This window comes from Schistocerca gregaria, chromosome 1, assembly GCF_023897955.1.
Source record: "Schistocerca gregaria isolate iqSchGreg1 chromosome 1, iqSchGreg1.2, whole genome shotgun sequence".
NCBI lineage: Eukaryota > Metazoa > Arthropoda > Insecta > Orthoptera > Acrididae > Schistocerca > Schistocerca gregaria.
The window spans coordinates 771,306,715-771,450,893 of NC_064920.1; positions in this window are offsets into that span (position 1 = coordinate 771,306,715).

A 144,179-nucleotide genomic window follows, 5' to 3' on the forward strand; every position below is an offset into this window, starting at 1 on the left:
GATGACGCAAGATTCCATACTGCAGTTCACACCACAAAAGCATTGAGGAATGCGCGGATCCTTGAACGTCTCGCTTGTCCCTGATTTCTCACCTACAAACATATGTTGCATGCGATGGAAGCCTACAGTCAGCAATCTTCGGGAAACGACACTGCGTGTGTTTGAGGCATGACAACAAACTCTTCAAGATGACATTCAGAGACTCTTTGCTGATATGCCACACCGAATACAAAAGTATACTAGTGCACTTGGGTGTTGCAACTCGTACTGATGTTGATGGACGTCAGTTGCGGATGGACTAAAAATTTAATCATTTAATCTCCACAAAGTTTGATAAATATCGGACTGGTGCTTTATCGTGTAACACTTCCCATTTCAGCCAGTGTACAACGCTGGTGACGAAAGTTCCTCCCACCGCTGGCATTAGACAGGTTACTTCTGAGTCGAAAACTGTTGCAATAGCGTGTGGAGCGAACGCTCGTCTCGTCCTCTACTGTAAGGAAATTCAGCTCTTACATTAAGCAAACTAGAGAAAGTATAGAAATGTATTTAGAGAATTACGAATAATAGACAGAAGCGGTATTGTCTGATTCTACAGCTGTATATAACAGGAAGGAAGATCTACATCTACATGATTAACATGGAATTCGTGCTTAAGTATTTATCAGAGGGCTCGTAGAAACACTTTTATAATATTTCTCGACCATTCCACTCTCGAATAATACTTCAGAAAAGGGAACGCTTAAATATTTCCCCCCTCGCTCCAATTTCTCTTATTTTATGACGATGTCATTTCTTCCTATGTAGGAGCGAGTCAACAAAATTATGGCTTCCGTAGGTGAAAATTAGTGATTGCGGTTTCATGTCTTTCTTTGGACTTTCTCGATATACTGTGTCAGTACTATCTTGGAAGGGATCCGTGCCGTGCAACAGTACTACAGAAGGAAGCGGACAATCGTATTGAAGTCAGGATCTTTAGTAGACCTGTTGCATTTTATAACTGTTCCGCCAATAAAACGCAGTCTCTGCTTCACCTTCATCACAACATTTTCTATGTGATGGTTCAAATTTAGGTTGTTCGTAATTGTAGTCCCTAGGTATTTACTTGACCTGGTAGCCTTTAAGTTTCTGTAAACAAAATTTAAAGGACTTTTTAAGTATCCATATGGATATGTTCAAGGTGAGTTGCCACTTCTCGCACCGTATAGATACCTGGTGTAAATCATTTTGTAATTCGTTTCTCAATGATTGACGGTTCCGTCGGTTCTTGCTAGACTATTTTGTACATCATGAATGAGAACACACACAACATTGGTGTAATATTCTACAATATTTTAGAAGATTACACAAGTATTGTGTGTGTTTTTATTCATAATTTAATTCGTTTTGATGTTCCGATTGCTTTACTAGACTGAACGTCGGTATCATAGGCAAACAAGCTAGAAGGAGAGCTCAGACTGGCTCCTAAATCGTTTATATAGATTAACAATACCACAGGGCCTGTAATAGTTCCTTGGGGAACCAAATTAAACACATATAAATAAAAAAGTGGCTGAATTAATACAGTGGAACACTACTAAACAATATATTTACAGCTCACTTAATAGTATCATTGGACGTTTTATGAATATACACAAATCCTTCCTTATGTGAGCTGTCAGAAATCTGAATAATTTCCATTATACGACTTCCCGTAAATTACAACGAACTGTGTGACCTTAACTATGAACTGTGATCTTTCTGGCAGGAAATAGTGGAGCATGCGCTATCAGCTGTTATAGAATGCGTGTGAGTCAGCTTGTTTGTTTAAGCGCCTCCTCAATTGGCGTCACGAGGCTGAGTGACGAGTAATAGCGCTCGCCGCCATTCCACTCCGGCTCTATACTGGCAGCTCCTTAGAAGCCTTCATGAGACACATTCGCTAGCTTTCCAAAAACTCACACTATCTTGTAGAAAGATCCGACGACGCAGCAGAAATCGAACAGATGTATCCTCAATGCAGACAGTAAAACCGCTGGGCTGTGAGCAGCATGAGAAGCGTTCAGTAAGAAATGAAACATTTTTTTTTTATTGAAGACAGGTTTGTTTTATTCAGGATTCCAATACACCATATTGTTCCTCACTCTTTTGGCTACAAAATCTCATTTTCAATATGATCTCCGCTCAAGGCGGCGGCCTTCTTCCACCTTACTGGGAGGGTGTATAATCCCGCATGGTACCATGCTACTGGTCGATGTCGGAGTCAATGTATTGCTGCGTCAATAACCTCCCCATCATCCACGTACTGCTTCCGGTGGAGCACATGTTTCATTGGGCCAAACAGATGGAAATCTATCACCTCGAATGAGAGTATCCGCATGTTCCAACATTGCAGGAGTCACAACTGTGAGCGGCTGACCGGCACGCGAGAGATCGGACAGGTTTGCACGACCTCGTTGTGATGATGGCGGACGCCTATCCCGACGACTCGCCGTGCTTTTGTTCATTGTTTGTTGAGATCTTGAAAGCGCCTATAAATATCTGAGGTGCTCCGGCTTTCCGCCAAAAGAAACTGAATGACCGCTATCTATTTGTAGCGCACCTCCGTTTCTGATGACATTTCGAAGGCTACATCTAGCGCCGCCAACTGCCGGAACTTAAGCTACAGGGGCTGAAGCAGGAATATTCCACTCTCACGCCAAATTCCGCATTTTTTCAGCCGAAACTGGCCGAGATAAGAAGGTGCTACCTTACTTACTGAACGCCACTCGTAGTACCGGACACTCCCATCAGAGTAGATCAGATGACAGATCTAACGGACATGGATGTTACACTTTCAAGACCACGAACCGTTGAGGAATGTGAGCTCCCTTGTCAATGGGGAGCGGCTACAACTAAAAGTACACGGTGATGATGTAACCTTCGCGCATGTGAAAAAAGGATTTTGCTGTCAGATTATGCAGGTTTTCTTTTTCGCTCAATTACGTGGCGTAAGATTCTTCTTTTTTCTAACTTTGCACTGTATGAGATTTTAGGATGTATTCAGATTTCTGACAGCTAACATAAGGAAGGATTTGTGTATATTCATAAAACGTCCAATGATACTAATTAAGTGAGCTGTAAATATATTGTATAGTAGTGTTCCACTGTATTAATTCAGTCACTTTTTTATTTACGTGTGTTTAATTTCCGTATTGTTCTTTTAGTTTTCTCGTGTGGTGTTGTCATGTATGTTTACATTTTAATTTTCTTACTCCATCCTGTTGTTTAACTGCAAACGGAGTTATACGGAAAGGGCACCCATAGTTCTTATTTCTTGCGTTTTGTCGGACCTCAAGAGGTAGTGTACTGGAGCGCTGTTACAGAACTGCATGAGATGTTAACAGATGTAATTTCGGTACTCGCCGTACTTAAATCCATGCCACAACACGGCGTCACATAAAAAGGCGTGAACATTGAGTTTCGTCAATTTAAATACACTGAGGTGACAGAAGTCATGGGATAGCGATTTGCACATATAGAGATGGTGTTCGCATACACAGCTTATGTAGGTGTCAAAGTCTACTCCTATAAAGTCTGAGTACTCATATCTTCAGGCTCATTGTGTAACAATACGAGTCAAGATAGATGTATCGGAACTTGAATGGCGTATTTGCCTCTATTGGTTACGGTAGGGAGATCGATCTTGCGGTCCTGTCTGTAAATTTATATATAATATTGCATGAATAAAGGCTGGGCGAGTGTAAAGCTATCGTTAAAAACGCACGCTGCGCGATTTGCTACGATTTGGTCGGTCATAATAATAATAACTTGCTTTTGAATACAATTAAAATATAACGGCGATACCTGTTTAGTGTTATGGGAAATAATATGTAGTAAATTAACGAGTAAGGTAGCCGATCCTATAAGAAGAGGTAAAATTGGCCATTTTGAGGTGTTTTGCTTTATATCGATGAAGCCGATGACACGAAGTAATTTTTTCGTTTACTCTTAGAAATAAACAAGTAAAGAAGTGCTAATTGTGTGTTGTGTAAAAATATAGGGGCGAGTTTTAAATAACTACGGTATACGATCAGAGTAACAAAAGGACATTTAGTTACATGAAATCGCGGATAGCGAAGTGTGGTCATTAAATTGAGTACACCAACAGGGCGGTCAATTCCGGCATAAATCTATACGCATCTCACGAGGGACGCGGTATTGAGACAGTTATTTTTGTTTTTTTTAATTATAGGGCACAGAGCTGGCTCCAATTTATGAACAGGAGAAAAACGTTAAGTTTTACGCGAACCCTTAATAATAGCGGACCGGAGAGAAAAGTGCGTAATTGTCTTACGCCCAACAAACATTCGTGGAGGGCGGTGGCTGAACTAGAAGAGTCAATTACAAAATACTGTATCATTATCATTGACTGTTGGTGTCAAGCAACCAAAACTGTTCATCAAAGAGTTTCGACCGAACTTGGGAGTTAGGGTTCAGGCACTCGCATATACTCCACATCCGAGTGTGAATGAGTGGAGAATGCGAAATAAAACTGTGAACAAAGTTACGTTAAATAAAACAGAAGAAACAAAACAGTTTGGTCGTATAATGTTATTATTCCATAAACTGTAACATTTCTTATCGTTGTATGAAGCCTTTATAGACGATCTTTATGACAATTTTCTTCGAAGGGATCTCGTTACGAGTTAAGTTTTGGGAACCTGATCAAGAGGGTGTAGTTCGTAGATCCTAACTACTGCAGCTATTCTGGAATCAGGTGCTACCGTGACCGTTGTGTGTTGTCAATGACTTAAGGTTACCATATCTCATGCTCTAAGGATGACGCGCCTTTCCACTTGGTATAACTGTGCCTCACAGCAACAACGACAACGCCAACGACGAAGGAAGATACGATAGAATTGTCGTCCAGTTGTCTTAATTCTCTTCTTGCCTCCACTGAATCATCAAGTAAATATAGTAGCCGTAATGAGGAGGCATAAAAGTGCAGGGTAATGGCGGAGCTGTCATTTGCACTCAGGTGATTCATTTGAAAAGGTGTCCGACGTGGTTATAGCCAAGGACGGGAATTAACAGAATGAACGCGGAATGGTAGTTGGAGCTAGAGAGTTCGTTAGGGAATTCAATACTCCGAGAGTCTGCCGAGAATAGCAAATTTCAGGCATTACCTCTCACAAAGGATAACGCTGTGCCGACGACCTTCATGTAGCGACCGAGAGGAATGGCGTTTGTGTAGAGTTGTCAGCACTGCGCGAAATAACCGCAGAAATCAGTGTGGGACGTAAGACGAACGTATTCATTACGACGAACGTATCCATTAGGACAATGCTGCGGAATTTGGTGTTAATTGGCTATGGCAGCAGACGACCAACGCGAGTGCCTTTGCTAACAGCACGGCATCGCCTGCAACGCCTCTCCAAACAGTTGCCTGCGTGCATGAACGAAGGAACTTTGCGTTGTCATTCGGAATAACACAAGCACTGCAATATTGTATTTAGACTCCCACCCCGTGAAAGCGACTTTCAAGCAAATCGCCTCCTCTGTACGGGAATGTGCATAATGGATGTACGAGCACAGGTTGTACATATATGGTTGACGAAAATTGGAAGCTTGTATTTGGCCGTGAACCGTACTCGGATGGCGAGACAGTAAGACGACAGTTCGCGATAAAAGCGAAATCCGGGTTCGAGTCCCGGTCCGGCAAAAATTTTCATTTTCATCACTCCATTATACAGCTGATGGTTATTAATATTCACAATTGCGAATACGTTTCATGTATTAAATGTTTAAGGTCTGTAAGAAGTGACTTCAGCTTCAGGTTCTTGTAAACAGCATAAGCATCTAAAAATTTAGAATATTCTGTTTTATTTATTGATTTACTTTCATGCATTATTTTTCGTGGTGCGGTATAGTACTGCATTGCATGTATTGTGTTTTATCTCAATTCAATGACAGTCAGTTTGTAGAGAATCAGTTATTAATTTCCAAGAAAATATTTACATTTTCAGATGTGTACATTTCTCCATTAAGCTTGGTTATAATATCTGCCTGGTCAACAAAAAGAACTATTTTTACTTCTTGAACATATGATGGCAGATCATTTACGACAAGAATAGGTGTGGACCCAATATCGATCCCTGTGGTACATCTGTAATGATTGTTCGCCATTCTGAATATGGTACTTCATTGTGTACACTCCCTGAGTTTCTTAATGCGTCCTTTTAGTTAGGGACAGGACATGCCAAAAAAAAGGACAGAAAGGAAGAACAGTGTTGCTGGTATCGTATACTAGGATTCGTGAAAATAACTTACAGTGCATCATTGAAGGAACGCGCATTATACGTGTTGCAATATTACTTTTCTAAAAAAAAAAAAATGTAAAGACTAGGATATAATTGTTTGCGATAACCTAAAACTTGATTGAATCTTCGGAACTACCAAATTGAGCTACCAAATTGAGCACTTCTCCACTTAGATCTACATCTACATAGATACGCCGCAAGCCACCCTGTGGCATTACTTGTCATTTCCTTTCCTGTTCCACTCGCAAATAGAGTGAAAAACGACTACCTGTAAGCTCCCAAATGAACCCTGTCGTATCGTATCTTCGTGGTCCTTACATTCAATGTAAGTTGGCGGCAGTAGAAGCGTTCGGCAGTCAGCTTCAAATATCGATTCTCTAAATTTTCTCAGCAGTGTTTCTCGAAAATGACGTCGCCTGCCATCCAGGGATTCCCATCTGAGTTCCAGAACAATTTCCGTAACGCTTGTGTGTTGTTCGAGCCTAACGGTAACAAATCTAGCAGTCCGCTTCTGAACTGCTTCGGTATCTTCCTTCAGTCCGACCTGGTACGGATCCCAAACATTCGAGCAGTAGCTTACTCCTTTACACGTGAACCACTCTTTCCTAAAATTCTCCCAATAAACCGAAGTCGACCATTCGCCTTCCCTACTAGAGTTCTCACAAGATCGTTCCACTTCATATCGGTTTGCCATGTTAAGCCCAGATATTTAAACGACTTGACTGTGTCAAGATGGACGCTAGTAACACTGTATCCGAACGTTACGAGTATGTTCTTCCTACTCAACCGCATTAACTTACATCTTTCTACATTTACAGCTGGCTGCCATTCATAACACCAACTAGAAATTTTATCTACGTTGTCTTGCATCTTCCTACAGTCACTCAACATCGACACCTTACCATACACCACGGCATTATCAGCGAACAATCGCAGATTGCTGCCCATCCTGTCCATCAAATCACTTATGTATGTAGAGAACAACAGCGTTCCTATCACAGTTTCCTGGGGCAGTCCTGACGATACCCTTGTCTCTGACGAACACTCGCCGTCGAGCACAACAACATACTGGGTTCTATTACTAAGAAGTCGTCGAGTCAATCATGTATCTGTGAACTTATACCACATATGCGTAACTTCGTTAACAGCCTGCATAGGGGTTAGCAACCATACTGTGAGATATATTTCAGAGCTGAAAATTCCTCATGTTTTTGAAGAGCCAGGTTGCATCGCGACTCGGATTCCATTCTGAAATGTGTTCCTACACGGCTGGAGTGATGATCTCGTTCTCTGGTCACAGGCAGGCACGTGAACGATAGGTGTATACGCTAGTGCGGTGACCAGCGAATGGAAGAAGTCGGGCATTTGCTAGTTAAGTGCAGGAAGTGCAGTGGGTGGACGAAAATATGAATGGACCTGAGCAGCCAAAATTGACGCAGAGTATGGGGTCTATGGAACGCCAACTACAAATTTTGTCTAAGTCGTCTTCTGTCTTCCTACAGTCATTCAACTTCGACACCACAGCCACTTCGAGTGAGTCACATATCTGTGAACTTGTTCCATATGCTCGTACCTTCGTCACCAGTCTGCAGAGGGGTTACCAACCATGCTGTGAGATAGATTTCACAGTTGAAAATGCCTCAGCCGACCGGTGTGGCCGTGCCGTTCTAGGCGCTTCAGTCTGGAACCGCTACGGTCGCAGGTTCGATTCCTGCCTCGGGCACGGATGTGTGTGATGTACTTAGGTTAGTTAGGTTTAAGTAGTTCTAAGTTCTAGGGACTGATGACCTCAGATGTTAAGTTCTATAGTGCTCAGAGCCATTTGAACCATTTTTTGAAAATGCCTTATGTTCTTCAAACAGTCCCCGATACATTTCTCTCTTGAAACGTAAATGCGGTCAGAAATTGGGAACAGTGTGCAACAATACTCATGCGACCAAATTATATTCGTCTATTGCTCCGTAGGCCAGGTTTTCTGGCTTCGGCACCACGTTTTCCTATTACGGGCATTCGCATCACTAATGCGTGGATTTGCAATTCCAGCACCTCCTGCAATTCCCTGCTTACAGAGCTCCCTTCGTGTTGTTTTGGTGCTGACAGAATACGCGAGTGCGACATTCAGTTCTGCAGTGACTTTAGCACCTGTTGTCCTCTTATTTTTTGTCACAGTCTTCTTCAGTCACCTTCTGTCACGATCGATGAACACACACTTTTTGTGTAGTTTTAATACAGTATTTTACAGTGAAATGAGCATGGTGCAACAGAGCTGAAAGCCCTATAAATAAATAAAATGGGGGCTGCGGCATATACGCTTGTAAATTATAACTGACAGTCAGAATTACAGACATCTAAAAATGTACTCTTGTTGTTAGTCACATATTTTACAGTTATCTGCACCGTATGGACGTACCGGTTGGTTATAATTAAAAGTGCAGCTACTCACATAGGTAGATATTGTAATGCGTTCGTTCGGAACCGATTTGTGCTCGGGAAAAATAAGTTCCAGTTCTATCTGGGGCTATGAATACAAGAAAGACGTGTAGAATTGTTTTCATACGTAATAGATTAGTAACTCGACGTCGGCAGAAAAGGTCAAACTAGTGGGAAAGGCGTAATTTCGGTTTTATTGCTATCCGCCGCTTAGACCGTTTGTTCAATATGAGCGTCAGAGACGTCGGCGAGAAGCTGCATCCGTGAAACGATATGATCAACAGGTGCTAGCACCTGTTCCGTGGGAATATAAGCAACGTGTTCCTGTCCAGTGGCCTCCAGAACGGGTAGAAACCGAACGTGTGCCTGGTAAATGCTTTTTCTTCAGGTATCTCCAGAGCCAAAAGCCACATGGATTCAGATCAGGTGATCTTGTACGTCATGCAGCTGGACCTCTGGAGACAACATGTTCGTGGAAGACTGCGTTTTGCAGATCTCTCAATTGGCAAACGACATGATGTGTTTCCCCATCTTGCATGAAAATAGTGGTTTCCACACAGTTGCACTCCTCCAAATAACGAACCACGAGCTGTTCAAGGCGGTCTCGATAACATGAGGACGTCGCGGTACGCCTGACAGGTCCGCTGGGCGTGATCCCTTCAGAGCAGAAAGAACCAAGAATGAAGGTTCTTGTGAATCCACGCCACAGAGTCACATACGGCGAGAGCTATGGTCTTTCGTGCACAAAATGCGCTTTAACAGCACCCCCGATTAACCAGTCCTGTGTATTGTGCAGCCTGCAGTGCAAAATCCACCTCATCACTCTATAGAGTGTTGCCCGGCAACATGACATCAACTTTGATTTCTGCCAAAAATCGAACATGGCTACAAATCATGAGGTTTCAGTTGCAGCATTGACTGGATCTCGTACGGGAACCTTCTAAAAGAGACCGCAGAACTTTCCGTACTGTTGACGGTGAGATGTACACTACTGGCCATTAAAATTGCTACACCACGAAGATGACGTGCTACAGACGCGAAATTTAACCGACAGGAAGACGACGCTGTGATATGCAAATGATTAGTTTTTCAGAGCATTCACACAAGGTTGGCGCCGGTGGCGACACCTGCAACGTGCTGACATGAGGAAAGTTTACAACCGATTTCTCATACACAAACAGCAGTTGACCGGCGTTGTCTGGTGAAAAATTGTTGTGATGCCTCGTGTAAGAAGGAGAAATGCGTACGATCACGTTTCCGACTTTGATAAAGGTCGGATTGTAGCCTGTCGCGAGTGCGGTTTATCATATCGCGACGTTGCTGCTCTCGTTGGTCGAGATCCAATGACTGTTAGCAGAATATGGAATCGGTGGGTTCAGGAGCGTAATACCGAACGCCGTGCTGGATCCCAACGGCCTCGTATCACTAGCAGTCGAGATGAGAGGCATCTTATCAGCGTGGCTGTAACGGATCGTGCAGCCACGTCTCGATCCCTGAGTCAACAGATGGGGACGTTTGCAAGACAACAACCATCTGCACGAACAGTTCGATGACGTCTGCAGCAGCATGGACTATCAGCTCGAAGACCGTGGCTGCGGTTACCCTCGACGCTGCATCACAGGCAGGAGCACCTGCGATGGTGTACTCAACGACGAACCTGGATGCACGAATGGCAAAACATTTTTTTCGGATGAATCCAGGTTCTGTTTACAGCATCATGATGGTCGCATCCGTGTTTGGCAACATCGCGGTGAACGCACATTGGTAGTGAGTATTCGTCATCGTCATACTGGCGTATCACCCGGCGTGATGGTATGGGGTGCCATTGGTTACACGTATCGGTCACCTCTTGTTCGCATTGACCGCACTCAGAACAGTGGACGTTACAGTTCAGATGTGTTACGACCCTTGGCTCTACCCTTCATTCGATCCTTGCGAAACCCTATATTTCAGCAGGATAATGCACGACCGCAAGTTGCAGGTCCTGTACGGATCTTCTGGATACAGAAAATGTTCGACTGCAGCCATAGCCAGCACATTCTCCAGATCTCTCACCGATTGAAAACGTCTGGTCAATGGTGGCCGAGCAACTGGCTCGTCACAATACGCCAGTCACTACTCTTGATAAACTGTGGTATCGTGTTGAAGCTGCATGGGCAGCTGTAACTGTGCACGCCGTCCAACCTGTGTTTGATCAATGCCCAGGTGTATCAAGGTTTTTATTACGGCCAGAGGTGGTTGTTCTGGGTACTGATTTCTTAGGATCTATCCACCCAAATTGCCTGAAAATGTAATCACATGTCAGTTCTAGTACAATATATTTGTCCAATGAACACCCGTTTATCATCTGCAGTTCTTCTTGGTGTAGCAATTTTAATGGCCAGTGGTGTACAATTCTCGTGACACTGCGTGACACTGCACCACCCGGTCCACAGCCTCAGCAACCTCGTGAATAATTTCCACCGGGAAAGATCGCCTTCTTCTTCCAGGAGCCACACTAAACTCACCTATGTTTTCGAATTTCATTAAGATCTTATTTAAGCCGTTCGATAGCTTTTTGCGTCTCAAACCTTTCAGTTGGCAGTACTCCCTGAACGCACCACTGGCTGCCGTTATATAAAACAGTTTCCCACGTTTCTTTTCGGTAGACATACTGTTAACTCGCGTCATGGCTTGTCAAACGACAGGCCGGACGCGGTGGCCGAGCGGGAGCCTGCACGGTAGCTCAGCGTGTTCGGTCAGAGAGCCGGTTGGCCTCTGTAATAAAAAAGTGAGTGGAAGGAACAACCACCGAACTTTAACAGGATGTCTTGTGACGTCCGCAACGACCAAACACAACGATATATATATATATATATATATATATATATATATATATAAAGCGGTTCTACGCGCTTCAGTCTGGAACCGCGCGACTGCTACGGTCGCAGATTTGAATCCTGCCTCGGGCATGGATGTACGTGATGTCCTTAGGATAGTTAGGTTTAAGTAGTTCTAAGTTCTAGGGGATTGATGTCCACAGAAGTTAAGTCCCATAGTGCTCAGAGCCATTTGAACCATCCTTTTCTTTTTTTTTTTGTCAAACGACAGTCTGGTGCCATAAAAACAGTGAAAAGCTCCAGATTTTATCCTGGTGACCAAAACTGGAACTAATTTTTTTCACCGTAAATCGATTCCGCATTAACACATTAGCATATATAACAAGTTTCACCGATGTACGATGACTGGACCTCCGTGCGTACCTGAACTTTTGTATAACCACGCGGTAGATGTATACATGTCTTTCCTACGTTACAAGATGTACACCAGGGGTGTCCAACCTTTTAGTTCACCTTGGCTACAATGGAAAAAACAAGTATTGTTGGACCGCACGTGATGAACTTAACGCTTGCAATGACCGTTGATGAGGAAAGAAGAAAGAAGTGCGCAATGGACGGATGAGAAAATATTTAGTGGCTGGAGTTTCAAATTGAAACTCAAGTTATCATAAGTATACATACTTTTATCCGATCGTGTTATAGGTGCTCACTTCTTGGACCCCCTTGATACTTGCCGTTGTACACCTCTGATGCGCTTAGTGATGCCGCCGTTGTACACCTCTGATGCGCTTAGTGATGCCGCCGTTGTACACCTCTGATGCGCTTAGTGATGCCGCCGTTGTACATCTCTGATGCGCGTAGTGATGCCGCCGTTGTACACCTCTGATGCGCTTAGTGATGTCGCCGTTGTACACCTCTGATGCGCTTAGTGATGCCGCCGTTGTACACCTCTGATGCGCTTAGTGATGCCGCCGTTGTACACCTCTGATGCGCTTAGTGATGCCGCCGTTGTACACCTCTGATGCGCTTAGTGATGTCGCCGTTGTACACCTCTGATGCGCTTAGTGATGCCGCCGTTGTACACCTCTGATGCGCTTAGTGATGCCGCCGTTGTACACCTCTGATGCGCGTAGTGATGCCGCCGTTGTACACCTCTGATGCGCTTAGTGATGTCGCCGTTGTACACCTCTGATGCGCTTAGTGATGCCGCCGTTGTACACCTCTGATGCGCTTAGTGATGCCGCCGTTGTACATCTCTGATGCGCGTAGTGATGCCGCCGTTGTACACCTCTGATGCGCTTAGTGATGCCTCCGTTGTACACCTCTGATGCGCTTAGTGATGTCGCCGTTGTACACCTCTGATGCTCTTAGTGATATAAGAATAAGCTTTTTGTAACCGACAATGGATAGGATCAAAACAAATTGAGGCTGTATGTGTGCAAATTTCTTACATAGAACACCGATTTCGCAACTCCTGCAAATGTGGAAATCTGATCATACTAAATATGATTTGGTGCGCTTCAGCGTGAAGATATATACCGTCATACATTTATCAGTATGATTCCAGTGAAAAAAGTAAGATTGTGAAATCAAAATAGAATGAAATAATAGCATGTAAGATATGAATGGGCCCTTTAGGAAATCGTTGCATAAGCTGGATACACAAATGCATACCAATATAACTTGCGTAAATGAAATAGTTAAGGAATCGAATAGTCAAGTTCGCGTTTACAGGTAGGTACAGGGATACAAATATGTTTCGTACATCCAATGCTGTACAGAAAATGGCACTCCTCTGAAAATCTGGTCATATATTGGCAAACGACATGATGTGTTTCCCCATCTTGCATGAAAATAGTGGTTTCCACACAGTTGCACTCCTCCAAATAACGAACCACGAGCTGTTCAAGGCGGTCTCGATAACATGAGGACGTCGCGGTACGCCTGACAGGTCCGCTGGGCGTGATCCCTTCAGAGCAGAAAGAACCAAGAATGAAGGTTCTTGTGAATCCACGCCACAGAGTCACATACGGCGAGAGCTATGGTCTTTCGTGCACAAAATGCGTTTTAACAGCACCCCAGATTAACCAGTCCTGTGTATTCAGAGCAGCCTGTAGTGCAAAATCCGCCTCCTCACTCTATAGAGTGTTGCCCGGCAACATGACATCAACTTTGATTTCTGCCAAAAATCGAAGAACATGGCTTCAAATCATGAGGTTTCAGTTGCAGCATTGACTGGATCTCGTACGGGAACCGTCTAAAAGAGACCGCAGAACTTTCCGCACTGTTGACGGTGAGATGTACACTACTGGCCATTAAAATTGCTACACCACGAAGATGACGTGCTACAGACGCGAAATTTAACCGACAGGAAGACTGTGCTGTAAAATATGTTTGATCATGGTAAAGTACCTTTCAAGAGAGAATCCAAACGTTTCCTAAACTCTGGAAATACACTCCTGGAAATTGAAATAAGAACACCGTGAATTCATTGTCCCAGGAAGGGGAAACTTTATTGACACATTCCTGGGGTCAGATACATCACATGATCACACTGACAGAACCACAGGCACATAGACACAGGCAACAGAGCATGCACAATGTCGGCACTAGTACAGTGTATATCCACCTTTCGCAGCAATGCAGGCTGCTATTCTCCCATGGAGACGATCGTAGAGATGCTGGATGTAGTCCTGTGGAACGGCTTGCCATGCCATTTCCACCTGGCGCCTCAGTTGGACCAGCGTTCGTGCTGCACGTGCAGACCGCGTCAGACGACGCTTCATCCAGTCCCAAACATGCTCAACGGGGGACAGATCCGGAGATCTTGCTGGCCAAGGTAGTTGACTTACACCTTCTAGAGCACGTTGGGTGGCACGGGATACATGCGGACGTGCATTGTCCTGATGGAACAGCAAGTTCCCTTGCCGGTCTAGGAATGGTAGAACGATGGGTTCGATGACGGTTTGGATGTACCGTGCACTATTCAGTGTCCCCTCGACGATCACCAGAGGTGTACGGCCAGTGTAGGAGATCGCTCCCCACACCATGATGCCGGGTGTTGGCCCTGTGTGCCTCGGTCGTATGCAGTCCTGATTGTGGCGCTCACCTGCAAGGCGCCAAACACGCATACGACCATCATTGGCACCAAGGCAGAAGCGACTCTCATCGCTGAAGACGACACGTCTCCATTCGTACCTCTATTCACGCCTGTCGCGACACCACTGGAGGCGGGCTGCACGATGTTGGGGCGTGAGCGGAAGACGGCCTAACGGTGTGCGGGACCGTAGCCCAGCTTCATGGAGACGGTTGCGAATGGTTCTCGCCGATACCCCAGGAGCAACGGTGTCCCTAATTTGCTGGGAAGTGGCGGTGCGGTCCCCTATGGCACTGCGTAGGATCCTACGGTCTTGGCGTGCATCCGTGCGTCGCTGCGGTCCGGTCCCAGGTCGACGGGCACGTGCACCTTCCGCCGACCACTGGCGACAACATCGATGTACTGTGGAGACCTCACGCCCCACGTGTTGAGCAATTCGGCGGTACGTCCACCCGGCCTCCCGCATGCCCACTATACGCCCTCGCTCAAAGTCCGTCAACTGCACATACGGTTCACGTCCACGCTGTCGCGGCATGCTACCAGTGTTAAAGACTGCGATGGAGCTCCGTGTGCCACGGCAAACTGGCTGACACTGACGGCGGCGGTGCACAAATGCTGGGCAGCTAGCGCCATTCGACGGCCAACACCGCGATTCCTGGTGTGTCCGCTGTGCCGTGCGTGTGATCATTGCTTGTACAGCCCTCTCGCAGTGTCCAGAGCAAGTATGGTAGGTCTGACACACCGGTGACAATGTGTTCTTTTTTCCATTTGCAGGAGTGTAGAATGTACCTCTCAGTACGAGGTAAAGGACTGTTTATTTGAGTGACTTGTACTTCCTTACCAAAGGCCACTAATTGGCAGTGCTTCGTAATGAAATGCTGGCTGCCAATGTGCTGCATAGACGGCGAATTCTCCGTAGTCTGTTAATAACAGAGCGTTTTCCTTCGTCTTCTTGGCACAGAAGGGAGGAAGGAAAATTAGAGACCTGTCGACGTCAAAGCTAGAAGAGACACGGAACAAGACTGAAAAGCATATACTGAGAAAATTAGCAGCCAGTATTACCGTTCCACAGTTAGCACTTTATTTTCATAAAAATTACACAGGAATATAACCATTGCAACTAGAGGAGCTGTGCCCTTGGACAAATTAGTAGCGTGAGGAACCTGATAGACAAATTATAATCAGCTGCAACACATGATGGAATTGGTAATATTTCTGCAGACTTTCTAAGCTCATTGAGAGAAATAACAAAATGTGCAAAATCTGTGAGCCTGGTTACATGCCATCAGACATTGGGAAAAATATCATCCCTACGGTTCCCAGGATAGTAAAGAGAGATAAGTGCGAGAAGTATCGCACAAACACCACAACATCTCATGCAACCGAGCTGCGAACGAGAATAATACGCAGAAGAATGGAAATGAAAATTGAGCATCTCTTAGGAAACGATCACTTTGGTTTTAGAAAATGTGAAGGTATCAGAGAGGCAGTTCTGATGCTGAACTTGAGAATGAAAGCAAGACTAAGGAAAAAATCAAGACACATTCGTAGGATTCGTTGATTCAGAAAAAACGTTCGAAAATGTAAAATTGCATGATGTTAGAAAGACTTCCGCTAGCAGCTGGTAAAATTGTTGCTTATTAAAACACAACAGGTTTCGCGGCCTAAAGCCACATCATCAGGTGCAACCTACACGGTAAAAATCAAAGAACAGTGTCTCCACATTTTGTGGACATTACAATTAATAAAGGCTTGTCTAAAATATACTCACAATGTTAAAAGATCCAGTTTACTATTCAGTGGCTGTTATCAGTACTATGGTGAGCGAAACGTAACCAAGACGTGCTTCATTCATTTAAGACAAATTGCTGATAAATGGAACTTGCGGTTACGGAGCCGTGTTTTAAAATGTACCTGCATCCAAAGAGAAAAAAGAAAATATTTTATAGTGAGAGGATGCAAAAGTTTTTAAAGGGGGCGGACTGGCGATAAAAAATTTTCACTACTAACGTCATTAGTCGTGGCACTTTGCCAATTACTGTTTGGAATGTATCAGGTGGCAGTGTCTTACCGGTGTGACGTCAGGGCAACCCGGTGATGGGTAAAGTAAAAGCGGTTAGCACGAACGGCAAAGAGAGACAAGCTGGCTGGCGGAACGGAAGCTACCCAAGCGGTCAGTGTGACGTCATACACTCATGAATAAGAGTGCTGGGCCGCCACGTTTACAACCGAGAATAATACAGAATTTTATTACGTACTAATATTGTACCTAATCGTATTAAAACACATGAACTGTACGGTTTCTTTTTTATATATAAAAATTTCTACTCCCTCTTATATATTCAAAATATGGCTTTTTCTTTTTTATAGAGTATTTTTAAATTTTATAAAGGGCTTGTTATACTGTGTCCTTCTTCGCGTAAGTGCGCTGTTAATGCAGATTGGGGATTATTTAAGTTAAGGTGTTCCTGAAATCTTATTCGAAATTATCTGCTGGTTCGCCCAATATATTTCTTAGGCCAATCGTTTCAAGTAATATAGTATACACCCGCTTCATCATATTTATTTACCACCGCTTTTTCCTTGTGCCCTCCATAAACCCGAAAAAGTAAAATACGCAGGAATAATGTTTTTAGGTCTCATATACCTGCCAGTTTTTTTCGGATACTGCCCCCAGATATCGCATTCTACAAAATAAGTAGAGTGGAGCTTTGTCTGCTCCGCTCGTCTAAGCGTTATAAAATCTGCCTCTGATCAGCTATAGATGGAGATTTTTGTTTTCCAACATACTTTCATTAATTGTGTTGACAAATTATGGACTGTAGGTGCTTTGATACGCTGCATATTGTATAACCTATATTCAGCCATTTGGGCTTCACTAGTAAGGGGATCTCATGCATCCGGTTTAGCGTGGTTCGTAATGCGCCCTCTCTAGCATTCACAATCCGGCATAACGGTTTACCTATTTTGTGAAGTCTTACAGTACCACATAAATTTGGTGCAGGTGGGTGCGTTGATAAAAGTCGTTTCTTTGAAATTTTATAGGAAACATCTCCAATTAACCAAAAAACTTTTCTGTGTTCGCTAGATTTCTTGCAGTTAAATTACATCTAATTTTCATTATATTATTCTGTGCAAAATTCTCTTCTGCAAATCCACCTCTAAGATTGCTACTCTGACTTGCTGTTGTCAGCCTGTACTATATGAGTGTGTGATGCTCTGATAACTTACTATTAATTGATCTTATAATGACACTTAAAAATGTAAAAATGGGGAATGACGTTCGAGATTTCTTTTTAGAAAAATAGGTGCAAGATATAGGGAAAGACAGGTAATATACAATACAGGTAAGAACCAAAAAGTAACAATAAGAATGAATGACCTAGAATGAAGTGACAGTATTAACAAGGTTGTAAAAGTGGGATGCAGTCTTTCGCCCTGAAGTTCCATCTGCACATGGAAATAAAAAAAAAGTTCAGAAGTGGAATTGAAAAGGATATCAATGCTGAAATTCGCTGATGACATTGCTATCTTAGTGAAAGTGATAAAGAATTACGGGGCGTACTGAACAGAATAGACAGTCTAATGAGTACTGCATGTAGACTGAAAGTAAACAGAAGAAAGACAAAAGTAATGAGATGTAGCGGAAATGAGACAAGTGATAGTATTAGCAGCAAAATTGGGGAAGAGATGAAAGTAGGGAACTTAACTAACTTAGAAGCAACATAAAATATGACTGTCGAAGCAAAGAGGATATAAAAATCGGGCTTACCACAGGCGAAGAGGGCAGTCCTGACAAAATGAAGTCTACTGATATCAAACATTAGCCTTAATTTGAGGGAGAAATTTCTGAGAATGTAAGGAATTTTGCATGGTAGGGAATCATGGACTGTTGGGAACTGGAGAAGAGACTAGAAGCGTTTGTGATACAGTGCTACGAAAGGATGCTGAAAACTAGGCGGGCTGAAGGGATAGAAATGAAGAGGTTCTCTGTAGAATCGGTGAGGAAAGAAATACGTGGAAAACATAGATAAGACGAAGGGACAGGATGATAATACATGTGTTAATACATCAAGGAGTAGCCTCCGCGGTACTGGAGAAGGTTGTAGAGAGTAAAAACTGTAGGGGGAGGACGGAGATTGGAGTACATCCAGCAAATGACTGAGGGCGTTGGGTGCAAGTGCTCCTCTGACGTGAAGAGGTTAGCGTGGGGGAGGAAGTGTGGCGGAGCGGCATCAAACAAAAGAATAAATAAATAAAAAATAAAATAAATAAAGGTAAATAAATATAACGCCATCTTTACATCTGTTCATATAGGTATAGCAACGAAGAAATCTAGCTCATCCTGTCATGGTAGCAACACGTTGTTTATCATTTAGCTACAAGAGATACCACAGTGAAGTAAAGGGCGAGCATATATTTGTTGGGGTCGACACAAGATTGACGTTGTAGGAAATATTACCAGTATCTGAATGTATACGTTATTCTACCATACCAAGGACCATTTCGGATGAGGCTTATAGAGACTGCTCTTACACAAAGAAAGGCTTCACGAATAGTTAGAGGCTTATATGCTTCGCGATGGAGTGTAAATGCAACGTTGTAAACCTCTTCCTCCAGAACTCTACCTACTAATTTGTCATTTAGATTCATCTTCATGAAGGCGAGCCGGCAGTGACCAGAAAGGTGCTATTCTTTCTTTCATTTAAGAAATAATTTTAAGACGTTAAAATGCAATACTATCCCCAGATCGAATGTTGTTTCGATTACCGCAGAGCTTTATTAGGAATGGTCCTGTTGGATGTGGTATGTCGTTGCCTTCCTCCTACCATTAAATTACTTTACCCAATCGTTTACAGGGAGACGTACAGTCTTACACGGGCTCCTAACCACGGTACGGCTTGGCATCTTTCATATTAACAAGTGATTGCCAGAGGAGACAGAGGCGATAAGGGACGGATGAATTCGATCGACCTTTGGATTTGCTTTAAGACTTATACACCGAGCCACATAATTAAAAACATAAAATTATATTTTTTACTGGATTGGAATATATGACATTATGCATGGCGAAGTGGTTTCGTGAGAGTATGACGAGGGTGAGAGTTCCACGTAACACTTTGTAGCTAGGACTGGATGTCAAAAAAGTTCTTTGAAGAGGCTAATGTTCTCCTTACTTAAGGTAATGGACCAGTGTTACCCTAATACCTCTAAGTAGATAGTGGCCTCGGCATAGGAAGCGGCCGCAAGGTCGAGTGATTTCCCCAGTGATATCCAACACCCACTGCAGGGAAGCGTCCTCTAAGCAGCACCTCACAGAAGCCCTGCAAGTGGGAGCAGGAAATTGCCAGTGAAAATGTCTGCATTCTGGCTCTGACTGTGACTGGCTGAAATTCCTAAACGTGAAATGATTTTTTGGAGCGGTTTAGAGCTCGCCAGACATAGGAGTTAGCCAGTAGCCTATCTCGTGTGGGTGGTGGTGCGTACTCTCTGGGGCGGAGGTAGAGTTCTGAAGAATGCTTATGAAGCTATTAGTTGACGTTCCTGAATGATCAACCCAGTTATTTACCAGTACGGAAAATCCACAAGCTTCGAAATTATAGCGCCGGATGGAAAAACAATTGAGATATTAGCGTCGCTCCTGTAGTGGGTCTTAGCAAGCCTAGATTTAATGCTGGAGGAGGTAGAGCAGATACTACAAGACACACAATTATTACATCATTTTATTTAAGTTTGAACAATATAAAATACTTAACTCGGAAACAAGCCATGTCCACAGCAGTCTATGTATTTGTTACTGTCGCTGAATGCTATAACTTAACATCTGATACAATAGAGACTGATAGTCAGCTTCCAATGTACAACTGACTGTAAACTTTGACATACAGGGTAGTCAGAAACAGTCTGAAAAGCTTTAAGGGTGATGCATGGTAGGCTGGACTGACAAATAATTGTTAAGAAAAAAAATGCTATGTTATGCGGTGCTTCCGGCTTGATTAGCATCGAAGTTAGCCAATCAGGACGTTGCGCGTGAAAATTCAAATGTCCCACCAGACACAATTAGTGTCAGTTGTTCTCGTAGCACAGATGGCATCGCACGAGACTGTTGAGCCGTTGTCTGAGATTCCATCCTCACTACTGTCCCATGTCCAATTCTTGTATCACTCTCTCGTTCAGTTTTAGGAGACTAAGCGAAGAACACATTTGGCAACACCGTCTCCAGTGGGCCCCTCGAATTTGCTTGCGCAACAGTCTGTTGGACTAACTTCAATGCTAATTAACTTGGTAACGGTGTAACGTGTCGAATTTTTTCTTAACAATTATCTCTCAGAACAGCTTACCCAACAGCACCCTTACAAGCTTTGCAGACTGTTTCTGCCGAACCTGCACAGTCCCGGGTTCTAATACAAGTCGCACTACTCGATTTGAAGAAAGACGTAATGGTGTGTTTACATCTTGCGGCGTGCAGCTGCAGCTGTAGCGGCTATAAAGCTAAGTACTAGCAAAGTTATTTGTGCACTACTATGCAGTTATTAAATTTAATAGTTTCCAGCGGTGTTTCGTGCAGTTTGTGGCGATATAACGATTTAATAAACTTTTGGAAACTTTCGCTCTCTGTGTTTTTTAGAATTTTCTGTGAGTTGAAGTCGTTTAGTAAATTTCATGCTTTAGTTTTCAGATAACGTTTCTTTTTGTTTCTAGTGAAATATTTCAGTAAAATTTCCATTCACTGTGTTAACTTCGTTGAGTGTTCCAGTGGCCGCTTGAATTTTTGGTTTAACTGATAATTTTGTGAAGTTTTGTTGGTACTGGTATTAGCTGTGGTGTAGTAGTATTAGTACAAGTAGTTGCTTTCTTAGTAGACAGAGAATTTTGAGACCGCTATTGGTAGTTCTATAAATAGCTCTACTGGTGTAACTGAACTTAGGCAACGTAGACGTATAGTTTTTCTCACTAACTGTAAAATTGTACCATCAGTGAGAAGTGTGGCCTCTGTCGTAGGTTTGGTCAAAGTATTTTCATTGGAGGGGAATGCAGTGGGGAAGCCAGTGGGCATTCTGGTGAGATCCTCTCCTGAGGATGCAGAATCTGTAGTAGAAATAAGTTGATAGAGGAGCAGGAGCGTAAAATCTGTGCCCTTCAAGTGCAGTTACGACGCGCAAACAAGGAACTAGATAGGTTGAACAGGGCGAAGGGTGGTGGGGAATGGGAAGTGGCAGTTGGCAAGAAGGCAGCTAGGAGGAGGAGGTATTCAGACAGTTATACTTTGCGTATATGCAATAGATTTGACCAGCTGTTAGAGTTGAGTGGTGAGGAGCCTCTTGTACCTGTAGATGTACGGAACATGCAGCAGCCCTCAGTAGTTAGGGGGCCTAGGTCACCTGCAAATTCTAACAGAAAGAAGAAGGTTTTGCTGCTAGGTAGTTCGCACGGTAGAGATGTGGGCCAGCAGTTGCAGGAAGTGTTGGGGAGTGAGTAGCAGGTCACGAGCGTTGTGAAACCTAGTGCACGGTTGGCTCAGGTGACTGACAGCATAGGGGAGTTATGTAGGAATTTTACGAAGGAGGATGAGGTAGTGATAGTGGGTGGAGCAGGGAACAGTCTTGACCGGGACGGGGAATATGATGTAGGTGGTGACCTGGTAAAGGTAGCTACTCAAACTGGCGGCACTAATGTGCATTTGGTGCAACTGTTTAGCGTCATGATCGATCTCATTTTAATGCGGCTGTTAGGGCGCTGATGGTAGAGGGCATGGGTCACATTTCAGTGGTGCCAATCGGGTCCATCAGTAGATCGGGTTTCACTACGCATGGCCTGCACCTCAGTAGATATGGGAAGGGGAGGCTGGCAAAACTTGTAGGTGACAGTGTAGTGGGTAGTGGTGAGATCACTCATGGAAAAATTCCTTTAGTAGTTGGTTTACGACTGAAACTTTTTTAGACTGAAGCCACCTGATAGGTATACCTGCTTAAAGGAAGTCCCTCTAACTAAGGGCTCACCTTCAGAGAACGTCATGTTTCCAAGTAGAGAAGGAATTAGCGTGTTTCACCAAAATATAAGATGTATTAGAGTTAAAGTTAGTGAACTGCTTATAGATGTTGATTCTGAAATTGTTAGTATCTCGGAGCATCACTTAAATAATTTGACAATTAAATGGCTTCCTTTACCAGGATACAGATTAGCTGTCTGTTTTTCAAGAAGTTCCTTGTGGGGTGGGGGAGTGGCTATGTACGTAAAAACAGTACTTCAATTGAGTCCGTAGATGTATCACGGCACTGCACTGAACAGAGATATTTGAATGTTGTTCAGGGGCAGTTGAGTTTAGTGAAACTAATTGTTGTTGTTATATATAGGTCCCCTAAATCTGGCTTCAGAGCATTTCCCTCCCAACTAGAGAGGGTTCTTGATTCACTTTGTAGAAAGTACCAGAAATTAGTTATGTGATTGTGCAAGAAAAATGTTGGTAGATCTCCTAAATTCATATGATCTGACGCAGATGTGTTTTTTCCAACTAGGGTGCAGGGGAGCAGTAGCACAGCCACAGACGATATTTTTATTCATTCTTCATTACTAGATGGAGATTCTGTTAGCAAAAGGGTGAAAGGCCTTCAGACCATGATGCACAGATTTTAACTCTAAAAGACTTTTGTACTCAAACAAATGTCACATATAATTGCAAACTTAGTTGGAAAGCTAATCCAACAGCAATAGAGACTTTTTTAAACCCTGTCAAGGAACAAGAGTGGGAGGATGTTTATAGTGCCAATAAAATAGATGATAAATATAATGCTTTCCTTAACACATTTCTAATGCTCTTTGCTTTCCATTAGAACGTTCTGAATGGGATTCTAGCAGTAACTGGCAGCCCAGGTGGCTGACTAGTGGGACAAGGATATCATGTAGAACAAAGTGGGAATGATATCAAAATGGTAGAAGTAGTCACAATCAAGCTACAGTAGCCCATTACAAACAGTTTTGTAAGGTGTTTAAAAATGTTATTAGAAGGCAAAGAGCGTGAGGTATGCAACTAGAGTAGCTATTTCATAGGATACAATTAAAACCACATGGTCGGTTGTAAAAGAAGTGTATGGTCAGCAGCACAAGGTCGACGATATAAAGTGAGTTTGTAGTAAAACTATTTCTGTTACTGATAAATCAGAAATATGTACAGTATTTAACAATCATTTTCTGAGCATTGCTGTTGAATGAAATAAAAATTCAGTTTTTGTAGGGAATCGTTTAAGTTTCTTGGCAAATGCCTATCCGAGATTGATGTCATACTACTTCTCTGTGATGCAGACAAGGGGGAGATTGAGTCAATAATTAAATCACTGAAGACTAAGGACTGTCATGGTTATGATGGAGTGCCTAGCAGAATATTAAAGTACTGTGCTGCACATGTTTGCCCTGTATTTAGCCATAGTTGTTATTTTTTCTTTAAGAATGGCCAGTTTCCTGAACGATTAAAGTAATCAGTAGTAAAACCGCTTTATAAAAAGGGATAAAGGGATAATGTAGATAATTTTAGACGTATTTCTATGCCATTAGTGTTTGCTAAAGTTATTGAAAAGGCTGTGTATGTAAGGAAAGTCATAATTTTATATCCCACGATTTGCTTTCAAATGTACAGTTCGGCTTAAGAAGTCGTTTAGCAACTGAAAGTGTTATATTCTTTTTTCTCTGTGAGGTACTGAATGGATTAAACAAAAGGTTTCGAACTCTAGGCGTATTTTTTTATTTAATTAAGGCGTTTGAGTTTGTTGATCCCAAAATACTGCTCCAGAAGTTGGACCATTACAGAATACAGAGAGTAACTCACCATTGGTTCGCCTCTTACTGTAGCTGGAGACAGCAAAAGGTCATTATTTACAGTGTTGAGAGTGGCTTGGATGTGGGGCCCGAGTGGGGTACAGTCAAATGGCGTGTGCCCCAGGGGTCAGTGCTGGAGCCACTCCTGTTCCGTATTTACAGAAATGATATGCCCTCTAGCAATACAGGTAACACTAAAATATTTCTCTTTGCTGATGACACTAGCTTGGTAATAAAGGATGTTGTGTGCAACATTGGCTCGATTTCAAATAGTGCAGTTCATGACATAAGTTCATGGCTTGTAGAAAATAACCTAACGCAAAATCACATTAAGACTCGGTTTTTACAGTTCTAACAAACAATTCAATAAAAATTGACCTTTTAATTTCATGGAATGGGCATATGATTATTGAAACTGAACCGTTCAAATTTCTAGGTGTTAAGACAGACAGTAAACTGTCGTGGAAAGCCCACATTCAGGATCTTGTTCAAAAACTTAATGTTGCTGTTTTTACTATTCGAACGGTATCTAAAGCGAGTGATCGTTCGACACGAAAATTAGTCTACTTTGATATTTTTCACTCGCTTATGTCATATTGCATTATAATTTGGGGTAACTCTTCCTATTCTACAAAGATATTTTTGGCTCAGATACGAGTGGTTAGGGCATTAAGTGGTGTAAGTTCACGAACCTCTTGTCGATCCCTGTTCACGAGTCTGACATTGACCTCTCTCTATATATATAGTCCTTATTGTCATTTCTTGCTAACAATATTAGCTTATTCCCAAAAATATGCAGCTTTCATACAGTTAATACTCAGCAGAAATCAAACCTGCATTTGTATCAGACTTCCTTAACTCTTGTGCAGAAAGGTGTGCAGCATACTGCTGCATCCATTTTCACTGAGGTACCACAAGAATTAAAAAATCTTAGCAGTAATCCACGCGCTTTCAAAACTAAACTGCAGAGTTTGCTCATGGGTCACTCCTATTCTTTCGAGGAGTTCCTTGAAAATCTAAGCTGATCCTCGTTGTATTGTTGATTGCGTCTACTTAAACTTATGGCTTGACATTTTTGGGTTCATAAACATTTTATTTTTATCTGTTATTACTTTTATGTTGTAATTTCATGTACTGACACGTTCCATGACCTTGGAGATTTACTCCTCAGTTTGGTCCTACGGAACCTGATTTGTAAATAAATGAATAAATAAACGACGCTAGCGTCGTAAGCGATGATTGTAGAGTGGACAGAACGACGCTGCGCCTTTACGGAAGTAATCTCCCGGCTGTGGCGGCGTATGGAAAGTCTTGAGAGCGTGTCTACGCCGCCGTCTGTCATTTGTTGCTGCGTCAGGTTGCGACTGTCCTTACATGTGGTTCCGTTGTGAGGTATCAGCTTTGACAGAGGACCTATTTTCGGACGACACCACAGAAAATGCGTTCCCAAGAGCCACCGTGCAATTCTGCTAGGGCACTTACCGGTTTTCTAGAGGAGTATTGCCAGTAAGCTCGCTGGTTGACGGTATTTTAATGAGCGAAGTTGACTTGTCGGGGAGTACCAAATAAACTATCGGGTGATTATAATTAAAGTTTCCCAATTTAACACGTTATAACACTGAAACTAATTACCGTACGAGTACCAAACTTGGTGGTATTAATGTTCAGAGCATGGAGTGCATGATTATGTGTTACAGCACCGCCGTCCAGTTCCAACTATGGCCACCAGGTTTCGTGATCAGTCATAGTGATTCATAGTCTCACACTCTGATCAGTGGCAATGCCCTTGTTGACGCGTGAGCATGAGCTTGGACAAAAGGAGCAGGGCTTTATTGGTGACGCTCCATTATGAAAACAACAGTAATTCTTCACCTGCTCTTCGATAATATCGCCGGATGAAAGGATTACGGAAGGGCCCTCTTTACCTACTGTGCGGAGCATGGTGAAGAAGTTCGAATCACTTGGGGAACTGGACGTCGCTCCGGGAAGAGGCTGACGGCCGATGGAACCACATGCGACAGATGAAATACCTGTTGGTATGGAGGACAACGCTGCCGATCATCAGGCAGTGTGCGTGCTGTGTCACGACAGTTGAACACCCCGTGGTCCACTGTACGGAAGGTACTTCGAAACATTCTCAAATGGTACCCGTACAAGATCCATTTCGTACAGCAACTTGCACCACGACGTGTTGATTCGCTCTCCACTTTCTCGCAAGGATTGAAGTTAACGAGGGCTGGCCCTGGACCATCCTATTCACAGACGAAGCTTATTTATCTCTGACGGGTGAGGTGAACACACAGAACTGCGAGTGTGGGGATCTTCACCTCCAGTCACTGTACATGAAGTTCCTCTGTATTGTGAACGTGTCAACGGATGGCCTGGCTTCACAGCTATATTCATCATTGCCCTATTCTTTTTTGAACAGGTTGGCGGTGAAAGGCCAAAGACGTGCAGCGTGACTGGCCAGCGTTACTGCGATGTGCTTGGCCAGCAAGTCACACCCGCCCTAGAGGAGAGACACGCATGGAAGTCAAAAATTTTCACGCAAGATAGGGCCACACCGTACACGGCTCGTGAAGTTCACCTGATTCTCCGAAATACGTCTAGAAACAATCTAATTAGTAGCCGATCGTTTCCAAATGCCTGGCCGGCATGTTCTCTTAATCTCACTCCTTGTGATTTCTGGTTGTGGGGCTACCTGAACGATAGGGTTTACCGGTGAACACTCACACATATACTGATCTGAAGCGCAGCTTATCAAGAGAGGTAGCTAGCATACCTCTGTACATGCTTCGCTCTGCAGTGCTGTATGCAATCCCGCGCTTTCACTGTTCTGGGCGCTGAGGGGCGCCATATTGAGCCCCTTTTGTAGCAGTAATAGTACCGGTACGTAATGGCATGATGTGCCATAGCAGCACATTAAAAGTGTTTCAGTTGAATTGATTCTGCATTATTTGCCTTCCCCATGTCCTTGACGTTAATGGTACCAAGTTTGGTACTCGAACGGTGATTGGTTTCAGTGTTACAACGTGTTAAAGAGGGTAAGTTAAATTATAACCACCCAGTATTGAAAGGTAACTCTGGTGGGATTATTTCATAGATTGAGAATGAAGGCAAAATTTTGTGTACTAACAACATTTGCTTTTTTTTTTTAAACCAGACATAAATTATGCTAAACAAGCTATAGGTTGAATTCCCTAAACAACTAACAGATGCTTAAAGTTTCCCTCGGTGGATCCAGCAAAGATAGTTTAACTAGGTGATCAGTAAGTCAAGTACTGTGGCCCTAAAAATGCGGATAACGCAAGGTGAATTGATCTGATGCTGAGCAGACTTTGACTGATCAAATCTAGTGAAATTTCTCTACATAGGTGCCGCTGAGAGCAAGTAGCGATTAAGATCTGTACGCCCTTACAATCCCGGAGCGGCAATACGTTACCCTGTTTACTTCGTGCGGCGATGTAACCTGTGAATCGAGTGGGGCCACGAAAGAAATGCAAAAATCTCACGGTCTAGTGATTCGGCAGACGGATCGCAATTTACTCTCTACCAGAGCCCTGAAATCTCAGTAGATTTCAGTGTGTGACACACCCTTTCGCTCGTCGTACCAAGGACCAATTTCGCTCACTTATACCATAAAGCGCAGATGGATACCAAACGTCAAGACTGGTAAACCAAAAACGAATAAGTGTCCCCTTGGCAAACGAGTAGTCTGAGACGTTTGAAGTCACACTGCCGGTATAGTAAGAACTTCACCACAGGCTCCCGAGCCTAAGCTACTCGCAAGTGAAGTCAGTCTCAGGACAGGTCCCAAGTACCAACCACACATGCCAGAGTTTCGACCAGAAGTGCTTACCAGACTAAAATCCCACACCCAAGTGCCTCGCACCATACAAGAAAAAAAACCGTTTTCCTGCAGAGTGCACGAACGACGCTGCCTTGACCCCATTTTGAGCCAATCACAGGGCTCTAGAGACGCCAAATCGCCCCTCCCACACGACAGAAAAAACTCACATCGAACCAGGGCAAGAGTTAAGAAACCTGCGTCCCTGGAAAAAGGTCACCACCAATTACTGGCTTTTTTAAGTTTTCACAGAGGGGGAAGGGATGATTTTTTTTCCAAAGTTGTGTCTCTTCCCATGGCAACAAGGGAACAGATACAATCTCAAAGATCTTTATCTAAATCGCCTGTGCCTTGGAACTTGTTAGTCCTAGCTATAAGGTGTAATCAAGATCATATCTCCAAACTATTCTCAGACGCCGGATTTTTCTTATACAATCGAGGCAGCCAGGGGAAGTGGTTCACTGGCCTATTTGAACTATTGGCGAACATGAAAACTTGTGAACTTTTATACCCATGCCTCTATACGCAATGCCTGGTTTATGACTCTACTGTGTAGACACATTCCTTAAGACCGCCGCCCACAGCCCAGGCTTCTGCTGGCGCTGTGGCAGGTAGTGCAGCATTGTTCTGCTGGAGTCCTGTCTCGACCACAGAGCACACAGAGCATATAAAGATATAGAGCGGCCTTCCCCATGGCAGAGGCCCGGCCGGCATGTGCTCGCCTGCCTCGCCCCTCTGGGCACCTATCTGGCCGGCTGGGCACAGCCCGCACTCCTGTTTCCTTCCTAATTTTTTGCTCACTGCCTTATATCACCTGATTTTCTGATCTCTAGTTGTTAGTTATTAACGTATTCATGGAGATGAACAAATAAAGAGAATAACATAGCTGGCAAGATAAAAAACTTCAAAACAAATCAAATTGCATGGCATTATTTTCACTGAAAAACTTACTTTTTTTAACACATACTATAATTGCTTGCTGATGTTATTACTGTCGCACGGCAATAAGCATCCAAAATTACCTGTAAATTATTGTTATGTTTAATATATTCACAAAAGAAATAACCGAAAAAGCAAAGTGCACAGTTCTTTTTCATTGTCTCTCTGCACCATTCTCTTCCTAGAAATCATAACGGAAATCTGTTTTTTAATCCTAGCATAATTCAGCATTAATTTCTTATTAATTTGAACATAGCATAAATTAAAATGAGTAAATAAATAAAGGAGTAAGTTTAATTATTTCAAACAAATTTTTATTATTGGCCTCTGAAATGAACAATTTTTTAAGTATTTGTCTAATTTTTTGTTCCTCAATATTCTGGTTTTTAACACATATATATTTCTTGATTCTAATACTAAAATAAATTTCCCAATGCTGTCAATTATCCAGTTTCTATGATCGTCTTCCCCGCCATTTGAGAAGTGTGGCGAGTCGACAAATAAATTGAGATTTGAGCACTGGTTGAGCAAACTGTTGCAATAAAGGTAAGATTGCTCTTTGGTCTCTCTTTCAATGTGCTTGTCTTAAAAATGTTTTCACAAATCCTACATATGCGATTCACATCAGACGAATGTTGCACCAACCCTCCACGGTTTTTAATTGAAACTAAATTGACAGTTAAGTTCAAAGGCATATTTTCGTTATGTCCACTGATTGCCACCAAACACTCTTCACATTTTATTTTCCGCCCTAGGCTCCTCACAACGTATCCTCCAATGTATTCCAGAACATCCATACTTAACGTGGAAAAAACTGGCTCCATTGGTAAGAAGGGTTCATCTTCTTCATCACTTCCCCTTAAAACTTATGTGTCCAACAAGCTTGATTTGACGTAGACACATTTATTTTATCTTCACTGCTTAATTTAGTTCCAATTCCAACTCCCAAAAGGTCAATTTTATCAAGTGGTATTACATTTCCACTCCTAACATTACTTTCATGAAACTGCTTATGCACAATAATTTTCCTGAACAAGTGGCAAAACTCGTAAGCACTTGGGTTGTCGTTGTTTCCTCCTCTCCTTCTGAGAGGAAGGTCTTGAGTTATTTTATACATGAGTATATATTTCAGCAACTTCTCCTCTTTTATAAGTCTGACATAAATTCTGCGCATGCTGTTGATGCATATCAGAAAACCCATAAAACCAGTTTTACGTGGAGCATTGAGTACTAATCTGCCGGTTTTTTTCTTTGTTTTGGTTGCAGAATGTAAGTTTCTGCTCTCTCTAAAGTTAGACAAACATCAAGTTCATTATTTTCATGTATTGCTTGTTTTAAATATTTTTCTCTAATAGTTCTGGTATTTAGTACATCAAATAAATCATTAAAAATATTTACGAATTTGATATTTCCATCACAGTCTTCGAAGTCTGGAATGCCTTTCATTTTACAGTATTTCAGTTCAGCCGCCACACTCCTACTAAGGAACTGAGCTGATAGTTTCACTTTCATTTTTTGAAAATTGAACCAGACATGCTGATTCTTTATTTTATTAGCCACACTCATACCCTCCATTTGTTGCAAATGTAACAGTTTATGGAAGACTTTCCAGCATATACCTCTCCCATCTGAGTCCACTAATTCTTGCAAGTCATGGAGAGAATTGCGTAATAACTTTAGCATGTGTGATGGATCGAAAAACACATTGACATGATGAGATCCTGTTTCGAAATGCATTACCAGCTGCTTTGGGTCTTTGAAATTACAACCAAATTTTCCGAAACACGCAAAATTCGATGAAGTACTATCACAGGTGACTGAGACGACTTTTATGTTTATATCTGACACAAGTTGCAAACACTGAGAAATCAGACAATAAATTTGTTCGCTTGTGATCCCTTTAATCAAGAAGTAACCCAGAAGAATTTTCCACAATGAATTGATGCACACGAGATGAATGACGAACACTTCATTGGCAATTGGGGCTCCGTCGTCCGTAGTTCCACATCAGAGGTCCATGCATCCATACAACTTTTTTCCATCCCAATCAATGTGCCATCGAATGGCCATTGAATCGAATATCGAACTGTACACAAGTCCATGATGAAGTTTGAATTTTTCTTTCAGTACCCGGAAGACTTCTGAGCTGAAACCTGGTTCAGCATTGATGGAAGAAAACCACTTAGCAATTGTTCGTGGATGCGGCAGGCAAGTCTGAAAAGTGTGTCGCACAAAGTTGTAAGCCTTAGGAGAGAGGAAATGCAACGTCGTGGTGAAATTCCGTATGCAGTCATCGTACTGTTTCTTCATGTCTGGATTCACACGCTTTTCTGACTCTCTCTGCACAAGACACAATGATGGAGAAATGTTGCACAACAAATCGCCGTGCTCTGACTGAATAAGATTTTTTCTTTTAATTCTTTAACTATATCTGTTAAACTAGTCACTTTTAACTGCAGTCTCTTTTGTTTCAGTTTCATATTCCACAGTTATTTTCTAGATTCATTTAGTTTTTGTTGGGTCTTTTCTGGTTTTTCTTTAGTTATCGTTAAATCAGTTTTTGGTACTTTTTCGCGCACTGACGATGGAATAGGCGAAGTAACACGTTTGAGGACTCTTATTACCTTTGAAGCTGATGTTGATGGCTGTAGATGTGGTGGATGTCAACTAAATATCATTGGAACTGCATCTTTTTTCAAATATCTTCGAAAAGGAGAAGAATTCTCTTAGTCTTCCTCGCTGAAATGGCAGCTGCAGATACGGCTGTGACTTGAAGGTTTCCAGTTGTCTCTTCTGATCGCTCGAATCCATTTCTCCTTCAGTTCTGGATCTTTGGGAAAGCTGTAGAAAGAAATTCTTCTACTCTCGATATTTTATTTTTTATTTTTCTACGGTTATTACAACCGTACGCCACACACATACCCATTCGAAAGCAGGAAAATTTTCGCACACAACAGCAAAATCTCACACAATAACAACTCGTCTCCGACTCTAAACCGAACCAACACTGGACTGAACAACGAAAAGATCTAGACTGCATACCTGTTCGCATAAAGGAAGGAATTAACGGTACCCAGGCGGGAACGACAGCGCAGGGCCCCAGCGCGGTAGGTGCCCTGGGAGGCGGGGTTACCTAGCACTTCCGAACGCCGCTCTATATCCTTATCTGAATTCTTCTCTGTGGTCTCGACGAGGGGCTGCCCTGTACGGCTGAGGGACTGTCTGGAAATATTTGATAAGGGATGGGCTCGCTACCAATTGCTTTCAACTCCCAACAAGCCGTTTCTACGAGCTAAGAATCATAAAAGTACCTCATACTTTTAGCACCCTTCCAGGCTCCATCAACGCCTGCTCAGGCCGTTAATTTTCTGGAGTCTCGCTCAAGGTGCGTCAGGTAAAATCTTCAATAATTTTCCATATGCGGAAAACAGGTGAGAGAGTAACTTGTCCTCTCTCAGTATATTAGTATCCGTGGAAATTTGAGTTTTGGTTTTTGTGACACATCTTTCTCTATTGCCACTGAACGGTATTTTCTGTAAGCGGTATACATATTCCAGTCTAGTGCTGGGATCATGGGATCTACAGAAAGTAGATTGGTCCCTTTGATCATTTGTGTTGTAGTGGTGAGATGCAAACCTGTCTCGCATGTCAAAGCGAGACTGGCAATTCTTATTTAGACTGATATGGTAGTGGAGCAGGGTAGAGAATGAAGCCAAGTCCGCTTCATGTGTCTCGCCTGCTGCACATCGCCAGGAATGCGTGGGTTGAAACATCGCCTCCGGGTCTCACTCCGCGCGACACGACGGAAACTCTGAAGTGCGGACTAAATGTTCATTTCGAGGCCGGCGAACTTCACCACTTCGTAAAGAGTGCGAGTGGTTTTATGAGGTACTGTGCTACGTGTAATAATGGATACGGACACGATGGAATGCTTACACAGCCGCAGAGCTTAAGATGATCAGCTTTGGTCGAAATTAATCATACCAAAAAGTATGATGTGCAGTTGAGACGGACAAAGAAACAACCAATTTTAAATATTTTAGTGGCTGCAGAACGTTTCGTGACAAATACTACTTGACATTCAACGTGACTAAGACATACAAACATGGCCATACTCGACTATTTTACGGACAACATGAAGAAATAGAGATGCGAGCTTCAAAACTAAGACGAAATACACCGTGGGTGGAAACACTATGAGGCAAAAACAAAAAGCACAACTTCGATTCTAATACGAACAGTTGAACTATTGTCGACTAAAAATATAAAGGACTGCACTAATTTATTTACGTAAAAAAATTAAACCGCCTGTTAGAAATGTATTTCATATTACGTTTCGATGTGTGAGTTTCGAATCATTTGCACGGCTCAAGGTCTATCTATTCCATACTCTCGTCTGGTAGGAAAATCACATCTTTGGTTGCATGGCAAAGCATATCTGCAAGTTATACTTTGAGCTAGGAGCCCTGACGACCAATCGGGTGCCTAAGCAGTTAAATTCAGTTCGAAGAAGGTAAGGCGGCGAACATTCTTGCTCTGCTGCTGCCCGTGGTCAGTGCCTGCAGCAGATAACATCGTTCTACTTGTTAAGCTCAGACGTTACTGTCTTGCGTGTTAGTGAAGTATTTCTAGACAGCAGTTTTCAAGATTTCTGGTGAGAGCGTTTCTTGTTAGCATTGCATTAGCGTAATCCTATATTACATGATTCTTCAGCTTTGCAGATGTTTTTCATTGTCAGGAAGGTTAGCCCTTTGTACACCACGCGTCTTTGTCTGATGCAGTGAGAATTAGTATATATTTCTGTTTGAGCAATATGCAAATACTAGTATTTGTCGTTTTACATTTTAGTTTCTCACTCACCAAATAGTATTATAGGCGCCTGAGGGCATATGGGGTAACTTTTCGGTTTTTGAGAATATGTGCAATTGTATTTCCGTGTGGTTTGTTGGAGGACATATGTACTCACCGTTTGTAAACCTTCTTGCTTATTCATTGCTTAATAATTGGAATTAATTTCAGGTTTTCCCTTAATTATTTTCCTCCTGATATCATTTCCCAAGTTAACGACTGTTATATTCAGTCTACATGTTCTGGTTTATATTTTATTCGTGTCACTAGCCGATATCGAGTACTTCTCAGTGCAAAGAAACTTCCTTAGCAGAATTAAAGTGTTATAGATTGCTTTCAGCAGAAAACATATTTTCTTAGTTGCAGGCAATTTTCAGCCAAAGTGAGGTAGGTTTGAGCTGCAGAGAGCTTCAAGACGCCAGTTAAAGTGGTGAGTGTATCGAGAACTGACTCTTTTGTGATTCATGCTTCTTGCTATTAGGTGCTGGGCAACACAAGATGCAGTTTACATCTGCTTGTACGCAGGCGTAGCTACATTTGTAGGTTATGATTGAATGGTTTAATGTCTTGGTTATAATTTTGGAGTACTTTCACACATGTCAAAGAACGCTCCATATGCAGTAGGAATAGGAAGGGAACATCCATGCCTTTCAGGAACGGTTGGAGGGAGCAAGGAAGGATTTGATCAGGGTCAAGAGAGCTAGAAGGGAGGAGGGTGGTTGGGAATTGGCAGTTAGCAGGAAGATAGGAAGAATGAGAACGCGATCTGGCAGTTTTGTTCTCAACGCTAAAAACAGGTATCTGCTACTGCCGAGTTAAGTGGAGATGAGCAGTAAGTAGTACTAGTTACAGGAAATGTGCAGCACACTTCCTCAGAGATCAGGAAACCTAGACTTGAGGTATTTATGTAAAGATTTTTTCAAAAGAGAACAATATAGTGATAGTGGGTGGGGTAGGAATCAGTTTGGACAGGCGTGGGTAGTATTACATAGATAGTGACAAGATAGGTTCCCTGCCACCATTATACACTGTGTTGAGTTGTTCCAGCGTCACGATCGATGACACTGTAATGGACTTGCGAGGCAGGTTAATGTGTGGTTAGAGACAGCAGTGATGGCAGCGGACTCTGCACATGTTGCTCTCGTGGCAGTCGGGCTATAAATAGATGGGGTTTCACTAGGGATGGCCTACACCTAAACAGGTTTGCGAAGAGAAGATTGGTACAGCTGACTCATGAACGTATAGGGAGCTAGATGTCGGGGCACGTGTGGTCAAATAACTGTTGTCACAGGTAAGAGAAGTAGGTCTGTTTTAGGATAAATCCAGACAACAGCTTCTCCTGCCTAAAGAGTATCTCCAGTATTTAAAAAAAATTCTGAAACAATAGCACACAAGATAGATTCTAACACGCCAAATGACACCATATACTACATGTCCTAAACAAGAAAGAAACCATTTGTAAAACGAAGATGAGAAATTTCATGAACATAACAATCCTTCATCAAAAGAAGCAACCAAAAATATGTAATACAACAATATTAAGTTGAGTTCCAATTTTTTAATTGCGCAGTACTTTGTGTCTCCGTGGAACTGGTACAGAGACACACAAATCCAACATGTTGTATTATCGTTGTATGAAAGGGTAGGCTCTTACTGTAGATCTACTTCAAAGAATGGAGGGTCATGTATTTATATCAGAAAAGAACACAGTGCAAATCAAGACATGACCTTAATACAGTAACTCAAGATAAACACTTGGAAATATCAGTTATTGAATCAAAAGGGCCTGATATCACCAACAAATCAATAATTTTTTGTGTTAATGATCTCCCATTGGCAGTGGGGACATTTTTTCTATAAATTAACGACGTTGCGTTGACAGGATACTGGAAAAATGCTGTCAGACCACTTGTGCGTGTCATCCTAGGATGTTGCTTAAATTTGTGGGACCATAGAAAATAGGACTAACGAGGAATACTGAACATATACAGAGAGGGGCGCTGCGAATCTTCACATGTTTGTATGGCCCATGATAGAGTGTCAGGGAGATGCTGAAAGATTTGAAGTGGGAGATGCTTAAATACAGGAGCGAACTGCCCTGCGAAAGCCTACTTCAGAATGTCAACAACCAGTAATAAGGGAGGAATCTAGGAATATACGGTGACTGTCAGAAATGTTACGAGACTTATAGCAATCCTGGCGTATAAGCGCCACCGACACAGTAACTACGGAGTCAGCTTGAGTTAACAACTGTAAACGACAGATGTGCGTTCGGCTAAGTCATTTGCGAGCTGTCAGCGCTAAGTAGTGGGCATGTGACCGTAGGGTGTCAACGTTGTTGTGTCACAAATTGCAGTGGAGCAAAGAGCTAAAAATCTCTCAATCAGGTGTTCAAGAAAGTCTCCAGAATATTTTGATGAACAGAAAGGCGTACGCGAAGTTTATCCGTACACCATGAATCACGAATAAAATTAACAACCGGCGAACCTTATACGAACATGGAAATAAACAACAGCACCCAGATTGAAGAGTGGAATGTAACGCGCTAGATGCAAAACATCCTAAAGAACTTTTCTTGGTTGTATTATGAACATTTTGTGCGTCGTAGTCAAATGAATGCGGGGCGGAAGAGGCGGCGGGAGTTGAAAACTGTGTAGAATACCTGAAACATTAAAATCGACAGCTAAACTTTTCTCTATTTTTCATTAATTCAGTCTCGAAACGTTTTTGGACTGCGGGGGTACTACAACCAGCTGACTAATTACAGTATCAGCCTAGGTATTAAAGCAATCATTCTTCCCGCGTCCCATACATACGCAGATGCAAAAAGAATAAACGCTAATAAGTGATGTAGTGGGATATACCCTCTGCTACGCACTTGCCAGTAGTTTCCATAGTAGATGTAATGCCGGCCGCGGTGGCCGTGCGGTTCTGGTACTGCAGTTCGGAACCGCGAGGCTGCTATGGTCGCAGGTTCGAACCCTGCCTCGGGCACGGGTGTGTGTGATGTCCTTAGGTTAGTTGGGTTTAAGTAGTTCTAAGTTCTAGGGGACTTATGATCTAAGATGTTGAGTCCCATATGCTCAGAGCCATTTGAACCATTTTTGTAGATGTAATGATCCTGTAACAACCCCTTTGATCACATCCGAGACGTGTTACGTTTTACATTATCACCTCGTTTATTGAAGGATTCATGCCACCGTTACACTCGTTGTAGCCGTCCTCTCACAAGACGGGAAAACGTGTGTGGGCGAGGAGATAGCGGCGTCAGAGAGTGGAGTAAGACTCCTATAACCTCAGCTGAACTGTTCACCGTGTTTTTCCCAAGGTATAGTATTTCATACTTGTTTACATGCGAATCAAGATGCAAGTGGGGATTTATAATTAAATGTATTGAAGAATTCGTCTTAAATATGGATGGCCGCTCAGCTGTGAATTGCACTAGCTGTTGCAAAAATGTTTAGGTGTCCAAGTGACCCCAGACGAAGAAAAATATGGGCCATAAATTGCCGGAGAGACAATTGGGAACCGGGACCTGACGCTCCAATGTGTATTTTAAATATACTTTAATAACAATAGCGATAAATATGAAACCAATTGATACAATTGCATTTCCTCCCCCCCCCCCCCCAGCCTAAAACTGTGCTGAAGCAGTTGGTCTCAGAAGTTTTCTATTACTGCATATTTTCGCATTTGGCAAAGTGGGTAAAAATATTAGTGATGTATTGTACCTCGTTATCATAAACATACATACACGAACCAAATAACACTTAACCCCATTTCTTATAAAGGTACTGTGCGACATGTGATAATTAAGATATCTTTATCGCGGATTAATCATTTTGAGGGAACCTGTACAATTAACATAACTTTCAAAGAATATAGTTTTTACTATAAATGAACAAGGAAAATACCTATAATGAAGTACATAAAATGAATAATGGTTAAATAAAACTATTAATAAAAACTCGTTTCACTGAAATATGAAACTGCACTCTCCCCCCCTCCCCCTCCCCCCCCACCCCCTGGCGCCAACTCCTCCGCACGGTGCAATAGAAATGCCGCATTTCTTAAAGTAATTGCACATGATTAAAATATTGACACCGCTTCTGAAGTGCCTACATACGGGCAAAGACTAACACTCATATTTGAAGACGTTGGTACCGAGTCCTAACTCACTACATTTAATATCTACGAAACATTTCAATTTTTCCGTTCTATGACAAATATCTGTACCCAAAGTAATTACTGTTCGGTTCACTTCATACATGGAATATCAAATTTTCATAAGAAATATTATAAAAAGTTGTATGAATAGGTTAACCACAAGCCAAACACTGCCGAATCCTCCGAACTGGAGAAAACTTGACGGACGATTGAGTCTGTCATGTAGAAACTGTAGCGTAGAATTCCACGTTCCATTAGATTGCGGAGCGTGAAACGAAGAATCTGGTATGTCTGATTCTTTCCTGTTGGAGAGCAACGACGCCAATGAAATCCGACATCGTTTTTACCTCACAAGCAGCACTATAGAAGCTGTCATGTTGTACGGAGCTAAACTACATATTTGCTGGGTTTTCTTCTTCATAGAATATGTGGTATGGATATAAGCCTTTTAAAAGCATCAGCTAATTTTACCTAAGATATGTTATACAATGAAGAGCCAAAGAAACATTTACACACGCATAACATCGTGTAGGGCCCCCGCGAACCGCAGAAGTGGCGCAACACGACGTGGTATGACTCGACAGATGTCTGAAGCAGTGCTGGAGGGAACTCACACCACGAATCCTACAGGGCTGTCCATGAATTCGTAAGAGTACCATTCGGTGGATATCTCTTCTGAACAGAACGTTGCAAGGCATCCCAGATATGCTCAACAATGTTCATGTCTGGGGAATTCGGTAGCCAGCGGAAGCCTTTAAACTAAGAAGAGAGTTTCTGGAGCCCCTCTGTAGCTATTCTGGACCTGTGAGGCCTCGCATTATTCTGCTGGAATTGTCCAAGTCCGTCGTAATGCACAATGGACATGAATGGAGGCAGGTGATCAGATAGAATGCTTACGTGTCATCTGTCAGAGTCGAATCTAGACGCATCAGGGTCCCATATCACTCCAGCTGCACACGGTCCACGCCATTACAGAGCACCCACTAGCTTGAGCAGTCCCCTGGTGTCATGCAGGGTCCATGGATTCATGAGGTTGTCTCCATATCCGTACACGTTCATCCGCTCGATACAATATGAAAGAAGACTCGTTCGACCAGGTAACATGTTTCCAGTCATCAACAGTGTTGACGGGCCCAGGCGAGGCAAAAGCTTTGTGTCATGCAGTTATGAAGGGTACTCGAGTGGGCCTTTAGCTCCTAAATCCCAGATCGATGATGTTTCGTTGAATGTTCGCACGCTGATACTTGTTGATGGTCCAGCATTAAAATCTGCAGCAATTGGCGGAAGGGTTGCACTTCTGTTGTGTTGAACGAATCTCTTCAGTAGTCGCTGGTCTCGTTCTTGCAGGGTCTTTCTCCGGCAGCGCGATTTCGGAGGTTTGATGTTTTACCGGACTGCTGGTATTCACGGTACACTCGTGAAATGGTCGTACGGGAAAATCCTGACTTAATCGCTACCTCAGAGATGCTCGTGTGCCGACTATACCACCACGTTCAAACTCACTTAAATCTTGATAACCTGCCATTGTAGCAGCCATAACCGATCTGACAACTGCGCCAGACGCTTGTCTTATACAGGCGTTGCCGACCGCAGCGCCGGATTCTGTGTGTTTACATATCCCTTTATTTGAACAGACATGCCTATACCAGTTTCCTTGGTCCTTCATTGTAATGAAGTGACGTATAACTACATGTCGGTAAACTGATTTCCCGTATATGATTTTTTTTAGTGATGTAACTTGAGTGCTGTGAAAGTATACTGTTTCAATGCTAGGCCACATAGATGGTCATAACAAACCTATCGTTTTCATTTACTCTGTCATAGTTAACTATCAAATAATGACTACTGTAAATACAGTATTTAGACAGAATATACCATATGTGGAGGCCTGGTTGCTTTGTTGAACCTGAAGCTCAGTTAATGGCGGCGTGATCTATGATGTGAAAAGTAGGACGTTTTCGTCCACCTCTTTCCCAGTTTTTCCAGCTTTTATTTCCTAAATCGCTCTGGGTCCTTCCCATTAATTTAATAGAAGTATTACCTATAGTAGGTGCTGTTATTTGTTATAATTAATATATTTGCCGTTGTTCTTCTTGAAAAGGCCAACGACTGGAGTGTTTCGCCGTGGCCAGAAATTTTAATGTAACTACAGCTCTATGTTAGAAAATAAACACAAGTTAGACAATGGCAGTATTTGCTCTTATGAAAGTTTGTGGGTTGGGTTGTTCTGAGGGGAAGAGACCAAACAGCGAGATCATCGGTCTCATCGGATTGGGGAAGGACAGGAAGGAAATCAGCCGTGCCCCCTTCAAAGGAACGATCCCGGCATTTCCTGGAGCGATTTCTTTAGGGGAATCACGGAAAACCTAAATCAGGATGGCCGGACGCGGGATTGAACCGTCGTCCTACCGAATGCGAGCCAGTTTGCTAACCACTGCGCCACCTCTCTCGGTGAAACTTCGTGTAAGACATGTGTACCAATGAATGGTGGGCTCCATGTGGTTCCCAAGTCGTGCAGTAACCGTAAACCATAAATTTACCAAATATGCAGCAACCAGTCGCAAAATCGTGTTTTATTAATTCACTTTTGCAAATGGAGTTCAACGAATATGTGCCCTGAGTGGTAATACTGTCTTAAGCAGAGGTCAAACATAAAGAATGTATGTTTGACCTCTGCTTAAGACAATATTACTACTCAGGGCACATATTGGTTGAAAGCACCGATGTTGGCTGTTAATCAGTTGAAATCGATTTGCTGAAATGAATAAATAAAACATGATTTTCCGACTGGTTGCTGCATATTTGGTAATTTTATGTGTAGCAATCACTTGTTTTAATGGACACCCTCATGTTTGTATATTGTCGGTAAATGTCTTTTTCAGTTATGATGAGCAGCCTCGAAAAAATTTCCTCTTCCTTGCAAATGAAATTACGAAACGAATCTCGAGCTCGAAATCTATATGACGAACTATGTTACTTCAGAGTGATGGTAGTGAATGGAACGTCGAGAATGTAAATATTACGAATGTGAAAACTGACATTGGACTCTACCCATATTGAATTTAAACCGAAAATGGGATAAAGATTCAGTTAACGTATAACTTGTCCTAGTATGTACAGTACGTCAGATCGCTATGCAGCCATTGACGAGTCCTGACTCTTCTTTCCGATTACCTCCGGTTTTCTTCGACCATCGGTAACGGAGTTAACGCAGCTATTTTACGCAAGTTCGTTTTCGTAAGGAAACTGTGTGATTTACGCGCCAGATGCCGCAGGTTGCCGCTGGAGAGCGCTCAGGTCGCAAATCACAATGGGGAACACGTTCCTTGAGATGCAGACAGTTTCAGAGCGTACAGCAGCCACGTCGGAGACTACATACGGCGTGCATCGAAATAAGAAACACGTCCACGTGAGGACAGCTTTACGGACACAGCGGGAAGGGGGAAGAACAAAAGACGCAGTCGGCTTTAAGAAGGGCGCAGGCGAGTGACTGGCTGCGCCGACGGCGGGCGTCGGTGTGCGTGTCGTCGGGCGGAATCGAACGGCGGCTCGCGCTGCGTGGCCGAGCCACGGCCGGGCAGGCGGCTATCGACCGCGCCTCGCTGCCCTCCTATGGCTGCACGCGTGCTTTCGCCGGGCGCGAGTCGAGTGCGGGCCCGCTCCGCCGCGAGTCCCATTCCGCGTCCGTGGTCTTCCCCACTCGACAGCACGGCTTCTCCTACACCTGTCGTCTGCACGCGTTCCTGGGACTGGATGTTTACTCTCTATTTTCCGTCACTCGCTGCTCGCAGCACGATAATGTCAGATTCGAAGAGGGCTGCTTTTGTTATTCACTTCCAACAGTTACAAACATACTTTGTATACGAAACTATCCTGACAGATTAAAACTGTGTGTCGGACCGAGACTCGAACTCGGGACCTTTGCCTTTCGCGGGCAAGTTCTCTACCAACTGAGCTACCCAAGCACGACTCACGCCCCGTCCTCACAGCTTTACTTCTGCCAGTACCTCGTCTCCTACTTTCCAAACTTTACAGAAGCTCTCCTGCGAACCTTGCAGGACTGCCACAGCGTGGGGGACGTTTCCAGAATGATATTTTCACCCTGCGCGGAGTGTGCGCTGATATGAAACTTGGTAGAGCACTTGCCCGCGAAAGGCAAAGGTCCCGAGTTCGAGTCTCGGTCCGGCACACAGTTTTACTCTGCCAGGAAAGTTTCATATCAGCGCACACTCCGCTGCAGGGTGAAAATCTCATTCTGGATACTTTGTATACCACTGAGAACTGCATCTACATCTACATCTACATCCATACTCCGCAAGCCACCTAACGGTTTGTGGCGGAGGGTACCTTGAATACCTCTATCGGTTCTCCCTTCTATTCCAGTCTCGTATTGCAGCACACACAACCCTTCCTGTTGAACCACCTTGCACTGACGAAAAAAAATCGGACACCATAAAGTAATTAATATAATGAAATTTCTGGAATACAGTACTCTAGGTAGCGTATTTACGTGTCAACATTGCAGGATCACTCGTTAATGTAAGCGCGACATAAGCCATTGTAAATGTGCAATGCTGCTCATTAATAACCGGTGTATCCGCCACAATGTCAAATGCAAGCATGCAGACGTGCATACTTTATGTTTTATGTGTGCTGGACGTCGGTTTGTTAGATTGATTTCTATACCTCTTATACTTTGTCGGTCAATACCGATGTTGAAATGTGTGTGAATTACTAAGGGGCCAAACTGCTCATGTTATCGGTCCCTAGACTTACACACTACTTAAACTATCTTATACTAAGAACAACACACACACCCATGCCGAGGGAGGACTCGAACCTCCGACTGTGGCCGAGTGGTTCTAGGCGCGTCAGTCTGGAACCGCGCAACCGCTACGGTCGCAGGTTCGAATCCTGCCTCGGGCATGGATGTGTGTGATGTCCTTGGGTTAGTTAGGTTAAAGTAGTTCTATGTCTAGGGGACTGATGATCTCAGCTGTTAAGTCCCATAGTGCTTAGAGCCATTTGAACCATTATTTGAACCTCCGGTGCGAGGGCCGCGCAATCAGTGACTTGACGCATCCAATCGCGAGGCCACTCAGCGGGGTCTCGGTCAATACAGCGACGGTTAATTCTGCTTGTCATTGACGATGGTGTTTCCGTCCAAAGATGGCCCATATGTGCTCTACTGGACACATCTGGTGGTCGAGCAAGCCAAGGCAACATGTCAACACTCTGTAGAGAACGTTGGGTTACAAAAGCTATATGTGGGTGAGCATTATCCCGTTGGAAAACACCCCCTCGAATGCTATCAGGGTGCGTGAGTAACCACTAGAGTGCTCCAGCTGTCATACGAAATCGCACGCCAGGCCATAGCTCCAGGTGTAGCTTCAGTGCGTTCAGTATGCTGCCAGGTCAGATGCAGGCCCTCAACTCACCTCCTCCTAATCAACACATGGCCTTCACTGGCAACGAGGCAGAATCAACTTTCATCAGAAAACACAAGCCCCAAAGAGCTTTCAACCGAACCGCTGAGGTCGCAAATGGCGATGATTTGGCGTCAGTGGAATGCATACTACAGGGCGCGTAGCTCAGAGCTGTTGTAAAAGTCCGTTGTTTCACTCTGATGCCAATTGCTGCTCAGATTGCCGTTGAAGATGCAGTACAATGCGTAAAAGCTATGCGCCGTAAACGACGGTCTTCCCTCTTGGTAGTGCAACGTGGCAATTCGGAGCCCAGTCATCTTACGACTGTACGCTTCCGTGACCACCGCAGTCAGCAGTCATGCACAATGCCTATAATCCTGCCAAAATCAGTGGGGTGTTGATTACGGCATCTTCATCCTCTTAAAGGCATTCTTGAGTAACATCGACTCACTATGTCCAGTCCCAAAGGTAACTAATGCTCACAACCCTTACAGCGTGTATTTAAAGCGAACCTAATTTGCATCCTCATAGTGGGTCTACTAGCGCCAGTCTTGTGCGACTGGCGCCAAATTTTAGTAGACACGATCTTTCAGACGTCGAAACACACCAACTTTCCTTTATGTCACTCAACTCTTTCTTGGTGTCATGATTTTTTTTCCGTCAATATATATTACGGTTTATCCTCGTTCGGTTTGTGAGTGTGGCGCGAGATGACTAACGGCGTAAATACCGATGCGAGTGCTGTCATTATTTATTTACTCACGGAGAAACTCAGCCTTGCCCAGGTATTTATTTATAGCCGTGCGTCCACGCCTGTACCACGCTGTGGCCTTGTGCTTAATTTTTGTGACGTCATTTCTCCTGAACCAGGTAAGTGGTCCTCAAACCCTCAGCGATTGCTGCCTGATAGTATGCTGCATGTGTACAAAGTTTTGTTGGAATCGGTCCTGTGGCTTACGATAAACTGTGGAACACACACACACACACACACACACACACACAAATATGTATAAATACATTTCTATAATATGTATGGATTTATCATAGCGAGATTACGGCTATTAGGATCTATTTTACAAATAACCAGCCATTCTACTCACTTTACACTCTTCTTCTTAAGGCGCCGTGTCCTGTCGGACGGTGGCAGACCATGTAGCTAACTCTGGACGTGGGGCTGTAATTAGGAAGGCGTCTTCTGACGTGCAGTTGTGCCATCCTCGAACGTCCTTCAGCCGCGAGTATCTTAGTCTTCCAGCAGACCTTTTCCATTCTATTTTCCCTTCAACGACGTATTGTAATAACTGGTATCTTTCGCGTCTTATAATGTGCTCTAGATACTGAGTTTTCTTTTGTTTTATGGTGAACAATAGTTCTTTTTGTTTTTTATCCGATGAAGGAATTCTTCGTTTGAAATTTTCAGCACCCATGGCAAGAGACAGTGATATAGTGATATACAGGGTGAGGCAGAAAGGACGGACGTTTTTAGAACAGCTAGTAATCAGTCTCAAGCGGTCGGAGTGGGGGGGAGTGATGTGGTAATGTGATCGGTAGCTCCTTCCATTTTGTTTAGTCAAGGTCATGGAGCCGTGGACTGTGCAACATCGTGTGTTTAGCTACAATAGGTTTGTGCGCAATAGTCAGTCTATCGTTGCAGTGCAGCGTCAGTTTTGTCGCCATTTCAATCTCGCTAGACATGGTAGTGTTCCCACTCATAACACCATTTTACGCTAGGTAGAATCATATCGAATACGAGGGACAGTTACGAACAAAAAACCACCAGGAGCTCCTCGCTCAGTTCGGACACAAGAAAACGTGGAAAGAGTTCGGCAACCTATACTTCGTAGTGTTGGTCGATCTGCCAGAAAACACTTGGCTGAGCTGCGCCCCAGTAATCGCTCGGTAAGGCGTATTTTGCATGCTAACCTAAAATTTCATCCCTGCAAAATGGCCATAGTGCAAAAATTAAACCCAAGAGATTATGAACAGCGGCTGAATTTTTCCCGAGAAACGGAGGCCATATTTGAGCGAAATGACATTATTTGCTTATGAGTGATGAAGCTCATTTCCATTTGAATGGAATGGTAAATCGGCAGAACTGTCGTTATTGGGCCAGTGAAAACCCGAAACTACTGCATGAGAAACCATTACATAGTCCCAAGGTGACTGTTTGGTGTGCTGTAACAGGTAGAGATGTTATTGATCCATACTTTTTCCAAGTCGAGAACGGGAACACTGTAACCATAACCTTTGAACGATATAGAGAGATGATCACTGAATTTTTCCTACCTGAATTAAGAAGAATACGTGTTCCTATCTGGCGAGTGTGGTTTCAGGAGGATGGAGCTACAGCTCACACAGCAAGATTGACTGTGGAAGCAATTAAGACTGCTTTTCGTGGTAGAGTTGTTTCCCGGGTTGGGGACATTCATTGGCCTCCTCGTTCCCCTGACCTATCCATGTGTGACTACTTTTTGTTCGGTTACCTCAGATCACGTGTGTACGTGCATAAACCACGTACACTTGAATTGAAGGAAGCTGGTCGTGTGGAAATCGTCCAAAAAGACAGAGGAATGTTGCAGAGAGTTGAAGCCGACTTCCGAGAGCGCCTTGAGAAGTGCATCGCTGAAAACGGCCGTCACCTGGGAGATGTTGTTTTCAAGCATTAATTTTGTTAAATAGCATCATTACTTGAGTGTTATTCTGTAATTAAAATTTTTTGAAGCACTCCTAACGATGTTTTGCTTATTTGAAAGGGCGTTCATCCTTTATGCCTCACCCTGTAGATAATTTTAAAAGCAACGTTTTTCCCTAGATATCAGTCAAGTGTTCAGCATTCGCATCCATAGAGAAAAATGGAGAATGCGAAGCAACGAATCATTCCCATTCTTAGTTGGAGCCTAAGATCCTATATTATGAAAAGTGTTTTCATGCTAATAAATAGTCTCCTGGCCTGTTCTATCCTAGATCTGGCCTCTTTCTTGCAGTCACACTACTCATCCATCAAAGTGCCCAAGTCCTTGAAGGAGGATACTTGTTCAATTTTATTTCCTTTTATTGACGAGGTTGTTTACATTGTTCTCCTAGAGAATACTACACCTTTGGTCTTGGAAGTGTTGACAAACTTGTCAAACTCTTCACTGCGCTGGTGGACTAAATTGCCTGTCATGTATTGGAACGCGGGTAGATCGGTTGCTATCAAAACAGTGTCATCTGCGTACCTAATTTTGTCAGTTATCTTTCCGATTATAATACTTTCCTCCACCAATACTTACCTGCCAATTACTTCAGAATAAATGTTAAACAAGAGCCCTGACGAACGCCTTTACTAATTGTAGAAGCTTCTGATGTTCATTGGTATAGCGCACTGATGATACGTAAATATTTTTGATCAGTACCAGCTGACATCAAAATATCCACCGTCTTTTTGTATCCCACGAAGCCAAAGGCTTTTTTTTTTGCAGTCGATGAAACAACTATTTACATTGACATTCATATCTCTACATCTCTGCACTAGTACATTCAATGAGAAGAGTGCTTCACGAGTTCTAACCCCATTTCCGAAGCCAAACTGGGTCACGTCCATTTGCGATTCACATTTCTTAAATCCACGTATGTGTGAGTCTCCGAAATATTTGAGTACGTGAGACATCAAACCAATCACACGATAACCACCACACTGTGAGCAGTTGGTATTCTTCGGCAGTAGAATAAAAGTTGAGCTCAGCCAGTCATAAGGTATCTTTCGTGGTGCATAGATAAACACCGAACAACGAAGTTAGGAGGCTTAAGTCTGTCGACTTCCTTTTAATAACTTCAGTGTAAACTGGATTCGGACTGTGGCGTCACTATTCTTGTGCAGTTTAATGGCGTGGCACTCCTTCCAGTTTCAGGACTCAATTAATTGATTCTTACGTCAGGTGGAGGAGGATCGCCTCTGTCGTCTTGGAAAGGACTTTCCTATAGTCCTCCCTTCTTTTGAATTTTCCTTCAACTCCTATAAGAATTTCATTGCTCACTTTCCTCGATATTTGTGCGCGTTGCTTCATTCGTAGGTCATTCAACGCTTTCACTTTCTTATGTAAGTTAAAGTGATCGAGTATCTCCTGAAATATCTCCGTTTCTTTACGATTGTCAGACATGCACGATTCCCTCGTTTCTCTGCAGTCTCTGCGCATGTTTTTTAGTAGCTTTTGAATTTTATGGAGTCTTCAGTTTCATGTTGACTTTTTTCGTTCATAAGCTCCAGGGCTTTATGAGACTTGCCTTTTGTTGTTGGTGTTGTACCAAATGCTAATTTCCTGATCTTGAGTTACGCTTTCTTTTATAGAGTTCCAAGTGAATTCGAGTTCTACAGGCCGAGTCTCTTCTATTGATTTCATCTTTTCCTCCAGAGCAGCACCAACATTACTTCTCACTTCAATACCTTTCTTGTATCTATGCACGTTGATGTCTCAACGCCCCTTCTAGCGCTTCTAAGGCGCTGAATTTTAAAATCCATTACTACTGGGTTGTTTTAACGGATTTCACATATTTCTTAGCTCTTGTTTATGAGAACAAAATCGGTCTGAATTCTGTCTGTCTTCTCTGCATTGATAACGTCCATGTGCGTAGCCTCCGAGGATGGAGTTTCAAAAATGTATTAGAAACAAAAACTTTATGTTCCATATAAATTTGCACCAATCTGTCTCCACTTGTGTTTCGTTTACCAACGCTGTAGCTCCCTGCAGTATTAGTTATGTACCAGAACCAATTTTTGGGGTGAAATCACTCACGACCAATGTAATCTCTCCTTTTTCTGTGAGTTTCATTTCTTCATCCAAGGTGTCATAGAAAGATTTTATCTTTACCTCATCTTAGTATGCTGTTGTGCATTAACCTGAGTAATGATCAAAGCTCGATGTGATGTTTGCAGCATCAATAACATTATTCGATCACCAAGAGGAACGAAATCGAAAAACGTTTTGCTATCATTGAGACACAAATATGGCAACTCCACACCTATGGTTAGTACCAGTTCCCCAGAAATGTACAGGGATCCTTTGTTCATACTGAGGATCCCAGATCAAGGCCATCTTATATCGCTTGGTCCGAGGATCCTTACTTTCGATCTGCATCTCTCTACCTGCACATTTGCAAGCTTCCAGGTCATATTTAAACTACAAACATTCCATGTGGCAATGCAAACTTTGTTCTCATATGCTTTCATCTTTAAAAAAATGAGAACTGCCGGTCTTTCTGATCACAGAGGCGTTCAAGGTAATTCCCCCGCCCCATCCTCCGGAGATCCAAATGGGGGAATAGAAACTCCGGATAATTTTACATTGAACTGAGCCATGCCAAGTGAACTTCAAGGGATGTCCTTAAGGGTCTTTAATACGGTGGTTTCCCGTTGCCTTCTGCAATCTAATGCCGTTGACCAACTATTGGTTCTTCCGCATTTTGGGACAACTTCCTGGCCCAAGAGCAATAGAGTTCCCCAATCTCGATCCATTCATCACTTTCACAGTGGCTGTTCGTTCTTGGTTTATGGTATCTTAAAAAATAATGTCGTATGGTGAGGGCCTCCCGGCTAGTAAACACGATCGCCTGGTGCAAGTTTTTTGACGTGACGCCACTTCGGAGACTTGCGCGTCGATGAGGATGAAATGATGATGAAGACGACACAATTACCTAGTCCCTGAGCGGAGAAAATCTCCAACCCAGTCGGGAATCGAAACTGGGCCCCCCGGGATGACAAGCTGGCACGCTATCCACTCAGCTAAGATGGCGGACAGGATGTCTTACAAACAAGGAAGACAGGATTGGTTGCAGATTTACTCCTTCAGAGAAGGTGCCTTCACCATGCCTCTAGAGACTCTGTCCTATGCTGTGTGACTCACTTTGCCTGGCTGCTCTGTCAAGACAACTCCGGTTTAGGTGACCTGTCGGTAGCTAGGCTACAACTGGCACAGCCCTTGACTTCGGAGCATGCGAGCCCCTTCGGCCCGGCATTGAGGGCGCCTTCGACAAGGTGGTGTCCCCTGGGAGGGAGATTTTGGATTATGTTCACATAATGGCATAAATGGTATAGAATGATGTATATTTGACTTGGGATAGAGCACTTAGAAGTAACTATAACATACATTTGTACAGCAGTTGTAACTCTGGCTCGTACAGAATCTGATCAGAAGTGTCAGTGTACCCCTATGTAAAGTGAAAGTGACTAGTAGATGTCAATAGAAGCGGACCAGTCAGTATAAAATAGGTGGAGAGTAGTGTGTTGTCAGTAGAGAAGCAGTAACAACAGAATGGTTCGCGCAGAAGAGCTCAGAGACTTCGAATGTGGATTAGTCACTGGATATCACTTAAGTAACATACCCATCAGGTACGTTTCAAGCTTTCTAAAGCTGCCTAAATCGCCTGCTGGTGGTGTGACAGTGAAGTGCAAACGCGAAGGAATAACTGTAGTTAAACCAAGTACAGTAGAACCCCTCTAGTCCGTCACCTTCGGGACCGGGACCATGGTCGGAACGAAAAAAAGGTCGGATTATCCGAAAAATCTAATATTTATTGCAAAAGATATAAAAAGATAGTTAGTAAAAAAAATTAAGAACTAAAAGGCATCTACAGCAATATAAAAAGATGTTTCTTACACAGTGTTAGACAATATATTAACTAAAAAACATCTACACACACTATAATATGTATGGGTTTTAAAAGGAAAAACGACAAAAAAATTACTGTACTGTACTTAATATCGTATAAGCGATATAGTGTAAACTAAAAAATGTTTATAGCACTCTATATAAAAAGAAATTTTTTACAAAGAAATAAACTGCTGTATGTATAAACTAAAAAAAATTACTGTATGTATTGTTTTTACAGTAAAAACGAAAACAAATTACTTGGAAAAAGTCAGTGATACATTTTTGTTTAACAGATTTTATTCTAGATTTAGCTGCAGTGTCCCTCCAGTTTTCTTATCCACAAAACGTCCAGTGGACTTAATGTTGGTTTCTGCTCGATGTGTTGAAGGGCGATGTCAAAAGCGTTTTTTACATCGTTGTGTGAAATCCGGGTGGGGGATTGGTCTTCGCCTTCCGAGCCCTCATTCACAGTTTCCTGGCTAACAGCGGCAATAATCTGGTCGTCATTGAGCTCTTCAAAAGTGTCTTAGTCACATTCGTTGATCCATTCTTCAACTGCATTGGTAGGGACGTTCGGCTTCAGAGTTTGTAGATCTTTAACGATTTCCAGTGCGTCGTTGCTTTGTTCATCTTCGGTATGCTCATTTTCAGTCATAACTTGTAGCCAAAGCTTACGCCACGATTTCGGCAGTGTGTCAGGTTTCAGGTCATACTATGTTGCAGTGAATGTGTCGATAGCATCTTTGATGTTCAGGGACTTCATTGCCTCAAATTAGTTATGACATCCTTCAGATTGAGATTGAGCTGATATACTTTCTGCGATATCGCCTTTTTAACCATTCGATAACGCCCTGATCCATTGGTTGGGTGAGTGAGGCCACATTAGGAGGCAGAAAGAGAGCTTTTATGTCCCCTTTCACCAAATTTTCCTCAGATGGGTGTGATGGTGCGTTATACAGCAGCAGTAGAGCACGAACAGGAAGATTTTTTTGCTTCGTCTTTTTCGACCGATGGCACAAACTCTTTAAAAAACCAGGATTTAAAAAGGTGGCAGTCCATCCAGGCACATTTTTGATTGCGGTAGTAAACCAGCAAGGAAGATAAGTTTACATTTTTGAATGCCCTTGACTTCTTAGATTTGCCAATGATGAACAAGTGGAGCTTGTGGGTACCGTCTGCGTTGTTACAAGTTTCGTTCCTACCACGGATTCATTTGAAGCTGCGAGCGTTTTTGTTGGAAACATTTAAAGTTCAGCCCTGTCTCGTCGATGTTATACAATTCATTTTCTTCTAGAATTTCTTGAAACTTAACAGAAAACTCCTTAGCAGCTGCGGCATCAGCAGACAGATTTTCACCGGAAATAGAAATAAATGGGACACCATGACGAGTTTTCCAACGATCAATCCAGCCTTCACTGGTAACAAATTTATTTTCAGCTTCCAGTTTTTTTTGTGCGAAACTATCGCTTTTCCTTTGAGAATTGGCCCGGATATTGGAGTTCCTTTCCTTTCTTTGTTGACAAAACCACATCCACAATGCGTTATCAAGCAGTTCAAGTTTAGGCTTTTTTAATGTTTTGCGATTCTTCATAGTGTTTTCACCATCAATCGTAAATGTATAGCATACAATGTCTTTCCGATTCTTCCTCCAATCCTTAATTGTGGTAACACCTACATTCAGTTCCCTTGCAATTTTTTGGAGCGTTTCTCCTTCGTCCAGTCTTTGTAGCACTGCTAGTGAAGAGTTACGTGTTTACCTTTGTATCCAGACATGTTGAAAAACACATCTGTACACACAATGAATCTACAGTAATAAGTACTGTAGAGAACACGGAATAAAGCAAACAACGACGTTTTTTTAATCCCAACAAAGGATAAATCTGCACAATAACGTACAGTATAACAATATGCAGAGCAATAGACAGCGCAACAATAGCCCGAGAGGCGTCCAGTCAGTGACAAGTCGGCACAGGCTTGTGAGCCTGAGCATGGTTGGACTAACCAGAGTGACAGACCATCCAAGGTCGGATTAGAGGTGTTCTACTCTAAAGGCAATAATACAGGGTGAGTCACTAACTATTGCCACCAAGAATAACTCCGAAAGTACGACAGGAGCTGAAACGTTTGTGGGACCAAAGTTGCATGGGACAACTGGGGTCATAATACGACGTTAGTTTTTTGTTGCTAGGTGCGGTTGCGTCAGAGATATGAAGGTCAACTTTTTTTTTTAATGGGATGCTATAGTTCGGTACTTATTTTCTGATAGCGGCTATCGATATGAATCCAATGATGTGTAACTGTAAGGTCTTGGGTCAACGAAAGTCACAAAGGTGGTATGAACGCCCATTTACAGAAGGTGTTCGAAGTGATGACCATTGGTATCAATGTAGTACTGCAGTCTTGTTATCAATCACTCAATCCGTGATAAGATTTTAGTACTGCATTGATACCAATGGTTATCACTTCGAACATCTTCTGTAAATGGAGGTTCATGCCATCTTTTTGACCTTCGTTGACCTTCGTTGACCTTGCTGTTACACATAATTGGATTCGTCTCGATAGCTGCTATCAGAAAATAAATACCAAATTATAGCATCCCATTAAAAAAAAGTTGACCTTCTTATCTCTAAAGCGACTCCACCTAGCAACAAAAAACCAACGTCATATTATGGCCCCCGTTGTCTCATGAGACATTTGTCCCACAAACGTTTCAGCAACTATCATACCTTCGGAGTTATTCTAGGTGGCACTAGTTAGTGACTCACCCTGTATACTAACGAAAAGAGCCAATCGAGCATCGCGGAGTACAGTATGTAAAATCCCAAGAAATCAATGGAAAGAATCACTTGTAAGTTCCAAAGTGATTCCAGAAGACCCGCTGGCATAACACCGATGCATTTTTTTTTTTTTTTTGGTCATCAGTCTACTGACTGGTTTGATGCGGCCCGCCACGAATTCCTTTCCTGTGCCAACCTCTTCATCTCAGAGTAGCACTTGCAACCTACGTCCTCAATTATTTGCTTGACGTATTCCAATCTCTGTCTTCCTCTATAGTTTTTGCCCTCTACAGCTCCCTCTAGTACCATGGAAGTCATTCCCTCATGTCTTAGCAGATGTCCTATCATCCTGTCACTTCTCCTTATCAGTGTTTTCCACATATTCCTTTCCTCTCCGATTCTGCGTAGAACCTCCTCATTCCTTACCTTATCAGTCCACCTAATTTTCAACATTCGTCTCAAATGCTTCGATTCTCTTCTGTTCCGGTATTCCCACAGTCCATGTTTCACTACCATACAATGCTGTGTACTCCAGACGTACATCCTCAGAAATTTATTCCTCAAATTAAGGCCGATATTTGATATTAGTAGACTTCTCTTGGCCAGAAATGCCTTTTTTGCCATAGCGAGTCTGCTTTTGATGTCTTCCTTGCTCCGTCCGTCATTGGTTATTTTACTGCCTAGGTAGCAGAATTCCTTAACTTCGTTGACATCGTGACCATCAATCCTGATGTTAAGTTTCTCGCTGTTATCATTTCTACTACTTCTCATTACCTTCGTCTTTCTCCGATTTACTCTCAAACCATACTGTGTACTCATTAGACTGTTCATTCCGTTCAGCAGATCATTTAATTCTTCACTTTCACTCAGGATAGCAACGTCATCAGCGAATCGTATCATTGATATTCTTTCACCTTGTATTTTAATTCCACTCCTGAACCTTTCTTTTATTTCCATCATTGCTTCCTCGATGTACAGATTGAAGAGTAGGGGCGAAAGGCTACAGCCTTGTCTTACACCCTTCGTTCTTGATCGTCCACTCTTATTATTCCCTCTTGGTTGTTGTACATATTGTATATGACCCGTCTCTCCCTATAGCTTATCCTTACTTTTTTCAGTATCTCGAACAGCTTGCACCATTTTATATTGTCGAACTCTTTTTCCAGGTCGACAAATCCTATGAACGTGTCTTGATTATTCTTTAGCCTTGCTTCCATTATTAGTCGTAACGTCAGAATTGCCTCTCTCGTGCCTTAACTTTTCCTAAAGCCAAACTGATCGTCACCTAGCGCATTCTCAACTTTATTTTCCATTCTTCTGTATATTATTCTTGTAAGCAGCTTCGATGCATGAGCTGTTAAGCTGATTGTGCGATAATTCTCGCACTTGTCAGCTCTTGCCGTCTTCGGAACTGCGTGGATGATGCTTTTCCGAAAGTCAGATGGTATGTCGCCAGACTCATATATTCTACACACCAACGTGAATAGGCGTTTTGTTGCCACTTCCCCTAATGATTTTAGAAATTCTGATGGAATGTTATCTATCCCTTCTGCCTTATTTGACCGTAAGTCCTCCAAAGATCTTTTAAATTCCGATTCTAATACTGGATCCCCTATCTCTTCTAAATCGACTCCTCTTTCTTCTTCTATCACATCAAACAAATCTTCACCCTCATAGAGGCTTTCAATGTATTCTTTCCACCTATCTGCTCTCTCCTCTGCATTTAACAATGGAATTCCCGTTGCACTCTTAATGTTACCACCGTTGCTTTTAATGTCACCAAAGGTTGTTTTGACTTTCCTGTAAGCTGAGTCTGTCCTTCCGACAATCATATCTTTTTCGATATCTTCACATTTTTGCTGCAGCCATTTCGTCTTAGCTTCCCTGCACTTCCTATTTATTTCATTCGTCAGCGACTTGTATTTTTGTATTCCTGATTTTCCCGGAACATGTTTGTACTTCCTCCTTTCATCAATCAACTGAAGTATTTCTTCTGTTACCCATGGTTTCTTCGCAGCTACCTTCTTTGTACCTATGTTTTCCTTCCCAACTTCTGTGATGGCCCTTTTTAGAGATGTCCATTCCTCTTCAACTGTACAGCCTACTGCGCTATTCCTTATCGCTGTATCTATAGAGTTAGAGAACTTCAAACGTATCTCGTCATTCCTTAGAACTTCTGTATCCCACTTCTTTGCGTATTGACTCTTCCTGACTAATGTCTTGAACTTCAGCCTACTCTTCATCACTACTATATTGTGATCTGAGTCTATATCTGCTCCTGGGTTCGCCTTACAATCCAATATCTGATTTCGGAATCTCTGTCTGAGCATGATGTAATCTATTTGAAATCTTCCCGTATCTCCCGGCCTTTTCCAAGTATACCTCCTCCTCTTGTGATTCTTGAACAGGGTATTCGCTATTACTAGCTGAAGCTTGTTACAGAACTCAATTAGTCTTTCTCCTCTTTCATTCCTTGTTCCAAGCCCATATTCTCCTGTAACCTTTTCTTCTACTCCTTCCCCTACAACTGCATTCCAGTCGCCCATGACCACTAGATTTTCGTCCCCCTTTACATACTGCACTACTCTTTCAATATCCTCATACACTTTCTCTATCTGTTCATCTTCAGCTTGCGACGTCGGCATGTATACCTGAACTATCATTGTCGGTGTTGGTCTGCTGTCGATTCTGATTAGAACAACCCGGTCACTGAACTGTTCACAGTAACACACCCTCTGCCCTACCTTCCTATTCATAACGAATCCTACACCTGTTATACCATTTTCTGCTGCTGTTGATATTACACGGTACTCATCTGACCAGAAATCCTTATCTTCCTTTCACTTCACTTCACTGACCCCTACTATATCTAGATTGAGCCTTTCCATTTCCCTTTTCAGATTTTCTAGTTTCCCTACCACGTTCAAGCTTCCAACATTCCACGCCCCGACTCGTAGAACGTTATCCTTTCGCTGATTATTCAATCTTTTTCTCATGGTAACCTCCCCCTTGGCAGTCCCCTCCCGGAGATCCGAATGGGGGACTATTCCGGAATCTTTTGCCAATGGAGAGATCATCATGACACTTCTTCAACTACAGGCCACATGTCGTGTGGATACACGTTACGTGTCTTTAATGCAGTGGTTTCCATTGCCTTCTGCATCCTCATGCCGTTGATCATTGCTGATTCTTACGCCTTTAGGGGCAATTTCCCACCCCTAGGACAAGAGAGTGCCCTGAACCTCTATCCGCTCCTCCGCCCTCTTTAACAAGGCCGTTGGTAGAATGAGGCTGACTTCTTATGCCGGAAGTCTTCGGCCGCCAATGCTGACTATTTAGCAAAATTTAGGCAGGGGCGGGGATCGAACCCAGGACCGAAGACATTTTTGATTATGAATCAAAGACGCTACCCCTTTTTGTTTTGTTTTTTTTACTCTCATTTTGTTACCATTTGTTCGTTGCATCTGCTCCGGGCGGACGTCGTAAGACATCCATTTATGTTCGTGGTTGATCGATTGACTCAGTTTTTTTATTACAGACGGCACGTACCCTCTGACCGAACACGCTGAGCTACCGTGCCGGCTAGATCACGAGACACTTTTACCTGATAGACTGATAGTATATTTACTAAGATGGTGACCAAGCAGCTCGTTAGAATGAAATTACAATGAAATGAACACCCGTAGCTGCCTTTCGCGGGCAAGTGGTCTACCAAATTTTTTTTATTTTTTTAATCTCACTTTGTTCGCTTTCGCTCGTTGCTTCTGCTCGGGGCGGGCGTCGTAAGACATCCGTTTAAGTTCGTTGTTGATCTATTAACTCAGTTTTTTTATTACAGAGGGCTGCTAACACTCTGACCGAACACGCTGAGCTACCGTGCCGGCAATGTAGGCAGTGGCGGGGATCGAACCCGGGAATTTAAGGGGTTTAAACGAATGATGAAAAACTGTCAGGCAGCACCCCACAAGCCACACATATTTCTAGTCAATACCGACCGACGCTTGAGGTCACGTAAAGAGTGACGTCACTGATTAGAGGATGACTGGAAACGAGTGATATGGGGTGATAAATCACGTTGTATCCTGTGGACATCTGATGGGAAGTTTAGTGGTTTGACGAATGCATAGGAGAAAGTTTCCTGCCATCACGTGTAGTACCAACAGTGAAGTACGGGGAATGGGCGTATCTTTTGTGGTTAGCGTGCAAGCCCCTCATTGCACTTAAGAAAACGTTAAACACCGAAAAATATGAACACAATTTACAGTTCTATGTACAAGGTACAAAAGAGGAACAGTTAGGACACGATGATCAGCATCACAGTACAACCAGTCTGTGAGGCGATGGTTTGTGGACAATAACATAAATAGACTGGCTTGTTCTGAGTCCCAACCTGAACGCAATGGATGAGTTAGAACGTGACTTCGCTCCAGACCACAGAATCCAACATCATTATCTTCCCTGGTTTCGGTTCTTGAGGAAGGTGTGATTATGCAGTATTCTGGCTGAGTCGGACAATGTTTTGTAACCAATCTTCTTTGTAGTCCTCCACCAGTTCTACTTACGGTTGGTCCTTTATGTTCATTTGATGTCCCCACAATCTGGTTTACCCAGATACCTGTATGAGATGACAGATTCCAAATGTGACTCATTTATATTTTACTCAAAGGACATTACGTTTGTGTGTTTTGTGAAGTGCACAGTTTTTCATTTTTGAATATGTATAACAGATTGTCAGTCTTTCCGCCACTTTGAACTCTTCTCAAGAACTGACTACATATCTGTGCAGTTTTTTTTTTTCACGTACCACTTCGTTCTAGCTAACTGCTTCATCTGCAACAAATGTGAAGTTATCTCACATTTCTGTAAGTACGAGCTGACTTACAGCGAAACGGCACAGTGCTTGAGACAAGCAACTCGTAAAATTTCACTCTGGCCATCACCATCCGGTTTTATGTTTTCTACAGTTTCTCTATGACGATTGCTGAGGAGTTTTCTCAAACAAGGCTATGCGTACTCTAAGCTAGAGCATCATTTGCGATAGCCTGGATGCCGATGGAATTATAATCCCCAGTCTTCCTTTTTCAGTCTGTTAATCGTCGCATGTAATAGAGGTCGCTAAACATTTACGGTATTAGAATCCTGACATCACGTGAGTTGAACTTATTCTGTCAGAAAGACTTAGAGGGCTACATTTCTTAATAGCAGAAATAGCTTTTTCTGGGAAATATTTTGTGTAAGAGCTGTTAAGCAGAATTAATTAAGATTAGAAACTGAATCATGCAATACAGAGCTGCCACCCATTTCGTATTTTGACAATCAATTTCGGTCACACTTTGACCATATTTGCGACAAAGGAGAACAACCATACACCAGGTTCGTGCATAACTAAAATTGCGTCTCTAGATCAAATTTGAACGGCACATTAACCTTCTGAATGAACACTTGATATTTCAATGATTTTTTTTTAAATCTAAACTTCCGCATGCGTTAGAAATGCAATAGAACATATAACGTACACATATACTGAACACACCACATAGAAGTAAAGAGGTAATTTATGTCATACAACTATACTGGCAGATTAAAACTGTGTGCCGAACCTATGAACTTTGCCTATCAAAGGGAACTGCTCTACCTACTCTGTATCCAAGCACGAGTCACGATCTGCCCTCACAGCTTTACTTCCGCAAGTACCTCGTCTCCTACGTTCCAGACTTGATATTACGGAGACATGGCGTAGCCACTGTCTATGGGTTTGCTTTCAGAATGAATTCCTTTTGGAACTATATGATTATTTCAGTGAGGTTCAAATGGTTCAAATGGCTCTGAGCACTATAGGACTTCCCATCTGAGGTCATCAGTCCCCTGGAACTTAGAACTACTTAAACCTAACTAACCTAAGGACATCACACACATCCATGCCCGAGGCAGGATTCGAACCTGCGATCGTAGCAGTCGCACGGTTCCGGACTGCGAGCCTAGAACCGCGAGACCACCGCGGCCGGCGAAGCGCCTAGAGCCGCTCGGTCACAGCGGCCGCCTATTTCAGTATGTAACCGTTATAATTTAATATTGCCAACTTTGTACTTGTTTAACATAAGTACTTTGCGTCCTATTGGATTCCTCTTACGTTGTGCTAATAATGTCCATTGATGTGCCCACATGAAAGTGTCGTAATGCCGAAAATGGGCCAATAGCAGAACAATAAGTAATTCAGTCCTTTTGTAGAAAATCTTATGATTTAAACAATTCTGTACGACCCTGACACCTAACATTAAGAAACTGATAAAACAGCATTTCCACAATTCAAGTGAACAAGGAATGCTGTTTTAGAAAAAGGTCGGATTTCCCGTGATTATTGATTTTTAGGATGGGATAAATCGCTCCTGTTACCCATGATGGGAAACACAGATATCGGAGAGCATAACAGTCCATTCTTTGTAATTCTGCCAATTTATTTGTGATACTGTTATGGTTTGCTGACGCTGACAGTTGATAATAATTCCACCTGTTCATGTAATTCGTAATGCATGACTGTATTGCTCATAATTTCATTTCCTTGTTTACTTATTAAGGCAAACTTTGTAAAAATGTCAAATTGAGCAACAACAGTTTTGCCTCTGCTGCACTGACAGCTAGTAAAACAGAGAAATAGTCTCTACGTTTACACAACACTAGAGGACGAAACTTGGAGTAAATCTCATCACTTAGAAAACTAGAGAGCTGTATTGTTATGCGCCATTGTGAAAGCTGATATTCGGAATTGTGAAAATACAGCGTTTTAACCAACGCAAAGGTTCTCTGAGTCTAGTAAATATAGAAACTATGTAAGTTATATTTGCTCTCAAAGAAGGAGATGAGACAGTCGTTTCTGCAGAATCTCCAGAGGGATGGCACGTCAACTTCTGCTCCGCCACGCAGTGTCAGTGTCTTTGGTAGGAAGATCCCAGTGCCTCTCCCTGAGATATAAACCACTCCGCCGGTTTCATCCTAAATATTTACATGTTTATGTCTGCAACTATCCCTGGCGTCTTATATTTAGCTTTCGCGTCACTGAAGAGGCTTTTCGATTTCTTTTTCCAGTCTCTTGTCAGTATATCACGAGAAACAGAAAAAAGCAACAAATTAAAAAGTCTTCTGCAGCACTTAAATGACCCATTTGAATTTTAACATCATAATAGAAGCAAATCACATCGTGCAAGCAGATGCAAACCTGAGTGCGCATCCGTACGCAGTGCGAGCATGTGTTTTGGGATCATTAACGCAAAGTGCAGAAGGCTTCGGTTAGCTTGACTGGACAGTGGCGCGGTTGTTTTCAAATAATGTGACGAACTTCTGTCTCGGACAAGAACCGTTGTAGTGCTAACTTCCCTGTGTTAAGCACTGTGAGCCCGTACCTTTATGCTTATTGTTTGGCCTTCCGCGACTGCGTTAGCGGGAACGTGCTTTCTTCCGAAAGTGCCTCTGACAAGAAACGCTTCGTCACCCGCGGAAATAATACGAATAGCACCAGAGCGTTAGTCTTCAATCAGCGATAATAAACTGACTTGTCAAAGTCGTGGCAGGGGTTGCGCCATTTGCAGGTGTGTTTGTGGCATGAATTTAGACACGATGTCTGAGCAGTCTGTGATAGACAGGTGTGTGTAGGCAACATGCCAGCACATCGCCAGTTATCCGAATTCGAAAGTGGGGTGTAAATCGCTGTAAGACGTATGGCTAACAGCGCATAGCCAAGGACTAGGTATGTAACAGCACATTTTTCAGAGACGAGATCGTATAAAATGTAATCCATCCTGCAGTGACAGCGGCGTTTCTGTGAGCAGAACGCCAAAACGTTCGACGACAAGATTATATAAGGTTGTTGTTGTTGTTGTGGTCTTCAGTCCTGATACTGGTTTGATGCAGCTTTCCATGCTACTCTATCCTGTGCAAGCTTCTTCATCTCCCAGTACCTACTGCAACCTATATCCTTCTGAATGTGCTTAATGTATTCATCTCTTGGTCTCCCTCTACGATTTTTATCCTCCACACTTCCCTCGAATGCTAAATTTGTGATCCCTTGATGCCTCAGAATATGTCCTACCAATCGGACCCTTCTTCTTGTCAAGTTGTGCCACAAAATCCTCTTCTCCCCAATTCTGTTCAATACTTCCTCATTAATTATGTGATCTACCCATCTACTCTTCAGCATTCTTCTGTAGCACCACATTTCGAAAGCTTGTATTCTCTTCTTGTCCAAACTATTTATCGTCCTTGTTTCACTTCCATACATGGCTACACTCCATACAAATACTTTCAGAAACGACTTCCTGAGATTTAAATCTATACTCGATGTTAACAAATTTCTCTTCTTCAGAAACGCTTTCCTTCGACCATCATCAGTCATTTTACTCCCCAAATACTTCTTTACTACTTTAAGTGTCTCATTTCCTAATCTAATACCCGCAGCGTCACCCGACTTAATCTGACTACATTCCATTATCCTCGATTTGCTTTTCTTGATGTTCATCTTATATCCTCTTTTCAAGCCACTGTCCATTCCGTTCAACTGCTCTTCCAAGTCCTTTGCTGACTTTGACAGAATTACAACGTCATCGGCGAACCTCAAAGTTTTTATTTCTTGTCCATTGATTTTAATACCTACTCCGAATTTTTCTTTTGTTTCCTTTACTGCTTGCTCAATATACAGATTGAATAACATCGGGGAGAGGCTACAACCCTATCTCACTCCCTTTCCAACCACTGCTTCCCTTCCATGCCCGTCGACTCTTATAACTTCCATCTCGTTTCTGTACAAATTGTAAATAGCCTTTCGCTCCCTGTATTTTACCCCTGCCGCCTTTAGAATTTGAAAGAGAGTATTCTAGTCAACATTGTCAAAAGCTTTCTCTAAGTCTACAAATGCTAGAAACGTAGGTTTGCCTTTCCTTAATCTTTCTTCTAAGATAAGTCGTAAGGTCAGTATTGCTTCACGTGTTCCAATATTTCTACGGAATCCAAACTGATCTTTCCCGAGGTCGGCTTCTACCTGTTTTTCCATTCGTCTTTAAAGAATTCGTGTTGTACTTTGCAGCTGTTACTTATTAAACTGATAGTTCTGTAATTTTCACATCTGTCAACACTTGCTTTCTTTGGTATTGGGATTATTAATATTATTATTATTATTATTAATATTATTATTATTAAGAATTCGTGTTGTACTTTGCAGCTGTTACTTATTAAACTGATAGTTCTGTAATTTTCACATCTGTCAACACTTGCTTTCTTTGGTATTGGGATTATTAATATACTTATATTACTAATGTATAAGGTATACTGAAGAAATTCAGAAGTGGCGATGTGAAGTTGCATTCGGCGGATGATGTTGGTGGAGTAGTGTCCAAGCGTGGAAACATGGGTCTCCACTGAATCAAGACACAGGAACAGCACTTGCAAGCGTTTGTCATGCAAATGGCGTATGCACAACAACAATCTAAAGTACACAGCAGAAATCATCTCTCTATGGTTGCTCTGCCGTGCCCATAGACATAAAAATCTCCGCAGGTGTAAACTAAATGAGCTTCTGAGGAATGAGCTGAACAGGTCTGTCAAGAAATGTATATAACTGGAAAAGCTAGTACCTCATCAAGAGAGGAAGAATATTTCATACGTGACGTAACCTCTTCTACCTTCTTTCTGAAGGAAACTAAAAGAAGTTGCATCTAGAAGAACCATTCATGAAAAAATGTTAACTTCTATTTTCTGTTAATTTTGCATACTTGCATGAATTTTTGGGTATAGGTAAAGTTATCATAACTACGCAGTTTTCCTCACAGCTGCCCTCATCATACAAGATTTTCTGTATCTTATCTTACTTCGTATCGCTTCTGTCCGCATATCTACTCAGCCCTGTCTCATCGCTTGTGCGAAAGGATGAAAGACCTAGGAGACAATTAGAAAATAAATAGACTATTCGATTCAAGCTGTGAGAACTTTGTCATCATTGGGTATCTATTTTTCTTAAAATAATATTATAATTAAAGCTTTGATGTCAGTGAGAGGGCTGAGGTGCAGAGGGGCGGCACGTAACATAAAATACAAGTCGAATGCACGTCAATCACGCCGGGAAAAAGTAATCCTACAAAATGTTGGCGGTTTATATAAGAGTGATATGCAACCACTATGGCGACTGGTTGGATATCATGCGCTGTTCCGCCATAAACCGCTCAAAGGTAACCAACGGTCATAGCTGTTACAGCTTGTATGTAACGTTAACCACATTTGAATCCTCTTAGTGAGCGGTAGTGAACGGAATGGACAGTGCCTTGGAAGGAGGATATAAGATCAACATCAACAAAAGCAAAACGAGGATCATGGAATGTGGTCGAATTAAATCGGGTGATGCTGAGGGAATTAGATTAGGAAATTGGACACTTAAAGTAGTAAAGGAGTTTTGTTATTTGGGGAGCAAAATAACAGATGATGGTCGAAGTAGAGAGGATGTAAAATGTAGACTGGCAATGGCAAGGAAAGCGTTTCTGAAGAAGAGAAATTTGTCAACATCGAGTATAGATTTAAGTGTCAGAAGGTCATTTCTGAAAGTATTTGTATGGAGTGTAGCCATGTATGGAAGTGAACCGTGGACGATAAATAGTTTGGACAAGAAGAGAATACAAGCTTTCGAAATGTGGTGCTACAGAAGAATGCTGAAGATTAGATGGGTAGATCACATAACTAATGAGGAGGTATTGAATAGAATTGGAGAGAAGAGGAGCTTGTGGCACAACTTGACAAGAAGAAGGGACCGGTTGGTAGGACATATTCTGAGGCATCAAGGGATCACAAATTTAGCATTGGAGGGCAGTGTGGAGGGTAAAAATCGTAGAGGGAGACCAAGAGATGAATACACTAAGCAGATTCAGAAGGATGTAGGCTGTAGTAGGTACTGAGAGATGAAGAAGCTTGCACAGGATAGAGTAGCAAGGAAAGCTGCATCAAACTAGTCTCAGGACTGAAGACCACAACAGTGAACTACAAGTGCCACATTTATGCAACTGGCACGAAATTTGAATTCAGTTGTAGAAACACGCCTACCAACTATCCTTTATGTCGCACAACTCCTTCTTGGTGTCGCCACAGTTTCTTTTTTTTTCTTTCAGTGTATTATGAACATGGTGATCTATTTGTTGTATTTTTAAGTAAACTGTACATGTCTGGTAGGGAAACACAGGTTCTCTTTGGCGCGAGTACATAGGTGCTCGAGCATTTCGAGTGGCTCTTAGGAGCAAGGATGGTTCGGCGAAGCTGAGTTGGGGGACACTTTGTGTCGAGCCGGCGGAGGATCCGGAAGTCCAGTTTGGTTCAGGGAGTCTTCAGCCGACACATCGTGGACCTGATGGTGAAGTAAAAGAGTTAAGTGTTTGTTTCTGGGTGGCAGGTAGCCCCGCAAATACTTTAATATTCTGTCATACTTATTAAATTTCCAAGTAAAGTGGGATTTAAACTTTGACAGCTGTCAGGAACTTTAACATATTGTGAACATTAGATGATGTACAAGATTAAACTTTAATTTGTTTAGGTTGATCTTTTGAAATTCGTACTTGATAGAGTACGAGAACCTTTTCGTGAATTCGCTTATGTTAATACATGGAATGCAAGGAGTGGACTTTGACAATTTATGAGCTGAAGCACAAGTTGTGTTTGGTTAACAGAGTAAAACTCTGTTTCTGGCTTACCAGTGATGTTTAGATAGCGTTTGGGGGTTCTGATACCATTTTAATTACGCAAATACACACTATTAACTATATTTGAAAAGTGTTATTATTTTATTTCATGTCTTAATAATTTATTTCAAGACCACCGTTCTTAAATATTTCTATGTTTCACAGAGTGGATAAATCAATTCATTCAATTTACACATTTCGGAGACGTCAATATCAATTATTCATTAGAATAAAACATTTGTATCAATTATTATTATTATTATTATTATTATTATTATTATTATTATTATTATTCGGTTTTATTGCAATTTCTTTCACATCATAATTCGCATTACACATCTATGCTTAAATAATTAGACTGCAGGGTCATAGATATAACTATTTAGCTGCTGAACATGAAAGCAGACGAGTACTGCTCTACCCTAAGGCTATATCGAGCCCCATTGCCGAAGTACCACACGTAAACGGAAGTTGTAAGTAGTTTTCTCCTCCACAATTTGGCCTGGAAAATAATCCCTAGACAGGCCACACGATATCCATGTGGATTTGTTTCCTACGAAATCTTTTGAAGAATTTATATTTTAGTACTAATACTTTCTGCACAGACTTGAGTCTTTCTGCGCTTGTGATGCTTCTTTCATGTGCGCAGAATTTTTGTTCCATGGATCCGTGACGATGTTTCTTTGTTAATTTGTGCATTAGAGTCTCTAAAGTAGTATTACCGTTTCTCGATTTAATGTGATTTAGGGTGTTTGGCATATTTTTCCAATCCAAATACCTAATTCTTTTTTTTTCTGGGGTGAAACCTCTTAAAAAGTGCGTGTCCTTTACTTACTATATGTTGAGTTAGGGAAACGAGTCCCTGCAGATACTACTCCGAATCGTTATCTCCGAGGAAACTGTTTCCAGCCGCACCTGCGGTGAATACAGGATGACCAGTTTGCCGCCTGTTGGAAGTCAAACGCAATGTAACTTTAGAAAAAATTCGTCCAAATGGCTCTAAGCACTATGGGACTTAATATCTGTGGTCATCAGCCCCTAGACTTAGAACTACTTGAACCTACCTATCCTAAGGAAAGCACACACATCCATGCCCGAGGCACGATTCGAGCCTGCGACCATAGCAGCAGCGCGGTTCCGGACTGAAGCGCCTAGAACCGCTCGGCCACAGAGACTGGCAAATTAAGATGTAGAGTTTAACGCCATGTCGATAGTGCGGTCATTACAGACTGAATTATTCCTAGCGTTGCATCTTCCCCTAGTTTCGCCCTTCCAACTGCCAGTCTGTCTTCACTACTAACGAAGTCTTCTTTACAGTATTAGCATGGAGCCCTGACAGGGTGCTGTCACCCGGGCCAGATGACACCTATTTTTTTACGAGGTTATTATTTCAGTGCAAAACTGCTCTCCAACCCAGCTATATATCACCACATACTGTGTCGATGCAGTGAACACAATTCGTATGCTGAACCAAACAAAATCACAGCATGCTGCGACAGCGTGGACGTGAACCGTATGTGCAGTTGACGGACTTTGAGCGAGGGCGTATAGTGGGAATGCGGGAGGCCGGGTGGACGTACCGCCGAATTGTTCAACACGTGGGGCGTGAGGTCTCCACAGTACATCGATGTTGTCGCCAGTGGTCGGCGGAAGGTGCACGTGCCCGTCGACCTGGGACCGGACCGCAGCGACGCACCGATGCACACCAAGACCGTAGGATCCTACGCAGTGCCGTAGGGGACCGCACCGCCACTTCCCAGCAAATTAGGGACACTGTTGCTCCTGGGGTATCGGCGAGGACCATTCGCAACCGTCTCCATGAAGCTGGGCTACGGTCGCGCACACCGTTAGGCCGTCTTCCGCTCACGCCCCAACATCGTGCAGCCAGCCTCCAGTGGTGTCTGGTGTCGCGACAGGCGTGAATGGAGGGACGAATGGAGACGTGTCGTCTTCAGCGATGAGAGTCGCTTCTGCCTTGGTGCCAATGATGGTCGTATGCGTGTTCGGCGCCGTGCAGGTGAGCGCCACAATCAGGACTGCATACAACCGAGGCACACAGGGCCAACACCCGGCATCATGGTGTGGGGAGCGTTCTCCTACACTGGCCGTACACCTCTGGTGATCGTCGAGGGGACACTGAATAGTGCACGGTACATCCAAACCGTCATCGAACCCATCGTCCTACCATTCTTAGACCGGCAAGGGAGCTTGCTGTTCCAACAGGACAATGCACGTCCGCATGTATCCCGTGCCACCCAACGTGCTCTAGAAGGTGTAAGTCAACTACACTGGCCAGCAAGATCTCCGGATCTGTCCCCCGTTGAGCATGTTTGGGACTGGATGAAGCGTCGTCTCACGCGGTCTGCACGTCCAGCACGAACGCTGGTCCAACTGAGGCGCCAGGTGGAAATGGCATGGCAAGCCGTTCCACAGGACTACATCCAGCATCTCTCCGATCGTCTCCATGGGAGAATAGCAGCCTGCATTGCTGCGAAAGGTGGATATACACTGTACTAGTGCCGACATTGTGCATGCTCTGTTGCCTGTGTCTATGTGCCTGTGGTTCTGTCAGTGTGATCATGTGATGTATCTGACCCCAGGAATGTGTCAATAAAGTTTACCCTTCCTGGGACAATGAATTCACGGTGTTCTTATTTCAATTTCCAGGAGTGTAACTATGGACCATAAGACACTCGTACATATACCGCCAAGACAGACAGCAAAAGCGCATGGACTGTATATAGTCCCCGCAGCAGTAGATATTCCATGGAAGCTTGGTAGGTCACCCACTGCAACCAACAGTCACAAATCAGCTGCCCCCACAAACACACAGGCCTGAGGGATGACCAGAGCCCCCCAGTGGACCTAGGTCACTCTCTAAACTGTTGTACAAAGGGTGGGTCAGTTCACGTTGGCACAAAGGCGTTACTGCTTCTGGCCCCAACGTGCTTGCTTGCTTGCTTTCTACACCCTCTCCATACTCTCTGATTACAAGAACATATGTATTGTTGTTGTTGTTGTTGTTGTCTTCAGTCCTGAGACTGGTTTGATGCAGCTCTCCATGCTACTCTATCCTGTGCAAGCTGCTTCATCTCCCAGTACCTACTGCAACCTACATCCTTCTGAATCTGCTTAGTGTATTCATCTCTTGGTCTCCCTCTACGATTTTTACCCTCCACGCTGCCCTCCAATGCTAAATTTGTGATCCCTTCATGCCTCAAAACATGTCCTACCAACCGATCCCTTCTTCTAGTCAAATTGTGCCACAAACTTCTCTTCTCCCCAACCCTATTCAATACTTCCTCATTAGTTATGTGATCTACCCATCGAATCTTCAGCATCCTTCTGTAGCACAACATTTCGAAAGTTTCTATTCTCTTCTTGTCCAAACTAGTTAGCGTTCATGTTTCACTTCCATACATGGCTACACTCCAAACAAATACTTTCAGAAACGACTTCCTGATACATAATCTATATTCGATGTTTACAAATTTCTCTTCTTCAGAAACGCTTTCCTTGCCATTGCCAGTCTACATTTTATATCCTCTCTACTTCGACCATCGTCAGTTATTTTACTTCCTAAATAGCAAAACTCCTTTACTACTTTAAGTGTCTCATTTCCTAATTTAATTCCCTCAGCATCACCCGATTTAATTTGACTACATTCCATGATCCTCGTTTTGCTTTTGTTGATGTCCAGCTTATATCCTCTTTTCAAGGCACTGTCCATTCCGTTCAACTGCTCTTCCAAGTCCTTTGCCGTCTCTGACAGAATTACAATGTCATCGGCGAACCTCAAAGTTTTTACTTCTTCTCCATGAATTTTAATACCTACTCCAAATTTTTCTTTTGTTTCCTTTACTGCTTGCTCAATATACAGATTGAATAACATCGGGGAGAGGCTACAACCCTGTCTCACTCCTTTCCCAACCACTGCTTCCCTTCCATGCCCGTCGACTCTTATAACTTCCATATCGTTTCTGTACAAATTGTAAATAGCCTTTCGCTCCCTATATTTTACCCCTGCCGCCTTTATAATTTGAAAGAGAGTATTCCAGTCAACATTGTCAAAAGTTTTCTCTAGTCTACAAATGCTAGAAACGTAGGTTTGCCTTTTCTTAATCTTTCTTCTAGGATAGGTCGTAAGGTCAGTATTGTCTCACGTGTTCCAACATTTCTACGGAATCCAAACTGATCCTCCCCGAGGTCTGCATCTACCAGTTTTTCCATTCGTCTGTAAAGAATTCGCGTTAGTATTTTGGAGCTGTGACTTATTAAACTGATAGTTCGGTAATTTTCACATCTGTCAGCACCTGCTTTCTTTGGGATTGGAATTATTATATTCTTCTTGAAGTCTGAGGGTATTTCACCTGTCTCATACATCTTGCTCACCAGCTGGTAGAGTTTTGTCATGACTGGCTCTCCCAAGGCCGTCAGTAGTTCTAATGGAATGTTGTCTACTCCGGGGGCCTTGTTTCGACTCAGTTCTTTCAGTGCTCTGTCAAACTCTTCACGCAGTATCTTACCTCCCATTTCGTCTTCATCTACATCCTCTTCCATTTCCACAATATTGTCCTCAAGTACATCGCCCTTGTATAAACCTTCTATATACTCCTTCCACCTTTCTGCCTTCCCTTCTTTGCTTAGAACTGGGTTGCCGTCTGAGCTTTTGATATTTATACAAGTGGTTCTCTTCTCTCCAAAGGTCTCTTTAATTTTCCTGTAGGCAGTATCTATCTTACCCCTAGTGAGATAAGCTTCTACATCCTTACATTTGTGCTCTAGCCATCCCTGCTTAGCCATTTTGTACTTCCTGTCGATCTCCTTTTTGAGACGTTTCTATTCCTTTTTGCCTGATTCATTTACTGCATTTTTATATTTTCTCCTTTCATCAATTACATTCAATATTTCTTCTGTTACCCAAGGATTTCTAGCAGCCCTCGTCTTTTTACCTACTTTATCCTCTGCAGCCTTCACTACTTCATCCCTCAGAGCTACCCATTCTTCTTCTACTGTGTTTCTTTCCCCCATTGCTGTCAATTGTTCCCTTATGCTCTCCTTGAAACTCTGTACAACCTCTGGTTCTTTCAGCTTATCCAGATCCCATGTCCTTAAATTCCCACCTTTTTGCAGTTTCTTCAGTTTTAACCTACAGGTCATAGCCAATAGATTGTGGTCAGAGGCCACGGCTGCCCCTGGAAATGCCCTACAATTTAAAACCTGATTCGTAAATCTCTATCTTACCATTATATAATCTATCTGATACCTTTTAGTATCTCCAGGGTTCTTCCACGTATACAACCTTCTTTCATGATTCTTAAACCAAGTGTTAGCTATGATTAAGTTGTGCTCTGTGCAAAATTCTACTAGGCGGCTTCCTCTTTCATTTCTTAGCCCCAATCCATATTCACCTACTATGTTTCCTTCTCTCCCTTGTCCTACTGACGAATTCCAGTCACCCATGACTATTAAATTTTCGTCTCCCTTCACTACCTGAATAATTTCTTTTATCTCATCATACATTTCATCAATTTCTTCATCATTTGCAGAGCTAGTTGGCATATAAACTTGTACTACTGTAGTAGGCATGGGCTTTGTGTCTATCTTGGCCACAATAATGCGTTCACTATGCTGTTTGTAGTACCTTACCTACACTCCTATTTTTTTATTCATTATTAAACCTACTCCTGCATTACCCCTATTTGATTTTGTATTTATAACCCTGGATTCACCTGACCAAAAGTCTTGTTCCTCCTGCCACCGAACTTCACTAATTCCCACTATATCTAACTTTAACCTATCCATTTCCCTTTTTAAATTTTCTAACCTACCTGGCCGATTAAGGGATCTGACATTCCACGCTCCGATCCGTAGAACGCCAGTTTTCTTTCTCCTGATAACGACGTCCTCCTGAGTAGTCCCCGCCCGTAGATCCGAATGGGGGACTATTTTACCTCCGGAATATTTTACCCAAGAGGACGTCATCATCATTTAATCATACAGTAAAGCTGCATGTCCTCGGGAAAAATTACGGCTGTAGTTTCCCCTTGCTTTCAGCCGTTCGCAGTACCAGCACAGCAAGTCGTTTTGGTTAATGTTGCAAGGCCAGATCAGTCAATCATCCAGACTGTTGCCCCTGCAACTACTGAAAAGGCTGCTGCCCCTCTTCAGGAACCACATGTTTGTCTGGCCTCTCAACAGACACCCCTCCATTGTGGTTGCACCTACGGTACGGCCATCTGTATCGCTGAGGCACGCAAGCCTCCCCACCAACGGCAAGATCCACGGTTCATTATGACATGCCATTTACGCGATTTCAGCACACCGCCGCATGCTACTGATCACTTGCACAGTATAATTCCGAAGATAGAGCCTGGAAATTATTTCTCTAGGAACCGGAAACTTAAGCAAGGTGCAGCGTGCTGTAAACCATTCAGTAAGTAGAAACTTGTTGGATCTGCGAAGAGCTTTATGTGAAAACACGGAAAAAATAGAAGAAACTGATATTAGCACTCACGAATACTAATGTCTATGATGAAACAGATTCAATGACATCCTCATAATTTACAACGTCTACTAAGGTGTTTCTCATGTCTGGAGAACCAGCAAACGTGTCTCCCACTCGTCTTTCACCTGCTACATGCACGCAACTTACATCACAATCAATTTCTCCCGACCAAATAAAGATGGGAAATGTGCAGAAGTAATCAACTGAACAGTTTACATAGGAGGGAAAAGTGGTGCAAAGCAAAGACACATCCTTATTGAATCTTCTAAAATTTCCATGAACAACACACGTAATCATGAATGCTGTATTAGTTCGCTATTCAGCCGTCTAGAGGGCGACACGGTTAGCTTAGCTACATTCCTGTACCCCAATCGGCCTTTCCATTCAGACGGCTCCTTCTACAAGCTGTAAGTGCGAATCATTCACACCACAGGCCACACCTGCCATTTACTCCTCGGCCTAGCAAACTGGGCTCATATACATTTAACGCTGTACTTATATATTACTATTGCAGCCTCAATCGTATAATATTCGACAACGAGCCAAGATCGGAAATAGCCCCAACCGATAGTTGTGGCTCTGAAAATAGAAATATCTGTAGGATTCTTATGAGTTGAGGTAATTTTCCAAGTAAAAAGAAAAATATTTCATTTCCTTTGCAGATATCGCAGTTTTCCACGTCAAATACATATCTTCGCTTACAAAAGAACATATCCATTAACTTTGCACATGTGGGAACACACGCTCATACACTATACGCCTGATGCCCAAGGTGAATCTATCATGCGACCTCTACTACTAAGTATAATAAATCGGCGATAACTGAATGCTGATGATACGAAACAATATTGAGTGAAAATAATCAATGGGTAGACATGTCTCACAAGTTTTTCTTGCAACTGGTACCATTGTGTTTTAGAAAGAGAAATGCAACCGTCTTACAAGCCACTAGATGTTAACACTATTGCATCGACCATGTTAAAACCATGTTACAGTCACACTCGGTCTTGATGTTATAAGTGCTCACAAGTATCCCTAACTACATCCATGTTAAAAACTACACAAGCCTTATAAATCGATTTATGGCCTTACGTCCAAAGGAAGTGTTTCTTCCACACAAATACCACGTCACTGAACACAGACGGCGATCGCCAGAGAGTATATTAACAGACAATAAGCGCAGGTGCATGTTGCTGACGGTGTAAGCTCGCAATAAAATCACCAAAGTCAGAAAGTGGTTCGGCTAAGGAACATGGTATGACGCCAGTATTTGCACCTACCTCATACCATCTCTAGATACTTCTCCAATACTTGTAATGCATTCTGTCTTGATGCCAGATCAGAGGTTCTGCAATATATCCACTAGGCTATAAGCGATGCTTGATTGAGAATAATCACATAAAATAGATGGTGTGCTGATTGAGATCGTATGAAATGTACACTAGCTTTTCAGATCTCTAGTGTTACGATTTCTGGTAGAAATGCTGCCTGCGATATGGAATTAAATCTTTCCATTCATCCACATACATGCATTGGATCCTATGGAGATGTCCTCTAATAAATGCAGCCAAAAGTAAATCATATTCGTGGCACTCTCATATCTCGGAACTAGACACCTTTTTCGAATCTGGCTGTTACAGTGAAATTCCAGCATGGTTTTAGTCTCTAAGCGTCTTGTAAGTGCTCCTCAGGCTCTGCCCTGCCATCCCTGCAGCTTTGCGTGCGTGATCCTTCCAATTGAAGTCGGAACCGAGCAGAAGTTAGAGAGAGCTATATCTACCACATTCTGCAACCCATGTAGAAATAGGATGAGTTAAGTGCGATAGGACTGTGGAAATGGGAACATGTTGTCATAGCTCTATCCGCAGTATACGATGTGAAAGTGAAGCCCACTCCTGCAACACGAGGTAATATAAAGACAGTACTAACAGTTTCAGTGGTGTTTCTCATCAGGAAAATTTGGAAGACTTAACATCGTACAATTACTGCAGTCTGAAGCAGATCCATGTCCCTCAGATTCCATTCTCATCCATCACCCTAACATTCTATCATCGTTATTCGGTACCACCCAACAGAGTAAAGTTATGAACCATAAAAGCTCTTCTAACTTCATCCGATAGAGATCTCGATAAGATTTTTACTACACATCTCTGTTCCAATATATTGAAAATAATTAGCGTTTGCATGTCGCCTTCAACCACATGTGATATTCCTATTGAAAATGCGGGTATTGATCCGTTGGAGCATGTGGCCAGTGATCGAAGGCGCTTGCATAGACAAGTGTAAAGTTTCACTGCCTGTACTGTAGGAGGATGACTGTATAAGACAGACTATACTATCAGTGGTGAGAGAGGCTCCCGGTGATCCAGTGTCGTTGTTTGAAATTGTTTTTTCTCCGCTGCTGCATGACCAAGCAACAAATGACATAGCATTGTACATGGTCATACATTTTATTTTTTTCACCACGACTTTGAAGTCTGTGTCAGGTTCTAAACTCACATTAACATGTTCTTACCCATTGCTTCTCACAGGAAACTAGACACCGCACAGTGTAAATCATGTTGTTGCTGCTGCTACCACAACACACACACACACACACACACACACACACACACACACACACACACACAAACGCGCGAGCGCGCACACACACAGAGTGGATGATTTTAAATAAAAGATAGTCACAACATATGAAAACTGGAAGAGTTCTGTAGAATTGTGGAGCGTTTCCAAACTGCTGTGTGAAAGTGATTGATGACCTCTACATTTAAACTCATTTGACACAGTCGTGGGATAGCTGATGGCTCTGTGTTCCGTTTCGATCGATTTCTCATATTGTAGTCATGTACACAATCAGTGTTTCGGTGTTAGCCATCCACAGAAGGTGTCGCCCCTCCACCATGACTCCTTCTCCATCTCAAACAAGAGCTGTCAGTCAATCATTACGTGGTAGTCAACAGCACACCAGTAGACGGATGGGATGGAAAAGACACCGTCGATGTACTCTAATAATAAGCATCACACTTGATAGTGCGAGCAACTTCAGCAGTTTTACAGTAATTTCAACACCGACCAATGATGTGACAGCATGCTTCCCAATTAGAGTTTCATCGCTAAACTGCCGCTCCTCTTCTTTGCGAGTACGACTGCGAATGTAGATAGATGTCTGTGCAGTACATTGATTCATTGTTAATTCTCAAACATATACGTAATCAAAGTATACCAGACAGCGATCTGCATACTTCTAGCACCTCAAGCATAGTGCATAATTTACATTCTATCTCTATGTAGGTGGGAGTCACAGGGCATTCTAGCATTCTTAGGATAAAATTAGAAACTGAAAGATCCTACCACACTGTCATTAACCAACTCACCCTGCATCACTGCCACCGATTAATCTGGAGCTGACCAGAAGTAGACCGTTACATTCTATGTCTTGTGAATAAATGGAGTGTGCCGAATCAATAACTGCTGTTCTGCACCCATCCAAGTGCACAAGGTTTCTCCAGATGCATACATGTCAAGGAGGTTAGCACCCCTTATCGGTCTATAGTAGTGATTATGAAAGTGTTGTGATGTAATAACAGACGGTTAAGAAGAACAAGAAATGGGAGATGTTCATGCATAATGGTGCTCCAAAGGGACGAAGCATTTTATGTAAATCAACTACGCTATCAATTCTGAAGTATTGTTCTAGTGTCTGGTATCAGTACCAGGAAGGTATAGGTAAGAGAGAACATAAACACATACACTCCTAAGGCTACATGGCTCTTCACTTAGTTACAGTACATGACATAGCTCCATGCAGTATATCAAATCAGACTTTCAAAGCAGTGCGTTCAGTTAACAATATAAATATTGCAAACTTTACGGAAAGCCTACAGCAGCTAGACTGGGATGACGTGTATAAGGAACCCGATGCAAACTTGAAATATAACTTACTTCACGATACATTTTTAAGGATATTTGAAAATTGTTTTCCCAAGAATATAGTTAAACATAATTCCAGGAAAACATATAAAAAACTGTGGCTAACTAAAGGAATAAGAATATCTTGCAACCGTAAAAGAGAACTGTATCTAACAGCCAGAGGGTTACTGACCCTGAAATTGTTCAATATTATAAAAACTATTGTGTGGTACTAAGAAAAGTTATTAAAAAGTCCAGAAGCATGTGTATCATGTCTGAGATCAGTAACTCTGATCATAAAATTAAAGCAATTTGGAATATTATTGAAAGGGAAACAGGGCAACCAAGAGCACAGGAAGACTTTAGTGCCATAAAACTGAATGACAAGTGTACTAACAAAGAATCAGAAATTGAAAATATTTTCAATAATCATTTGTTAAATGTTGTGGAGAAAATAGGATCTAGATCTTCACTAGAACAGGCAAGGCTACTAATAGAAGAGGCCATACCTATGCAGTTTGAAACAACTGTAATTCCACCAACCTTTCCCTCTGAAATCAGTAAAATAATAAACTCACTGAAAAGTAAAAGATCTTACGGAATTGATGGCATTTCCAGCAAGGTACTTAAAGCTTGTTCCCCACAGATAAATAGGATTCTCAGCCACATATGTAACAGCTCTTTGGAGCAGGGTGTTTTCTCCGATAGACTGAAATATGCCGTTGTCAAACCCCTGCATAATGTCAACAACAACTACCGCCCAATTTCTCTTCTGGCAGCTCTATCAAAAATTTTTGAGAAAGTATGTATGCAAGGGTCGCCTCCCATATTTGTAAAAATAACGTATTAACGAAATGTCAGTTTGGTTTTCAGAAAGGCTTTTCAACAGAAAATGATATATACGCTTTCACTAATAAAATATTAAATGCTCTGAATAACAGGACATCACCCATTGGTATTTTTTGTGATGTCTCAAAGGCCTTTGATTGTGTAAATCATAGAATTCTTTTAGATAAGCTAAATCATTATGGTTTGAATGGGGCAATGCACAAATAGTTTAATTCATACTTAACTGGAAGAATGCAGAAAGTTGAAATACGTGCTTCATGTAATGTTAAAACAACAGCTGATTCCTCAAACTGGGGGGCTATCAAGTACGGGGTCCCACAGGATTCAGTCTTAGGTCCTTTACTGTTCTTGATATACATTAATGACTTACCATTCCACATTGATGAAGATGCAAAGTTAGTTCTTGTTGTGATGATACAAGTATAGTAATTAAATCCAAAAACCGGTAACTAAGTGATGTAATTGTAAATGATGTTTTTCACAAAATTATTAAGTGATTCTCAGCAAACGGACTCTCTTTAAATTTTGATAAAACACAGTATAAACAGTTCCGTACAGTAAATAGCACAACTCCAGTAATAAATATAGATTTTGAACAGAAATCTGTAGCTAAGGCAGAATTTTCAAAATTTTTAGGCATGTCCATTGATGAGAGGTTAAACTGGAAGCAACACATTGATGGTCTGCTGAAACGTCTGAGTTCAGCTACTTATGCTATTAGGGTTATTGCAAATTTTGGTGATAAGAATCTCAGTAAATTAGCTTACTATGCCTATTTTCATTCACTGCTTTAGTATGGCATCATATTCTGGAGTAATTCATCGTTGAGTAGAAAAGTATTCATTGCCCAAAAACGTGTAATCAGAATAATTGCTGGAGCCCACTCACGGTCATCCTGCAGACATCTATTTAAGGATCTAGGGATCCTCACAGTAACCTCATAGTATATATATATATATATATATATATATATATATATGTATATTCTCATTTATGAAATTTGTTGTTAATAAATCAACCCAGTTCAAAAGTAATAGCAGTGTGCATAGCTATAACACCAGGAGAAAGGATGATCTTCACTATGCAGGGTTAAATCTGACTTTGGCACAGAAAGGGGTAAATTATGCTGCCACAAAAGTCGTTAGTCACCTACCAAAGAGAATCAAAAGCCTGACAGATAGCCAACTAACATTTAAAAATAAATTAAAAGAATTTCTAGAGGACAACTCCTTCTACTCATTGGCTGAATTTTTAGATGTAAATTGAGGGGGAAAAAACTTAAACATTTGTGTCATGCAATATTTTGTGTAACGTAATATCTTGTACAGACATCTTTTATTAACCTGACACGTTCCACATCATTACGAAGTGTCGTATTCATGATCTATGGAACAAGTATTAATCTAATCTAAACTAATCTAACATGGGCTATAATGTTAGATCGCTTCCGTTTCCGACCTATCAGTTATGTGGAATGCAGCGCTTTTAATATTCCAGTGTAAGAAATATATTTCCAGTGCATGACATACATCCTTCTTGCAGGTTTTTCTACGATAAACTATGGCGACAAACTATGAAATCAAAAAACTACTTTCTTAAAACATTGATTCTGGGTGATATATGCACAATATAGCTTTCCAGAGGGTGTATAGTGTCCACAGTTCATATCCGATCACAGTTCAGAAATTATACTATGCTCACATCAGACCTATAGAAAATGATAGTTAGTAACGGAGAATACCTCTTACAAGAAAAGTGATAAACGCATAGCAACGGCATTTGATGTGTGAAATTACACGTCGTACCACCACTAACCCTGTAACAGGGTATCTGTCAAACAGCTGTATACACGATAATTGCAATACTTCACAGATACCTGCCACTAATTTAGAATCACCATAGTTATGAAACTGAAGATTCGGTTTCGTTCGTTTAGAGTAATGTGTCAAAACAGGATGTTCACGTTTCTTCACACTTGAGATGGAAGTCCTGTGATGACCGAGAGGTTTGCTGTTAACGATCACAACTAGATAGTGCTCTAAGTAACACACAGAAAATGCTGTTGCATACTAGTCGAACGCAGGCTGTGTCACACAACTGACGGTAGAGCATCAATGACAGAAGTCAACTCGTGTGCATCACTATTGTCCAAGAGACATACAGTAGAATGCTGCTTCCACGTCAATGTTTTCTCGTTTTCCTCTTGCTGTCCCATACTCGTCCCCATGTACAAGAATTATTCTGCGCCAACCAGAAGACTTCAACTCCTCAATTTATCCGCATTTCGGCGTGTCTTCCCTCAATTTATACGCATTCTCCTACATTTTTCGTAATTCTATCGATATTGTATCACTTTTACCCATGCAAACATAACATCACTTCTCGTCCCGTGTTCCAAAATGCGGTAAAAATGTTATCGAGTTTTCTATCGGATAAAGTTATCGGAGCTTTTATAGTTCGTAATTTTTCTCTGTTTGACGGTACAGAATAACTATGATAGAATGCTGGTGTGATAGACGAGAATAAAACCTGAAGGACACGGATCTGCTTCAGACTGCAGTACTTGTATGATATTGAGTCTTCCAAATTTTCTCGATAAGAAACACCACCGTAACTGTTCGTACTGTCCTTACATTACTTTGTGTTGCAGGAGAGGGCTCCGTTTGTTGCTGGCCTTACACATCGCACATAGGGAGCTACGACAACATGTTCCCATTTCTACAGTCTTTTTGCATTAACTCAGCTTAGCCTGTATCTACATGGGTGGCAGAATGTGATAGATATACACTCCTGGAAATTGAAATAAGAACACCGTGAATTCATTGTCCCAGGAAGGGGAAACTTTATTGACACATTCCTGGGGTCAGATACATCACATGATCACACTGACAGAACCACAGGCACATAGACACAGGCAACAGAGCATGCACAATGTCGGCACTAGTACAGTGTATATCCACCTTTCGCAGCAATGCAGGCTGCTATTCTCCCATGGAGACGATCGTAGAGATGCTAGATGTAGTCCTGTGGAACGGCTTGCCATGCCATTTCCACCTGGCGCCTCAGTTGGACCAGCGTTCGTGCTGGACGTGCAGACCGCGTGAGACGACGCTTCATCCAGTCCCAAACATGCTCAATGGGGGACAGATCCGGAGATCTTGCTGGCCAGGGTAGTTGACTTACACCTTCTAGAGCACGTTGGGTGGCACGGGATACATGCGGACGTGCATTGTCCTGTTGGAACAGCAAGTTCCCTTGCCCGTCTAGGAATGGTAGAACGATGGGTTCGATGACGGTTTGGATGTACCGTGCACTATTCAGTGTCCCCTCGACGATCACCAGAGGTGTACGGCCAGTGTAGGAGATCGCTCCCCACACCATGATGCCGGGTGTTGGCCCTGTGTGCCTCGGTCGTATGCAGTCCTGATTGTGGCGCTCACCTGCACGGCGCCAAACACGCATACGACCATCATTGGCACCAAGGCAGAAGCGACTCTCATCGCTGAAGACGACACGTCTCCATTCGTCCCTCCATTCACGCCTGTCGCGACACCACAGGAGGCGGGCTGCACGATGTTGGGGCGTGAGCGGAAGACGGCCTAACGGTGTGCGCGACCGTAGCCCAGCTTCATGGAGACGGTTGCGAATGGTCCTCGCCGATACCCCAGGAGCAACAGTGTCCCTAATTTGCTGGGAAGTGGCGGTGCGGTCCCCTACGGCACTGCGTAGGATCCTACGGTCTTGGCGTGCATCCGTGCGTCGCTGCGGTCCGGTCCCAGGTCGACGGGCACGTGCACCTTCCGCCGACCACTGGCGACAACATCGATGTACTGTGGAGACCTCACGCCCCACGTGTTGAGCAATTCGGCGGTACGTCTACCCGGCCTCCCGCATGCCCACTATACGCCCTCGCTCAAAGTCCGTCAACTGCACATACGGTTCACGTCCACGCTGTCGCGGCATGCTACCAGTGTTAAAGACTGCGATGGAGCTCCTTATGCCACGGCAAACTGGCTGACACTGACGGCGGCAGTGCACAAATGCTGCGCAGTTAGCGCCATTCGACGGCCAACACCGCGGTTCCTGGTGTGTCCGCTGTGCCGTGCGTGTGATCATTGCTTGTACAGCCCTCTCGCAGTGTCCGGAGCAAGTATGGTGGGTCTGACACACCGGTGTCAATGTGTTCTTTTTTCCATTTCCAGGAGTGTAGCTCTCTCCAACTTCTGCTCAGTCCCGACTTAAACTGGAACGATCACATGCGCAAAGCTGCAGGGGTGGCAGGGCAGAGTGTGAGGAGCAGTTACCAGATGCATAGGGACTATCTAAGACCACGTTGGAATTTCACTGTAACAGACAGGTTCGAAAAAGGTGATTAGTTCCGAGACATGAGGGTGCCACGTATATGATTCACTTGTGGCTGTAAACATTAAAAGACTACTCCATAGAACAAAACGCATTTATGTGGATGGATGGAAAGACTTGATTCAAAATCGCAGACAGTATTTCTACCAGAAAGCGTAACGCTAGAGATCTGAAAAGCTAGTGTACATTTCTTACGACCTCATTCAGCACACCATCAACTGTACATGATCATTCTCAATGTGCCATCGCCTATAACTTAGTGGGTATATCGCAGAACCTCTGACGTGGCATCGAGACAGAATACGTTTCAAGTATTGGAGAAACATCTAGCGGCAGCATGAAGGAGTTGCACATACTCGCTTCATACCACGTTCCTTAGCCGAATCACTTTCTAACTTCGGTGATTTTATTACGAGCTTACACTGACGACGATGTGCATCTGCACTTCAGGCCTGTTTATACAGACTCTGGCAATCACCGTCTGTATTCAGTGTCGTGGTATTTGTGTGGAAAAACCATTTCATTTGGAAGTAATGCTATACATGGATCTATAAGGCCTGTGTAGTTTTTATCATGGATATCATTAGCGATACTTGCGAGCACCTGTAAAACCAAGACCGAGTGTGACAGCAACATGGTCGTTGAGATAGTGTTTTGAACATCTGGCAGCTTGCAAGGCGGTTACATTTCTCTTTCTGACACACAATGGTACCACTTGCAAGAAAAACTTGCCAGCATGTCTACCGTCGCTGATTTTCGCTCAGCATTGTTTCGTATCGTCAGCATTCAGTTACTGACGAAGTATTATACTTGCAGTTGAGGATGTTGATAGATTCACCTTGAGCATCAGGCCTATAGTGTATGAGTGTGTGTTGCGACATGACAAAGAAAATGGATATGTCATTTAGTAAGGGAAGGTATGGATCTGACGTGGAAACCTGCGATAGCCGCAATAGGAAGAAATAGCTGGGTTGGAGAGCGGTTTTGCACTGAAATACTCAAGCTTCTGTAACGAGTGGCAGAGCAGTGTAATTGAGTAAGTTTCTTTCCATATTTGATGATCTATAGACCACTTTTACAGGATTTCAATGTCAGTGCAATATGGCGATTTGTACAAAATGGTTTTTCGAAAGAAAGTCCTGTCTGCAGAAAAAATGGCTGATAGTGCTCCCACACTGGCAGCATCAGTAATCTGGCCAGTAAATTCAGTAGGTGCCAATCAGGATGCTCCATTCATTCACAAGACATCCTTTGTGCTGGGACATACGAGCCTCTACCCCACGACTGGTTCAAACAAGATGGGGGTAAGGTATCTGCAGAAAGTTCTGAGGGTGAGATGATTCTTCTTTGTTCAAGTGTTCAAAGACAAGCTGAAGCAGACCATCCATCTGTGGCAGGATGCTGTCCCACATGTGCCATTGTGGCATTAAGTTGTCTCTAGAGCAGCTGCCATAGGACACTGGAAATTCAAGCCATTTTTCTCTTCTGTGAGACAGTGCTTCGAATTCTGTTTGCATAATTATTCTGATGTTCCCATCTGTGCTTAGGCGGTCCTCTCTTTCCAAACAACAAGAATGCTTTTATGATTAACAATCTTTTCGCAAGTATGCGCAGACATGGTGAGTGGTGAGAACACGAGCGAAAAGTTTACCATTTCTGAGATGTATGTTGAAAGCAGGATGTTACCATTTCTGGGAAGAGTAACACGTGATGGATTGGCTGTCCCATTATGATCGATAGGAAGAATGCAACCTGTGATATTCTTGGATATTTTCATTCACAGTTTCAGAAAGCATAACAAAAGAATTCTACAGCACATCCAGAGGAAAAGTTGGCTGTTATTTACATAGACATGAGAAGTCAGTATAACACTGACAACCTTTTAGCTCCACTTGCGGGGGTGAGTTGCTAGGAAACATCTCTCACTTGACAATTAGGCCTGTGCTAGACCCACAGGTACAAAGGCTACACGTTAGCCACTGTGGCTATGTAAAGACTTGTTCCGGCAGGAATTTCTCAGGTGTCAAGTATGAAAGGGATGCCGCTGCCTCATGCTTGTGGGACCCGAAAGGAAACCTCTAGTGGCTCGTCAGCAGACGGCCGCGATGTCGCTTTGTGGAGGCCACCGATGCACCCTGACTACTGGCAGCATGTGAAGTCGCATTCTGTGTGGTACAGTGGGTGGCACATACTTCGCTATTTAAGATTTCTACCAGCATAATTACGTGTGATAAGTGTTTCAAGATGGAATTCTTTGCACAATCGGACTGAAAAAAAAATGCGATTGTCCTGCATCTTTCCAAACAGAAGAGAAGCAAGAGAAATCCAACCCCTGCAATCTGATTTTTTTATAAATAAACACTACATCCTAAAATTTTATGTGATGAGATCCTTCCTCTCCACCACAGACCCACCAACATTCAGGTACAGGAAGGGAGAGGGGAAGGGGGATCTTGTTGTGGATTACCTGAGGGGAGGAGTTAATTAATTGATCAATTTAATTAAGTAGTCAATCAAATTGATAAGAGTGAGACGGGCTTTTCGAATAACTCAGACTTGAAAGTGTTCCTGTACCAGCTAGGGGTATGGTGGGATATGGGGTTGGGATCGATTTACACAAAAAAATTTTAAATATAGAAATCAACTGTTTTCTATACACTGCCTTAAATCCCATAAATTGTTAAAATAAACAATATTCTGCAGATTATCTAAATTGTTCAGACAATATGCCATACACTGAAATCGATTTCCTAACAAATTGTTTAACTAATCAATAAACTATATTCCATAAACTGCCATCAGTAATTAAACAAAATTCCATACATTTTCTAAATTGTTCAAACAATATTCCACACACTCCAATCGAATTCCCTCCAAATGACCGTTCAACTGAGTCTTCTACCTGGCAATTTCTGGGAGGGGAAGTGGAGGGGAAGGGCTGAGGGGTTCCCTAGAGGACGGATTTAATTAATTGTTCGATTTAATTAATTAGCCAATCAAATTTGTATCAAAAGTGTGCTTGTATCGGTGAGGGGGTGGTGTGGTTGGGAGAATAGGAATTTTGTGAGGGGCTGGGGGTGAGGAAGAGAGGGCAGGGATTGGGGAACAGTAGGTTAAGGACCTGTCAATCAAAAGGGAAGCTTCTCATAGCATAATAATTGGTTAATGACCTATCAGTCAGTGGTGAATAATAGGTTTGCCCCTGAGTCCATACCTACCCACGATGTAGGTGAAGCACACTAACAAAATGCACTGATACTGCTGTTGTCCTACTACTAATATGTTGTGTTAAAACACACAGCCACTGTTCTGAACCATGATATAATGTAGTACGGCCATCACCAGTGTGATACAGACTCTTACAAAAAGCTGTCCCCCTGCTTAGCAGGGTGGTAACGTGCTTGCCTCCCATGCACTGGGTCTGGGTTCGATTCCCGGCCGAGTTAGAGATTCTCTCCACTTGGGGACTGGGTGTTGTGTTGTTCTCACCATCATTTCGTCCTCATCATCGGCCGCAAGTCGCCCAATGTGGCTCCGACTGAAAAAGACTTGCACTTAGCGGCCGAACCCGAATGAGTCCTCCCTGTCAACAATGCCATACGATCATTTCATTTTTTTCTTAAAAAGGAACATTGTCTCTACGGCAACGGGTAGAGAACCCTACAACTAGGAAGTGTCAAACAGTAATCCTTCAGTTTGTTCCTTGTTATTGCGACAGACACTGAGAAACATTATTCCAGTCGCACTATCTCCTCATCCCAACAATCCAGAAACAGTAACTTGTGTGAGATAAATTGTAAGCAATAAAGAAAACCTTACTGGCTGTTAGAGAACCGGACTTGCTCTATGAATGCATCGCGCCACGTCTTGACTGGACTGCTGTAATTAAAATTTCAGTATCTTTTTGCTTCCCCTGGTGAGTCTACTGTGTTATGGATGATTACTTTCATGAGTTTCCTCGCTCCCGGTACTGCGTCCTGCAGAAAACTCACACAAAAACCGGTGCTTGTGCCAGGAATCACAACCACTGCTGCCAACTGCCGCAATGAGCGGTAATGGACCTCGGGATGCTAACACGCTAGTTCAGAAAGCTCGCAATTTCTGAAAATGTTCTACTTTATAAATGGCTCCATTGCTAACATTGTCTGAAAAAGCAGTGGATGTTCCTCCATTGTACTTATAACGCGGTTCTTAGCCACAGGTTGTTTTACGTATTGATGCAGCAGCTTCTTTTTGTTGGAGAGTGGCTAAAGATATTAATTGAGCACTTACTTTTTGTTTTTCAGTTATTCACAATTGAGCATTTACATTTTGGCTCTGAGCACTATGGGACTTAACACCTATGGTCAACAGTCCCCTAGAACTTAGAACTACTTAAACCTAACTAGCCTAAGGACATCATACAACACCCAGTCATCACGAGGCAGAGAAAATCCCTAACCCCGCCGATTTACATTGTTTTTTATTTCATCCTTTAAATTCTTTTATCTTTGTATGTGGTAACACAGAAAATGTTTTTCAAATTAAACTTTCATTTTAAATATGATATCGGCACGACGCGCCATCTTCAAGTTTCGTGTGGTCTTCACTATAAAAACTGAGAAGAGTTTCGTCACCTCTTGGAACTCAAAAGCATGTACGATACTCGGTGATCCGTCGATGTGCAGTTAGTTGTGATAATGGCAGTTAGTCGTTCAAATATTACTGTGATTCAGGACCTTTAGAATTCAGCGATGAAAGTAACAACGACAGAAAACAAAACACTCTTAATAAACAAAACCGCAGCAGCTGTTGAACAATCCTTTGTTTGTAAAACCGGTTGGTACATAATCAAATTATTTACAGCGAAATACAGAGATTATTGGACGCCTCCACGCTCTGTCATGTTGAATTGAAACGTAGTTAAGGAACGCTAATCCGTAGAGAGGCAGGATGAAGGGGACGACCCTGGTGAATGCCTCAAGTATGTATGCAACCGGCTTATCACTGCGTGAACATGCGCGTGCTGATACTAGAAGTATTCAGCTGTTATCGGCCCGTGCTACGTTTGCTGCATACGAGCTTGGAGGACTTATCATGGTCGTTTACTTCATTCCACTACTTTTATTTTGAATACGGCTTCCTTTAAGGACGTTAAATACAACATGACTGAGGGCGATGAGGACGTCCTATAATCTCTACACTTCGCTGTAAACGATTGGATTATCTGCCTGATGGTGCAATTTTCATGTTGCGGAACCGGTTGTACTAACAGTTGCTGCGGTTTTGTTTAATAGGAACTCATTTCTGCAGCTGTGATTGCCCACAAAATTATGTTGAAAGCAAAACAGTCATTTACCATCATACCCATTCCTAAAGATTAGCGTGTTATCACATTGTAGTTATAAAATAAAATGATCACCATACGTAAATAGTGATGTAAGAAAGGAATAAATACTCCGTCAGTACTTAGTTCGTAAAAAGGAAGTGCACTAGCTAGCTGAATGCCTTCAGACGTTTAAGACACGTAAGAATGGTGTCTCATCGTGTAAAATAATGCAAACAAATCTCTGAATATTAATTAACTTTTCAGAAATAGTTTCAGGTTCCATGTGAAGGAAATAAGCAATACCAAGAGAGCATAAATTGAGAGGGAAAAAACTCAGTCGGTTTTGGTGGCAACCATTGTCAAATGTTCCCAGCGTTTTAGTTATTTCAGGTAGAGGTCAGAAAAGAAGCATATAAATACTAATTTGCTTACTGCCCACGTTTTTTTGACGAAGGACACCAGTCTAGGAGCGGAAACGCTCACTGCGAGTTGTGTCGCCTTTCCTTCCCTTTCCCTGCTGCGATATTTATCCGTGAAGGGTCATTCAGCAGGTCGTTGGCTTCGTCGATTACCACCACGTTGCACGTCGTGTCGGAATCGATTCAGTGGGGCGGCCTTGCTGTTCACGGGCGTTTTATTCGGGCCTCAGCTGCGTCTTGAATAATTAATTCGACGACTAGCAGTTCTCGTTATATAGCACCTCCCCTCCATTTATTTATTAAACGTATGTAACTTCTTAAATTTTAAAACCTAAGAGGATTTTACCCTACGGAAGCACTCTGATATTAATAAAATATTAAGCTTATTAGGACAACGACAGAGCAATGAGTCATTATCAGTACTGAACTCAAATTATAACTACCCAGGCATAATAACGTTATTCTTGTGTACTACACCGACTTACACCCAAACCTCCAAATGTCAAATAGCCAGATCAGTACCAAACAATTTATACCGATAGCTTGTCATCCAAACCACCGATAAAGTCTGTGTTACCCGCTGTCACCCAGGAGAACGTGCGTAAACGGTAAGCAATAAGGATGACATGACCTACGGCGTACAAGGAAAACGTAACTGTGAGGGCCTCTCGTCCAGAGCTCCCGTGAGGAAGTCGGTACAGTCTTAGTTCGTCGTCCAAAGGATCCCAGGTTCGAGCTCGCATCGGTTTTTTTCTATGTTCCTCTCCTGTGCCAACCTCTTCATTTAAGAGTAGCACTTGCAACCTATATCGTCAATTATTTGTCGGGTGCATTCCAATCTCTACTTCTTCCATAGTTTTTGCCCTCTACAGCTCCCTCTAGTACCATGGAAGTCATTCCCTGATGCCTCAACAGATCTCCTATCATGCTGTCTCCTGTTAGTCTTTTCCACATATTCCTTTCCTCTCCGATTCTTCGCAGAGCCTCCTCAATCCTTACCTTATCAGTCCATCTAATTTCCAACATTCGTCCGTAGCACCACATCTCAACTTTCGTGTTCCGGTTTTCCCACAGTCCATCTTTCACTACCACACAACGTACATTCTCAGAAATTTCTTCCTCAAATCTAGACTTCTCTTGGCCAGGAATGCCATTAATGCGATTTTTAGCCTGCTTCTGAGTCCTCCTTGCTCCGTCCATCATTGGTTACTTTGCTACCTAGGGAGCAAGATTGCTTAACTTCATGTATTTCGTTACCATCAATCCTGGTGTTAAGCGTCTCGCTGTTCTCATTTCTACTTCTCATTACTTTCGTCTTTCTTCGATTCACTCTCAATCCATAATCTGTACTCATTAGGCTGTTCATTCCCATTTAGCAGATCATGTAATTCTTCTTCACTTTCACTCAGGATAGCAATGTCATCAGCGATTCGCATCATTGATCTACTTTCACCTTGAATTTTAATTCCCTCCTGAATCTTTCTTTTATTTGCATCATTGCTTTTTCGATGTGCAGATTGAACAGTATGGGCGAAAGACTACATCCCTGTCTTAAACCCTTTTAAATTCGAGAACTTCGTTCTGGGTTGTCCATTCTTATTATTCCCGCTCGACGCTTGTACATATTGTATATTACCCGTCTCTTCCTACAACTTGTTGCTATTTTTCTTAGAATTTCGAACATCTTGCACCATTTGACATTGTCGAACGCTCTTTCGACATATCCTATGAGCCTTTCTTGACTTTTTTTGTTCTTGCTTCCGTTATTAACCGCAACGTCAGGATTGCCTCTCTGGTGCCTTTACCTTTCCTAAATCCAAACTGATCTTCATCTAGGACATCCTCAATTTCCTTTTCCATTCTTCTGTATATTGTTCTTGTCTGTAACTTTGATGCATGACTCTGTGATAATTCTCGCACTTGTGAGCTCTTACAGTCTTCGGAATTGTGTGGATAATATTTTTCTGAAAGTCAGTCGGTATGTCGGCAGACTCATACATTCTGCACACCAACGTGAATAGTCGTTTTGTTGCCACTTCCTCCAATGATTTTAGAAATTCTGATGAAATATTATCTATCCCTTTCTCTTTATCTGATCTTAAGGACGATTAGTATTTTGAATAGAGAAAATTACAGACATAATCCCAACAGTTACAAATGAAAGAATTTATGGATCCCTCAGTTTCAACTAGATCAAAAGACGGGTAGGCTTTCACAGTTTTAACAGTATTGCGTCTAAATGTTGCGGTTTCGACTTCGTTGCGATCACAGCCAGCTTCATCTTCCGTCTGGAATGAATGTGCACCTCGTACATTCTCTCATCGTCCAGAATTATTAGAGCAATGCCATTGCCCTCCGTTGGTAGGTACAGGTACAGGACGCATCACCACGTCGTCTGACTCCACAAGACAACAGCAAGTACGTCTGAATCGTTTACTTGGTCTCTCTCGTTAACTACGGTCTCTGCGCTACTGCTCCTTTAGATCTCCAAAAACAGTGTGTGGGCTTTTTTTCACTATGACTGCGCACGCTTTGCTTATAATATATCTTGGTAGTTGCTATGGTCTTCAGACTGGTTTGAGGCAACTCTCATCCTTCACGAACCTCTTCTCTCAGACGCAGTGAGGTGCTGCAGAGATCGACACACTGGACTCGCATTCGGGAGACCGATGTGTACATCCGGCCACCCTGATTTACGTTTTTGGCGATTTCCTTAAATTGCTCGAGGCAAATGGCGGGATTCTTCTTTGAAAGGGCACGGCTGATTTCCTTCCCTGTACTTGAAATAGTCCGAGCCTGTGCTCCGTCTCTAATGACTTCTGTGTCAACGGAACGATACAAGCTAATCTTCCTTCTTCCTTTTGCTCTCCATATAACTCTGCGCAACGTAATTCTTTTAAGCCTACTTATTGTAGTCAAGACCTTGTCTTCCTCCGCAATTTTTACCTCTCTCCACCAAAACACACACACACACACACACACACACACACACATTATTTCCTCCACCACAATAACTACGATTTCTAGATGCCTCAGGATGTGTCGTATCAGTTGATCTCTTCTTTTAAGCTGTGCCACACATTTCTTTTCTTTCCTTTTCTACCTCGTCATTAGTTATGCGACCTACCCATCCAATCTCCGGCATTATTCTGCCGCCCACGTTTCAAAAGCTTCTTTTCTTTTCTTCTCTGAACTATTTATCGTCCAAGTTTCACTTCCGTGCAAGGTACACTTCAGATAAATGCCTCCATCAAAAACTTTTTAACACGTAGATTTAGATTCGCCGTTAACCAGTTCTACTTATCACAAACGCTTTTCTTACAATTGCTAGTCTGCGTTTTATATTTTCTCAACTTCGGACGCCGTCAGTTATTTTCCTGCTCAAATAACAAAACACATCTACTATATTTAATGTCTTATTTCCTAATCTAATTCCCTCAGCATTATCTGATTTAATGCGACTACTCTGTTTCATTTCCGTGTTTTTACTTTGGTTGATATTCATCTTATCCCACTTCACAAGACACTATCCAATCTGTTCTACTGCTCTTCCAAGTCCTTTGCCACCTCTGACGGAATTACAGCGTTATCTGCAAACTTCAAAGTTGTTATTCCTTTTCCCTAAACTTTAACTTCCTTTCCAAATTTCTCCTTCGTACCCCTTACTGCTTGCTCAATGCACACATTGAATAACATCAGGGATAGGCTACAACACTTTCTCAGTCCCTTCTCAGTTAACGCCCCGATGAGTCTTTCAGTATCTGTCAGTCACTTACAAAAGAAAGACTTCATACGTAGAGTGCTACAATGGAATCAGAGTGTGCTTCATAATGCAAACAAAACAAAGTTCTGAGGAAGTTCTCGTGTGTCTAACTATCTTGTCAAGGTCAGACAGTAAGTATACAATTGTTCGATGAACCCAATGTGCGGTGGCCTTTATGCTTTTGCCACTGTGCGTGACGTACATTTAAATAGCGCCACAAGGTGAAATGCAGTCACCTACCTCTTATTACAAGAGATAGATTTAATAAGAGACACCAAAGCAGAACTTCAAATATATCTTATTTGTTAAAGAATTAGAGCGAACGCCATCCCTGTATGGCAGTGTATTTTTCCTGCTTGGATATTCATTGCTGAAGTTAGTAGCCATTAAACTTTAAAAATATTCCCCCGTCTTTGCACAGTGTATGTCGGAGTTAAAATTTGGTGCCAATATTTTTTTTGTTAATATGGGACTCCAGAAAACGTAGTTAAAGATTGAATCACTACAACATAAAAAAAAACAGGACGCACTTCTGTGTGCATCTACATGGATACTCTGCAGATCACATTCAAGTGCCTGGCGGAGGGTTCATCGAACCACCTTCACATTCCTCTATTATTCCAATGTCGTATAGCGCGCGGAAAGAATGAACACCTGTATTTTTCTGTACGAGCTCTGATTTCCCTTATTTTATCGTGATGAACATTCCTCCCTATGTAGGTCGGTGCCAACAAAATTTTTCGCATTCGAAGGAGAAAGTTGGTGATTGGAATTTCGTGAGAAGATTCCGTCGCAACGAAAAACGGCTTTCTTTTAATGATGTCCAGCCCAAATTCTGTATCATTTCTGTGACACTCTCTCCCATATTTCGCGATAATACAAAACGTGCTGCCTTTCTGTGAACTTTTTCGATGTATTCTGTCAGTCCTATTTGGTAAGGATCCCACACCGCGCAGGATTATTCTAAAAGAGGACGGACAAGCGTAGTGTAGGCAGTCTCCTTAGTAGGTCTGTTACATTTTCTAAGTGTTCTGCCAATGAAACGCACTCTTTGGTCACCCTTCCCCAAAACATTTTCTATGCATTCCTTCCAATTTAAGTTGTTCGTAATTGTAATACCTAGGTATTTAGTTGAATATACGGCTTTTAGATTATACCGATTTATCGTGTACCCGAAGTTTAACGAGTTCCTTTTAGCACTCATGTGGATGACATCACACTTTTCGTTATTTAGGGTCAACTGCCACTTTTCGCACCATTCAGATATCTTTTCTAAATCGTTTTGCAGTTTGTTTTGATCTTGTGATGACTTTATTAGTCGATAAACGACAGCTCCATCTGCAAACAACCGAAGACCGCTGTTCAGATTGTCACCAAAATCGTTTATATAGATAAGGAACAGCAAAGAGCCTATAACACTACCTTGGGGAACGCCAGAATTCACTTCTGTTTTAGTCGATGGCTTTCTGTCAATTACTACGAACTGTGACCTCTCTGACAGGAAATCACAAATCCAGTCACACAACTAAGACTATATTCCATAAGCATGCAATTTCACTACAAGCCGCTTGTGTGGTACAGTGTCAAAAGCCTTCGGAAATCTAGAAATATGGAATCGATCTGAAATCCCTTGTCAGTAGCACTCAACACTTCATGTGAATAAAGAGCTAGCTGTGTTTCACAGGAACGATGTTTTCTACACCTATGTTGACGATGTGTCGATAGACCGTTTTCTTCAAGGAAATTCATAATGTTGGAACACAATAAATGTTTTAAAATCCTGCTGCATATCGACGTTTACGAAACGGGCCTGTAATTTAGTGGTTTACTCCTACTACCTTTCTTGAATATTAATGTGACCTGTGAAACTTTCCAGTCCTTGGGTACGGATCTTTCGTCGAGCGAACGGTTGTATATGATTGTTAAGTATGGAGCTAAAGCATCAGCATACTCCGAAAGGAACATAATTGATATACAGTCTGGACCAGAAGACTTGCTTTTATTAAGTGATTCAAGTTGCTTCACTACTCCGAGGATATTTACTTCTGCGTTACTCATGTTGGCAGCTGTTCTCGATTCGAATGTATTGTCAAAAGCAACAAAAGTTAACAGAAATACATAAGGGTGATAAACACTGTCATAGGACATCTTGGATATTCGGGAATCCAGCCGGATGTTCGCGTCGTTCTCGCACGATATTTCAACAGCGTGCCTCGCTGTCTTCTTCAGGTGCTACCTGAGACTGGTCCTTGGGTCGATCGAGTCCAGTATTTATGCCTGGGAGGAGCTGGGCGTTCCCTAATCGGTCCGCGCCGAGTCGAGTGTTCCATCTGTGGTCCGCGCCCGCCAGACTCGGCTTCAACGGACCCCTCCAGTCGCGGATGTTCCGACTGCCGTCGGCGCCGGTTTTGGCTGTCCTCAACCGGCGCCGACGGCAGTCGGAACATCCGCGACTGGAGGGGTCCGTTGAAGCCGAGTCTGGCGGGCGCGGACCACAGATGGAACACTCGACTCGGCGCGGACCGATTAGGGAACGCCCAGCTCCTCCCAGGCATAAATACTGGACTGGATCGAACCAAGGACCAGTCTCAGGTAGCACCTGAAGAAGACAGCGAGGCACGCTGTTGAAATATCGTGCGAGAACGACGCGAACATCCGGCTGGATTCCCGAATATCCAAGATGTCAACAGATCGCCGGGAAAGCATGAAGAATTACTGTCATAGGAGTTGTCTACCCAAGGAAAGTGTTTGACAACTTGAAAGAGTGAAAGCTGTTTGAAATTGTCAGAAAAATGGATTAATCTATAGAGAAACATGGATAATATGCAGTATGTATAAGAATCAAACAAGAACAATAAAAATGGAAACCCAAGAACTAAGCGCTCGATTCTGAAACGGTGTAAGACAGTGTTTCCCAACCTGAAGGTAATTACCACCTGAAGGGTGAAATGAAATTTTCTGAAGGGTAAAAACTAAAAGATTCGATTCTGTTTCAATCAAGAAGTCACTAAGACTCTATCATTGATCATGTAAGTTATCAATACTTTTTCTGTCAGTAGTATTAATGCGGTGGAGGTTATAGGTTCCTCACATACTATGCCCACTATACACATATGTTGTGTTTTGTCCCGTACATCGCTGATGATAAAAATGAGATATATGTATCGAATGCTAAATATCTCACGAAAACGTCTTCTGCAAGTTGTAGATGGTACCTGCGGTAGTTTAGAAATTGCTTCGTTATTCGCTTCGAAAGAGATAAATGAATTAATTGACAGCATGACACAGCAGTAACTACACAAGGGTACTATAGTGCTGTACACAGTTTTATTATTATTGTTATTATTATTATTATTATTATTGTCGTAGTCGTCAGACACATAGCATTAACAGCCTGAAGTGACTTCTTTCTACCAGTTCATAAGTAAGGACTACAGCAATGAAATGATTTACAAACAGTAAGTGTAGTGCACACATCTGAACTTGTTTGATTTTAAATGGGGTTACAGTGTGCACGTCAAGCAAATGCTGGTATTGAGAGGAGTAATGCAGGAGAAGCATGTCTTGTAACAAGTGTGTACCCTCACTATGGATAGCTAGCTGTCTTTTCTGAGAAGCAGTTGGTGGATAGCACATGCGATGCACCACGAATCCGTTCGTCATTCATTCTAACACACACAAAAGCTAAATATAATTCATCTTTCATCATTTTAAAAATGAAAGTGTTCCAAGAAAAGTCTTTCATTCTACAGTTTATTCAGGTGCTAAATTTGATGATAATATGGAGGAAGGAGGGGCAACAAATGATAGGGGGTGGAGGAGGCGAAGATGGAGGGATACTATTTAATGACTGATCGCATTCAGGGATAATTGTCTAACCACTGGTGTAAGAAATGTGTGTAATCTTTCGCTCTTATTGTTGAATCTATATTTCGATGATCCAATGATAGAAATTAAGGGGAAGTTCAAGGGTAGGATTAAAATTCAAGGAGAAAGGACATTAATAATAAGATTCGCCGATGACATATCTATACTCAGTGAAAGCGAGGAAAAATTACGTGATCTACTAAATGGAATGAACAATCAGAGAAGGACGAAAGTAATGAGGAGTAGCAGAAATGAGATTAGCGGGATACGTAATATCAAAATTGGATGCTACCAAGTAGATGAAGCCAAATAATTCCGCTACCTTGGAAGCAAAATAACACATTACCGACGAAACAAGGAATATGTAAGAAGTAGACTAGCAGAAGTAAAGAGAGCATTAAGAAGTTTATTACGATAGAAAGTAGGCCTTAATTTAAGGAAGAAATTTCTAAGAATATAAGTTTAGAACACATATTGTGTGGAACTCAGTCATCGGCTTCGAAACCGAAAAACAAAAGAATCGAACCATTTGAGAAAAGGTACGGTAGAAGTATGTAGAAAATGAGGTGGACTGGTGTGATAAGAAATGTGGAACTTCTCTGCAGAATTGGCAAGGAGAGGAATATGTGGAAAACACTGACAAAAAAGAGAGTGACAGAATAAAAGGACATCTGTTAAGATACCAGGAAACAGGTTCAGTGATACTAGAGATAAGTGTAGAGGGTATAAACGACAGGGGAAGACAGAGATTGGGAAATATCCAACAAATAATTTGGGACGTTGAGTTTAAGTGATACTCTGAGACCACGAAATTGGCACAGGAGAGGAACTTGTGGTGGGTCGTAATAAATCAGTCAGAAGACTGATGATCAAAAAAAAAAAAAATAAATAAATAAATAAATAAATAAAAAATAAATAAACAGAAAGGTTGAAACATGTTTTTACAAGTCATTATTCTACAACGTAGGAACAAGTATCTAAGAGATACAGTTCGTTGACAGAAGACTTAACACCGTGTCTACTATAGCGTTTTTGTGTCCTTCAGCTAGAAATTAAAAACAAATTATAGACCATAACATCAATATGGTCTTTAAAAACAAATACTACGAAATATTATTTGTTGGACATTACTGGTGCCATATCATAGCAGACTTCAGACAGGGAGCAGTTATTTGTAGGTTTATACAAGCGTACTTTGCCAGATCCGTCTTCCGTATCAACTATGATTTCTCACTTTTCCATTTGTATTTGCTGGCAATACTAGTATCATGAAGTAATTATCGCTTCTACTTTTAGAGCTAACTGTAGATGAACCTGTATTTGTTCCAGATTGTTGTTGACAATTATCTAAGTAGCACCAGTTATAAAATAAATATTCAATTTGTAGTTGAAATTTAGGCTACTATGGAAACTTTAATTCGCGTAGGCCGGACTTAGCGCACGAGTGTTGATCGACGCTACAATGGACTGAAAAACGAATGCATCAGTGAAACGAGATGTAGCATATTTCCACACACACAAAAATTACTCCGCGTAATCCATATCAGGAGAATTAAAACGATCCAGAGCATTAGCTCAAGTGTAACGCTTGCCGGCGCAAAGACAAGGCTGGTAAAAACTTGGCGTTCTGAGGTCTCAGCTAGTGTGGGACGATATCAGCATTGCACACTGCCTACAGAGGGCGAACCCGAACCGCAACGACAGAATTTAGGGGGTTGTTTAAAGCATTTGGTAGAGCGAATCCACCGATTCTGCTGGCTCGTTACAAAATCATTGCATTTCCTTTGGTTGCATTTTCCTTTGTAACTGTATAGTGCTGAAAAGATATACACAAGAATGCAAATGTTGATATCAGTCTCTGTGTTTCTTGTTTCGAAATGAATTTGTTGCATCATTCACTCATGGTATGTTGTGTTGACAACAACTATGTCGACTTTATATGTGTGGTGTCTGTTTTTTCGGACATGTCCTAAAGAACAGATACCACATTTGTAATTAAAGCGATGACAGCCAATGATCCCTTCAATGCAGATGCACACCAAGCTCGAAGTGCTGCAGGAATCAGCGAGATGCAGCGAGTAACGAGGGTAATGAGCACGGACCTTCACCAGTAGTGTGTAACGTAAGTTGAGAATTTGTGTCTGACAGGAGGCGTGCTAGGGTATTCTGTGCAGTTGTGCTGACCGCTGCGTCCAGACTGTGTAGCCTCAGCCCATCTGCCTCGTCAGCAGGAGACCCAGGTTCGAATCCCGGTCTGGCGCAAATTTTCAATTTGCCCCAGTGATAAAAACAATTCCCAATGGCAGCTAAACTTTATTTAATAAAAATGCAGCCAAATAGCCACATACAGTTGCTTTGCTTAACATTTTACATTTACATTGTAAATTTTTTGCATATTCATTTATAGATTTCACTCTTTCACTGCACAGTTCTGTGTGATATCGTTCACAGGCTTCGTTGCACAGTTCACACACACATGTTGTGGCTGGGTCGTGATAAGTTTTGTTTTCACAAATTAGATGAATAGAAAATCTAGTTACGACCTGTCGCAGTTCGAAGTTTGGTACCTCCTTTGCTTAAAATCACCATTTCTGTCTTTCTTATTTTAATGAGTAGTTTGTGTTCACTGCACCATTTGTCTATTTTCTCAATGATTTTCTGCAGCTTCTGCACATCGGTTGAACCTACGTCTATGTCGTCAGCGTATGCATATTTGCATACATCTTATTCATTTTCTCCAGTTCGCAGTATTTCTTCAGTGGCAAGAATGTACAGCAAAGGGCTCTTTGGGTCACCCTGTAAGACTCCGTTCGACTGCAGAATGAGATTGTCTGATATTGTGATTAAGTTGTATTCGAGGATTGACTTGATTATTCTTGCCCATACGCTGTCTTCTCCCATTGTGTTTTCGATTTGTCGGACTATGAGACCTCTTTCCAGTAGGCCAATGCTTTGGTAAAGTCTATGAACACTGCGTAGAACATTTGTTTCTTTTGTAGCGCTTCGTCGATGTTATTTAGAAGAAGCCTGACTGCCGTAAGTGTTGATCTTCCAGATCTGAAGCCCATTTGTCGTTCTGGAAGGTAATTGTCCACACAGGCTTTGATTTTTTGTGTAACTATCTTTGAAAACATCTTGAACTGAGTATTTCCCAGGGCTATGCCTCTGTACTTGTTTGTGTCCATTGGGTCTCCTCTACCTTTGTAGAGAACTTTTATTATCGAGTGTCTCCATTGGGTCGGAATTCTTCCAAGTTCCAAGCATTTGTTGAATAGTTTGATCCATATGTGTTGGAGAGCCTCTTTCGCTTCTTTTGTATGTTCATTATATATATTATCGGGTCCTGCTGCTTTCTTGTCCTTCAGTGTTTTTATTACTTCTTTTACATCTTCTTCATTTAAAGGATTCCATACATTGGCAGCTAATGTCTAAAATCGTTTCTGTCTTAATGCTGACATTATTCATCGCCCCAAAGCTTACATTCAGTACTTCTCCGTTGTCTCTCGCGTTTGTTTTTCCATAATTGTTTGTTGTACTTCAACAATGATACACACTCGTGTGGTTAAGTTCACTGATGAAGAGTTGGCTAAAATGTACTTTGTGTGTTCACCGAATGCAGTGGAAGATCGGCACAACGACTCTATTCCGAGTTGTTGCCGCAGCGACGGCAGCCACATCGCAGTTTTGTACGTATATCGTCTGAGGGTTGATGCGTTACTCTGTGTTTTGTGTTGTACATTTTGATCATTTCATTCTACTCGTTTTGTCACTACGGTGAATGTATTTTCACGGAAAGAAGGTAACTGAGGTAACAAACCGAATGAGTCACGATTGCATTACAAGCCACCAGAGGCCAACGCTCCCTCATACCAAAATGCTCAGAAAATTTACTGGAGAAACCTTCAAAATTTTGTAGGTGATGTTCGAGTTCACCCTTGAAAGGTTTTCTATACGGTGCTTTGTGCCCTGTGGGTGCACGACAAGAGTCTAACGGATCGTGTAGTACATACCAGAACTACGGATTACTTTGCAGCGCTTCACGACGATTCATTTCGGTGTCCATGTCCAGCTTAGCTAACCACGCGGAGGAGCGTGGGACGTTGAATTTCCTTCCTGGTTTTATTTACAGCTCGCTTATATCTTGCCTCTTGGTTTTGTGTTACGCGCTCCGCGCTACCCGGATATATGCTTGTTATCGTATCCACACAGTTACCATGCATAGTCCTCTGGCAAAGCATAAGCCGTTAACGGCAGTATCTACAGCGCAAGAAGTACAGGACTGGAGTTATCGTCCCCAACAGCACGGATATTCCAAAGTCCAGTCCAACATGGTAGGTACACATGAAGACGTCCATTCATAACAAAATTGAAAATCATAAGATTTACTAGTATGTTGAACACAAATTATTTATGTGTCTCAAGAGCAGAGGTTATTCGGTATCATATATCCCGAATGCGGCAATCAAGTGACACTGGAAGAATAAATTTGAAGACTCAGCAACGTTTCGAGTAATACAATTACTGTCACTAGCAAGTACAACCATTTCCTACTGATACTTTACCGGCGTTAGCATGCACAACCAGTTCCTGTTTATCATTCTTCACTGGACAGCAGATCCAACTTGACAGCAAAATCATTCTTCAGTTACTTCAAAAATTAGCGAATAATGGCTGCTTTTTGCCTCCATACGCACTGTATCATATGAATGCGCTCCAATTACTCTATAGACCACCAAACTTTGATGAAAGTAACAGGCTGGATATTTTAGCATCTTAGTTTTCGTGTATCCTAAGCGATGATCTGTGTCAACCAAACGCAAATATCGTGTTTCTAGTTCTTACACACACATCTACCTGCGTATCCTCAAGCCATCGTACGGTTTGCTGCGGAGAGTACTTGGTGTTCTGCTATTCAATTTCAGTCGTTAATAGTAAGCGGCAAGAAAGGCCGTTGGTAATATACTTATATGGATATGGTGTCTGATCTTTCGGACATGTCCGAAAGAACAGACACCATATCCATATAAGATTATAATTCTGGCAACACCTAACCGACACGGTAGCTCAGTGTGTTCAGTCAGAGAGCTGGTTGCCTCTGTAATAAAAAAAACTAAGTGGAAGGATCAACAAACGAGCTTTAACGGATGTCTTGTGACGTCCGCAACGACCAAAGACAAAAAAAAAAAAAAAATGGTAGAGTCTCTGCCATGTAGGCACAAATTTTCAGCTGTCCCCGTTGATATATATCAACGCCCGTTAGCAGCTGAAGGTATTAATATAATTCCAATGCCGTTGTTAATAGTTCGTATAAGCCAGAATCACTCTTATTTCATCTTGACGGTCGTTTCACTAGAAAGATGTAGAAGGAAGCAATACGTTGGTTGACACTTTTACGAACATACACTTTCGAAATTTTAGCACTAAACCACATCCAACATGTCCCTGGAGTTGGATGATAATATCTGCGACGCTTTCGCTCTTCCTATACGAACACACGACGAAACGCGCTGGAACCACATAGTCAACTACCGCGCTACAACCACATAATCAACTGTCAGTCAAACGAGTTTTATTAGCTACTACCTTCATTGGTGGACTTCACTTTATAAAAAATATTCCACTAAATCGATCTGAAACTCGAATTCATTTCATATGCAGGATTAAAATAGGCGCCCGGATTTCAGTTCGAACTACTTTTTCGTTGAAATAGCCCTGTTATTTGTGGTATTTTAAAAGACGCTTACGTTCGTTGACTGTGGCTAAAAGTTATATGTGACGTGTTCAGTGGTGTGCAGAGGTGAGAGAGCGCTGGTGTGTTCGCGTCAGGCAACGAGCGGCGTGAATCAGAGACACACGTGGCGGCGTGCGTGCCGCAGCAGAGGTCACTCTCATTGCCCCCTCCAAGACGCAGCGTATTTGTACCGTAATGGACACTGGCAGCTGCCGGCGCTCCAGGGCACGGCCTAGAAGACCACGTTCTGAGCTTTCGGTTTCGATTCCCTGTAAGGCGTCTCTAGGACACGAAATGGGTGCGGTACCAATGGCAGACAGCTTCCTATTTTACTGTTCTCTGAGGTTCACCTGACCAATCATTATCTTAAGTAATCATAGTAGAAGTATTAGTATCAGCGTTAGTTTCAGTAACATACGTCTCAGTAATAGTAATTACTGTACAAAAATCAAGGTGGTGCTCGTAATAATGGGCCCTTTTTGTAGTCGTTTGTCATTGTGACAGTGATACACGCTATTGTAATTGTACCAATAGCAGTAAGCGATGACGATAACTGTAAAACGAGTCAAAATAGTTTGAAATAATGAAAACACACGGATCTTTTTCTTTTACACTTAAGGAAGTGACTGAGAGTGAAAAAAAAAACGCCATAGGAAAACAGCATATAGAGTGGTGCACAGGTATCCTTCTAAATGTTGGAGAGAAATAGTGTGGTAGACTTTGTTAACTATGTGAAATATTCAGAATAGGAAAAAATAGATCGAAAGGGTACAAATAAGTGTTATTCTATATGCAACGGTCCATTGTTATCAGCTAGAAAATTGACGACAAAAAATAAAAATAATAGACAAATTTACAGAGTTTTAAAAAAGAAAAAATGTGGAGAAAACATGGGCTCTGAAAGGCATACGTTTACAGCTAATGGCACGTGTTCATATTCGCTACTGTGAAACACGTCTCTTCTATGGCAAGCTCTTTGCTTCTCATATTTTGAGAGGTGGTCTTAGCCTACGGACCAGAACAACGGAAATGAGTCCAAAATGATTATCTTAAAAGCTACGAGCAGTTGTTATCTTCGCTACACATCTCAGACCAAATAAAATGCCGATAGTTCTTAAGGTATGCATTTTACAGCCCACGTTTTCCGGATTTTTTTAACCTTAGTAACCACCCCTCAAATAATGGAATATTTCTTTAAAACATTGCAGTATTAAGTTCTGATTGGTCTCAGCTAACGTTCTTGTCGTACAAATCACTTCGTTGGTGGCTATGGTTGTGAGGATGTTGGACCATGTTTTTTAAACGTTACATCAATCGCTTATCAAGTCATTTAATATAATTCAAGATATTAGGGACGCAGGGCAACGTTTATAACATCTGTAGTTTTAGTGACAGCTTTTGACAATGTTGACTCTAATATACCCTCAAATTCTGAAGGTGGCAGTGATAAAATACCAGCAGCAAAACACTAACTATAACTTGTTCACAAACCAGACTGCAGTTTTAAGAGTCGAAAGACATGGAAAGGAAGCAGCTGTTGAGAAGGGATTGAGACAGAATTATAGCCTATCTCTGAAGTTAATCAACCTGTCCAAGGAGAAATTTAGAAAGATAATTTAAGTTCAAGGAGCAGAAATAAAATCTTCGAAGTTTTGCAATGACAGTGTAATTCTGTCAGAGACGAAGAAATCCTGGTGGTATGTAAAGTACACAAGCGGCAAGACGCAGTCAATACCTTCCCTGCGCAGTGCCGATGGTACTGTTACCGACGACTGTGCCGCTAAAGCGGAGTTATTGAACGCAGTTTTTCGAAATTCCTTCACCAGGTAAGACGAATGGAATATTCCAGAATTTGAAACACGAACAGCTGCAAGCATGAGTTTCTTAGAAGTAGATATGTTAGGGGTTGCGAAGCAACTCAAATCGCTCGATACGGGCAAGTCTTCAGGTCCAGGTTGTATACAGATTAGGTTCCTTTCAGATTACGCTGATACAATAGGTCCCTACTTAGCAATCATATACAACCGCTTGCTCACCGATAGATCTGTACCTACAGATTGGTAAATTGCGCAGGTCGCACCGGTGTTTAAGAAGGGTAGTAGGAGTAATCCATCTAACTACAGACCTATATCATTGACGTCGGTTTGCAGTAGGGTTTTGGAGCATATGCTGTATTCAAACATTATGAATCACCTCGAAGGGAACGATCTATTGATACGTAATCAGCATGGTTTCAGAAAACATCGTTCTTGTGCAACGCAGCTAGCTCTTTATTCGCACGAAGTAATGGCCGCTATCGACAGGGGATCTCAAGTTGATTCCGTATTTCTAGATTTCCGGAAAGCTTTTGACACCGTTCCTCACAAGCGACTTCTAATCAAGCTGCGGGCCTGTGGGGTATCGTCTCAGTTGTGCGACTGGATTCGTGATTTCCTGTCAGGAAGGTCGCAGTTCGTAGTAATAGACGGCAAATCATCGAGTAAAACTGAAGTGATCTATATAAATGACCTGGGTGACAATCTGAGCAGTTCTCTTAGGTTGTTCGCAGATGGTGCTGTAATTTACCGTCTAGTAAGGTCATCCGAAGACCAGTATCAGTTGCAAAGCGATTTAGAAAAGATTGATGTATGGTGTGGCAGGTGGCAGTTGACGCTAAATAACGAAAAGTGTCAGGTGATTCACATGAGTTCCAAAAGAAATCCGTTGGAATTCGATTACTCGATAAATAGTACAATTCTCAAGGCTGTCAATTCAACTAAGTACCTGGGTGTTAAAATCACGAACAACTTCAGTTGGAAAGACCACATAGATAATATTGTGGGGAAGGCGAGCCAAAGGTTGCGTTTCATTGGCAGGACACTTAGAAGATGCAACAAGTCCACTAAAGAGACAGCTTACACTACACTCGTTCGTCCTCTGTTAGAATATTGCTGCGCTGTGGGGGATCTTTACCAGTGGGACTGACGGAGGACATCGAAAGGGTGAAAAAAAGGGCAGCTCGTTTTGTATTATCACATAATAGGGGAGAGAGTGTGGCAGATATGATACGCGAATTGGGATGGAAGTCATTACAGCAAAGACGTTTTTCGTTTTTACGAAATTTCTGTCACCAACTTTCTCTTCCGAATGCGAACATATTTTCTTGAGCTCAACCTACATAGGTAGGGATGATAATCAAAATAAAATAAGAGAAATCAGAGCTCGAACAGAAAGGTTTAGGTGTTCGTTTCTCCCGCGCGCTGTTCGGGAGTGGAATGGTAGAGAGATAGTACGATTGTGGTTCGATGAACCCTCTGCCAAGCACTTAAATGTGAATTGCAGAGTAGTCATGTAGATGTAGACGTCACATGGCATGGAAGATCAGTTGAACGGAATGGATAGTGTCTTGGAATGAGATTATAAGACAAATATCAACATACGTAAAACCAGAATAATGGAATGCAGTCTAATTCAGTCTGTCGATGTTGAGGGAATAAGATTAGAAAATGAGAATTTTTGAATTAGTTTTGAAAGCAAACAGACACCAATAGACCACACACACGTGTATTATTTAATAAACGTATGACACTTATTGTGAAACGCAGTTATAATTTTAAAATTTATAAAACGCTCTTATATCCTCTAACTTGATAAGACACATTTGTGTATTAACTTTCTACGTGCATGGGAGGATAAATGAATAAGAAGAAAAAATAAAATAAAAACATCAGTGGGAGTTCAAACACAAACCACAAACTGTGACAAAGCTTTAGTTGAACTTGTGACGCGATACTGGGCGTTTAAATCGCGTCGAAAACTTTGACCGTCGTTTTCTGAGAAACGGTAGAGTGTCTACCGGTAACAAGAGACACGAGTTCTCTTATTTTGATCCCTCTAACAGTGAATGAAGTTTCTGGAAAATCGGAAGATGGCGCCTGCCGTGTGCTGCTTGTGAGTGTGGTGAAGCAGCAGCAACAGGCTGCACTTATATTCGGAAGAAAGACGGTTGGAATCTTCATTCGGCGACCCAGTTTTAGACTTACCGTGATTTCCCTAAATCGCTTCACAAATAGCCGTGAGCGTTCCTTCGGAACGATACAACCTACTTGCTTTTCTATATTTCCTCAATCTGAGCGAGTGCTCTGTCTCTAATAACCTCGTCATCGAAGGGACGTTAAATCCAGATCTTCCTTCTCCGTTAGCGTATCGACGAGGTTTCTTTTCTGATGGCGCTATAAGCTTTGGTATACAGCGAAACGAATGTTTTCCCGGTTGGAAAGCAAAATCTGCCTTCCGGTACAACAGGCGCTGCAGTGAACATTGCTCCACTATTCACAGTTCGTCAGTAACCCCTCTTTGTCGAGAAATTACTCCGTAAATCTTCCTCCTTTCCTTTTTAAAATCATCCTATCGTCAGAACATTTGTTTAACAGACACAGCGTCTACAGAATGAAGCAGATTAATGCGTTTTACTGAGCGCCGTCCTGCAATAAATAACCGTGCGCGAAATTCATACGTTCATCCGTGCTGCAAGAAGTCAGGGGCGCTCCACTGGAGACCCAGACGCCTGTGGCAGTTGTCCTTCAGTCTGCTAAGTACGACGCTAAGTCTTCATGTGTATTCCACTCGCATCACGTCACCTGAGCGCTTAATCTGTCGCAGAACCTCAACAGTGACCGTACACGGAACGCTTCACCCCGAGACTGCTGACTTACAGCAATCACTGCCCAAAGTGATAGGAAAGCCTGACTCAACTTGGTGACTGTGTAAAGAGGCTCATTTTGCACCCACGTTAGCCGGCTGCTGTGGCCGAGCGGTTCTGGGCACTTGAGTCTGGAACCACGCGACCGCTACGGTCGCAGGTTCGAATCCTGCCTCGGGCATGGATGTGTGTGATGTCCTTAGGTTAGTTAGGTTTAAGTAGTTCTAGGTTCTAGGGGTCTGATGACCTCAGATGTTAAGTCCCATGGTGCTCAGAGCCATTTCAACCATTTTTGCACCCACAATAATATTTTTGTAGAGGTGATCTGGTCTCTCCTATCTCGGATTCGTAAAATTTACTCATGAAATGACTAGTCATATTGTGAATCTTCCTGGCAGATTAAAACTGTGTGCCGAACCGAGACTCGAACTCGGCAAAGGCCTTTCGCAGGCAAGTGCTCTACCAACTTTTTTTTTGTCGGTCGTTGTACTTGTTCGGGACGGACGTCCTAAGACGCTTATTCAAGTTCGTCGTTGATCCATTTACTCAACTATTTTATTACAGATGCCAGCTATCCCTCTGACCGAACACGCTGAGATACCCAAGCACGCCTCATGACCCGTTCTCACGGCATTACTTCCGCCAGTACTTCGTCTCCTACCCTCCAAACGTCACAGAAGCTCTCCTGCGAAACTTACAGAACTAGCACTAGCACTCCTGGAAGAAAGGATATTGCAGAGATATAGCTTAGTCACAGTCTGAGGAATGTTCCCAGAATGAATTTACACTCTGCATCAGAGTGTGCGCTGACATGAAACTTACTGCCAGATTAAAACTGTGTGGCGGACCGAGACTCGAACTTGGGACCTTTGCCTTTTGCATGCAAGTGCTTTACCAAATGAGTTAGCCAAACATGGCTCACGATCCCTCCTTATAGCTTTACTTCCGCCAGTACTTCGTCTCCTACCTAACAATCTTCAACATGCCTATCATGAAGGGCAGCCGACACTTGCCCCTGATGTGAGGCTGCCCTTCAAAGCAGGTTGATAACGCGGGCTGATACTACTCCCAGACAACATGCCTGTAGTGCAAGACAGACTATACGCCAGAAGCTGAAAAAAAGGTTTTTGCCTGTATCTTCGCTCATATTGGGGCTAAAAGACTATAAACATTTCAGAGCTGATACTAGTGAAGTTCACTGTTTGTGGGCCAAATCTGATGGAAATCGATCCAGGGGTTTGCAATGAGACTCCATACATACATATAGACATCACACATTCATACATTCTGCCACACACATATATATGCTAGTGGAGAAACCAGGTATTTCCCAGGTATTTGTTTCTAGCAGTGCGTCCACACCCATACCATGCAGCATCTGGCCTTCATCTTAGTGTTTCTGATGTCATATCTCCTGAACTATATCTTGTAGACTGGTGTAATTTTGTAGGTACATTCAGCAGCATATGTGGATAGTGTCTGCTAAATGTGTTGCGAATGGAATTAGAAACAACAAAGTAGTAAATTGAAATCCAAGCACGATGTGTCAGTTTTTCACATATCTCACTGTTTATGATATCACATCTCTTAAACTATGAGTCGTAAAATCATATTATTTTGTAGGTATATTTAGTGGCATATGTGAGTACCGTCAGCGAAATTTATTGTGAATACAGTTAATAGCAAAGTAGAAATAACGTTAAATGCCATGAGTGGCAGTTTTACATGCGTCTCTTTGTTTTTGATGTCATATCTGCTGGACAATATAGTACAATGACATAATTTTGCACTTACATTCAGTAGTATATGTTCATACTGTCTGCAAAACGTGTCGTGAATACAGTTAGTTGTAAAGTAATAATGAATTATAACGTCATGCCTCATGAGGTATTTTTATTGCACAATGAGCCTAAAAGTAGTGAGTGATAAATATTTATCCTTTCATCATGTTGTAGAAGTTTCCAGCGAGAAACAATTTCGTGGAAGTTTCAATTTATGTGTAAAATTTGTTGCAAGACGTTGAATGCTCTCATCCTCAAATAATGGATGAATAAATTCAGAGAATTCACGTGTCATGGGCTATGTTTCTTTTTCACTCCCACCCCTTTGATAGGTAGGACCTTCTTACCCCCACAGCTATTGTCGCCTGCTAGTAAGGTATATGTCTTCCAAGTTTGGCTGAATCCAGTCTTGTGGTTGCAGCCTCACCTCTGCTTGCACCGAAGACAAATCGTCGAAGGTGTCCCTCCAGTTTTAGAAGCTGATGAAACTCGGAATGAGGCCAGGTCGGTACTGTATGGAACATGATCGATAGCTGCGAACCCAAGGCGTCGGATAGTCTCAGAGGCCGCAACACTCTTGTGTGGTGTGGCGTTGTCCTCTTGTGGACGAACTCCGCGATTTCGAAACACGATTAAATGGCTCTGAGCACTAAGGGACTTAACATCTTTGGTCATCAGTCCCCTAGAACTTAGAACTGCTTAAACCTAACTAACTTAAGGACAGCACGCAACACCCAGTCATCATGAGGCAGAGAAAATCCCTGACCCCGCCGGGAATCGAACCCGGAAACCCGGGCGTGGGAAGCGAGAACGCTACCGCACGACCACAAGCTGCGGACCCGAAACACGATTACAGTACACTGTTTCTCAGGCACCAACACAGTTACGTTAAGCATCACCGTGATACACAATACAATCAGAGTCCTCTCGCTGCAGTGGACATGAAAAATAACGATGTAGAATGGTTATACCGTTGTTCTTCTTTAAAAACTTTAATAAGAGTATTCACACAAAAATTCCAAATTCTGGGGCATTACTTTTGATCACGCTCTTGTAATTATAAAGGGTAGCGTGGTATAATAATTGTAGAGAGAGACCAAGGGATGAATCCAGTAAACAGTTTGTAATGGCTGTCGGTTTGCAGTAGTTTTTAGGAGATGAACAGAGTTGTGCAGGTAGGTTAGCATGGAGGGTTGCATCGGACTAGTCTTCGGACTGAAGACCACAACACCCACAATTCTCACTCGTCTTTCTCGGTTTCATGCTTCTTTTCCCTCTCCTTCAATTCATTATTAAGAGCTGGCAGCCACTAAGACCTGTGACGGTATTACTGTGGTGTTTGTCATCATTTCATCATCTTCTACCATACACTGCCAGAAAAAAGTAGTACAGCTGGCAATACGACGTATTTTGATTCGACGACGGCATATGCCATCTGGAAGATACTAATAATGGTTTCAACGACGTCCGCCAACAGATGGTGTAGTGGCATAGCTACCAGAGAGCCATGTGTCTACCCTTTAATAGGAAATGGTCAGAGACGGAAGACTCTGGCCGGACATGGTTATTACATACTTCCACCACCCACCACCCTACAAATCCCTCATCTGTCCTGTCCTCTGTTATGCCAGCGTTGCCTGGATCTCCACACTCACCCGCTTTTACAAGGCCCTCCAAATCCTAGAACGCCATGCCCTCCGCCTTGCCTTCTGTATCCGCCTTCCTTCCCCTCCTGCACAACCTCATCCCCTTCCACCACCTCCTCCTTTTCCTCCAACATTTCAGCATCCTTTACACTGTCTGTAGGCTTGATCCCCCCACCCCCTGGTTTCCTACTTCGTCTCCACCCCCGACCCGCCATTACCGCGCCTGTCTGTATCACTGTATCCCTCCCTGTCTCCACCACCACACCCTCCATCTCCTTCATCAGGGCAATTTCCAGCACCTCCCCCTTTCGAATGTTGAACTTCGCTGTGACATCTACCCTTCTTTCCAACTGTAATCTGGCCTTGTTCTCTCCCCTCCCCAGGGCTCCCCTTTTCCTCTCCCCTCCTACTCCCAGAGCAGATTTTCCTCCTTTCCACCCCTGAGTCCCTGCACCCCCTCCACAACTGTGTCCCTCCCACGCCGTTCCCTCCCCAGCCCTCTTCGATGCACACCAGCCCATCTGCCCCCTCCCTCTGCCACCCCTCCCATCCTTCTTCCCTTCTCCCTCATCGCCATGCCCCTGGCAGATCCTGTGTTTTGCTCATAGTCATAAGTGTGCTATGTCAGTGTTGTGTTTCGTACTGTTCTCCTGTGCATCAAGACCTGTGACTTTAATTGTGTGCTAGACTTGTACATACATAGTGTTACTGTCAGTGATCGTTATGTGTTACGTCGTCCATCGATTCTTTTATACTCCAGCCATACTTCGCCTTGTGTTCTTTTAACTGTCACAGTGGTTTTTTTTTTGCACAATACTTTTTTAAGGTTTTTATGTCTAGTTTACAGTCGCCCCCTTTTCGTCTGTTCTCTTCCATTATGTTCTCCCTTTTTCATATTTTTGTCCGCCACATTTTCTCCTTTGTAACTTTAAATGTCTTCTGTTGTATCATTATTGTCTTTTGGCTGAATGATGGTGAATTAAGGTACAATAAAGAAAATTTAAAAAAATGCCAGAAGGCTCAGTGTGGCGCAAAAGTGTGAAGCAAGCAGACAACTGTGCCATGGAGATGTACTCGTCCTTCCTACAGCCAATCAGAGAAAGGACAAATCGTGGTTCCCTGAACAGCGATATGATACTTTCGATGAATTGCCACACAAGTTGGACGTAGTACGTCAGTTGTGCAGTGATGCTTGTATCAGTGGTCACGTGAACATTCTCACAGCCGTACACGCAGTTCTGCACGTCCACGCAACATAGACGCCACCCAGGATCGTTGTTTAATAAGGGCAGCAGCGGCAGATGGTACAGCTACCACAGCACAGGTAAGGAGGCTTGTGAGCCCAGACGTGTCAACACGGACCGCTGCGAACCGTTTACCAGCAGTGGAACTACGGGCACGCACACGTCTTGCCCGTCTTCCAGTCTTGCCACAGCATCGACGTACACGGTTCGACTGGTCCGTCAGAGGATACTTGGAAGATGGAATGGCACGCCGTGGTCTTGAGCAATGAAAGCAGATTTTGTCTGCACGCAAGTCGTGGTAATTTTGCGCGTATTTTGTACACTGGGCGCTGCCTTGTAGAGTGCATTTGTCCAGGACACACTGGCCATATCCCGGGCCTTATCAATTAGGTCAAATGGCTCTAAGCACTATGGGACTTAACATATGAAGTGATCAGTCCCCTAGACCTAGAACTACTTAAACCTGACTAACCTAAGGACATTACACACATCCATGCCCGAGGCAGGATTCGAACCTGCGACTGTAGCAGCAGCACGGTTCCGGACTGAAGCGGCTAGAACCGCTCGGCCACAGCGGCCGGCTGCCGGGCTTAATCGTCTGGAGTGTGATAGTCTGACACTCTCGTAGACCTTTAGTGTTTCCGGATAGGATGCTACCCAGAGATCGGTATATGCAGAGTGTTGTTGGACCTCTTTCGCCGTCTTTGCGACAGTAAGGTGTTGTGTTGTTCCAACAGGAAAACGCTCGCCATCACGCTGCCCGTGAAACTCAAATGTGCTCTGCAAACTGTGCAGTAACTTCTCTGGCCAGCACGACCTCTAGACTTGTTTCCAATCAAGCACGTGTGGGATATGACTTGTGCGACTCGTCAGCCAACAACTCTTGTAGAACTACATGAACAGGTCGAACAGGCACCGCATAACGTGTCTCAGGACAGTATTCGCCATTTGTACGATCGATTGGTTGCGAGTGTCACTGTCTGCATTGCCGCCCATGGAGGCTACACCACGTAATAGTATGGGTGTTGCAGCATTGGTCTATACCTGGTATTTATCTGTAAATGCAATCATTTCATTTACTCCATATGCACCTGTTGTAACAGCAAATCTCGAGAGAACCAAAAACCTCTAAAAGAGTGTGCGAATGTTTTTCTGGCGGTGTATAATCATCCTCCATACAACATCAAAACGAACTGAAAGCTATTCCTTGTTTAATGTTTCGTTCGCAAGGATCTCGTCATCGATTAGACGTCAATTCCTCATCTTTCTTCCTTCTTTTGTTCATTATGCTATGTATAGTTTGACTAGTGTATATTACATTGAAACAGTTCATTTAAAACGACATTCAAGAAACTTCGATAAGGCATCGTGAGGTCCAATTGAGGTCGCGAGCTGAGGCGTCCCCAGCGCGTGTTTACGGAGTTCCAGAGCTAACACGTTAGCTTGCGTGTGACGTCACGCAGCGGCGGGTTGCAGGAAGGTCAGCAAGCAACAGTGTAGTGCGGGCAGCTGGTGTATTTTTAGCCTCTGACTACATGCATAGTGGTGAGTGCGCTCGTAACAAATTACCCTGCACGTGTCCCCATAAAGAGCGATACGTACGAACCTCTGCTGCCGTGCTGATTTTCTCTGGAGGCTGCACATGTCCGGTTAGCCACTGTCTGGTTGCTTTTCACGAATTGCCTGCCCGTCTCTCGCCTAGCCCAAGACGCAGGACGAGGTACAACCATGCTGTTAGGGTGTGTCTGTCATTAACATATTCTTGATCGTCTTCAGTCTTCTCACTGATAAGCTGCGGCACGCCCATACCTGGAGGAGAGGAGAGTTGGGGGAGGGGGGGGGGAGCGGCAAGAGGAGGTGCTTTTCCCCTCCTAAAGCAAGATTTTTAATTCAAAGCAGAGTTCTCACGAATTTCTAGCGAAACTTGTGACTTTATAATCACTATTTTTTCCCACGTTGTTGACGTCCGTTGCTTGTTTTGAGGACGATTTCGGCGCTATTCTCCAGTCAAAAAAGGTACAGACCTTTGCAGAACAGTGGCGCTATAGTGGCCGCTGTCTTTGTTGCTTCCTCATACAACCCTTCTCGAACTGCAGAAAGGGACTGGCCCAACGCACTGACCCGGGGCCAAAGCGGAAGTAATACGTGCCCCTCATCCGATCCCAATTTCCATAAGTTAGTCCCCTCCCCTTGCTGCACAATTTAATTACAACACTAGTTTACTGTTTCTCTTTGGATGTGGAAGCTCCGTGTGGGCAGGCCGATAATATATTTAATTTTACGTGACAAAGCTATCGTAGCGGACTCTTGACGAACAAGGCCAGGCTGCACTGTAGGTATGTTATAACATATGGAGTCAAATACACCACTCGAAGAAAGAAAATACCATTTTATTTACTAGGAGAAAGCAAAGACTTGTGAAATTTTCAAGGCCGAAAACATAATCACATCGGGAATTGGGACAATCTCATCTTCTGCATAGAGCGTGCATACAGTCACATAGCTCTGAATTCTGTACTTGAGAAGGCATTGCTGCACAATAATGTAGCAAACAAAGGAGACGAGGATAGGCTAGTCTGATGGTTATTTTGGGGGACTTTACACATTCATCTAGCTACACTTCATCAGTCAGCACAAAAACGTAGATTACGAAACTCATTTTGTTCAACTTTATGTTATCAGCCTACATTGTAAAATAGAAAGCACGAAAGTAATGCAACAAATCCATTAACACCATCGACTGTGAAATACTGTATGCAAAAAAAAGGAAAAAAAGAAATCATTGGAGCTGAATAAGAGATTTTTAAGTTTATTTCTCGTTTCTCCATTTCTACAGCTTCAGTGTGGTATTTTCATTTGTCATGATTTTTAATAGCTTTCTCTCAGTTGTTCTGATTTCTTTAAATTTGAGATTTTTAATTTTCAGTGGCAGCCAAACATCACGGAAACATGAGTAACTTGTTGTGAATATTTTCTATCTATATTTTTAAATCGTTGGACACCCTATATTTAATCGTTTGAGAGCTTAACTTTATGATTGTTGCAGTAGTGTCAGTGTCGTCCTAACCGCCGTCTGCTTCACGTCTGCTGTGCAGCGAGTTACCTTAATTTAAGTAATAACTGTATATTTCTTGCTTGTCACTTCTTCTTCCGTGTGTTTTTGCTTTTAGGAAGCTTTAATTATCGAGTGCTATTAATAGTGTTCCATAGATTTCGTGTTTGTTTTGAATACAGTCAGAGAGAGTCCCTTTAGTCAACCATAGTGCCAGTAGTGCTAGTGTTTGATTTCAATACAGTCCAGAGACAGGTAGTGCTATTTTCATTGTTTTCTACAAGAAGAGGCTAGCTACCACAGTTTAGTCAGCCTTTAGTGAATTAGCAGTCTAGTTAAAAGTTGATTGACTCTCATCAGTAAATCGATTCCTTAGGATGGATAGTATGTGTGACTGCTGTGTACGGACGCAGGAGGAGCTGGCCACTGTTCGCGAACAGCTGAGCGTGTTGATGGCCGCGGTCAGCCGTCTTCAGGCTGCTGCCTCGGAGTGTAGCGGCAGTGGGGAGTCTGGTACGTCGCAAGGTACACCCCAGGTGTTGTATGCTTCAACCACTGTCCCTGCTGTCGAGACATCTTCGCGGGTACCATGCGCGGTTGGGCCACCCTCTCCCCAAGGGGAGTGGCGGGTTCAGCGGCGTTCGCGGCGCACGAGGCGGAGGGTCAATGTGGAGGCTGTCCGTGTGGCATCGCCCGCTCTGCCTGTGAGTGGACATGTGGCTGCTCCTTCAGCAAGGTCCGAGCAGGCACACGGGGGGAGGGGTTTATTAGTCATTGGAGCTCCAACGTTAGACGGGTGATGGAGCCCCTTAGGGAAATAGCGGAAAGCTCGGGGAAGAAAGCCAGTGTTCACTATGTCTGCTTGCCGGGGGGTCTCATCCGAGATGTGGAGGAGGCCCTACCGGCGGCGATAGAGAGCACTGGGTGCACCCGACTGCAAATTGTTGCTCATGTCGGCACTAATGACTCCTGTCGTCTGGGTTCAGAGGTCATCCTCAGTTCGTACAGGCGGTTGGCGGAATTGGTGAAGGCGGAAAGCCTCGCTCGCGGGGTGGAATCAGAGCTAAATATTTGTAGTATCGTTCCCAGAACCGATCGCGGTCCTCTGGTTTGGAGCCGAGTGGAAGGCTTAAACCAGAGGCTCAGACGATTCTGCGGAGATCTGGGGTGCAAATTTCTGACCTCCGCTATCGGGTGGAGAAATGTGGGGTCCCCCTGAATAGGTCAGGCGTGCGCTACACCTACACGCCGGAAGCGGCTACAAGGGTAGCGGAGTACGTGTGGAGTGCACATGGGGGTTTTTTAGGTTAGAGAAATCCCTCCCTAGGCCCGACAAGACGCCCCCTGAGACGTGGCAAGGTAGGAGTAGGCATAATGCAACAGGGAATAACAATATTATTGTGCTAATAGTAAACTGCAGGAGCGTCTATAGAAAGGTCCCAGAACTGCTCTCACTAATAAACGGTCACAACGCCCATATAGTACTAGGGACATAAAGTTGGCTGAAACCAGACGTAAACAGTAATTAAATCGTAAACTCAGATTGGAATATATACCGCAGAGACAGGCTGGACAGTGAAGGCGGAGGCGTGTTTATAGCGATAAGAAGTTCAATAATATCGAAGGAAATTGACGGAGATCCGAAATGTGAAATGATTTGGGTGAAGGTCACGGTTAAAGCAGGCTCAGACATGGTAATTGGATGTCTCTATAGGCCCCTTGGCTGAGCAGCTGTTGTGGCTGAGCACCTGAAGGATAATTTGGAAAATATTTCGAGTAGATTTCCCCACCATGTTATAGTTCTGGGTGGACATTTTAATTTGCCGGATATAGACTGGGAGACTCAAACGTTCATAACGGGTGGCAGGGACAAAGAATCCAGTGAAATTTTTTAAAGTGCTTTATCTGAAAACTACCTTGAGCAGTTAAACAGAGAACCGACTCGTGGCGATAACACATTAGACCTTCTGGTGACAAACAGACCCGAACTATTTGAAACAGTTAACGCAGAACAGGGAATCAGCGATCATAAAGCGGTTACGGCATCGATGATTTCAGCCGTAAATAGAAATATTAAAAAGGGTGGGAAGATTTTTCTGTTTAGCAAAAGTGACAAAAAGCAGATTTCAGAGTACCTGACGGCTCAACACAAAAGCTTTGTCTCAAGTACAGATAGTGTTGAGGATCAGTGGACAAAGTTCAGAACCATCGTACAATATACGTTAGATGAGTACGTGCCAAGCAAGATCGTAAGAGATGGAACAGAGCCACCATGGTACAACACCCGAGTTAGAAAACTGCTGCGGAAGCAAAGGGAACTTCACAGCAAACATAAACGTAGCCAAAGTCTTGCAGACAAATAAAAATTACGCGAAGCGAAATGTAGTGTGAGGAGGACTATGCGAGAGGCGTTCAATGAATTCGAAAGTAAAGTTCTATGTACTGACTTGTCAGAAAATCCAAAGAAATTTTGGTCTTATGTCAAAGCGGTAGGTGGATCAAAACAAAATGTCCAGACACTCTGTGACCAAAATGGTACTGAAACAGAGGATGACAGACAAAACTCGAAATACTAAATGTCTTTTTCCAAAACTGTTTACAGAGAAAGACTGCACTGTAGTTCCTTCTCTAGATTGTTGCACAGATGACAAAATGGTAGATATCGAAATAGATGGCAGAGGGATAGAAACACAATTAAAATCGCTCAAACGAGGAAAGGCCGCTGAAACTGATTGGATACCAGTTCGATTTTACATAGAGTACATGAAGGAACTTGCCCCCCCCCCCCCCCCCCCTTCTTGCAGCGGTATAGACCTATATAACGTCGATCAGTTGTAGAATTTTGGAACATTTATTATGTTCGGGTATAATGACTTTTCTGGAGACTAGAAATCTACTCTGTAGGAATCAGCATGGGTTTCGAAAAAGACTGTCATGTGAAACCCAGCTCGCGCTACTCGGCCACGAGACTCAGAGGACCATAGACACGGGTTCACAGGTAGATGCCGTGTTTCTTGACTTCCGCAAGGCGTTCGATACAGTTCCCCACAGTCGTTTAACGAACAAAGTAAGAGCATATGGACTATCGAACCAATTGTGTGATTGGATTGAGGAGTTCCTAGGTAACAGAACGCAGCATGTCATTCTCAATGGAGAGAAGTCTTCCGAAGTAAGAGTGATTTCAGGCGTGCCGCAGGGGAGTGTCATAGGACCGTTGCTATTCACAGTATACATAATTGACCTTGTGGATGACATCGGAAGTTCACTGAGGCTTTTTGCAGATGATGCTGTGGTGTATCGAGAGGTTGTAACAATGGAAAATTGTACTGAAATGAAATGCAGGAGGATCTGTAGCGAATTGACGCATAGTGCAGGGAATGGCAATTGAATCTCAATGTAGACAAGTGTAATGTACTGCGAATACACAGAAAGATAGATCCCTTATCATTAGCTACAAAATAGCAGGTCAGCAACTGGAAGCAGTTAAATCCATAAATTATCGGGGAGTACGCATTAGGCGTGATTTAAAATGGAATGATCATATAAAGTTAATCGTCGGTAAAGCAAATGCCAGACTGAGATTCATTGGAAGAATCCTAAGGAAATGCAATTCGAAAACAAAGGAAGTAAGTTACAGTACGCTTGTTCGCCCACTGCTTGAATACTGCTCAACAGTGTGGGATCCGTACCAGATAGGGTTGATAGAAGAGATAGAGAAGATCCAACGGAGAGTAGCGCGCTTCGTTACAGGATCATTTAGTAATCGCGAAAGCGCTACGGAGATGATAGATAAACTCCAGTGGAAGACTCTGCAGGAGAGACGCTTAGTAGCTCGGTACGGGCTTTTGTTAAAGTTTCGAGAACATACCTTCACCGAAGAGTCAAGCAGTATATTGCTCCCTCCTACGTATATCTTGCGAAAAGACCATGAGGATAAAATCAGAGAGATTAGAGTTCACACAGAAGCATACCGACAATCCTTCTTTCCACGAACAATACGAGACTGGAATAGAAGGGAGAACCGATAGAGGTACTCAGGGTACCCTCCGCCACACATCGACAGGTGGCTTGCGGTGTATGGATATAGATGTAGATGTAGATCGAAAAGGGCTCTTCAATATATGCTACTGAAACATGCTTAAAAGTGTTAACTGGACTGTTATCAACTGTTAGAGATAAAATAAGTTTTGCACACACCTTATCAGTATTAGTTTTTGGGGAGGACACGTTTGCAAACACGCCGAATCACCACAAAAAAATTCAATTTTGGAATCCTGTTCCCTATTGGAAAAATTTCCGCCGGCCGTTGTGGTCGAGCGCTTCTAGACACCTCAGAGCGGAACCGCTACTGCTGCTTCGGTTGCAGGTTCGAATCTTGCCTCGGGCATGGATGTGTGTGATGTCCTTAGGTTAGTTAGGTTTAAGTAGTTCTAAGTTCTGGGGGACTGATGACCTGAGATGTTAAGTCCCATAGTGCTCAGAGCCATTTGAACCATTTGAAAAATATCTGCGGACGCCCTTCGGCCCGCCACGCCTTTCTATGCTGCACCAACATCGTCATGTGAAAGAAGCACTTATACCCAATGTCCTCAGTTATTTATTCGACTACTCTCTCTGTGTTCCCTTACAGTTTTTACCTTCTACAACTCCCTCTAGCACCACAGAATTTATTACCTGATGTCTTAGCGCACATCCTGTCCCTCCTTTTTGTCAGTATTTTCCACATATTCCCTTTATTAACGATTTTGCGGAGGATTATTTCATTTTTTTAGTAGCCCTCCTAACCTTCAGCATCATTCTACAAATACACATCTCAAACACTTCTATTCTCTTCGATTCCAGTTTTTCAGCACTACCATACAGTAAGCTACCATATAATACTGTGCTACAAATCGTCAGAAGTGTCTTCCTCAAATTAAGGCCTATGTTTAATACTGGTAGGAATGCCCTCTTTACCCACGCTCGTCTGCTTGTTATATCCTCCTTGCTTCATCCGACGCGCGTAATTTCGCTTCCAGGTTAGTACAGCAGAATAGTTACACTTCTCCCACATCGCGGTACTGAACATAAATGTTACCGTAAGTACACTGGAGCACGAAGGAAACTGGTGTAGGCATGAGAATTAAAATACAGAGATATGTAAACAGGCAGAATACGGCGTTACGGTCGGCAACGCCTATATAAGACAACAAGTGTACGGCGAAGTTGTTAGATCGGTTACTACTGCTATATAGCTACACGATTTCAGTGATTTTGAACGTGGTGTTATAGTCGGCACACGAGCGATGGGACACAGCATCTCCGAGGTAGCGATAAAGTGGGGATTATCCCGTACGACCATTTCATGAGTGTACCGTGATTATCAGGAAGCCGGTAAAATGTCCAATCTCCGACGTCGCTGTGGACGGAAGAAGATCCTGCAAGAACGGGACCAACGACGACTGAAGAGAGTCGTTCAACGTGATAGAAGTGCAACACTTCCTCAAATTTCTGCGGATTTCAATGCTGGGCCTTCAACAAGTGTCAGCGTGCGAACTATTTAACGAAACATCATCGATATGGGCTTTCGGAGCCGAAGGCCCACTCGTGTACCCTTGATGACTGCACGGCACAAAGCCTTACGCCTTGCCTGTGTCCGTCAACACCAACATTTGACTGTTGGTGAACGGAAACATGTTGCCTGGTGGGACGAGTCTCGTTTCAAATTGTAACGAGCGGATGGACGTGTACGGATATGGGGACAACTTCATGAATCCACGGACCCTGCATGTCAAGCTGGTGCAAGTTTTGTAACGGTGTGGAGCGTGTGCAGTTGGAGTGATATGGGACCCCTGATACGTCTAGATACGACTCTGACAGGTACCACGTACGTAAGCATCCTGTCTGATCACCTGCATCCATCCATGTCCATTGTACATTCCTACGGACTCGGGAAATTCCAGCAGGACAATGTGACACTCCACACGTCCACAATTGTTACAGAGTGGCTTCAGCAACACTCTTTTGAATTGAAAAACTTCCGCTGGCCACCAAACGCCCCAGTCATGAACATTATTTTGCGTATCTGGGATGCCTTGCAACGTACTGTTCAAAAGAGATCTCCACCTCTCGTACTCTTACGGATTTATGGACGGCCCTGCATGATTCATGGTGTCAGTTCTCTCCAGCACTACTTCAGACATTAGTCGAGACCACGCAACGTCGTTTTGCGGGCGTTCTGCTTGCTCGCGGGAACCCTACACAATATTAGACAGGTGTAACAGCTTTTTCGGCTCCTCAATGTATAATTGCTAATGTGGTTTCTTATACTCCTCATTACATTCGTCTTTCTTTAGTTTACTTTCAGGCTACACTGAATGCTAATTAAGCTGTTCATTTCATTCAGTATGTCCTGTACCTCTTTCTCATTTTCACTGACTCTGCCACACATTTGTATAGTACTATGTTATTCAGTACTACATGAATCGGTAATTAATTTCTCTTACTGCCATCTGGAAGCAAGTTGGTTAACGCTACAGTGGCCTAATAAACAACAACACACGAAGGAAATCCGTATTCCTAGGTTTTCGTAATGCGTTTAACACGATGCCTCACGCAGACTGCTAACGAAGGTACGAGAAAACAGAATAGGTCCACAGATATGTGAGTGGTTCGAAGACTTCTTAAGTTATAGAACCCAGCATGTTGTCCTCGACGGCGAGTGTTCGTCAGAGGCGTTTGCTCATCAGAGACAAGGGTATCTTCAGGGGTGCCCCGAGGCATAGTGTTATAGGGCCAGTATTATTCTCTATATACATAAATGACCTGACGGTCACGGTGGGCAGCAGTCTGCGGTTGTTTGCTGATGATGCTGTGGGGTGCAGGAAAACATCATCGTTGAATGACTGCCGCAGTATACAAGATGACTTAAACAAAACTTCTGGTTGATGCGATGAATAGGAGATAGCTCAAAATATAGAAAAATGAAAGTTAATGCAGATGTGTACTACAAACGGTCCCGTATTGTTCTAATGTAGCATTGGTAGTATGTTATACACTGAAGGGCCAAGAAAACTGGTACACTTGCCTAATAACGTGTAGGGCCCCAGAGAGAACACAGAAGTGTCGCAACACGACATGGCATGGACTCGACTAATGTCTTGAAGTAGTTCTGGAGGGAACTGACACCATGCATCCTGCAGGGCTGTCCATAAACCCGTAAGAGTGCGAGGAGGTGGAGATCCCTTCTGAACAGCACGTTGCAAGGCATCCCAGATATGCTCCATAATGTTCAGGTCTGGGGAGTTTGGTGGCTAGGGGAAGTGTTTAAATTCAGAAGAGTGTTCCTGGAGCGCCTCTGTAGCAATTCTGGACTAGTGGGGTGCCATATTGTCCTGCTGGAATTGCCCAAGCCCGTTGGAATTCACATGAAGGCATGCAGGTGATCAGACAGGATGCTTACGTACGCGTCACCTGTCACAGTCGTATCTTGACGAATCACGGGTCCCATATCACTCCAACTGCACATGCCCCACACCATCACAGTCTTTTAACCAGTTTGAACAGCTCCCTGCTGACATGCATGATCCATGGGCACATGAGGTACGTCCATCCGCTCGATGCAGTTTGAAACGAGACTCGTCCAACCAGGCAACATGTTTCCAGTCATCAACAGTCCAACTTTGGTGTTGACGGGCCCAGGCGAGGCGTAAAGCTTTGTATCGTACAGTCATCAAGGGTACACGAGTGGGTCTTCAGCTCCGTAAGCCCATATCGTCGGTTACCACGCTGATACTTGTTGACGGCCCAGCACTAAAACCTGCAGCAATTTGCGAAAGGGGTGCACTTCTGTCACGTCGAACAATTCTCTTCAGTCGTCGTTGGTCCCGTTCTTGCAGGATCTTTTTCCGGCCGCAGCGATATCGGATAATTGATGTTTTACCGGAGTCTTGGTATTCACGGTACACTCATGAAATGGTCGCACAGGAAAATCCCCACTTCATAGTTACTTCGGAGATGCTGTGTCCCATCGCTCGTGCGCCGACTATAACACCACGTTCAAAGTCACTTAAATCTTGATAGAGCCGCGCGGGGTAGCCGTCTGGTGTCATGCATCTTGTCACGGTCCGCGGGGCTCTCCGCGTCCCCCCCCCCCCCCCCCCCACAGGAGTTCGAGTCCTCCCTCGGGCATGGGTGTGTGTGTTGTCCATAGCGTAAGGTAGTTTAAATTAGATCAAGTAGTGTGTAAGCTTAGGGATCTATGTCCTAAGCAGATTGATCCCATAACATCTTACTACAAGAAATGTTGATTACCTGCCATTGTAACAGCAGCAACCGACGTAACAAGTGCACCACACACTTGTCGTCTTATATAGGCGTTGCCGCAGCGCCGTATTCTGCCTGTTTACATATCTCTATGTTTGAGTACGCATGCCGCTACCAGTTTCATTGGCGCTTCAGTGTATGACACAGACAGGTCGATTAAAAACCTGGGCGTAGCGTTGCAAAGTAATATGAAATGGTAAGAACATATATGGACTGTAGTTGGGAAGGCGAATGGGCGACTTAGTTTTTTTGGAAGAGTTTTAAGAAAGTGTGTTTCACTAGTAAAGGAGGCTGCGTAAAAGTCACTAGTGCCACACATTCTTGAGTCCTGCTCGTGTGTCTGGAATCCTCACCAGGTCGGATTAAAGGAAGAAATCGAATTGATTCAGAAGCGAACTGCTAGATTTGTCACCGGTGGGTTCGATCAACGCACAAGTATTACGGAGATGCTTCGGAAGCTCAATGGGAATCCCCGGTGGTGAAGACAACATTCTTTTCGAGGAGAACCGGCGTTTGAAGCTGACTGCAGTCGATCGTGCTGCCGCCAACGAGCTTTTCGCGTAAAAGCCATTAACATAAGAGTAGTTAGGACTCGTACAGAGGCATATAGACAGTCGTTTTCCCCTCGTTCTGTCTGCGAATGGAACAGGAAGGAAATAATTACCAGTGGTACAACTTACCGTACGCCACACACCATACGGTGGCTTGAGCAGTATGTAGGTAGAAACAGATGGATATATAATTTGCCAGGAAGCTTCAAATCAGCGCACACTCCGCTGCTGATTCGATACCTCTAGAACAAGAGGTATGATTTGCGTTACTGTGTAACATTTATGTAAATGTGCAAAAAAATTTCCAATCAACTATCGAAGTCTACCATGAAATTAGCAAGAGATAAGCATGCTGATAGCTAGCCTAAATTCATTGCATAAACTATCAAGACATAGCACCAGGCAATTGACATTTTAATCTTATCTATAGTTTTCATTGGGCTACTAAAGAATTTGAGAAAAGAAATAAACGTAAATGAAATACGACAGTAACGGCTCATCTAAATGCTCCGTTGTTGACGATGATAGTTTACTTGCTATAAGTTCGTTGTGGGAAAAAAGACAGCCTCACTTATCTTCATGTATATTTGCGTGTTTTTCTCGAATCTCTCATCCCGAAAAAAATAAATTATATTCTCTTGTACTGTTACCTCTATACATAAAAAATAGCATTATGGATTACGTCACCTGCGAGGTACGTCACGCTGTTCAAGAGTAAAGAGTAGATTAGTTTTTGCAACTCAATTCTTTTCGGAAGACGCTCTGACGACTGTTGTACAGGGAAATTTTTTTGATATCTGCGTTACCAGGGATGGGGGGATGGTGCCTGGCACTTGTACGTGAATGTTGCTATAATGAACCTACAAATATTCCACTATGTCCGTTTAGAGACGGCCGTGACTTCTCTATTTCTTAAAGTAATTTTTATTACCAATCATATTTGTATTTATGGATTTGTATTTATGGAATCATAAGCGTGATTGGTAATAAAATTATTTTTTAAAAAGTCTTATAGCTGGAAAGGACTGTTAAATTCTCCCCGGTTACAAACAGACAGAGGCAGTGTTAACAAACAGAACCATGCGAGGCGCCAGACAGTACAAATTTAGAGCACTCTTGTCACGCAACTACATTTTTTAAGAGGTCGGCACTCCGTAGTCACGCGATACTCCTGCGCACGCCATTTCCGAAAAGGCTCTGGCAGAACTCGGTACTGCAAATATCCATGTTGGATCTAGGGCTGCAAGTGGCTTGCTGATTATAATGTCTGAATCAGGATTCTATAACAGCAATAACGCATTTTTTCTCGTCTATGGGGGTGCATGCTAACTGTTCAGAAACGTACTGAGGAGAGTCAAGGTGCCATTTGTGTTTCCGATTTTCGCAAAGTTTTTTTGTCGCATATCTCGATCTTTTTTTTCCCAATATTGCTCATTTAATGTAATCCACATGTAATATGGCTTACATAAATTAACCCATATAGGTTCGACCAGCGTGTAAAGATCACCTAAGTTAAATCGTATGAGAGGTAATACATTTTGTTGTTCCATGGATGCAGCAGTGGACCAAGACAGAATATACCTGCTACTATGAAAATCTTATTACTGTCACCTGCTTCGAGTGTTAGCAATCTTCCTCAACACCTGCTTATCTACATGAATAGATCTTTGTAAAACTATGAGGGACACAGTATGTACCTGTATAATGCTTTAAAACCTCAGAGGTTTCTCAGTTGTGAGTATGCTACACCATCTTCTGGTAACGACTCTCCACAGACTTCCCTCTCCTGTTGTTATCTCGAATGTTCCATCATTTCTGCTTTATATATTGACGTAGTATTTAACACACTTAGTGTTTACAATTTCCGACAGACTTGGTTTGACCTATCCTGACCTCTTCCACAATGTACGTTCATTAATGTAATCCGTATCTAATATGGTTTACGCAAATTCACCCAAAAAGGCTCGTCTAGTACGAAAAGGTCATCGTAGTTTAATCTCAGCACTACATTTTTTCCCATGCATGCAGTAGTAGACGAAGGCAGGAAATCAGGAAATATATGGGGTCAGCGGTTCACACAAAGCATAGAGGTTTGGAGATAAGGGAGCAAGACCCGACTCAGTTCTTAGGTACGAGTTTTCCATGAAACAGGCAGCAACAGATCGCTGTTTAAGACATTCGTATTAAAATTCTGCTGCTCCCACTAACAATAATACCGGAAAATAAACCATCAGTCCATCATCGAACAGAGAAAGAAGTCTTAACATATTCTAATGATAAACTGTATTGAATAAACTAAACTATATGGAAGAGAAGAACAATTTTAAATGCAGTTAAGGATATGCTGTTTGAAAAACCTGTAGAGATAAAAGTTGGGTTCACTAGACCTCACTCAGCTTGGTGTTAACGGAGCAGCTGTGTTCTTAACTCCTCCGATCACTGAATTGACATAACCAGTTCTTTAATTAGGGACCTAATTTTAACGTGGACTCTGAACGAAGAAGCAGCTTTATATTTTTCAATGACCTGCCTCCTAGACCGAAAACGTAATGTAACGGAACTAATTACAGCACAGAATGTAAAATTTAGCTATAGGGAGCAATGGCTATTCTCACTACCTTTCTTTAATCGGCTGTTTTTATTGTTTTGATTTATTTACAATCGATATCGAAGAAGAAGACTCTAGCTATGCGGAAGGTAAGCACTAATAGAGTAGCCTCTGTGCTTCGTAAGAAAATATTTCACCACTGACGTCCCCAGTTACCACCGCCTTGGAAGCCACAACACAAAATGGAAAACTGACTGGTCCTCTCCTGTAGAAGGATGTCATGGGAATGGGAAAGGAGATTTGGAAGAGGGTTGGTTGCTCGTTGATTAAGATGAAGATTTAATAATTCGGGTGAAATTATGAAATGTGGTTTTGAATCTGCGGGGGGCGTTCGATAAGTAACGCAACACTTTTTTTCTGAAAACAGGTTCGTTTTATTCAGGATTCCATTACACCATATTATGTCCCAGTCTTTTGGCTATAAAATCTTGTTTTTCAGCATAATCTCCGTTCAAAGTGGCGGCCTTACGCCATGTTACTGGGAGCCTGTATGCCCGCATGGTACCACTCTTATGGTCTCTACTTCTACATCTACATCCATACTCCATAAGCCACCTGACGGTGTGTGGCGGAGGGTACGTTGAGTACCTCTAATCGGTTCTCCCTTCTATCCCAGTCTCGTATTGTCTGTGGAAAGAAAGATTGTTGGTATGCCTCTGTGTGGGCTCTAATCTTTCTGATTTTATCCTCATGGTCTCTTCGCGAGATATACGTAGGAGGAAGCAACATACTGCTTGATTCCTCGGTGAAGGTATGTTCTCGAAACTTCAACGAAAGCGCGTAACGAGCTACTGAGCGTCTCTCTTGCAAAGTCTTCCACTGGAGTTTATCTATCATCTCCGTAGCGCTTTCGCGATTACTAAATGATCCTGTAACGAAGCGCGCTGCTCTCCGTTGGATATTCTCTATCTTTTCTATCAACCCTATCTGGTACGGATACCACACCAGTGAGCAGTATTCAAGCAGTGGGCGAAAACGTGTATTGTAACCTACTTCCTTTGTTTTCGAACTACATTTTCTTAGGATACTTCCAATGAATCCTAGTCTGCTATCTGCTTTAGACGATTAATTTTATATGGTCATTCCATTTTAAATCACTCCTAATGCGTACTCCCAGATAATTTATGGATTTAACTGCTTCCAGTTGCTGACCTGCTATATTGTAGCTAAATGATAAAGAATCTTTCTTTCTGTGTATTCGCAGCACGTTACACTTGTCTACATTGAGATTCAATTGCCTTTTTCCTGCACCATGCGTCAATTCCTTGCAGATCCTCCTGCATTTCAGTACAATTTTCCATTGTTACAACCTCTCTATATACTACAGCATCATCTGCAAAAAGCCTCAGTGAACTTCCAATGTCATCCACAAGGTCATTTATATATATTGTGAATAACAACGGTTCTAGGACACTACTGCGGCAAACCTGAAATCACCCTTACTTCGGAAGACTTCTCTCCATTGAGAATGACATGCTGCGTTCTGCTATCTAGGAACTCTTCAATCCTATCACACAATTGTTCTGATAGTCCATATGCTCTTACTTTGTTCATTAAACAACTGTGGGAAACAATATCAAACACCTTGCGGAAATAAAGAAACACGGCATCTACCTAGGAAACCGTGTCTATGGCCCTCTGTGCCTCGTGGACGAATAACGCGAGCTGGAATTCACATGATCGTCTTTTACGAAACCCATGCTGATTCCTACAGAGTAGATTTGTAGTCTCCAGAAAAGTCATTACACTCGAACATAATACGTGTTCCAAAATTCTACAACTGATCGACGTTAGGGATATAGGTCTATAGTTCTGCACATCTGTTCGACGTCCCTTCTTGAAAACGGGGATGACCTGTGCCCTTTTCCAATCTTTTGGAACGCTTTGCTCTTCTAGAGACCGACGGTACACCGCTGCAAGAAGGAGGGCAAGTTCCTTCGCGTACTCTGTGTAAAATCGAACTGGTATCCCATCAGGTCCAGCGGCCTTTCCTGTTTTGAGAGATTTTAATTGTATTTCTATCCCTCTGTCATCTATTTCGATAACTACCTATCTGTCATCTGTGCGGCAATCTAGAGAAGGAACTAAAGTGCAGTCTTCCTCTGTGAAAGAGCTTTTTGAAAAAGACATTTAGTATTTCGGCCTTTTGTCTGTCATCCTCTGTTTCAGTCGACGTCGGAACCATCGTATTGCTGTATCCCCATCATCCACGTACTGCTTCCCGCGGAGTGCATCCTTCATTTGGCCAAACAAATGGATGTCGGAAAGTACGAGGTCCGGGCTGTATGATGGACGTGGAAGAACAGTCTAATGGAGTTTTGTGAGGTCCTTCGTGGTGCGCACCTTGAGTGAGGACTTGCGTTGTCGTGGAGAGGTTCTTTGCATTTTTGTGGTGACGAACATGCTGAAGTCGTTTCTTCAGTTTCCTGAGGGTAGCACAATACACTTCGGAGTTGATCGTAGCACCGTGAAGGAGGGCATCAAACAGAAAAACCCCTTCAGAGTCCCAGAAGATTATCGCCATGACTTTACCAGTTGAGGGTGCGCCTTTGAACATTTTCTTCGGAGAAGAGATGGTATGGCGCCACTCCTTGGATAGCCGTTTTGTTTCAGGGTTTAAGTGATGAACCCATGTTTCACCGCCTGTGACGCTGCTGGACAAAAATTGTAACGATCAGCCTCGTAAAGCACAAGCAATTCCACACAGATGGTTTTCTTGCTATATGTGCTTTGGGGGCAAAAAGAGAGCCACACTTACCTTCACGTATATTTGGTTTTATCGAAGCACTCACCTCGAAAGAAATACATTACATTCCCTTGAACTGTTGTCTTTCTACGTCATCTGAGAGGTACGTCATACTGTTCAAGAGTGAAGAATCGATTAGTGTTTACAACTCAGTTCTTTTCGGAAGGCGTTTATCATCATAGTTTTGGTGACTATCGCACAGGGAAAATTTACTATCTGCATTACCAGAGATGGGGTGATGGCTCTGACACTTGTACGTAAATGTTGCTATGATGAATCTGCCAACATTACACTATGTTCGTTAGGCGGCCGTGACTATTTCTTAAAATAATTTTTATCACCAATCATATTTATATTTACGGAAACATAACGTGATGTCTGGATATAAAATACTTTTTAAATAGTCTTATAGCTGGAAAGGACGATTAAATTCTTCCCTGCTACAAATAGACAGAGACAGTGTTAACAAACAGAACTGCGCTCTTTATGGTCTTCTGTCAGGCGGCGAGGAACCCAGCAGGAACACACCTCTGAGTATCCCAACTGGAGGATGAGTATGTCAACACTACCAACAGAGACGTCCAGTTGTGCAGCAAGGTGTTTCATTGTGATCCGTCCATAACCTCAAATGAGATTCTTTTCTATGTCCATCCCTTTGACTGGAGGCCGGGGGACTACGGCCGTTCACTGTTGTAAGAAATGAAACACCTACAGCCGTCATTATGATGTCATTTATTGTGAAACTACCAGTTTCGCCACTTCAATGCACCATCAGTTGATGATTGGAGAGACGACATCACAGTTACAGGTAGTCAGTGTGTTGGCCACTGATGCATCATATATAGGAATTGTGATAACACCTTCAGCATCAACTAAGGCCTGAAGATGGTCACTGAAGCGCCGAAATAATGACGTCATTAGGACGGCTATAGGTGTTTCCTTTTCTTCCAGTCATATGAGACTGTCCACACGTTCCAGCATTGCAAGAGGCACAGCTGTGTGCGGCCGGCCGGTACGCGGGAGATCGGTCAGATTTGCGTGATCATTTTGCGATGATGACAGACGCTTCGCCCAACGACTCACCGTGATTTTGTGTACTGCCAGACCTCCGTAGACATTCTGCAAGCGCCTGTGAATATCTGCGATCCGTTGGTTATCCGCCAAAACAAACTCAATGTCAGCTGTCTGCTTGGAACACACCACCGTTACAGACGCCATTTTGAAGGCTACGTATAGCGGCCCCACATATCGAAACTTCATGAGTTCAAAATGGTTCAAATGGCTCTAAGCACTACGGACTTAACATCTGAGGTCATCGGTCCCCTAGACTTTATTTAGAACTACTTAAACCTAACTAACCTAAGAACATCACAAACATCCATGCCCGAGGCAGGATTCGAATCTGCGACAGTAGCAGCAGCGCGGTTCCGGACTGAAGCGCATAGAACCGTTTGGCCACAGCGGCCAAGCAAACTTCATGAAACTACAGGGGCTAAAGCGGAAATATTGTAAGTAGGCTGTTTAGGTTTTCTTATTGGTAACGCCACGTAGCGCTCTGTATGAAAATCACTGGCTGTGCTGTGTGCAGTCTGTGGCTGGTTTGCATTGTTGTCTGCCATTGTAGTGTTGAGCAGCTGGATCTTAACAGCGCGTAGCACTGCGCAGTTGGAGGTGAGCCGCCAGCAGTGGTGGACGTGGGGGGAGAGATGGCGGAGTTTTGAAATTTGTAAGAATTGGTGTCATGAAGTGATATATACATTATGACTATTAAGGTAAATACATTGTTTGTTCTCTATTAAAATCTTTCATTTGCTAACTATGTCTATCAGTAGTTAGTGCCTTCAGTAGTTTGAATCTTTTATTTAGCTGGCAGTAGTGGCGCTCGCTGTATTGCAGTAGCTTGAGTAACGAAGATTTTTGTGAGGTAAGTGATTTGTGAAACGTATAGGTTAATGTTAGTCAGGGCCATTCTTTCGTAGGGATTTTTGGAAGTCAGATTGCGTTGCGCTAAAAATATTGTGTGTCAGTTTAAGCACAGTCCTGTATAATTTTTCTAAGGGGACATTTCATATGTCGACCCTTAGACGAGGATACCTCACTGGAATCTTCTGATTTTTTCTTGTAGTTCGTGTAATTAATGTAGATTTTGTTTATTGCTAGCGCGTAATTGTAGAGAGAATCTCCTTTGTAGTTGTAGTCTTTCATTGTTGTACAGTACAATAGTTGTGGCATGCATGTAGACTTGCACCAAGTATTTCGCAGCTGCGCTTGCAATTAACTAGATATTATTTTCAGTGCTACGTTAATGTGTTCTCTTATTTTTGCTCTTCAAATTGTGCTTTTCTGTGTTGTCATGTGAAATATTGTGACAATAATGGCGTGTGAAAAACGTAATACTAGGCTCCAAAGTAAACTGAGAAATGACAGTGAAGACGAAAGCAGTGTGTTAGCGCCACCGAGTAATGAATTAACTAATGTTCAGAATAGTAATTTGGTAATTGTGCATAGGGAAATGGAGCGGGCTGCAAACAATGGTGTAGACAGTGAAACAGTTTGTGAACAGGGAAGCATTATTGACCGATCGGTCGGCAACAGCTCGCATCAGGAATCCGAAATGATAGGACACAATCTTGCAAATACTGTACATTCAGGTTTTGCGTCCTCACCGTTTTCTCAAAAAAGTCAAGACACATTTTTTGCTTGTCAAAATGTGAATGTTGCCGGTGCAAATGCACTGCCGAAAAGCACAGAGGAACAGATTCCAGACACTAATACATTATTATTGCAATTAATGCAACAAATGAAACAAAATCAGAGACAACACAGCAACAGTTAGACACAATGGAACAAAATCAGAGACAACCACAGCAAAATCTTCGAAAGTTAGACACAATGGAACAACACCAGAGACAAACACAGCAACAGTTGGACACAATGGAACATAATCTTCAAAAGTTAGACACAATGGAACAAAATCTTCGGAAGTTAGACACCACACTTGAACAAACACGTGGAGATTTAACTACTGAGTTACATAACATTGAATCGAAATGTCAAAAAATCTGTAATGATGTAAAAACACAAATATGTGAGCATTTCCAACCTATTTTTTCGCGGCATGAAAACGCATTACAGAATCACGAAGCAGCTATAAAAGAATTGCAAACTATTGTTCGTGAAAATCACGACACCTTGCAAGCTAAAATGGACTCAGTTGCATCCACCGATTCGGTTACGCAACTTGCAAGAACTCAGGAAAACTTAAAGGACACCGTAGATTTGATTTCAACACAAATGGACACTCTGAAACTTGGTTCAGAAAAACACACTGAGGAAATGTGTTCACTATCGGAGAAAGTAGCCGAACTTTCGGATCAGTTCACTAGTTTATCTGCAAAGGTAGATGATGATCTGAATGACACAAGACCTGTAGCCATCACTGACACAGAAGAGTATGAACAAATTAAGAAATTCAAACAAAATCAGAATCAAATTAATACGCAATACAAAAGAGAAATCCGGAAAGTACAAGATCAGTTGACGCAGGTAATACAAAAATTACATATTTCAGAGGACACTCGCGCTCCAACACGGGAAGAGGAACTTAGAAATACGGAAAAGCCTCAAAATAATAACACAGGGCTTTTCGAAAATCATGAAAGAAATTGGCAAGGTGCACCACTTTAATTATATAGACATTAAGATGTGAATCGACATCTCCCTTTTCTGCATTGTTGTCTTTACTGTAATATCTTTTCTGCTTGAGCTTTGTCATGTTTAGTTATAAGCTGTTGCATTTGCTTCTGCTGTGTGCCAGGCATAGTGCTACTGAATTTCACTTTGTATTACTCTGTTAAGCCAGTTTTATTACGGATTTATTTTTCTTGTTTGCTGTGCATTGCCTTATATTAGTTTTAATATTGCTGCTTCTTTGACAACTTCCATTTTATTTCATTGTTGTTTATATTAATTATTTTGTGCTGCTGCATTGCCTCGTCCCTTAGTTAAGCATCTGAGCTCAGTAGATTTAAGTTAGCTTAAGAGGGGGTAACCTATATAAGAGAATGAGTTGCGATGAATTTGAAGAAATGCACTGAGAGGTTATATGAGAAAAGTACAGAAAGCAGTTATAGATAGGACTTTTTGGAAATAATGAAGAACGAAGGGAGATCTCCGAGAAGTAAAGAAAGTTTTGTTTGCAAAATACTGCAGTAAAACAAACCCTGCCCTTTCCTTGTGTTATCCCACTATGTGTTTGTGTACCCTTGTGTATTTATGTTCTTCCTGTCTTTATATGTTTATCTGATAAGACTTATGTTGCAGATTTTTTCTAATACTAAGCTACATTCACTATGATGAGGAATACTGTTATCCTCAAATATAATTTGCATTAATAATATGTTATTTACTTTGTAAAGATGTTTACACATTATTTCTTCTGTTTTGTTCTAATGCTCATGTGTGAAGTTGATGTTTCAAAAGTTATTCTAAACTTTTATGTATGTACTTATGTCGTAATTTTTTTAACACTGATGTATTTGCTATTTCGATTCTTTTGTAAAGCCTGTACTACTACAAATGTTATCTGTATTGTTATGTTCTTTAATGATATATTTTGTACCTTTGTTATTGTATTCTTATGTTATAAAATTGTAATTGAACCAGTTCATCAAATTAAGTAACTTGTAAATTACATTTCACTGCACACATTTCTGTTGGTCATAGTATATGGACAATGTGTGAGAAGTAGGGACTGATAGTGTTTGCACGTGTGTTAATAATTCAGTAAGGGACTGGATAACAGTATTGCTGGTTGTAAGGACATTTCAAAAACAATTTTTGTGAGTGCACAAGTGGTGGTTATGGACTTGCTATATTATCCGAAAGACTCTTCAATGGTGATTGTGCTCCTGCACAGTCAAACAGATGGCTGCTGGCCATCTCTACAAGGACTACAGTGGGTCTACACCTTTGATGACTCACCAATACCATTATTTCTACAAGGACTTCAGTGGGTCTGCACCTCTGGTGGCCTACCAATACCATAATCTCTACTAGGACTACAGTGGGTCTGCTCTGTGATGATCTACCTACCAATAGTCTTCAACTTCGACTGACTCTGCTGTGGGTTTGCTCTGTTGTGGCCCATTACCTGTCTGCATGTCAAGAGTCAGCATTGTCTCTCTGTTGGAAGGACAACACTACTTGTTCAAGACTGCATGGAAATCCACTACTTCCGTGTGCATTTTCTTTTACTACTCAGACTTAAAAAAAAAAGAAACAGTGTAATTTTACTGTGATGAATGATCATGACTGTCTTTCTGGGACTGTGAGAACATTTTAGCTTTTGACCAACATTGTATTAATAAATGTGTGCATTTGATATATTTCTTACAGTAATTATGAAAAAAATTTTCAAATCTGTATTGGCCACTGCCCAAAACAATTTGTAAAATTTTTTGTGGGGAGCATGGGGGCTATGTAGGTAGGTTGTTTAGGTTGTCTTATTGGTAACGCCACGTAGCGCTCTGTATGAAAATCACTGGCTGTGCTGTGTGCAGTCTGTGTCTGGTTGGCATTGTTGTAATACTCGCCAATGTAGTGTTGGGCAGCTGGATGTTAACAGTGCGTAGCGTTGCGCAGTTGGAGGAGAGCCGCCAGCAATGGTGGACGTAGGGAGAGAGATGGCGGAGTTTTGAAATTTGTAAGAATTGGTGTCATGAAGTGATATATATATTATGATTATTAAGGGAAATACATTGTTTGTTCTGTATTAAAATCTTTCATTTGCTAACTATGCCTATCAGTAGTTAGTGCCTTCAGTAGTTTGAATCTTTTATTTAGCTGGCAGTAGTGGTGCTCGCTGTATTGCAGTAGCTTGAGTAACGAAGATTTTTGTGAGGTAAGTGATTTGTGAAACGTATAGGTTAATGTTAGTCAGGGCCATTCTTTCGTAGGGATTTTTGGAAGTCAGACTGCGTTGCGCTAAAAATATTGTGTGTCAGTTTAAGCACAGTCGTGTATAATTTTTCAAAGGGAAGTTTCAATATTCCATAACGTCCACAGCCAATCCCACATTTTTTCAACCGAAACTGACCAAGAACAAAATGTGTTGCATTTCTTTGGGATGACCCTGGTAGATAACGAATTGCAAGATGCCGTCTGTACTATATAGTGCGCGAAGTGCTCAGTCGGCCAAACATAGCTGTAATGATGGCGGGCGGGATAAATACCTAACAAGAACGCACGACCTGCAACATGCGGTCGTGCGTTATCCAGCTGATATGTAGGGTTTCGCAGAGATCGAATGAAGGGTAGAGCCACAGGTCTTAGCACGTCTGAAATGTAACGTCCACAGTTCAAAGTGCCGTCAATGCGAACAAGAGGTGACCGAGACGTGTAACCAATGGCACCCTATACCATCACGCCGGGTGATACACCAGTATGGCGATGACGAATACACGCTACCAATCTGCGTTCACCGCGATGACGCCAAACACGGATGTGACCATCATGATGCTGTAAACAGAACCTGCATTCATCCGAAAAAATGGCGTTTTGCCATTCGTGCAGCCAGGTTCGTCGTTGAGTACACAATCGCAGGCGCTCCTCTCTGTGATGCAGCGTCAAGGGTAAGCGCAGTCATGGTCTCCGAGCTGATAGTCCATGCTTCTGCAAACGTCGTAGAACTGTTCGTGCAGATGGTTGTTGTGTTGCAAACGTCCCAATCTGTTGACTCAGGGATCGAGACGTGGCAGCACGATCCATTACAGCAATGCGGATAAGATGCCTGTCATCTCTACTGCTAGTGATACGAGGCCGTTGGGATCCAGCACAGCGTTCCGTATTACCCTCCTGAACCCACCGATTCCACATTGTGCTAACCGTCATTGTTTCTCGACCAACGCGAGCAACAATGTCGCGATACGATAAACCGCAGTAGCGATACGCTACAATCCGACCTTTATCAAAGTCGGAAGCGTGATGGTACGTACTTCTCCTCCTTACACGAGTCATCTCAACAACATTTCGCCAGCCAACGGCGGTCAACTGCTGTTTGTTTATGAGAAATCGGTTGGAAACTTTCCTCATGTCAGCGCGTTGTAGGTGTTGCGACCGGCGCCAACCTTGTGTGAATGTTCTAAAAAGCTAATCATTTGCATATCACAGCATCTTCTTCCCGTCAGTTAAATTTCGCGTCTGTAGCACGTCATCTTCTTGGTGCAGCAATTTTAATGGCCAGTAGTGTAAATACTCACCCATGTGCTTACAATTTTTTTTATTAAGAATATACTTCTATACTGTCTGCTGCAAATGACTTAAAAACAGCGTACACGAATCAGTTTTACAGTAATTTTTAGCAATCTGATCCTACAGAATAGTGTGTGCCTCGGAATGGCTTTTTATACAGAAAGTGGAAAATTCAGTAGCGAGTTTGAATACTCCGCTGTAGGTACTTCCTACATACGGTAAACAGGGTGATACATACGTATGGAGGAAGGAAGGAAAAAAGATTAAAATTTAACGACCCGTCGACGACACGGCCATTCGAGACAGAGCCCAAGCTCGGAAGGAAATAGCTGGCGTTCTTTCCCAATAAATCAGATCTGCGTTTTGGGAAACAAAGCAAAACCTAGATGCGGACGGACGGGGATTTGAAAAGCCGTACTCCCGAATCCGAGTCCAGTCTCGTATCACTGCGCCACCTCGCTCGATACACGGGCGTTGCTAAAGGCGACGTCTTGTTGGTGCAGGTCGAATTCCCTTATGTGACTACCTGTCACAAGCCCGAACAAGCAAGTTTTGTACCGCAGACAGCTGCGAGACGTGCAGGAAGAGAGCCAATGAGGTTTTGGAAGGTACCGACAGGGACGTGAGACCGTGCTGACTCCTGTGCTATATACAGCAAATGGCTGACATTTTTACGATGGATACATTCCTCAGATACCTATCTTGAACAACCTTGAAAAAGTTCCTGATACAGGGTGACAATTATCGAGCTATGTGAAATATAATCGTCCTATCTTCTGAACGGTTTGTGTTAGCACGTTCAAACTGCACGGTTCGCTGCCGAGCATGAGGGGAATTATTGTGTGAATATGGTTTGGTTTGGCGACGAAGCCCACTTTCATTTGAATGGGTTCGGCAGTAAGCAAAATTGGCGCATTTGGTGGACAGAGAAGCCGCATTTCGCGATCGAGAAGTCTCTTCACCCTCCACGGGTGACTGTGTGGTGTGCAATGTCGGTGCGATATTCCTTGATGGCACGGTGACTACCGAACTGTACGTGAAGGTTTTGGAAGATGATTTCATCCCCATTATCCAAAGAGACCCTAATTTTGTCAATATGTGATTCATGCAAGACGGAGCTCGACACCATCGTAGCAGGAGAGTGTTTCATGTCTTGGAGGAGCATTTTTGGGACCTCATTCTGGATCTGGGGTACCCAGAGGCCACTGGCATGGGCCTCGATTGGCCGCCATATTCTCCACATATGAACACATGCGACGCGTTTTTGAGGGGGTTTATGAAAGACAAGGTGTACACCAATAACACCAAAACCACTGCTGAGCTGAAAACAGCTATTCAGGAAGTCGACAGCATCGATTTTTCGACATTTCATCGGGTCATCCAGAGTTTCTCTATTCTTCTGCGCTACATCATCGCCAATGATGGTATGCATATCGAACGCGTTTTGAGCTAAATCCGAATACGTGTAGTAGCGTTCACATGTTGAGTAAAGTGTGTGCACGCCGTAGTTTGTAACTAATTTACGTTTTCTTTTCATATCAATAACCCTGTATCTTTATCCGCTTCTGAGAAACTGAGGTTCAAAGTTACCCTACTTGTATATGTAAAATATGCACGTAAAATTCGGTGTGAGGCAAAAACGTAGTTTATAAAGTGACGTAGCACAGAGAAATATGATATGTAGTGTGTCCATTATCATCAGAAGGTTCCTGGGAACACCATGTTGTTGAAGTAGTGAAGCACATGAAAAATTTTTGTGCTCATAAAATACGGTATGAGGTGGAAAATTACATAGTTTCGCGTAATTTTAATTTCATGTAAGTAAGCCATCAAAATTTTACTGACTCATTAAGTTCTTTTCTTATGAGCGACTGCCATGCTGTAACAAGAAAAAGAAGGGAGCTAGTGGAAAAATGGCTCTATCAGAGCAGAAAAAGGCAAATATGCTCTCGTTTATTAAAAGACTGACTGAAAAGTAGGGTACCATCTGCCTATTTCTACGTTCCTCAGTATCTTTAAAAATTTTCTTACAAATTTTTCATTCAAACACATTCACACTTTTTTATGCTGAGATAGAAGGTGACAGTGGCAGTGGGAAAGAAACAGGAAAGTAATCAATACTGAAAGACAGTAGAGATATGTTGAGGCATAAAAATAGTGAAGGAGCAATGGCAGTGTGACACAAATAGAGGGTCACAGTGGCAGCGAAAGTTAGTTAATAGTGACAGAACAGTGCTAGGGAAACAGCGAAGGAGATGCTGCTAGTGGGAGAGGATAAAGAGAAGGAGGAAGTAGAAGCTAATGAGATCCAGAGACAGAGTCTATGTCAATGACAACGAGGAAGAGAGAGAGAGAGCAGTGGGAAAGAATGAATGAGTAAGAGAGAGCAAGAAGGAGACAGCTATCGTGAGAGGAGACAGTATAGTAGGACAAAACTAAGGAGACGGTGGTTGTTAGACGGGTAACAGTGACAATCAGAGAGACAAAAAGAGGTAATGACAATTAATTAGACTGAATGAGTAAGTGAGAATGGTCATGAGTGAGTGGATGGGTGTGAACGACTTAAAGCGATGGACCAGTGGGTGTGAGTGAGTTACAGTTATGGGAGTTTGTGGCACCAAAAGTTTTGTGAAAATTTTTAAAGGTGCAGAAGAAGGTAGAACGAGACAGCTGGTGTCTCACTTATCGGTCAGAGGCATTTAATAACCAGAAACATATTCACCTTTTTTGTGCTCCGAGAGGAGCATTTTTACCTCATGTTTATGTTATATTAATTTTATTTGTTGTGGCTTTTTATGTTGTGCTGGAATATTATTTGGACGACGTTAGGTTTTGTACTGTTGGCTTTCAAGTGACGTGCTGTTAACTAATATCGTTGTTTGCGTAATACGTCGGGTGACGAAATCTTGGTAAAGCGTTGTTAACGATATTTAATTGCGAGTTCTTGAGTCTGTAAAGAATCGCCGTGTGATTGAAGGTTCGTTCGCCACATCTCCAGTGGTTCTCCAACTGCTCGTCAACGTAGATATCTGGAGATTTATGAAAATGTAATTGTAGAAGAATAATTGATTTCAAGTCTCACGTATCAATCAGTTGAGATGAGCTCCTTTTATTCTTCTGATACAACGTAATATATATATATATATATATATATATAGAGCTGTAGTAGTTTCAAGATAGTCTTAACGAGAACAATAGTCCAAAAAAACAATAGTCAGAATAATTAACATTCCATATAAAAACAAAAATTTTATATAAATCGGAGATGATACTGTTGTTCATATCTCTCTGCAAGTTAATAGCGTGTTTGATTCCTACATACATAGCACGGTATCAAACAGTCATTTCACCAATAAAACTGTTCATATTAAACTGTGACAGTACTATGGACTTCCCAGGAGTACCGCAGAGTGAGGCACAGAACGATGATGTACTCCTGCACAAACCTTTTATAGTTTACAGTTTTAATAACACACTGTTAAGATATTTCGCTTTTTCAATCACATATCAATGGTTAAGTTTTTGTCCAAATGAGCACTGTTCACATTTGACATGACAATAGTTATGGTTTTATCTACACCTATATTTATTCGTGATTATGTAGGTTTAGTGTTGTGTAGTGTTCACCACGTTTCATTACAGTTCTCAACACTGGAAAAGACTACCTTTGTTTCTAACTGCACTGAGGTCTTCAGTATTGAGAACTGCAATTAATGTGTCACTGTATATCAACAATACAGAAACGAGTCTAGTACATAAATCGTATTTGATGGCCAGATTTTACTAAACTTTTCCATGTCTCTCTTTGAATTGTTAGACACATGTCTCTATAGCACGGAATCTACAATTTTCTAAATATATACAATGAGTAACTTCTTGTGTCGTCCTGGTGTGTGGGTGGTAGGCGAAGATAAAGACAGAAAAGTCGACTGGAATCAGGATCGCAGAGTGACAGGTTCAGGATGGGCGTTGGACATGGATCTTAACCTTCCCTCAGGTTGGACAGGAATCAGCTCGAGGATGGGACATGGTTCAATCGTAATAGGTGGGGCTTTAGAATTTTTGAAAAGTCAATTTCCACGCCTGGAAGAAATGGTTGAGTCCTGATAGATAGTCCATTCTCACAAGACGAATCTCTGGTCCTTAGAAATTCGGATTCAGAGTTTATATAAGAGAATTTAATAACTGACAACACAGTCACTGTATATTACCTGGTCTGCATAAATCAGCGGAAACTTCAAATCACACAGTTATTTCGGTATTTTTTAACAACACTGAATGTCTTTATCACAGTTTTATTTAATGATTATAGCACACCACCCGAATAAATGGAATGTTGTATTGCAACATGACTGTTCATAGGAGTTCGTGCAAATAGATTCGATCACAATCCATGACACTAATTGAGCATTCATGATGTATCACATTACGTTATGTGGCAGCACAGACTGAAAAGACATGTAGAAACACTAGTTTCAATAAAATTTGTACAAGGTTTGTACACATAATTATGTGTCATTGCACAGGAAAAGAGTTCACAGAATTGTTCTCTGGAAACACTGTGTCCGAATGTCCTCAGAAAATATATAGTCTCACAGTTATTTCTGTTCATGCACGTTCTAACATTCTTTAATACAAGTAATATATATATATATATATATATATATATATATATATATATATATATATATATATATACCACTAATATTAAAGTCTATCATTCGTATGTGTGTATGTCTGTGTGTGCACTATGTATCACTAGCACCCTTCTTATAGATAGTGAGAAGTTATCACTAACCACTTAAAACTAAAACAATGCTGGTAAAAACAATTAAAATGAATAAACATAGAGTTAAAACAATATAGTCTCTATATCTACATGTAAAAATTCATCTCACCTAGTGAGTGCAATTTTGACTAAACACTAGTACAAAACTTATGTTTAATTGTTTACTAAAATTAATAGTCACTGATTACATCAGGCCTTTGTAAGGTACGGTTTCAGATCTCGATGAGGGTACATTCCCTTCAGTTTTGTTATTATTTGCGTGACCTAATACAAAGGCTCCAGGATTAGGTACAGAAATGATCCTATGAGGTCCTGAGTACATAAATGACCATTTCTTGTTCTTCCTTTTAAGCAATGACGCTTCTGGATGGTTCTTCAGTAGTACTTTTGCGTCCAGTTGGTGTGTCTGCTTTCTTCAATTCTTGCACATAGTAATGTTTCCTCTCTTGAGCCTTTCTCTTCATTGTGGCTAATGCTCAACAAATCTTGGCTTCCCGAGATTCTTCTAAAGCGTGTACTTTGGGTACAAATAACCTACTCATTTTTCTCTCTTGTATTCATCATTAGTTCTGTTAGTGTGGATTCAGTTCATGAATGTATTAAATTGTTATAAATTTCTTCACATTGCTGCAGAAAATCCACCCACAATATCTGTTCATTGTGGCGATATGTTCTAATAAATCTATTTACTTTACAAAACAACCTCACAATTGGGTTAGCTTCTGGGTGGAATATGGAAATTAAATTGTCTAATCCTGTTCTTTCATAAGTATCATCTCCATCTGTGTCCCACAAATTAGATGAGTTGTCAGACAACAAAATACATGGAATATAAATTATCATGAGTCTGTGGATGATGGACTGTGTAGTACATGCCTTGATTAGATACCGTTTTACATATTTAGTGAATAGATCATAGAATCAAACAACGTATTTGACATTTTCTCTAGAATGAGACAGGGGTCGCATTGCATCCACAATCACAACATGTAATGGTTCTTCAATAACAATTGGATGTATTGTTCCTCTGGAGCCATGGTTTGAAGGTTTTGGCTTCTGACATATTTGACACTTCTTAACTGTGCTTTGCACAATTTTTCTTAGATTTGGAATATGGCAATATCGTCTAATCCTTTTTGACCATCTATAGATTCCACAATGTCTACAAACTACGTGTGTATGCCATATTAATTTCTGAAAATATTCTTGGGGAATGCAAATTCAGTGTCAAATAAGACATTATCATGCAACTGATTAGCTCATTTAGCCCTGATGAACTTTCTGCCTGAACCTTCTGAATGACATGATTCCAATGAGGATATTTTTGTTGTAGTTTTGCCAAGTTCCTGCACATTCTAAGATACGCTTTTCAGTTTTCCACATCCTTCATTTGCAAAACTTTAAATCCCATTGTTTGGTCTTCCATTTCCAGAGATTCGGTCAATCCTCCTAGTAGTCCTGATGAAGCATCTTAGCGTCTTGTAACACCTACAGCGCCTCTCTGTGTTGAAAAAACAAAAATAGCTCACAAATTAGCTCCCATGTCCTTAAAATATCAATTCACAAAATGACCCAAGCCCTCCACAAGTAGTAATTGCGAAAAATGAATGAAAAACAAATAGAGGGAATTATCTAGTATAGAAAACAAAAGAAAAGAAAAGGAAAATTTAATTATAAATTTTAGGAAAATGGGAAGGGGGAAAACAGTATAAAATATTAAAATATTAGTTATTCCAATACGTAAGAAAATCAGTATTATAGTCATAGAACGTAGGTCTCGGACACCAAAGATAGTGTTTATTAGAGTATAAATAGCCATACTTTGTAATTACGAGACTCCAGTCTCTAGTCTGTTCTAGTTCGGAAGTTATTTTGGACTTATAGCTTTAGAGAACAACAAATGGGACTTTATTAAATGGGGATCAAGAATAGATCGTGACGAGATTGTTTTTGAGGATTGTCAATTCTAGACTTTAATTTGGCCATTTATTAGGTTAGATAAACAGGAAGGTGAATACTAATCTCTTTGGCTTTAATGTCAATTCATGTGAATATTTAAACGCTTTACTGAATTGACAATTTTAATCGGATTTGGTCTTTGAATTGTGATAGTGGGAAACTTTAACTTCATGCAACTAGTGATCATAGTTAATGACAGTTTGCGGATATTAAATAGAAGTAACTTGTTTACCGAAAGTGACAGGATATTATCTAACATCTCTGATGCTAGTGGGAATCCTTCTTGGACATCCAGTTAAAGAACTTATTTGAATGAGATCGTATGAGTGAACCTATTTATTAATAATTCTTGTCAATAAACTGATGTTAATTTGAAACATAATACAAGTCTTGAACATTAATTTAACTTATATTAATAAACGTTAAGGTTATGTGATCTTTGCCAAGAACAGACTAGCGATTCCTAACTAAAACAATTGGACAAAATGTTAAAGTATCGTCGTCTGTAAACATTAGTAGTAACGCTACTAAAGAATTTTTTCTCTCAGAGTGGGAAGACTATACGTGTAGTGACCCACGTTTAACATTCGGTTTTAAAAGTAATCAAGCTGATACTTAGCTGGGACAATATTAAATAAAAGTAAAACCCTTCAATGACCGTCAGTGTGTAAAAAATAAAATCAAACTTTCACCAATTAGACGAAAAAGCGAAAACAGAAAAAGGGCTGCTACAATCTGCATTAATGTTTGCCGGCCGGTGTGGCTGAGCAGTTCTAGGTCTGGAACTGCGTGACCCCTAGTCACAGATTCGAATCCTGCCTCGGGCATGGACGTGTGTGATGTTTAAGTTAGTTGGGTTTAAGTAGTTCTCAATTCTAGGGGACCAACGTTCTCAGATATTAAGTCCCATAGTACTCAGAGCCATTTTTTTCAATAATTTTTCTTCTGCACCGATCATAAATAATTTCAAAGCAGTACTCGTGTAGAATAAATGTCAATGAAGCTAATTGAGGATGTAAAAGTTTGCAATCATTCAGAAAGCTTAATGCCTGATGATCAGAATTTACTCTAGTATATGCTCTTGCTAGATAATAATATAACTTATGAAACGCCCATATAACTGCCGATGCTTCCAATTTTATGGTTTTATGAGCTTGTTCACAGTTAGTGAGTGTTCAGCTTGCAAAAGATATGGCAGAAAATGTATGTACACCATCAACTACCTGGATCTAAAATAAGTAAGCTCCTGCTCCATATGACAATGCATACATCGTCTACTCAAAATGTAATGTCATGTCTGGATTATATAAGATGATACAGTCACAAGAGTAGTTTTAATACTGTAAAATGCTATCTCATAATCATGAGTCCACTGCCCTGACACAGTCTTGTTTAATAAAGACAACAATGCTTCTGAATTCAAGACTTGATTTGTCATGAAATGACAACAAAATGAAGCTAATCCAAAGAATGCATTTAATTATCTGTATTACGTCGTGATTATACACTCTCTATTGCACTAATCTCTTTTTTTCCTTGGTAAAATCACATATGAGGAAATCAGATTTCCTAGGAAGTAATATCAGTCAGGTTTTGTTTTCCTGGGGTTGGCAATCAGCCCCGATAGTAGAAATTCTTCTGCACTCGTCTTAAAATCACAACTTTTGCTCCCAAATAGGTGTTGTAGTTAACATGTCATCCACAAACGGTGTGACCAAATCATGTAGTTCAGTTGTAAGACAGTAACTAGAGCAGAAATGAATACACCCAAGCCCACACCAAGACCAAATGGTAGTACAGTAAATTGGTAACTGTACCCAAAGTAAAGGAAGGTGCTATACTTCCTTGTTTCCAAGTTCAATAGGACTTGCCAAAATGAGGAACTTAATATATTGTGGAAAAAATCTTGACAGCAGGAATTTTTTGGATTAATTCCTCTATATTAGAAGGTTGTGTTCTTACTGAAAGAACAATGTTATTTATTCCTCTGGCGTCCAGAACCAAGTGAACACTCCTATCCTACTTGGGTACAATATGTGATTGACTACAGTAATGACTATTAGATGGCTCAATAATGCCCCTGTTAACGATCTGCTTTATTTCTCAGTCGGTCAGATATTATTAGTGCCCAGGGAATGGATTAATACCTGAGATAGTAAATTTTATGAGGTCTCACATTTAAATGACAAACATATGCTCTTATAATGCCTGGTTTCTCTTCAAACACCATAGCATAACCCTGTAATAATTAGTTTAATTCATGCTCTTGCTGAGGCATTTGGACACTAGATTCAGTTACTCCAGTATGCTTAGGTTAAAATCATTAGTCATTGGATTGGTGAGATTCCTACTATTACCCTGAGTAATGAATTTTGTTGCAATCCTTTGACAATAGAATCCACACAGTTCCCCCATGTGTACCAGATTAACTGTCAGAAGCACTCTATAATGAATATGAGCTTACTGGAGACCAAGTCTATTATTGCATTCATCTCTACCAATAATTCATACCACAAAATTAAGTCCACAACAATATTAGGTACCACTAGGCATGGCAACCTATATCTCCATTACTGACGTCTATTTTGATTCTTGTTTGCAGTTTGATTGAACAAGAGCGCCCTCCTACAGCATCAAGTATTTTGCAGTTCGCTATGGGTAACACCAGCAAATTTGTTCTTCCCTTTAAGAAGGTAGGACATCAAATGGGCCGACTTGGAGCACGAGAGGCACCACAGGACATTTTAATTTTCACTGTCTATACTTTTACAAACAAATTAATAAAACTTTGTCAGCATGATCAGGAAGGATTCAGGATTCATACTCATAGCAGTGGAAGTAAAAAACATAACAAAATAATTTTTTTACATTGAAATTTCATCATTTTTTTACTTATTATTGGCTGAATTTGCTGGTATAAGTACACTTTTGTTCATCAGTAAGAGAGATTCTACGATGAATTTTGCACAGCATACAAACCCTACTTACACATGTATGCAACTCTAGAATTTTACAAATCTATTAAAAACTGTGGTAAAAATTGAGATAATTAACTATAAAAGTGGAGATTTTTTTCTAAACACAGAGTTTAAAATGTAACAGCTCATTTATTTTTTCATAAATTAAATAAATTCTAGAGTTTCATACACCAATAAGTATGGTTTGTATTACGGGGGAAATTCATTGAAGAGTCTCTCTTACTTATGAAGAAAAGTGTACTTATAGCAACAAATGCAGCCAATAGTAAATGAAAAAATTATGAAATTTCACATGTAAAAAAATTATTTTGTTATGTTTTTGAACTTCCACTGCTATGAGTGTATCCTGAATCCTTTCTGGTTATGCTGACAAAGTTTATGAGTTTATTTGTAAATGTATAGACAGTGCAAATTAAATGCCCTCTCGTGCCTCTCCTGCTCCAAGTCGCCCCGTTTGACGTCCTACACCGCTTAATATCTTCATAAGAGCCGTAGAGATAACGTTTACACTTGCACCCGGGTTTAAGGTTGCTTTAACACTGAATCCAACAATGTTCACATTAACAGCTACTTGTGGCATGCTTTCCTGCTCGAAGTTGCAGGGTTTGTCAATGTGCAATAATTCGTTCCTAATCTCAGCACCATGGATGAACCTTACCAACTTAATGTTACTGTCACAGCCCCATTCACTAACCCTTGACCAGCCTTTCGGGGCTAAAGTTGATCACGTATAGTTTTCCTGCCGTCTGTGGTTTCGTGACGCTTGTTCATCTGTAACATCAGTAATAACTGGTGATTGATTCCGCCAATCATTATTAGTTTCATTTTGATTTGCTGGAATGTTACTAGTCTGATTGTCGTGTGACGTTCCTGGATCCTATTGATAACCGGAATTAAATCGTCTATCATGTTTCTTGTTCTTGTGTTCGTATTCAGGGCTATTGCCGTTTCCATTTCTTTGATTATGAGCATTGTTAAATCGTGCGTTAAGCGAATCTGTTCGTTGGTTTGCATCAGTATTGGCGTGTTGCTAGTAGTTGTTCGTATGTCCGTCTCCATAATTTTATGTTTCACCCGTTATGTCCATTGCTATTGTTTTCTTCG